At 38.3% G+C, this 144,179-nt stretch overlaps 1 protein-coding gene and 1 long non-coding RNA gene across 3 annotated transcripts; one reads left to right on the top strand and one right to left on the bottom strand.

Annotated features, from left to right (window-relative positions):
• Positions 1 to 43,367: 43,367 nt before the first annotated feature.
• Positions 43,368 to 140,150, top strand: INSC (INSC spindle orientation adaptor protein). Of its 2 annotated transcripts, XM_031505068.2 has the most exons (13): positions 43,368 to 43,411; positions 52,348 to 52,441; positions 81,780 to 82,125; positions 82,630 to 82,682; positions 84,282 to 84,405; positions 86,823 to 86,936; positions 92,154 to 92,279; positions 120,087 to 120,258; positions 122,492 to 122,670; positions 136,195 to 136,261; positions 137,772 to 137,927; positions 138,562 to 138,638; positions 139,979 to 140,150. In XM_031505068.2, the coding sequence occupies exons 2-13, from the start codon at positions 52,389 to 52,391 to the stop codon at positions 140,105 to 140,107; spliced, it is 1,596 nt and encodes a 531-aa protein (XP_031360928.2). In that variant the 5' UTR covers positions 43,368 to 43,411; positions 52,348 to 52,388; the 3' UTR covers positions 140,108 to 140,150. The 2 variants fall into 2 exon arrangements, with proteins under 2 accessions (XP_031360928.2, XP_077639903.1); XM_077783777.1 differs by lacking the exon at positions 43,368 to 43,411 and having other exon boundaries at positions 52,267 to 52,441.
• On the bottom strand, positions 123,796 to 126,602 carry LOC144246495 (uncharacterized). The gene is made up of 2 exons (XR_013340193.1): positions 124,865 to 126,602; positions 123,796 to 124,764 (listed from the first exon to the last, which is right to left on the bottom strand). It is a non-coding gene; the product is annotated as an uncharacterized LOC144246495 (long non-coding RNA).
• Positions 140,151 to 144,179: the final 4,029 nt, after the last annotated feature.

Here is a 144,179-nt window from a genome sequence, read left to right as displayed (position 1 = left end):
TTTAATCTGAGTGCAAATGAAGTTTTGGGAGAGTACTTTGCAAGCAAAGGCAAAACCAGAAGAAATTTTTGAGAAAGAAAGGGTGGTGATATGCTCCTAGAGCTCCTAGAGCTGACTCAGTTTTTGTTTCATTCACCAGGACATTTCTGCCCACACTGATTGAGCATCATTTTGAAATAACCCAAGTGGACTTCCACTGTGGCAATTTTTTTTTCTCCTTCTGTTAGTGAAATTTAATTCATCTTCCTGAAAGCTTCCATTATCTGCAGTGTGAGAAGGGAGCAGAGCTAATGTTATTGCTTCTGACACTGAACACTGCCAAAAGCAACTTATATCAGGCAGTAGTAAATTTTGGTATTGGTTATCTAATCCAGCATTGTCATGTCTAATTAGCAGATTGAACATCTCGAAGAGGTGAAGAGTTTAAAACCCACTGGAGAGTTCAGATGTGCGTTTTTCTAGACTGAACTGTCTCAGAACAGGTGAATACTTGTTAGAGATAAACTGGGTGCTTCAAGCCTGGCTTCACCCAGGTTGAGCACTGACAGCTTGGCTCCAAACTGGTCACAATCACTGCCTCTGTCAGTCAGCTGAAGGCTGCCCTGGCAGCTTAAAGGGCTCTGCATGATACACACCTTTTCTGTCTCTTTACTATTCTCCACTTTGGATGTGCCTCATGCCTTCTGAAATTCTTTTCTGTAATTACACCTCTTTTTTTTTTTTTTTTTTTTTTCCCACAGAAAGGAAATAATTCCCATTTCCAAATTACACCTAACATTGTCACACTTTCTCTGTGAACTTTCCAGTCTCGGTGAGATTTCTGATTCAATGGAGTAATCAGAATCGTTGCAACATTTATCTTTTCTTTCTATTCTTGGCTTCACCACAGCTCTTATTTTCACCAATTACTCTTTTGGCTGGGGCTGAGCTGTGATCCCAGCTAAATGATTAGTGTCACCTCCACGAGAGCAAAGAATTGCCTTGCAGTCTGAATGTGGAGCTCGAGGACTTGAAGCACTGAACAATTTGTGTGATTACCTCCCCAGGACACAGAAGGGGCACAGGATAGCCAGGTTTGCAGCCACTAGCTCCTCTCCTCCCCCAGCAGTGTGACCCAGCCTCTGGGTGTGATGGAGAGTGCCTCTCCTCCTCCTCCTCCTTCTCCTCTGCCAGGGCTGATGGAGAGAGCAGGCTCTTGGCAGGACCTCTGGAGGCATGGAAAAAGGAGCTCATGCTGGAGCAGGTCTGTTGGCAGAGGTGTGACCCTGTAAGGGACTGTGCTGGAGCAGCCTGTTCCCAAAGGACTGCACACTCTGGAATGGGATCAGTGCTGGAGCAGTTAATGAGGTGCAGTATGGGAAAGACTCACACTGGAAAAGTTGGTGGAGGACTTTCTCTTGCTCCTCTCTGGAGCAGAGGAGGAGTTTGAGGAGTCCTCCCCAGGTGGAGAAAGGAGCTGCAGATGCAGCCTGTGATGAAATGAGCACAGCTCTCATTCCACATCTCCCTGCACTGTTGGGAGCAGTGACAAGGTAGAGAAATTAGCAGTAAAGTTACACCTGGGAAAAAGAGATGTAGGGAGAGGTGTTTGTAAGACTTGGTTTTACTCATTATCATTTAACTCTGATGTGGTTGTAATAAATTAAACTGATTTCCACAAGTTTAGTCTGCTTTGCCCATGACAGTGAGTACTGAGTGACCTCTCCCTGTTCTTATCTTGTCCCATGAACCTTTAATTATATTTTCCCTCTCATGTCCAGGTGAGGATGGAGAGTGGTGGAGTGAATTTTGTGGGTACCTGGAGTCTAGCCAGGATCAACCCACCACACAAAAGGAGCATAATCATGTGGCTATTTGGAACCTTTATAGTTTTTTGTAGCTTTGAAAACACTTTGAATGTCCAAATATATTGTGTCAGACACATTAATTTGCATATTATTCTGCTGACATGCTCAAAGGATGTTACAGGTTTTCACTGTCTTTTGTTGTGGAATGAATCAGTTATTCTAGTTAGCATATGTTCCTAAAATAGTTGAATAAATAGTTCATAATTCCATTTTTAGCTCATGGAATGGCCATGATTTTATAGGGAACCATGATTTTATATGGAACCATATCAAAGTTGTTATTTGTAGTGGGTAGGAATGGCCTGTTACTGAGAATGAATTCCAGGAAAGTGCATCAGGGGAAGGATGACAATCCTTGTAGTTCAGTGAATTCCACGTGGACAGGAAATTTTTATTTGTGGAACAGTCTTAGTAGCTCAGGGGAACATTTTAGCATATCAATCCTGCTAGGCTGGAGAAGACAATGTTGCCAGGGTCATTCTTGAGTGTGTACATTTTCCAAGGAAGGTTTCACTCTTAGTTAATGCAGTCCTTCTTTATCATTCTGTAGTTAAAGATACAATCTAAGAGTTAAATTAGTTATGAAAATTAATATTGATTGTTGTTCGTAATGCAATAGAAGCAGAGAATTACATAGAAAAAGGAAATGGTTCTGACATTCAAATACTGGAAATACAGAGTTTAAATGAAAACTGCCATAGTTTTTGTTTAAAAGGCTTATAGATAGGCAGATGTGAAACATTTGAAGCACTTTATGTATATTGAAAGCGAAGTCAAAGGTTTTTTTCATAAACTTTCTGCTTTGGCTATCTCTAGTTTAAGCTTAGTCTTGGTAAGGTTGCACACTTCAGTGCACAAAAGGTTTGTTTGCATTATGTGAATGCCCTTTGCTGCTTTTTCATGGCTTAGGTTCTCAGAAGAAACAAAATGTCCTTATTGTACCTTTTCCTAATAGGCAGTGGCAAAGCACTGGGTTTGTAACTGTGTGTTTTAAAACCACACACATTTAGTATTTAACTTAATGAAGTGTCTTTGTGACTGAAGGTTTTGATAGGATTTGTGTCCCTGTTCTGTTATTCCGGTGACTTTCTCCTAAACAAAAGTTTCACTGCTTATTTATTATTGCTTGTTAGATTTGCAGAAGCTGCACTTCATAGGATGCCACTGGTGCCACTGCAGTGATGTGGCAGGTAGGATTGGAGGTCAAGCCTCTACTCTTACAAAGACCTGTAATCTGACAGGTAAAGAACCTCTCTTAGTTCAGATGCTCTTGATGATATATCAACATAAAATTAGCTTGGGTTGTCTCTCACAGCCAGCCAGCTTTAAGCTGATCATGCTCCATCAGCCTCCTAAATTCCAAGAAAACTGCTTTCTCCATCAGGTTGTTGTGGGTTCTCTAGCTATGGACACATTATCTTTTATGGCCATTCCCCTCCCCAACCAGATGTTGCTCTCATATCAGAAGTTCAACCTGAAACCTGCTGGGTGTCACAAAGTACAGCCTTCAGCCTGCCACTTGTGCATCAGGTGCTTTTTGCTGTATACAATATAATGGCCCGATTTAGTATCCCTTATGCCTCACAAGTCACTTTTTTCTCAACCGTGCTATTTCCAATTTGGTTGGCATTTTTCTGGTGAACTGAATCTGGTGAGTCTCAAGCTGCACCAAGGGAAATACAGGTTGGATATTAGGAAAAAGTTTTTTACAGAAAGAGTGATAAAGTTCTGGAGTGGTCTGCCCTGGGAAGTGGTGGAGTCACCATCCCTGGATGTGTTTAAAAAAAGACTGGATGTGGCACTTGGTGCCATGGTTCAGTTGAGGTGTGAGGGCATGGGTTGGACTCGATGATCTTTAAGGTCTTTTCCAACCCAGTGATTCTGCGAGTTCTGTGAATTCTGTGAATCTCCTCTACAGCTCTCACAGAGGACTCTAAATTGATATTAATATAATGTGTACCTATGAAACCTATTTATATCACCACAAAAGTATGGAGTGTCTGTAAGGTAAACAAAAATCTAGCCTAATATTTCCATGTCTTCATTTCAGTCCCAGGATTAAAGTTATATGTGGGAGGAAGAGAGGGAAAGGTGTCACTTTCTGTTTTAGCAAGTGTTTAGTGACTGCATAGAAATGAAAACTCCATAAAGCTGCTCAAGTTAAGGGAATGATTGGTAAATACATCTTCTAGAAGCTAGAGGGCACAGGAGCCACAGAAAGCTTCTGGTATAACTCAGTTACCAGGAGGTATGAGTGAGCCAGAGTAACCTTTGCTTCTTTTCACATAAAATGGCACTTGCTACTCAAGTTCAAACAGATTTTTTTTCTCTTTCTGAAGAGAAGTGACTGAAAATCAGAATTCTCTTTCCGGATTTTTATCAGTTTTGCTGATGGTCTAAAAGAAAATAGATCATTCATATTGCTATTGATATAAATGAAGTTGCCAATATATGCTTCCCATTTTTAATCCAGATTAGTTCAGTAATAATAAAATTTTCTGCAGGAGCTCGTGTCGTTAACCATTTATAGAGAACTACTGAAAACTGTTTTAACAGAAAAGGTCAAAGGTAAGATCCTGGGCACAGAAGTGTTGCTGTCAAGCCTAATAACCACAGAATTCAGATTTTCATTTGTCTAGCTGGTCTGGTGGAAGTATTTGAGAACTTTTCCTCACCCTTACAGAGTATTTCTGTGATAGTCCTGGTGTATATCATGTTACAAGCCATGTGTCCTGCCAGTGTAATACCTGTGTGAGGAAGACATTGGGAAACTTTTTGGTACAGAGCAATCATTATTTTGTTTACATTTTGAAATAAAGTTCACAGACCTTACACTAAGTGTGTAAGTAGAGCAGAATATCCTGACCTGCTCTTTGGAAGACCTCCCCAAATTCCAGCATATTTTGTTTTCAGTTCCAAGTAACCCAGTGAGAGAAGAGTACTTTGCCAGTCTGTAAAGGATACAAGATGTATGTATGGATTAATTTATGCTGAGTTTCTCAGGCCAATTGGTTTCTCTCTCAAGCAGATAATCAGAGGTACTATGAGTTTGTAGGAGTCCTACATCACAGAAAGTACCTCCTCCAGCCTTTGGGAATTTTACATTTTCCACAGGCTTTATGCCTAAAGTCAGGTGTGTGCTGAACCACAGGATGGTATTCTAGTAAACAAAACAGCACTGGTGGAGTAATGAAACTCTGCTGAATTATTCATTGGGTCCTGAATGATGCAGAGAGAGTTTTCATAGTGAACAGCCCTGAAGATGAGAGCAGTGCCAGGCACAGCCCTGTGTCTGTGCTGTGCACCTGGCCTGTTTTCTCAGGTAAACATCTGCAAAAATTCATGTTTTTCCATAAAAGGACTGGAAAAATGTTTGGTAGCTGTCAACCAAACTCATCTTGAGATTTATGATATATCTTGGAATAGTCAATCTAATTCCAAAAAACCCCACTTATGGACATAACATTGAAAGCAGGTTCAAGCACTTTGCTACAGAGCAATGAACTTGTACACATTTTTAAGGGAAGCCCATCTTCAAAGAGAAGCCTCATCCCAAAGTAGGTATCTCGAGGTACATTACTCACACTGCTGTCATGGTTTAAGAATGACCAGGGATGTGTTAATGTGAGTAGGAAATTTAAAGGAGGGTGTCCAGCATGGGCAGAGAAGCTGGAGTGCAGAAAATTATGATGGTGAGGCCAATTGTGTCTATAAGACTGAACTGGTCTTTCCAATAAAAAATATCTGGAGGTTTAGTTTTGGATGGTGCTGAGAGGGAGTGTCTGCTGAAGCCTGCCAATAGTGATGGTGAGTGAAGCAGTGTTTCACTCACAGCTCTGGAGGAAAGATTACATTGGGGGTGGGGGAAGGAAAAAAAACCCTCTGTAGAATGAATTTAGAATCCAAACCTTTCCAGAAACAAATTAGTTTTCCAAAACCCCACTGTAAACTTTGGTGGAAGCAATAAAATGTGCAGCATTAGGTCATGTTATTCTGGTTGCTGGTGTCCACTCGTGGCAGAGAAGCACTGGCAAGGAGAATCATGCTGTCACTTCAGATTTGTGCTGGGCTCAAACAGGGTAGTGATGACAGGTGCTAAGAGAAACTCCAAAAGCAAAACAGTGGGTAATACCACAGGGTTTGAGAAACACGAGTTATAAAATTCTGTACTGTCTGCTCAGTGAGACCCTGAAAAAAAAAAAAAGGAAAAAAAAAAAAGAGTATGAACATATAAGCAGGGCAGCATTTTGGACTGGGCAATAATGATCCGAGGAAAAGCTGGTGCACTCAAGCTTTCCCTAAGTGACTTTGCATGTAATATAATGTATTTTTAACATTATATTAATATAAAATCCTTGTGTATAGTAATACACAGAATAATTTAACTCAGTTGTGTCCCCTTTTGTATGTCTGGCTTGCTTCTGATGGTGGTTACTATTAAGAGCTTTCATACTAGTTGAAATTTATCAAGAACAAGATGCAGAGTTTGCTTCATCATCAAGTAACATAGAATAATTTCTTTTTTTAATGTGTAATGTTTTAAAAAATATAATTTTCAGTTTTTTACAACATTTTTCTTCATTAAAGATGAAGTACAGTTTATTAGGATGTCTTGTAATCTTGGAGTAAAATGTAGCAAATTAATCTGATTCATTATTGTAAGGATCCAAAAAGTTATTTGTTTTGCTACTGGATATTAAAGCAGAGGGATGTTGGAGAATGGGACTCTGCTTAAAGGCTTTTTTTTCCCTGATAGTAATTTGTGGGAGACTGTCCTAACAGTGCAGATTGAAATTTAATACAATATTATCAACTTTGTGCAGTGTAAAGCAATCTTTGCTTTTCCTATAGCAGATGTGCATCCCACCTTTTACAACTCCATTTGATGAGGCTGTGTTGCTAGGCAGAGGCATGGAAAACTTTAGTGTTTTTTCCCTGAAATTGTACATATTTATGTGCTGCCACTGTCAGAGGCTTCCCCATTCCTGCCTGGTGACTGGGGCTGTCTACTGGGTTTGGCACTTTATTCTCTGTGCTTGACTTGTAAGAGATCATAATTTATAGGGAGCAGGGAAAGTAATGGGAAACCATTCACTCTAAAAATTTAAATACTCATGATTTCTCCTGCACAACGGGCTTGCAATTTTTGACTGGATTTTTTTGTGATATCCTTGCCTATAGAGCTGACACAGGATGATGTTCAGTTCCTGCTTCTCTGAACTTTTGACACTCTCTCTGGCTGTTTTCTGTATGTTATTCCCCATCCAGTCCAGATGTTTCTGCACATGAGCCACACAGCCATTCAGCTTGGTTTTTTTTGGAAGGCAAAGCCTTGATTTTGTCCTGTGGTGGAGGACAGCATTAGAATGTGGAGAGTACCCATTTTTTGTGGAAGGACTCTGTTGGCATTCCAGCATGACTGGATGTGGTTACTGCCCAGCTGCTGCTCCAAAGCTGGCTGTGGCAGAAGCTGTGTGATTTCTGTAGTGTTTCTTTGGCCTGTTTTGGGTGCCTGAGACTGTTTGAGCTCGTGGAAATCCCACAGGAATGATCCTTGGGATCACTGGCCCTCTTCTCAGCCTGTGCTCAACTGATGCTGGCTGCAGCCTGCACTCCCAAGGGACCTTGATGTTTTCAGGCCAAATGTGGCTCTTTCCCTCCCTTGAAGCATATGTTGACTTGTAGTATTTCTAAAAAAAGGTTATGTGAAAAAGTGGTTGATCACTCTTCAGGCCAGATTTCTAAACTAGCTCTGCACCAAGCACGTCTCCCTAGGATGACAGAGCCTGGCTGAGCACTGCAGCCAGAAACAAGACAAAATTTTGAGGGCATATTTCTCAGAAAAGCTGACTTTGGGCTATCTTGGCAAGATGCTGATTAAAGTTCTTGTTTTGGGCCACAGTACTTTTATGGGAAAGTGTGTGCAAACCTGGTCTTCCTCACAGAGCTCTTGGCCTAGGTCAGGCTGTCTGGGATAAGAAAAGCTGGGTTTCCTCTGACTTCCCCTATGGCTTGTACAGCACATTTTACATTATTGCATTGCTGGAATAAATCCACGAGGGAGGCAGAAGAGGAGAAAGGAAGTTCATGTCTTCTAGTCAGGAGATTAAGAACAAACTTGAGTGGTGATTGTGTGGGGGTTTTGGTGTGTGCCTTGCTGTAGGCACTGCCCAGTTACTGCTGGGGGCAACACAGAGCAAAGGCTGGGCAGAGACGGTGAGAAAAGTAAAATGAGAAAAGATAAACTTGAAACGGCTGAAATCCAAACCTTAAATTCAAAGAGGGAAGATTACTCTGTTTCTCCCCATTTCAAGTTTTTGGGGGGCCAGTTTTGACTACAAGGTGTGTGGAGGAAGAAATTTACCCTAATCTTAACAACTGGAGATGCTATTTAATCTGCACTGGGTTGTGGTGGTTTACCCTGGCAGGCTGATAAACACCACACAGCCAATCATGCCCCCATCACCAGTGGGATGGGGGAGACAACTGGGAAAAAAAAGAGTGAAATTGGTGGTTTGAGATTAAAAACTAGGAGAGAAATGGAAGGGGAAATAACATCAATAATAATGATGATAAAAGAATTAAAACACACAAAACAAGCGATGCAGGATGCAACCACATCCAGTAGCCAGAAAAATGCAAGGATGTTGGTGGTACCATTAGGAGTTCTAAGGAGCACTGATATCAATGCCAGTGCACACCACAGTTTGAGCACTTACAATGGGAATAATTAATACCAGTTTCCTGAGAAGGTGGTGGAATTTGCCAAGCATCCAAAAAACAACCAGACCATTTTCAGGTCCTGATTATTTCCTGACGAACTGCTTGACCCCAAGGGCCTATAGCAGCCATGACAGTCTGCCTTTGCAAAGCCCCTTAGAATAGATCCATTCAAATGCAGACATAATTACACCTCTCCTCACAATATTATATTTCAAATATCCTCCCAGTAATCAGAATCTCTGCAGTGTGTGAGGAGTGAAGAGCCCCTTTATCCTTACAGCAGAAAGCATATGAACTGTTATGAGCTAAAGAAGGTTAATAATGAGAAAGGCTAATAGAAAAGGCTTTGAGGCATCACCACCATCACAAAAAAGGCATGAGGAAATCTGAGAGCGAGTGACAATGCTGCCCCTTTACCAGCAAATGCCCCGATGGAGTGTGAGTGAGAACAAGAATCCTCTGCCTCCCCCGCAGAAAATCACAGCTACAGAGGAGTTGTTGTATATTTGAGCTTGTTCCCATGGTTTTAATCTTCTAACTTACTCTAATTATTCCTATTCAAGGCTGATTTATGTTTGGCAACTTTATGTTAGGAGGAGTTCCCTTTAACAGAACAACATATGCTTGCAGGCAGGATGGGGGGAATATGATGTGTTCAGATGCAATATGAGGCTGTAATTTGGCCAAGAAAATCTCTCTGACACTGTCTGTGCAGACAGATTTTTCCTTATTTGCAGTAGGTTTTCTGTCTTCCCTTGATGAAGAGCAGCAACATTGCCCTCATAAGGGATTCCTTCCAGTTGTTTCCCAGGGTTTTTAGGTACTCATGCACAGATTTTTTAACAAGTATGTTTTTTTCACATGAGCAGTATGTAACACAACAGCAAATCCATGAGAAGCTTCCACCAGCTGTGCTGTGTTATGCTGCAGCATTCTGCTTTCCAGAATGGAGAACAAGTTTTTGTCAGCTGGCCTCAGTACCCTGACACTGGCATGGTGACTTTGCAGGAGGGAGTGGGACACACCTGGCAGCTGTGTAACAAGGAAAGTTGGAAAATTCCAAGCTGTCATAGGTACTAAGTGTCTACAAGTTGTATCAAAATCAGTTTCCTACTAGGGGAAAATTGAGGAATTAGCTGCTCTTGTTTTTTTCAGGAGCTGCCTGTCATCTGGAAATGAGCTTGAGGAAAGAAGCAGGGGAGCCGTAATGGGTGTAATATGGCACATGGCAAGGAACTGAGAACAGAAAGTTTAATAAACACCATGGAAATCTGTAGGAAAACACTTCTGCGAGTTCTGCTGCCTGTACAGAGATATGGACTTTGCAGTTTCTCCTTGGTGAGAACAGATGTTAGCTGGAGAGGTGACCATTTTTCCAGATTAAAAAGCAAGCTGTAGTAGTGACTTTATCATGGGACAGAAAATGAGACCATGGAGCAAACGAGGGGCTGAGCTAGAAGGGGAGCCTGGAATTATGGCCAACCTCCCCCAAAGGCACTGCTTTGAGCTGCAGAAGGTGACTGCTGTGCCTGCTGTCACCTACACACAAAGATACACCAGCAGCTTGTAAATTCTGTTTAAAATAGAGGAATCAGTGAGCTCTACACTCACGAGCATTACTTCAGAAACTTTATTGAAACAGTCTCCAAAGCCTGTGGGCTGTAACCATAAGCAGTGAACAAAATGTGCTGGTTTGACTGAAAACCTGTAATTTGTTAGATTAGCAGTTTGCAGAGATAGAATTTAGCACTAAGTGAGGGTTGCTAACTTAAAAAAAGGAGAAATAGATATTGATTTGTCTAATTACATGCAGGGTTTATTTAAAGTGGAGATTAGTTCGCTTTAAAGAAAAGAAGTTGTATTGAGTAAATGCACTATGTGCTCAGTGCACTTATTGTTGAAAGCATGGGATTCCCACATGTGGTATTGTTTATTTGGTTTTAAAATGTATAAAAATAAATGAATTTTTGATACCAAATTATCTTATCTTTGAAAAAGTATACATGACCCCAGGTTATGTCTATGTTGCTATCAAAGTAGCATTTGACTTAACGAAGGAGATTTTACATGCCCCATGGTCATTGGTGCTTCTGAGGAGAGTGACAAGGACTTTGATGGTTTCTCTGTGGAAAGTGTGCTGGATCTGCATGACAAACAGAGGGAGATGGAGCCACATCTTTTTGGAAGCCATGCAGGGGTGTTTTCCTTGTGCCACTTGGTCTCCATGAATCCTGGGAAATGAAGTGTGGCAAATGACAGATTCCTGCTGGATTTTTTTCTCTCTATTTTCATTAACCTCTGAATAGATATTATTTTAATTAAAATAATCTTGACAGCACCTATGAAAAAGCTGTGGGGGTTGTAACAGCAATTAGGTGTGTTGTCAAAGATGATAAGCAGCCTGGTATCACAGGAAGGAAATTAACACTCTGACCAATAATGGAACAGTAATCTTAATCCAGTGCTTTTTGCCTCTTAGGAACTCTTCAAAATGGATGGATTTTGGAGACCAGGCAGTTTTAGAACAAGACAGTAAAGCAATCAGTGCCATAAAACATCTCCATTTTAAAAGTCAATGTCATACTGGTGTAATAGTGGCTGATGGCCAGCCAGCAAGAAATGTGATGTTAATTAGACATTAACAGTGCACAGCCTTGATGATTTTCCTATATTTTGGATATCAAAATGATTGGGAATTGTATTCAACATCAGGTGGTAGAGCATAGCAGTGACCTTCATGAATGCCAGGTGTCTGTCTGGGTTCTCCATGGCAGGGAGAAGGGCTGGGAATGCTGGCAGCCTTTCCCCACTGTGAGGAACATAAGGTATGGGAGCCTTCCTTTCTAGGTTGTGTCACCACAAGTCTTTTATTACTTAGGAGCTGCTCTGAGCACATAATTCACAGCTCTTTTGGTAAATTGCAAACTCTCTGAATTATAGTGTTTTGCTCATCTTTAAAGCACCATTCATCCTCTAGGTGACCGGTGTCACACTGGGGCAAGCAGAATTAAAATCAAACCCTCTGTGCTGGCCCAGGCAGGGAGGCACTGTCCTCTGCCCAGGAGGTGCAGCTGGAGCTGCTGTGGGTGCAAAGATTGGATTGCTCTGCCCAGGACAATCACAGGTGGCTGGAAAGAAAGGCTGCCCAGGAAGGAGCAAGCTGTAAAAACAGCCACAGTTTTACTATGTGAGAGGATGGCAGGGGATTTAACTAAAGGTTGGAGTCAGATGGAATCTTGGAAGAAGAGGACTGGGAATAATTCATCTGTAGGTTCCAGAGCAGGCTTGTAGGGCATGGAATGGATGAAGCTGTGCTTATTCATAAAGTCTGAGGTAAAAATGAGGCTGAAGAAGGTTTGTGGTTTCCTGGGTACCCCTTTGGCACTTCCTGAGGTAGATGCTTCTCTACATGTCACCAGTGAAAGATTTCCAGGTATCCTGTAGAAATAAATAAATGGAGAAATTAAACTTCTATACCAACAAGAAAAGGGCTGACAAGTTTAATAGAGACAATCCTGCCTTGTCCTTATGCTGTCTTCCCAGATGTAATCCAAGCAGAACTGCTCCTTGGAATTTCGGGCTCATTTTGCCCTTCTTCTGCACCACTGTGCTCCAGCTTGTGCTCTTCTCCTTCACATTTTCTTGTCCCACTCTCAGCAAACACAAGAATTCAAGCATGTCATGCTCCTGGTTACAGAAACCAGCACTGTAATGTGCCTGAAATATTTCAAAGGGAAGCACTTCCTTGTCCTGCTGAAGCTTTAGTAACCCACTGTCATTTCTGGTAATGTGTGGGTAACAATCTACAATGTGCACCCATCCACACAGGGTTTTCTTTAAACTTCCTCTTTCATCCCTAAAACGAAAACAAATCTCTACAGTTAGTGGAAAGCTGCATCTCAGAAGAGCTGTGATTTGAGGAAGAAGATAAGTTGTACAATGGTAAAGAAAGAGCTTATTTCTTGTTTGCTTTGCAGTGTGAGAAGACTGGATCCTGCTACTCCAGAGACTAATTCAAAATGTAGCGTAAGAACATTCCTACCCCAAGGACATTTCCACTCTAAGGGGAACGTAAAAAATCCAAGCAAAAAAGCAACATGTAAGTTAAGAACCAGGGAACAGGATGACAACATATGCTGCTTTTCTTCTCTGTTAAAATGTGTATTGTTTGTTCCTTGCAACCCTCCAGCTTGCAGTTCTCTCATGTCTTCGAGTGCATGTGGATGAAGGCTTTGACCTGAGGGATGATGGCAGCTAGCACCAGCTCACTTCTTGGACTAAATCAGGAGGGAGATTTCTACAGCTTTAGGAGCAGTGTGGAAGGCAGCCCAGCAGCCTGCAGGGGCTGGGGATGCCCTAAGAGTGAGGCTGGGCAGGTCCTAGTGACAGGGACTGAGAGCTGCAAAGAGGAGTAAAAATCAGTGTATAATGGGAAAGGGCAGCCATGGAGCACATCAGGGGAGGATGGATGAGAGCAGAATAGCAACCACTGTGAAAGGCACAATGAAAGCTGGGAGCAGAGGAAGTTGGAGCAGAGAGGAGAAGGCAGCAAGGACAAAAGTTCATCCTCTTCAATGATGACAGAGTTTTGGGGAATTGAACTAAAAGCTTCCCTTCTGAAGGAAGTCAGATCTGAAGAGCTCCACAGATCAGTAATGAAGTACACTGAGTTTCAGAGTCAGCTTCCAGGTTGAACGTACAGAGGAAATGGCCATACTTTCTTACTGATAGTATAGTAGCAAAAATTAAATGCAATAGAAGCCAAACATAATTTCCAAAGTATTTTCCTACTTCACAAAGCCAGAAGTTTAGGAGGTTTATTTTGTGAGACAGCAACAGGCAACATATTAAGTACTTCTAAGGAAACACCTGTGTTGTGTAAAACCAGTAACATACCAGACCTAACATGGGTGGTAAACCAAACTTTTAGTGCTCTGCATATTACCATCAGATTTTTTTAAAAAAATTATTTAATTAAAAAATATCAGCATACATTTGTTGAAACTGTGTTGGTGTCCCACTACTGACAACGATTCTCTTTAAAAAAAAAAGATTTTTACAACTTTCTTCCAGTAAACCACATCTGGATTTTTAACTTCATTGAAAGTTTTTAATGTGTTTTTATATCAGACTGTATAGTAATGGAATTGGTATTTATCTCCAGATTTATCCAGTTCCTCCTTTCTGGACTATCTTTCATTTATCAGGGTCTTTAATTACATTCCTCTACTAGCTGACCACTACAAAAATTGAAATCCTCACCACAAATCTGTAAAAATGTTTCCACTTGCATTGGGAGACAAAAATAGAATAATTCCATGTCTTTTTTGGACGGATGCCTAGCTGAAACTATGCAGGGTTTGACTGACAAGAGGATGTAGTCTTTGCTGAGAGTGCTTTCTTTAAGGTCCTTTTTAGTCTTCAGGAACATTTAAGTAGATGAATGAAGAGAGGATTTATGCTAGTTCCCTTCATTTTTGGTAACTCTGCCTGCTTTTTTGTAACTTTTGTCTCCTGCAACAAAATCTTTTCAGCTCTTCGGGCTTGCTGAATATATAATCACAAGCTGGTAAGTAGTAACTTCAGAGAGTTTTGGGTTGAAATGGCACTCTATTCTTTTGTGTACAGCTGTGGTAGAGAAATAAAACCCCTTTGTGCAGATAAGGAAAAAGCAGAATTATTGAAATGCTCAGTGTTTGCCAGGGTTATAACTGTAAAGTGTAGTCTTTCAGTGGTGAATAAATACAGTTAACACATAGCTCAGCCTGGGAATGCAGTGGAGAGACTTTACATGAGTAAGTTGGGAATTATTTTGCATCTGAGTGAGCTCTCCTCACTGTGCTGCACTTCACGTTATCCGTTTCCTGGGGAATGTGGATGGAAGCTTACAAAGCACAGCAGGTAATTGGCTGCTTCAGTAGGAAAAGCAGAAAAAGGATATTTGTTGGTATATACAGAAAGAAAATGAGGACAAATGGTAGTGGTGTTGGGTGATAGTATCTGCCCATAATCTTCTGAGGTGTCTGTGAGATTAAATCCATACAGGCACTTTGTAAGGGCAGTGAGTGTGTTAAATGTGAAGTTTAAACAGTTGAGCAACTTTTTCTATCAGTGCATTTTGGACTGGAACTTTCATAGACTTTGAAAGTAAGAAAGGAAGTGAATGTGTGTATGATAACACAGCTTTTTTGAATTCTTTCTGTTGTTCAGGGCTTGTGTTTCTGAATCTCAGCATTCCTTTTTATTTTGCTACTTAATTTTGAACCATACCTTCATTTTATGTGAAGGGTCTTATCTGATGCCTGTGGAAAGTGAACATAGCTCAGCCTTTTGGGAACTTTTTTCTGTATTTCTAAACGTGGCATGGTTTAGAAACGCTGAGGCAAATATTTCCTCTTGGAAAGGGAAAGCTATTACTGGGTTAGGTGCTTTTTCTCAGTTGCACATGTGGCAGTTTCTACAGACAGATTGAAAAAAGCCTGTAATGGTATATCTATGGTTTTTGTTTACAGTGGTCTATGTCCAGGTAGTGAAAAGACAGATGTAGGTAGCCAGGTTTCTCCTGAAGCAGGGAAATTTTCATGGAAACCTTTTTGTTCCTTGCTTTTTCTCTCCTTCCTCTCTTTAAATGCAGCAGCCTTAAAGTCAAGGCTGATAGATACTAGAACAACATCAATTCTAATTTAATTTTCATAATATTGTGTAAAAGCCCCCAACCTACCTGGGGTTTGATATTCCAGAAACCTATGCCTATGGGTAAATAGGAATGATGGATCTCACTGGAGCTGATTGACACAAGAATATATTTACTTCAAAAATGTTTGGAGTTTTATGCTGCAGGATTCCAGTTCTTGGACAGTTGGATTTTAATTTTTTTCCTGAAAATCACACCAAGAACAATATACATTGTGCTGGATGTTGAAATTGTGCTGCATGTGTAGAAAGTGACAAAAATGAAATATTTTATGGGTTTGGTAGGTCGACATGGCTGTATATAGGGAGAATACTTGGAAGACTGAAAAATAGATTATGCATTTTTAGCATTTTACTATCTGTAACAAACAAGGGTTTGTTTACTTCCCTTTGGTAAAGAGGAAATCCATGTGTCTCTTTGCTTCTTTTATACACCCTTGTACTCTTTGAGGTGGCATTAAATTTTCATCTGTGTCATATGAGGTAAAATGTGTATTAAAGCATTAAGGAAAATGGGGTTAAGACCTGCACTGTCTAATAAAAGAAATTAGTATTTTTTGGCAGTCATCCTTTGGCCTGTGTGATTTTTTTCCAAAGGGCGCTGACATTTCTCCTGACTTCTTTAGGATTGCCATTCTGTGCATGGACATGTTTTTCACCCATTGACCTTTTTTATTTATTTTCTTGAATGCCAAATATTTAATGTGTCATTTCTGGCAGAAAGCTCTGGTGATCAAAGAGGAAACAAAAAGGGCTTGAAGCAGGTTGCTGGAAAGGCACACATGGGATGGCACAGCCATGGAAAGCTCTTTATTTTCCTGCAGGAGTTGAGTACCAGGCCTCATACCAAATTAATGAACACAGGAGGAAGCACATATTTTCCTGGGCCTGGAAAGCAAATGTGGTCACAGAGTGCAAGGTTTCCTAGCAGGATAATCAGCTAGAGTGGCATGAGCGACCACCTGCCAAACTTCTTTTGCCTCCTGTGTACCTGGCCCAATTAACTCCATTCTTCATTCTTCAGTCATCTCCCCAGGTAGCTACCTGCCAGAGCTCACCCTAGGTCAGGGCTGGCTCCGTGTGGTGGAAAAGTCTCTCCTCCAACCCGAGCTTCCAAAGAAAGACTCAGTATTCTTCTGTTGTCCGGTCTCAGGGTAGTTTATTGCAAGTTATTTAAAAGATTCTCTTCTTGAGCTGCTGTGGTTTGCTCAGCAGCTCAGGCAGAGGCACACACACACCCTGACATCCTCTCTGACTCCTGACTGCTTCTCTCCCCAGCCCAGGGCTGCTGCTGTCTTTTATATGGTACATTACGTGTTAAATTTAAATGTTCATAGTTTTTCCCCAATGCCTGTTACCTATATTAAATTATGCCTTTCTACTCTAAACCAATCTGAGTGCCAACATCATCAAGAACATGGAGGTAAGGAAGAAGAGAGGAAGGACAGGGCAGGCCCAGATCCCTCCATCTTAAAACTTCTGACCCCCATGTACAAGACCTAAAATCCTCCTGTACAGCCCTCAAAAATTCTTCCCTTTACTTTGTGACTACTTCTACTCTAATATCTAAACTTTTGTGACTTCTTGTTCTTCCTGCAAGTTTGGTAAATCATTCCATGGTTCAAATCCAAAATCACAGCTGTTTCCAGCTGCCTGTCAAGGTCTCAAATGCTTCTGACCTGGGTCCAGAACATCCAAAAATGTCTGAGGGACATTTTGAGTTCCGACAGCTACCTGTTCTTAATGGGCCATAAAATGCATGGCACCAATCCATATGGAAATGTTTTTGGGTGTAGGGGCTGTCTTAGCCCTTTGTAGGGGTCTCTGAGAGTGTCAGAGGCAGAAGTGCTGTCCAAAAAGAAATCCAGAGGATACCTGTGCCCTCTTCCTGGTTACTGGAAAAGTCTCTTTGGGTAATGTAAGTCATGAGATGAAGGCTGGATTCGTCTGGGAGAACTGCACAGAGCACCCAGTGGAGAAACTTCAGCTAAGCACAAAGAGAAGGACTTCAGGACACCATTGTTCTTATCTCTTAAACAAGATTTCTTCTTTGCTTCTGCCTGCCTGCCTCCCTCCCTAGTGGGGATTAACCATAACTTTTCTAATTGGGCTTGTAAGTGGATTGTGTCCAGTTACAAGTCCAGCAGCTCAGCTCCTTCCCTGTGCTTTCTGGACTACAACCCTCCATCTGCAGAGGTCCACGGGGTGGGAGGTGGCAGGGGGAAGATGGTCTGGTGAAAAGTATTCATTCCACAGACTTCAGATTCCAAAGAAAAAGCCCTAGGAAGGCCTGAACTTCTGCAGGTGAAGGGAAAACACCTGGTGCTGGGATCCCAGGAGAAGACAAATCCACAGCTTTTGGGTAGGCTCATGCTTGAAAACATTTTAACAGGCTTGTGATCTTTAAAAGAGATTAGAGCTAGCTATTGGTTCATTTGTACCTTCAATGTTCTTTGAGTGTGTGCTCTATATTATCTGAATATATACATATATAGTATGCAAGTGGTATTTCATAGAAATTTTTTAGAGCTGAGGAATGTATTTGATTATCTATAACTATTCCTTGGGGTCTTCCACGGAGATGTGCTCAATCTCAGGGTATTATCCAGAGCCTCAGAATTGAAACTATCGATTGAAACTGGAGTAGATCACTGGGACTCTGCAAAAATTTAGAGCTTGAGCCAAACTTCTCAGATCCTGCCTTCCTTTGCATATTTCTGAGTATCCTTGAAATCCAGTTGCTCTCATGGGGTCTGAGAACTGGAAAGATGGATTTCTCACTCATATTTTTCTGGGAAAGTTGAGACATATTGGGATAACACACCTGCTCTGTGCCACTCTAAGTCATCTAGGAAATTCAGAACATTTTGTGAATTTAAACCTGGCCAGCTCTCCTGTCATACAGGAAAAACCTATAGAATCAAATTTACATCTCAAACATGCTTATTTTCGCACCTTCATCCTCAGTTGGCTCAAGGGACAAAAATCTTGTTTGGGTGGTCCTGAGATTTGTCACATGGTGCTACACATGAAAATTTCTGATATCAGAATTCTAACTTATCAAAATTGCGATAATTCTGAGTTACTGAGAATTTTTCTTTTTTTCAGATGTAAGGGAGACCTGGCACCTAGCTACTTCTAGAGAAATGATGTTGTTTTGATACCCTCACATCCCCAGACTCTCCACCCTGGCAGAGTCCCAGTGTAGTCAGTAGAGCCACATTAATTTGTCTCTGGCCAGGAAAAGCCCTCATAATTTTTAGTAAGTCATATCCACATGAAATAATAAAAAAAATCTGTGAACTTGTGAACTCTTCATACAAGAATACCTGGAGAGGGATGAGATTAAAACCAGAGGGGCTGGTACCTAAAAGATTAAGTTAGTGACCTCTCCATGCAACCCCAAACTCACTGATTGTTAGGGAAACCCAGAATGGTGGTGGGTTACTGAGAGCTCTGATGCTTTTTGCATTCTTGGTTAGGAAAGAGTTAAAACCAGTTCTGGAAGTGAGTTGAAATATTCAGAGTAAGAGTTTTCCAGAGGAGGCTATGCTGACTGAGGGAGGACTTTGCACTTTCTGCTGTTCTCCTGCTCCCTTAAATTGTGCAAGGTGGAACAAACCCACTGGCTGTGGGGGCTCCCAAGGAATGGCTCTCAACAAAGTAATTTGGTATTCGCCTCGTCCAAGCATTCTCAAAAAAGGTCAAGCCTGGCTTTGAGCTGGAGCATAGTCCCAGGTGGCTGAGAGCTGTCCTGCAGTGCCCATGCCAGGCTGCCAGGCTGTCCAGGTCAGCTCCCTGGGGAACAGCACCCACATGCTGTGTGTGACTGAGTGTGCTAGCCGGGACACAGATATGCTCCCCTACTCAGCACAGAGAAAATCTTTCATTGAAATGTTTCAGTGAAACATTTCTTTTTTTATTATTTATTTATTTTCATGTTTGCTCTGCTTTAACTTCAGCAGAGCAAACATGAAAAGAAATAAAAATCCATGGGGGCAGCACGAGCTCTGTCTCCCATTAGGGTTTTGCACACAAGAAGACAGTGCAGCTTGTCTGAGGCAGGAATTCTGCCTCTGGCCAAGGTTTAAACCCCATTTCTTTCCATAGCTATGCACCAGCTACACCCTCTCTCACCAGCTCTGTGTCTCCTCTTGTGGGGGTGAAATCCTTCTCCAGGTTTTGCTGTGGGGCAGCAGCCAAGGTCCTGGGGCTGCAGGGAGGTAATTTCCAGGGCTAGAACTCATGCAGCTCTGCGGCCAGCTGTTTGTGCCTGCAGAGGAGTTAAAACTCAGGCAGTGTGGCTGTGTCGTCTTATTCACTCTAAAATATGTCATCCCACGTTAATGATCCTTTTCACATATGTCAGAAGTGATGATTAGTAAATGAGGGTATTTCAGGTGCTGCCTTTGGTGCTGTGTCAGTCAGATGGTGACAGGGTGCAAGCTGTGCTCACTGAGCCCTTACTGCAGGTGGAGACTGCACTGGGGTCCTGACTGCAGCACACTGAGCTGGTGACAAGACATCAAAACTTACATCCAAAAAGTGTCTTGGAAGCATTTCTCAAGAACAAAACCTATTGCAAGTGGTGTGTTTCCAGCCAGCGAGGGCTGCTTTAGTAATAGTTTTTCTGTTAGCTAATTTCTGTCCTCAGGAAGAAGTAGCTTCCTTCCTCTCTCCATTTAATTCCTTTGCTGTGTTGACCTTCACCTGTGTGACTCGCTCCCTGAAATCCTCTTGGGAGGATCAGTGTCAGTTCTAATAAGCCAGCTGTCACTTTACACCAAACAGAAAGTAAATGTTCCATTTGTGAAATGGTCCAGGAGAGCCCAGAGGCTTTTTCTACCACCCTCAGTTTTTTTTTTTCCCTAGGAGAAAGTGTTTTACTTTGACGTGACTGAAAGTGCATAAAGCGGATTTGAAGCTGCAGATTTAAGTGTCTTGAGTGAAGACTGCCATGTAAGGCTTTTCTTTATTTATCAGCTGTGCTGAAATGTGATCAGAGTTACAGCGCAGGGTCCGGGCACAAGGAGTTTTCTTGTGTTTCCAGCCAGAGGATAAGGGATACGCCGTGCAAGGAACACACTGGGATTTTCTTTGCTTTAGAAAGCTGCACAGGAAGACACAGAAAAAGTAAAATTGTTACACTGAGCTCTTGGCTGCCGATGCAGGGTGCAACACTTCTTCTTGTTGGGAATTTTGCCATTGACTTGATTGGGAGCAGGACAGCTTTTCTCTGTCACAGCTGTTTATTTATTGCTCCACCTCTACTGCTTTTTGGGGCTGACGAGCACAACCTGTGCCCCTCCAGCAGCTTGCACAGGTGATTGTATTTACACCACTAAGCATAGAAAGTATCTGAGAGTGGCAGTGAAGAGGAGTGCTGCATTTCTGTGCCTTTCCCATGGTAAGCTGGTGGCTGAATTCAGCAGCTCGTGGAGCACAGGTTTAAATGGTGTTGGACAGATGTGAAATCAGTGCATGTCACTGACTGACCACCGCTGGAGAGCACCTGGAGACAGGAAAAGAAAGTGGCAGCTCCGGCGTGCGAGGGGAAGGCCATGGTTTTGTTCTGTGCACCTGGAGGTTGTGTAAGTATGGCTGCTGCTGGGGATTTGACTCTGTGGCGGGGATTTTGCAGCTGAGAAGAGGGCTGAGTGTGCAGTCACATGAAGATGGTGAAATGCTACTCCCATGGCTCTGCAGCCAGGCTCTGTGGAGCCAGTCCCTCCTCTTAGGAGCGGTGAGGCCGCTCAGCCATGCTCCTTGGGGCAGCTCAGAGCTCAGTATTGTCTGGAGGTACCTTCACAGCATTGCAGCAATATCCCACAGGCTCACCCTCCCTGTGGGCAACCTCCCAGGGGCTCTTCAGACTTCTGTCCCTGCTGTTCCTTTGCCAGCAAAGGCTAAGGGACAGCAAGCTGCTCAGTGCACGTTACAGGAGGCTGCCCAAGCTTTACCCTGGAGATGATCCTTTCTCCTTCCAGGCTGCAGCAGTGGGGAGGGCAGCTTGCATCTTGCTCCTCTGGGTATTTGATTTGTCCTTGCCTCATGATCTGCATAGGCTGGAGGCTTAGGGCCAAAATCTTTGTTCATTTGCACACTAATTTACTCTAAGTGTTTGCAGTAACTGAAATAGATATCTGATTTCAGGATATTTAAATCTAGTTAAGTATGCAGTGTACCATCCCTCAGCCTGAGTGAGCTTTGAAACTGTGTATGTATGACAAATATACACCTGGCTTCTCTGTGTCTTCCCAGGTGTGGGGAAAGGCTTTAGAAAGTTCAAGTCTAGAACCCCATACTCGACCCTGGGCTCTGCATTAAGCAAACAGCAAAGAGAGGGTTCTGGCTTTGTTTGCTCAGATTTTGTGTTGGATTTTTTTATTGGATGAGTTCCTAAGGCTATGACTTACAGAGAGTGGTGAATCTCATATTTATTAGCAGTTCATTTGTTTTTTATTTTTTTGTCCCCTTTGGTCTACTTCAAACAACTACAAAAGACCTAATCTTTAGTTCTCCCCCCCTCTCCCCAGAACTTCTGGCCATAGCAATACTACACCTTGAACAAAGTAGCCAGCAGCCATTAAGCTACTCAGCTTTAAATAATTGACTTTCTCAACAGCAGCTGAAGTTTGTGGCCTGTCAAGTGAATGGAACTGGAGCCACAGAATCATTGTCAGTTCAAGTCATTGCCTGGGGGGGAAGGGGTGCTGGGTAATGAGCCAAAAATGTCTATATGTACTAAAAAATAAGATAGCTTCATTTTCAAGAGATCTAGGATTGAATTTATTTTAAATGAAAGTGTGTATATAAGTGTATGAATGTACAAACTTATATATAGAACAAACAACATAGGATTGTGAAATTGTGGAAATAGGATTGTGAAATTGACTGAAAAATATGTAAGCAACAGATATATTTCAGCATGTGCTACTTGTAAACCTAGGAAAACAAAATAGATTCTTTTATGGTTAGATCTCATCATGTAAGAGAAGTCAAGTAATTCCTAGACTTGGTGTAGTTCCTTGCTGTTATAGTTGAAAAATAGGCAATTCACAATTCTAAGCATAGTTTAGACCTTTTATCTTTGATAAAACTTGGATGTAGGAACAGTTGCTAATTAGGAAGGTGAAATGTTTACTTGTGTAGCTGCAGGGTTCTGAAGACAGTTAATTCAGTATGCACCGAGAGTGCTGAAACTGGGCCACTGAACACTTGTTGATGTTTAATCAAATTGTGATTTATGGACTGAGACTTCATTCTGAACTTTATATTACTTAGAGCCTGTCTAAGTGACAGTTTCTTCCCTAGAACAAGAAGCCCATTTTGATGGTGATATGGCACATTTTTCATACAGTGAGCCTATCTATTGCAGAACTGTCCCCTATCCCAGATGTATGGATTTTACTATTTGGAGTCTGTATACATAATTAATAAAAATATAGGTGATTTTCTCAGCAAGAAATGTGATCTAGATGTGGGTTTAAGGCTGTATAATCTTGGATGTTATAAAAACACCTTAGAGAAGCAGATTTAAAACATCAGCATCCTCAAATTGTCTCATTTAAAACATTCTCCTTGTTTTTGGCTGGAGCACCACCTTTCTCCTATCATTTGCATTAGCCTTTCTACAAACCAGTTGTGAGAAAGCTTTCCTGGCCAGGAAAACTCTTTTTCTCCATTCCATATGTTAAGGATTAACTAGTTTAGTAACATTAGGACTGTATTTCCCTTTCCTAACTGTATTCCTCAAAAAAATGGTGTAGGTAGGAATCCATAGCAATCACTGAATGTGATGGTCCTGAGTGCCCTGCTGCAGAGGCACCACGTGTGCAAAGGAGTCAAGCTCTTGGGAAATGAGTTACCAGAAGAAAAGAAAAAAAACCAAACAAACAAACAAACAAGCCTCAACTGGCTGGACAGTCAAAACTGGGTGATTTGATGTGGAAATCTAAATCACTGCTTTTTTAATCTAGTGTCATTTTGAAATTAGTAATGTGTTTGAAGCTGGGATAAATTTTAAATATACTGCCTGGTAAAGTGTTCTATAAGTTTGCATTGCTATTTTTTCCCTCTACAAATGGAGAGGCAATTAACTGCCTGTGAAATGCAGGATTTGAAGAGAAAATTGTGATTATGTACTATATTTGCAAGCTGCAACTGAACTTGAAATGAATGAATCTTACCACAGCTAGGCATGAATATTTGCATTGATTCCCACTTAACAGTTGGTTTTCTGTGCTTTTGAGGGTGGGGTGATTTGTTAATTAATTATTTTTTCTCTGCTCAATTAGAAATAGGTGTCCATATTAGCTGGGTTTATTTTTAGGGGGGAATGGAGTTATGAAAAAAGTAGCTTGGCTCATATTTACCATGTGAGTAGAAAATGTGTTCCCAAGTGTGTGTTATGATTAATACAACCAGCACCTGTGAGAACCTGTTTTGGTCAAACAGCAGATGCTGTAAATTCCAAATAATTTGGAGCTATTATTCTTCCTCTGAGTGTATAAATCAGTCCCATCCACCCCTTCCTTCTTTTAAGCTCCTCAGGTCTGCTTTCTTTTTCTGTCTCTGAAATTATCCCCAAGCCCTCTCTCTGTGTGTTGATCCAAAAAAGAGTACAACTTCTCAGTGAGGGCTTTGGAACAGCAGAGCTTCTCTCCTGTTGGATCTGTTAATCTCCAGCCAAAGGTGTGGTTTGTACAATTATTTTCATGGTGGCCCACGGGACCCAACATGTGTTGCTGAAAGAGGCCTGGGTACTGCTCACAGGTCCAACATGATGCAACAGGAAATTGTAGTGCTGGTAAGTGTCTGGATGGTTTGAAGGGTGGCAATGTGACAAAAATAGAGTCATTGTCTTGGTCTGAGTGTCATGGAGAGGGTTTTGTGCAGCTGGGAAAGCAGAGAGAGGAAATGTTGTAAATTACCAGGACTACTATCAAGTCCTTTGCTCACCTGTTAGTGTTGCTAATAAAGGATAAAAGTGGCAAAAGAGTTTGGTCACGGTAATGAATGTGCCACTGCTGCATTTTTTTTTTAAACAAAAATTCAGCAAATACAAAAAATAGGGAGGTGTATCTCTTTCAGTTGGATAATTTGTAGTTCTAATGCTTCTGGATCCTTCATCATGGTGATGAATAGAAGTCAAACCACTACCTTAATTTTAATGCTGGTTTGAGCATGGTAATTATCAAGGTGAGGTTCGATGAAGATAGAAATGCTCTGTTTGCAGCACAGGTCCTTGTCCAAACTAAAAATCAAAGGTGGGAGGCTGCTCTCTGGGTGCTAAGGATTGTGTTCTATTACTGTACTAATAGATGAGAGAGGAATTTGATTTCTTTATGAAGTAGCTTCATTCAGTTTTCTATAGGGAGCTATGTGAGGACAAAAAATAAAAAAGCAAAAGCCTTGTTCTAGAGGTGAAAGGAACAGCAGGACTTCAGAATCCTATCAATTGCTTTCTGAAAATGATCCTTCTCATAAATTGAGGAAGGTGAGCACTATTCTTGCGAGTTCATAACTTGCTTTTCAATTATAACTTCTGGTGAGAATGCAGGTGCCCACTGTGCAGTGCTCATGAGCAGAGCCAGAGCTCATGGACTATTGCTCTGTTCTATAACCCACTAAAACCCCACAAGCACAGGAGAATGACCTGGTGATCAAGTAATTTTATTATTTTTACATTATCTGTGATCCAGATAATGTCATTGGTCTCAAGAATATTCTTTCCTTTGTCATGGTTCCTTGGTGGCTTCCATGGATAAAAGTACCATCTAAATGAGGTGTGCATCTTTCTAGAGTGAGGTTATTTCACCAGCACCTGGTGGCAGATTTGGAGTTATTTCTGTGCAGAAGCTGGCAATCATGCCTCAAGGACAGACAGAAGAATAGTTTGAGATTTAATCAGGTTCCCTATGCCTTGAGTTTCTCTCAATGGTTTCTGCCTTTATGTTCCTAATCGGCGGCTCTTACACTTAATAGCTTGAGATAATTTTGGTTTTTCTCTTGAAACTTGCATTTTTTGGACCCAGATAGGAAGTCTCATTATATGTTTCCATTTTCAGTAGAATTTTACCTGTCATTCTCAAAATCTGAGCACAAGAAACTACATCACAAAATAATAGTTAATAAAACTTATTATAAACCAAACAAAAACTTTGTATAATATTGTGAATCTCTGTACCATTTTGTCAAAGGCAGACTGCAGTTTAATGGGCTTTCAAAATAGAAAAATTAAATTAATCAGATATATTTATATGGAAAACAAGTGAGACACTTCTTATCACATGAATAAATAGTTCCTTTAGAAAATTGTTCTGCACCATTATGGCTTCAAGTATCATTTATGTAGCCTACTAATGAGAGGCCTCTGTAGCAGCTAACACACCAGGTATGGAAAGGACTCAAAATTCCTAATTCCTTTCAAAAGTGAATACAGTGTGTCAGAAAGGAAAGGAGAAGGGGAAAAGAGTAAGGAGCTAGAACTCTTTATTAGTAATAACAGTGAACTAGCCTGGGGAGAAAAGTTCCTATGAAAGGATAATACATAAAGAGTTTTTCACACTGCCTCAAGTTTTTTTTTTTTTTAGTTTTTTTTTTTTTAATTAAAAATAAGTTCAAGATTTATAAAGATTTTTTTCAATTTAAAATACTTTTTTTTTCTTCTTACTTCTCACAGCCTAGGTGCCTCAAAAATAAATTGAAGGAATGGGCACAGGGGTAATTGGTTTGAAGAAAAGGAGATGGAGAGGCAAAAATTAAATAATATTGCTAAAGAGGGGGCTGCTTAAAGGAGACAACTGGCCCATCACAGTGTTGTAAAAGTATAATTTGAGTCTTCAGCCTATACTACCTCAAGTGCTTTATTAGTTGTTGCATATGCTAAATAGAAGTAAATATAACTCTATAATATAGATATATAATAAATATAAGTAAATATAACTCTAGATTTTGGAGAATAATGAAGTGAACTTTATGTGCCAAATCAATACATTCATTACTTGTTAGGGATTTGATTCCATAACCAAAGTGCCCATGGGTGGAGATGAGATCATATCTGAAATACCAGACAAACTCTGTCATGGCTCCAGGTCTCTGCAAAGCAATGCCTGACTCTGCAGTGCCTGCCTCCCTTTGACCTGCCTGATGGCTGGTATTTTTGAAAAGAATATTTCAAGTTTGTGGATGTTCCTTTTTTTATTTTGTCTCCTTCCCAGAAAGCCCAAAGGCCCCAGGCTGGGGTCTTCATGGAGAGGAGACCTGTAGTTTGGCTGTCTCAACCTCTGATTTGCTGAGATGCTTTACAATTTCCAGTAAAAAACAAAAAAAGTACATTTGTGTCAAAGACTTTTTATTTTGATTGCTGTGGAGTTTAACTGCCTCAAACTGGGGCCAGCCTTTGTTCTGTCTTGCAATTAAGTAACTCTGGCATTTATGATAGCCTGCAATTACTGTCCAAACTATCATTTTTCCATTCCAAAAGTTAGCATTTCTCCATGCTTGCAGCATTATCTCAGCTGCCGCAGTTATGTGCACCCTCAGGAGGAGGAACTGGCTGTGGCACATCACATACTGTGGTGTGGTGAGGGCAGGGAAGGGAATTTTGGGGATTTCTCTGATAAGTGTTCTTGTGGAGCCAGGTTTTCATAAGTGTCTGATGAGAAGGGTTAGCTCACAGCACACACTGTAATGCTTTTTCCTAGGAAGATTTGAGGCTATTGATTCTCAAGTGATTTAAGGATGTATCTAGGAAAAGTAAATACAAGGTAGACTGTAGCAAAAATAAACTGGTGAATACTCAAAGCCTTGTTTAGTCTTAGGCACACTTGAGAACAAGGTCCAGGGCACAAGAAGGACCAAAGAGTGTTTCTAAGTAGATAATGGTCTCAGACATTTAAAAACCAATGTACAAGGAGACCAATTCCTACTGGAACTGCTGAAAGAGCTGTGGCAAACCTGGAAAAACTGTGCTGTGCTTGATTTGTTTGTTCTGATTTCCTCTTTGGCTTCCTGGAACTTTTAGGGTTAAAGCTCAAATATGTGGTCCCCACAAGCAAAGCAAGAATAAATCCCTACCTTGCCTTTTTGTCAGGGGTTTGCTATTTATTTTTCAGGCAATATGCAATCTGCATATGACACAGAGCATGTGGGAAGGCAGGGATTTCATCATTGATCTCAGATGAGCTGGGTTCCTGATGGCTTCAGTGCTCTGGAAGCTGAGGGATATTTGCAGATGGATTTGGATTTATAAGATCTGCTGCAGAAAATAGATGCAATTTTAACAAAACCTTTCACAGGAGGCATATAAAATCTTCTGCCTTTTGCCAATGTATTAGCTAGGGATGTTGAAAAGTTATGTCAATCTCTCCTTAGCCAGGAGCTGTGGGGGAGAATTATGTTACAGCTTTTAAGTATTATTATATTACAGCCTCTCTTCTTGTGCAGTTAATCTGTCAATTTAATTTTTTTAATCAGTAACTTTTTACAAGTATGTAGATTAATTGTTTATTATACAAATGCAGTACGAGATCACTGTAAGTTTATTTTTCTTTAATGTTAACACAGAAGTAAGCGTAACCATGCTGGAATGCTTTGATATTTTGATGTACTAGGATGCCCAAATACCTTTTGCTCTTTCATGACTTTGAGACAGCTGGTAAATGCTTCATTCTGCATAAAGGGCAGAATCAGCTGTGCTTATTGTTGAACAATATAGTGTTGATTTGATGAAGAAGAGATTAAAAAACAGGGAAATACAATCCTAAAGCTTGGCTGACATCATTGTTTGGCAGACTGTTTAATATAGGCAGTCTTGTCTCCTCCTCAAAGTGATTTGGAGTTCAAGACTGTGTTGTGTTCTTGTGTTCAGCCTGCTTGTCCTGCTCTGCTCTCATCTGGTGCAGGGGAGGCTGCAGCCCCTTCCTGCTGCAGCATCACTGCCTAAGGCCTTCTCCCAAAGACCTCACACTAAGTTTTAATGTGGCTTCTGCTGCAATAAATTGCATAAAGAAGCCACCCATACAGAGCTTGTAAAAGCTGACTTTGTGTTTTGTCTCAGTGGTGGTCTGAGTAGTGCTGGTACTCCATGCACCTGTCGGATATTAATAGGAGAAAATCAGGATGCAATTTAAAACTTTTATTTTATATGTTGTCCATTTAAGCATTGCCATAGAAGCTGATGATACTTTGAAAAGAGAGATTTGCTCTGCATTTTAATTTGTGCAATTAATGATATGTTTACATGAGAAGTGGTTAAATGCACAGTGGTTTCTTCACATGTTTAGAAAAATACAGTGGGTGGCCAGTTAGAGAAATTAGTCACAAAATGATGAAAAGTCTAGTAGAAATCTAACCATGAGTGAGAACAGAGCCAGTTCTGTGGATGTGAGCAGCAGAACTTGTGGATGGTCTGGAGCACAAGTCCTGTGAGGAATGGCTGAGGGAGCTGGAGAAGAGGAGCTCAGGGCAGTCCTTTTTTGCTCTGTACAAGCACCTGAGAAGACTTGTGGGGTTGGCCTCTTCCCTCAGGCAAATAATGGCAGGATGGGATGAAATGGCCTCAGGCTGCAGCAGGGGAGGTTCAAGTTGGACATCAGGAGAATTTCTTCACTGAAATGGCTAAACATTTGAAATGGGTGGAGTTGCCATCCCTGGAAGTGTTGAAGAGATGACTGTATGTGGCACTTAGTGCTGTGGTTTAGTTGACAATGTGATGATTGGCCAAGGGTTGGACTTCATGATCTTGGAGGTCCTTTCCAACCTTGATGATTCTATGTCTATGAAATATCTGTCATCCCTTTAATATCTTGAATGGATAAAAGCTCTCTTGGAGTCATCAGAAACGTTTTGTTTTTGCTTGATAAACTTAGCACTGACTGTCTGGTGTGTCAGTTTTACAGTAACCTTGCTTGTCTGAGCAGGCAGTGTGGTGCCAGGGAGGCCAGTAACCTTCAAACTGTTACTAAAACCATCAGTTTTTGCCTTTCTGTACAGTGTGGTTCCATGGAGGCCAGTAACCTTCAATGTGTTACTAAAACAATCAGTTTTCCCCTTTCTGTACAAGTACACATTGTGTGGAGAATGAACAAAGCCCTCCTCTGCCTTTAACTTTCAGTTTACACTGCTAAGAAAGAGGGGGAATTACCTTTAATGAGCCCAATAAGTAGCTATCCCCATTCTCATACCCCTTTAAAACAAAAAGCAGCCAGATGCTGCTCTGATTTTAATGGGTGCAGTCTCTCCTTGGACTGTGAGCACTAATTTTTAGCATTGCCCCCCAGATACTGTGCAAACGGATCAAATCCAGTCCACAAATGCATTAAAATATAAGGAAACAGTAAAACTCTTGATGTTTATGGTTTGTGCAAAATACTCTTCTGAAGTAACAAAAGTGATGCAGAAAGGGTCTTCAGTGAGGTTGTTTGAATGTTGAGCAGTTGGCCAAAGTTCAGTGCAAGTCAACTGTGACAGGGATCCATGACAGTTCAGAATGATCAATACTGGTTCACAAGCTGAAAATACTGGCATAAAACCTGTTGTGTCTCACTGAATGTAGCTGTAACTTATACGTTTCTGCAACAGCACCTTGAAAGTTCAGCCTTTTAAGTGTCACTAGAATTATAGGCAGTAATGTTATTGGCTCAAGGTAGATTTTTTAACACTGCAGTACCAAAGGAATATTCCCTGCCCCAACAAAGCATTGGTGATGAACGAATTGCTTGTGCTGACAAGAAGTGGTTAGGTTCACTTGATAAAGAATTGTTTGCTTTTTATTTTATTTAAAAGGAGGGATAAAATCTTGCATACTACCATATTTTTTGCCCAGTAACCTGGCTTTCAAATCACAGTGTAAGTTTTCCACTTTGACGTTCAAAATACCTGCTTGTGCCAATAATTTCTATGGAGGGGAGCAGAAACTGATTAAATTGCAGATGCTTGTGAGCCACCATGCTCTGTCACCCCCAGAGTGTGCTGACACAGTGTTCATGTCTTTGGACACTGTCTCTTCCCATGGATATGCAGCCCTTGCATCACCTCTCTTTACCAGAACAGGACACTATGTGCACAGATGCTTTAGGATATTGGTTAAGAATGAAAGAAAGTTGCATATAACCAAAAGAAGCCTTTATTTTTCATCCTTGTTCTTGTTTTTTTTTTTTTTTTTGGTTTGTTATGTTGTGGTTTTTTTTCCCTAAGTGATAAGCTAATTTTTATCTGAGCTTGAGTTGGGATTTCATTGTTCCTTGTTCAACTTATTGTTCACAAGATCCTCTCCCCTTGTGCTATTTTTTTCTACATGAATCCATGGGGTTTTTTTGCAAAACCATCCTTTGTCTACATCTACATATTTTTGGTACTGTTTCTTCATTGAGACACACATCTAAAGACCTGGTGGGTGTGCATTTTGTTTCTAATGTGAAATCTGTGAAGGTCTGTACAGCCCATTGCTGTGTCTCTTACTTTGTCATTGGAAACAGATTGCCAGCTACAATCTGTATGTATTTAATTTGTCTAAAAAAGTGTTGGCCAAATTTTCACGTTTTAGAGTTATTCAATTTACCCTAATGGTCTTTAACTGAGAGTTATGTTCACACAGTAGAGGATAAAATAGACTGAAATTTTTTCTCAAAGCTATTAAATTTTTGAACTTGAGGAGTCCCCATCTAGTCCAGAAAATACTGGTTTTTGAGTTTGTCCAGTATCACTATCAAATCTGGCAAGCAAGAGCTAGATTGCTTGAGGTTATTAGAAAATAAAGGAATAGTGCAAAGTGAGGAATGTGATTATTTCTACAAGGCAGAAACTTGCTTTATTTGACAAAGAACATGCTCAAAGCTTAATGAAATGATTTGGCCTTAAGCACACTCTCTGTATCTTCCTGGCTGGATGTGCATTTTGCAGAATCAGGGTGTGAGTGACTCACTGGGCTTCCATTCAGGAACAGAATGGGAATGGTGCTCTAAGCAGGAGCACCACATCTGTCATGGAAAACGTGTCACTTCCAAAAGAACTGCCAGGGGCAACAGCTTCCATGTAGAATTCCAAGTAGGTGGGCTATGCAGCCATTCCCTGTGAGGCATTAAAACAATGTTCTGAATCCAAGCTCTGCATGAGGAGTGTGTTCTACTCAGAGTTGCTGGTACTGGGAGTTTATGTACCAGATTTCTCTTGAATATCTTCAAGAGTTGTGTCAAAGCCTTAGAAGCCATTGGCACTCTAAGCATCTAAATGGTGAGACAAGCCAGAGGTGGCACATACACCAACCATGGGGTGTTTGACAGAGTTGAAGGCAAGTGCCAAAGGACAACACAACTGATTTTAGTGAAGATTCACAAGCAGCTTGTCTGAGAAGTGCTGAGGTTGCTGGCCCTAATGTAGAAAAGCATTTCAGCAGGTGTCAAGTTTCAAACATGTGAGATTTTTCATTTTGTTTCATATGAGCATCCTTAAGTAGTTTGCTGGATTGGGATCCTGGCAGGACTGAAACCTTAAATATCTTTGCCCATTAAGCAGTATAAGTTATAGCAAGAATTTATTTGGATTTGCAGCTTTTCCTTAAATTCTGTAACATACTTATACTGTTTCCCTATTGGTAGTTCCTGCTTATTTAAGAGCTTGAAAGAATTCATTGGATTTATAAAACTTAAGTCTACATTTTATTCCTATTAGGTATGCAATCCCCTTTAAAGAGCTTGAAAAAAAAAATAAAAGGAATCAATCAATAAGCCCCACAAAACTAATACTGATGAAAAATACACCTTTTGTAGAACTTTGAGGCTGTCCATAGAAAAAATTGCAGTCTTGTCAAGCAAACCATCACAGAGGAGTACTTGTTTACTGGCCTGCCAAAAAAAAAAAAAAAAGGAGTGATTTTGAGAGCTGTATTTGCACTTAGTGTGGAGGCAAAGATGAAGCACATTTAGCAACAGCTCAGCTGAGCTCAGCTTATCTGAGCTGTAGAGAACCCACACTTAACAGCAAACCATCATAAATGATGGATTAGTTCCCCTGCAAAATGAGTGCTGTTGAGCTTGATTCTGCTTATGTTTCATGATTGCATTACACACCTTTGTGCCTGTCTGGTGGTGACGCCTTTCTCTTTTGTGGAGTTTCTTCATGCTGTTTTTGTGTGTTATTGAAGAAGGAATTGGGAGACTGGGTGGCAAATAACGAATGCAATGCATTTTTCAAGAGGTGTTGTTTGCCAAAACTAGCTGAATTAAATGACTTTTCAGCACAGAACAGCATATGTTTCTTTTGGCTGGTGAGAAGAGAGCTGAAGCAAGGCTAGGAGAGCTCTCATGATTCAGGCATCAGGACTGTACTTGCCCAGTTTGTGCTACTGTAGCCTGCAGGTTTCCTGTTGTTCTTCTAAAACAAATTTTTGATAATTGATTGAGGGTCTCTTTTGGCTTGAAAGGAGGGAGAATAGAGCAGTCTTTCAGTGCATAAGTGGTGTGTTGCTGCTGTAGGTTGTCTGTCTGCCCAGACAATAAGTCTGCCTGAAGTAGATGGACTTCAGCAATTTCCAGTACTGAAAACTGGGCCAAGCAAGAAATCATAGAGGACGTGATTTCATAAATAATTTTACTTAAGAAAAAAAAAGTCTTTAAGTGCAGATCTTTTGGAAATGAACACCATTACTGCTGTTTCTCCAGCTGGATAGATTTAAACTTGTAATTACAGAAACATACCAAATAAGCTGGCCCCCAAAATATGATACTACTTGCCTCAGTCACAGACCTGACTATTATTTTGAGGTTGCAAAGGTTTTCCAAAGGCATGAATTTGCCCTTTCATTTCTATCCCAAATACTCCATTTTAGTAATGAAATGTGATCTCAGCTTTCCTTCCTTGTTCTGGTGGAAGAAAAAGTAGTTAAGTCTACTTTCAGCATCATGTCAACTGCTGGTCAAGACTTTGCTTTATTATCTGAATCTGTGGTGGTATCTAGATTTGCAGGTAGGCCACTATTCACAGGATCTGTGAAACAGATAGAACCCTGCACCATCTATGTCCTTCCTGGCAAGACTCTTAAAACTAAAACTTTTGCAACTTCATCCATAATGTTTAGGAACAATTTACTGTGGGCTGAGAACAAAAAGAACTTTGATCACAGAAAGTTATTAAAGTTAAATATCACAGAAAAAATTAAAGTTAATATTTCATTAGTAAAAAATATTAATTACTATCAGAATTAAAATAATCTGACTTAAGGAAAACAAAGAACAAATATCCTTATCACTGTGAAATGGCAAATGTGTCTTGGACCAATTCTTTGACCTTAGATCTGCTAGTTTATTTATGTTACTGGAGGGAGGAGCATGGGGAAGATGTTGGAATATCTTGGGCAATATGTATTTAGGTTTTTTAAAAAAAATTTTGTTTGGTTTTTTTGGTTTTGGTTTTTTTTTTTTCTCAGGAAAAGTTTTTGCACACAGTGCAATATGAGTGCAAAGTATCTATGCAGGGCTAAAGCATTTCCTGCTCTGCAGGCCTGCAGCAGGCACAAATGCACTCAATAGTTGTGCAGAGAACTTGAAAAGGTGGTTTGTGGGATAAATATCTGCTTGTTTATTGAGATGGATTAAAAGACAGAAAAGTAAATGTCATGTCTAAGTACTAAGATGTGCTGCTGTGCTGTGTAAAACAAATTGAACTTTACATCTACTTTGCATTAGTGCACTGCCTTCTTTGCTGTTCGCAATTTATAGTTTTGAAAAATACTATCAAGCCCTATTTCTTTAATCACATAATTTACAGGAACAGTTTATGGTTTAAAAGGAAGGGATTTTTTTATAATTCAGCTTTTGGTTCATATAATTGCTTTTAAAATTTCATGCACTTAAATTTGTTTGTTACAGGGTGAAGTGAATGCTCAAATAAAAATCTCAGTCTTTGGAAATGAACATTGCCTTCATTCACAGTGATAAGGATATGTGTTCTTTGTTTTCCTTAAGTCAGATTATTTTAATTCTGATAGTAATTAATATTTTTTACTAATGAAATATCAGTTAAATTTAATTAGACATTTTATGTGATCAAGTTTCTTTTAGTACTCAGCTCATAGTAAATTGTTCCTAAAGGTTATGGATAAAGTTGCAAAAGTTTTATAGGAGCATCTAAATGCTTTTTTGCTTTATGAGATATCTTCAAATAATTTTGATTTTAATATTATCCTTAATATACCTTATTTAATAGTGAAAACAAATGGGGGTTTTATTTATCTTGGTATTGATAAATTCTTAATATTGGTGGAACATAAATTCTATTTTTCTGGGTCATACTTTTAGGTTGGGCTGATCCTACAGAAAAGCAGCTTTTCATTTTCCCCTAGTGGTCCAATTCTGCAAAATAAAACCAGTGTACAAGGGAAAGGAAGTGTAGCCTGAGTACACTGAGTTTTCTGTGTGAGGCAGTAGTACTCAGAGATGCTGCATTTTCCCTGCAGTTTTCTGCCTTCCATATGCTGAATTCTAGTTCATTGCCTACTTCAGGGCAGAGTGCACAAATTTCAGAGAAAGTAGAATAGCTGTAAACTTACATTAAAATAATGGCCATAGCATAGTATTTTTGGATTCCAATTCTCTGTAGCAAGGAGAGTGAGCCATATTTTCAGCTGGTATAACATGGCACTGCTCTATGATTGCTATCTCTTGTTGATATCCATGCTGTCCTCCAGTAAAACAGAAGCTGTTGATTTTCTGTAGGTTTTATATTCATAATGAATCTATATGAATATATATATATATATATGAATATATATATATATATATATATTTCTGGACTTCTCTGGAGTTATATTAAACAGCTCCTGAGACCTGGGAGACTTGAAAACCCTCAGGGAATTGTTGTACCCTGTGTTTGGTTATATTAAAAATACTCTGCATGTAATTGTTTAAATCTAAACATGTACAAATTATGAAATTAAGGACTGCTATAGGGTGACATACTTAATATCATGTGTGGAAATATTGCCTGTTTCTATTTATCTAAGTATTACTATAGCTAGAAAACAATGTCAAGGATTTTGAGAGGAGGAAAGAAGGCTCAAAACAAAACTAAGCAAAGCTTGATGTTATGTGAGCAGAGCTGGGCTGCTCATGTCACTTTTCGTGGTGCTGTTTTCCAGCTGATGTGTGTGCCTGACCCTTAATGTCTGTGATGCAAGTGCAGCACACCTGCCTAAGGTGGAGTGAACTTGTACACTGTATTTTGGTATAATCTCACTTAAATTCAAGTGATTTGTAAATAAGACTTGCAAAGCAGGTCAGTTTGTAGCAGTTTATGCCCCTGTGCTGGACAAAGCTGTGCACAGCTTGGGCCAGCAGGGACTGGCAGTGAGCAGGGACGAGGACAGGAGCTGTGAGCATCAGCATTCCTGCCTGCACCAGCCACAGGAGATGATGCCCAGTGACTCATCCTAGGCCAGATCATTCCTTCCAATCCTTGCTCTTGTGCTTTCTTGGCAGCAGTTTGGCCACGTTATCAGGCCAACTTGGCTGTGCTGTCACTGCTGGTGGGATTGGCCCAAGGAGCTGTGCTCCCACTATGGTCTGCCCCAGGGGAAGGGAGGATCTCTCCCTGAAGAATTTAGGGAAAACTCAGCTGCAACATTGGCTCTCCCTGCCTCCTCCACTTCAGTGTCTTCTAATTTTTGCTACTCCAATTAGCCTATTTTGAGCAACTACTCAGAGTCTGAGCAGAAATTCTGTACGCTCAATATTCAATTTTCAGTACTTCTTGGTATAGTTTTGATGTGTAGCAATTTGACTGGCAATATACTTTGACTGTCTCAGTTCATCTAAAATTTCCTATTTGGCTGTCTGGGGGAATTTTGTAACTACAAAAATATAAATGTTCACTATTTGGTGTAGAAAAGTTATTTTTGAGAATTAAATTTTTAAAAATGTGGATCCAAGCTCACATGGTCCTTGCCTTTTGTCATCTGTGGTTTTTAAAATTTCCTTTTAATAATTTAGCCTTCCTGTGTGATTTCAAGTGCCACACAAATTGTTTTCACTCCCCTTATCTATTGGATGAAGGACTGGCTTGAAGTCTATTTTAACTCGGTGCCTTTCAGGCAGGTGATTTTTAGTGGAAATTAACTGTGGAATGTTTCAGAGGTTCATCACAGGTTAAAAAGAATTAAGTCCAAGCCACTTCCTTTTACACCAGAGGGAATGTCAGCAGATATGTTTAGTCTGAGAGCAGGAGGGTGAACAAGGAAGACATTGTATGAAGAGGTGTAGATTGAGCAGAGGTAGCCACCAGGGACTGGAAGACCTGAGTGTTGCTTATTAAGGTCTAGAACTGTTATTCCTATTACTTGTATAGCATCTGAAAATATTTAAAGGGGAAGGGATTTTCTGCAAATAACAATGGAGAAATCTTTGCCTAGTAAAAATTGGTGTAACTTAGAGCTGCTGAGAATCTTGACTAAAAATTTCTTAATGTGTAGAGCTAGAAATGATGACATAATAATTCCTAAGAGGATGAAGGTAGCTAGCAAAATCAGCAATAAGAATTGATTTGCAGAACACAGGATCTGGAGCCATGAAATGCAGACCTTCCCTAGGAATTCAGGAGTTGTGTGTAGGAGGCCTTTTGAATAATCTGGCCAGCAGTGTTGGCTATAAGGCACCAAATGACTGTGAAATTTATACAGCCTAGTTGTGGTAAGCTGGTCTTTGGACAAAATTCATCACTGCAAGCAGCCAGTCTGGATTCCTTGTTCATAGAAGAGAGTGAACACATGCTAAGAGTAGGAAGGGTTTTATTGTGCCAGCAGCTTTAGAAGAATTGAATAAAATCAGGGAAAAAAAAAAAAAAAGAGTAGCCCATTCAAATGCAGCCTCTGAATAGAGATACTGGCAGCAGTTGTATTTTCTGTGGTGTGTTCCTTGCAGTCCCCCAGCAAACCTTCACTGCCTGGCACAGGCAAGTGCAGCTCCCATTAAGCCTAGCAGGAGCTGTGCTTGCTGAACTTGGCCTTCTGCCTGTAGAAAATTAAATGTGTTGGCAGGCTAGCCAGAGGAAAATGTTCTTTTATTTGGGTTGCTCGGCGCTTGTTCTGAGGCATTCTGGGCTTGCGGAAGAGAGAAAGTCTCCAAAATTAGGGCTAGCCAGGAGGGCTTAGGCAAATTACCTATTCCTCTTTTCCCTCAGATAAATTCTGGGAGGCCTGAGAGTGCCACAAGCATGGTCACTGGCAGGCTCAGCACACATGGTGGCCTGTCCTGCACCTTGGACTTCATGTTCTGGTCTATAATAATGAGAACCACTGGTTCATTTTCTCTTTTATAAGGGAAACGTTTGAAAGGGGACAGCAAAGTCACAACTTTTTTCCTCCAGGTGTCATGGTCAGACAAGTGTGCATACAGTGGGGATTGTAATGTGTATGTACTCACACATCCCCTTCAACTCCTGGAAAAGAACAGATGAATGTGTGAAAAGATTCTCAAATCAAGGACAAGTTCCAAGTTATTGCAGTGCGAGCATTCCCTCTTTTTCTGGGCTCTGTTTTAGCCTCAACTTGTTATTTATTTATATATCCTTCTGAATCTCCCTCTTAATTTGTGAAAGGGGCTGAGCTGTCCTGTCCTGGGATTTCATAAATTAAAAATATCCCACTATCCAAATGTCTTAGGACATTGAGTCCTTGTTTTGGAGAGTGAGGGAGTCACTTAGTAGTATAAATCCCATTACAGATAAATGAGATTCAGGCTTGCTCATGCCTATTCTTTTATTTAAATGGAAATTTGGTCTCCTGCTAGCATATGGTCACTTTGTGTGCCCCTTGAAATTGTGCCTAAAATAAAGCATTCCTTGTTAGATGCTGGTATTCCTTGCATGGTATGATGACTTACTTTTGAAATGGACAGAATTATATTAACTGCAGCTGCAATACTCCAGTCTCTCTTAGAATGTTTACAATAAAAACCTGATGCTGACAAGTATTGTGGAGCGTATTTATTCTCCTGCTGTGGATTAAACAATTGATTCTGGAAGATTAAAATGCCCTACCTGCCTTCTTGCACACTTCTGTTTTGCCATGTCAAACAATATAAAATGAATACCGCACTTCCCTCTATCTAATTGAATAATTTACTGTAAATAGCTGTCATTTACTTTGGAGCAGTAGGGGATCATTAGCCAAATGGATGTGAGTAAGTCATGCCTTTAATGCGTTAGAGGGGCCTGAAATGGAATCATCTAAATGGGACCATCAATACAGCACTGCTGAATTAAGTCAGAGGCACTTAAAGCTTTAAGTCCTCTTTCTTGTAAATTACATGCTCCCTCAGAAGAAAGATAATCATGAACTTGCATAAAATATGGTATCTTTGTTTCAAAGCTTTATTTTTGATGAATAAAATAGTACAATTTAGACTACATGATTGGTAGGTATAACTGTGTTTTGGATTTCCCTCCTTTTAATTACATCCCTTCCTTAATGATGGAAGCCCTCCTGCTCACAAGCAGCTACTTGTGCTGACTAATATTGGCGCTACTCTGTGAATAAGTAAGATGAGCAGGTAATAAAATATATTTTCTTGACTTTTATGGGTATATGACCTGATAATTATTTGCAGAAGCTGGTGTTTTCTGTATGTAATTTTAGAAAGGTCCCAGTCAATCTTAACTCCTATATGTACAGTAAGTTTTTGGCTGCTTTCACCACTGAAATCAGTGGCAAGGCTGTTGGGAACTTTAATGCATTTTTTCCTCTCATTGACTTCTCCTGACCCCATCTAGTTCTTCCATTCAGTTTTCTGTTATCCTGGAAAATGTTGGCCTTCAAAAGTTAAACCAGAAGCCAAACTTTCAAGGGCATCCTAAGAGGAGGATGTAATACAAGTAGCAATTTTCTTGAGGTGTGAAAATTAACTTAAAAATTATTATAAATAATTTTAACTTTGCTTGTTTTTATTATCCATAAGAATTTCCCCTTTGAAGCTGAAGTCTTTTCAATGTCTATGATTCTGTGGCTGTGGGATGCCAGATTCTGGGCCACAGTGACTTTGAGGGAGCAAGTGGCACATGTGCTACAAAAAGAGAATTGCCCATCTCAGTTTTGATTTTGCAGTTTTATTCTTCTAATTTTTTAGGGGCTCTAAGATGTTAAATTTCCTGACTTATTTTTCCATGTTTACTCCCTACTGGATTCCCCGCTTAGTCACCTGCCGTCAGGATTCAACCATTTCACATTTTTACTAGAATCTATTTTTGTGCCTTACGCATTTCATTCTCACATGTGTGAGTCTTCAGTTCCTGAAATTAGATTTGAGCTGATGCTTTAGAATCAAGTTGAGGCTCAAGGGCTGTAAAAAGGCACCTCCAGCCACCACCTTTGCAGGCATTATCTGTCATTGTACTACAGAGTAAAGGGATCTGGAACATTATCACTTCATTATCAGAATATGGAGAGGCTAAATAAGTTTCTGCATAGCTGTGAGAGGACGTTGATGCACCTTGTTGTGTAAAGCAGGATGATTTCTGTATTTTCATTCCCTGGATGTAACCACTGCCCTAGGTTTCCTGTAACTGATTTCTTTTTCCACCCCATCTTACTGAAATGCTTTCTTTTAAAAGGTAAATTCATCTTGTGCTTTGAAACTTTTCAGAATTTGCTTATGAACTGCTTTCCCTTTTATTGGATGAGTCATGAGTCGAAAGCTCTGTCCTGTAGTCCTACCGTGAGTAATGCCTAACATTTTCTTGGGTTCTCTTTCAGAAGACTATTAAATTAAAAGAAGAATCTGTTTTTTGATATCTTAATGGACAATTAGGTGGCTGGGTCTCAGAACTGATTTACATTTACCACTGCAGTAATTTAAATTTTTTTCCTACAGTTTAAGGATGTCACTTTTTTTCCCTGCATGTCCATGTTGCTGGTCACAGCATTCTATCTTTAAATAAATAAAGATATTTCAAGTTTTGGGTGTGCTGTGCAAATGCTGGTTGTGCTTTTGGGGGCAGTTTTCTAACTGAGGTCTGTACTGACAGAAGCTAGGAAAGGTGGGCCATGCACATGAGCTGCAAATTGCCTACATGACATTCAAGTTGTGGTAATGAGTACAGATGATATGTGGCTTCAGGATCCTGTTCTTTCACCTGGGCACTGACTGAGAGAGGTCATGGGCTATTTCCCTGAAACCCCTGCTCTGTGTCTTGTCCAGATAATGTGAATCTAAAGAAAAACCTCTGTGTGCATCCTCTCCTGCTATTGGGGCAGACTGTGCCTGACTGCTGAGATGGCAGGTCCTTCCTGTGGGATGCCCAGGCACTGGCACATCAGTGGATGGGCATTTGTAATATTTAGAAAGATATTTCATATGCCTGGCTCTCAGCTATTTACTGGTATAATGCAAGTGTAATTGGCACAGGCAGTACCTTGGATCCAGCTGGTGTTCAAGCTGAATTGTTGATAGCATCTCTAAACTTAGGCACACTGAAAATGATGAAAGCCACAGTTGCAGGTGGAATGTACCCTCTGTCACCCTGAGGGGTTAGGAAGGCATCTGTTTTCTTGCTGAGGCCAATTTATTGCCTTAGGTTGCACCAGAAGTATTGGAGGTGATGGGTATTTGAAGACTGGCAGAGTTTTCTGAGGCTGATAATGGAAAATGGAGACCAAGGAAACTCTTGATCATGGAACTATCTCTAGAAAAGTGCTGACATTTTAATGAGTGAAATAGCGAAATCTGGAGGGATTTTGAGTTCTCTTAGCTACTCTTGCAAATGGGAGATGGGCTGATCTACTGCCCACGTATCACAGGTAACAACAGAAAGGAACCGGTCAGAAGGCTGAAATTTTCAGGGCAGTAGATCAACAGTGTGGCTTCTAACTTTTGGTGCATTTGCAGCTGAAACAGTCAATGCCAAATTTCTGGAAATGGAAGTTCATGGAGAAGTTTAACACTTCTTTGTTCTTACCAGTCTCACGTGTCTGGAGGGTTAATAGTGCAGAGACCTGCATTGGAAATGAGTGAACAGACTGCTTTTCAAATGTGAGTTTAATGTACCTTTATTTGACTTGCAGGGAAACAAAGTTCTGTGGCATAGTCATAAATAACTGCAAAGCTCAAGCTAATATTGTGGATAATAATATTAGCACTTTAAGTTACTGTTATTTTTTCTGTGGGGAGGAAAAATAAAGTTTGGAATCTGAGCACTCCTAAACCTCATGATTACGAATTCATTGAATTTGGCTGCTAATAGCAAAATTGGCTCTAGGACTTTTCCTTCCAGCTAATTCTGGTATGTGTCTCTACTTGTGCCATCACAAACTGTTACAACCTCATGATAATAATTGGAAATATTTATCAAAACACTAGGCCTGATCTGCAAGGAGATTTGTACAGTTTAAAAAAGAATTTTTCTTTTCTTTCAATATCCATTTTTAGAAAATCATCAGAACAAACAATGCAGCCATACTGGAACAGACTGTATAGCAATTTGTTGTGTACTCAGAACTTGTGTGCCAGATTCTTGCGTAATGGGTTACTGAACATCAGCTGATCTGAAGTTGTTGGACTTTGGTAATTTGCTGCCTATCTGGGAGTTACCAGTGCAAAAGAAGATACAGAGTTGTATACCTGCCAAATTTGGGGGTTTAGTAATTAAAAGTACTGTGAAATATAGTCACTTTTTAATTGAAACTGCACAGTCCCTGCTGAATTACAATATTTTCAGGTGTGGCATGGTTGTTCACACACTCGTCAAAATCCAAACTTCACTTCCTCATGAGCAGTACTCCTCTCCTTATATCTCTTCTTATTATTTTGCCTGTGATCTCTTCCTTGGCTTTTCCATACTAAAGCTCCAGCCTGTGAACTGAGAAGGGAGGAAAGATTAAAAGAACAGAACCAGCAACAATGTCAACAAAAAACCTCCAACAAACCCAGACTCAAAGAGCTCCAAAGAAAACTGTCCTGTGCAAGGCCAAAAGCTGGACTTGCTGATCCTGATGGTCCCTTCCAGCTCATCATAGCCTGTGGTTCTATGAACCTCATTACAGTCTGCAGCATCCTCATGAGGGCAAGAGGAGGGACAGGCACTGATCTCCCTGGTGACCTCTAACAGGACCTGAGGGAATGGCCTGAAGTAGTCAGGGGAGGTTCAGGATCCATATCAGGGAAAGGTTTTTCACCAGAGGGCACTGGAGCAGCTCCCCAGGGAAGTGCTTGCAGAATCAAGGCTGCCAGAGTTCATGAAAAATTTGGACAATGCTCTTGGCATATGACGTGAATCTTGGGGATTGTCTGGTGGAAGGCCTAAATTTGGACTTTGATAATCCTTGGCATCCCTTCCAATCCAGGATATCCTGTGAGTCTTACAAAAACTGCCATTCCATCAGACAACACCACCTGAGCTTTTTTTTGCTTGGCCTTGTGGAGCTCTGCAGCCAGAGGCTCAGGGGAGCTTGGGGCACACAGGCTGAGTGCAGCTCCCTGACTTGAAGCAGGATTTGTATTTTCTGCTCCCACACCCAACTTAACCTCTGGTGCAAAAGCAATGTGAGCAGGCTGGGAAGGCCCCCTGAGCCTTTGGGTTTGCTTGGAGTTTCTGAATGTGCTCTGCTCATGTTACACCCACCCCAAAACAGCGGATATGGGAATAATCCCACAGAGCAGTTTTGCCTCTAGCCCTGCTGAGGATTCCCTCTCTTTGATATTGTTACAACTTTTTGGCTCCTCCACTTTTTTTTTTTTTTTTTTTTTTTTTTTGCAAAGGGCAGAGGAAGAAGAAAATATCTGGTGATTGGATCCTCTCTGGCAGTGGTTCAAAATTATAAATGAAGTATTTTCTCCTTACAAACAGAAAAGGCTCGTTGCTGCTTTATGACTTGTTCTTTGTGTAGAATTATAATGACTAGGTAGCATGGTTTGCTGACAGGCTGTCTGGAAGTGCTAATTGGAGTTAATTAGGCAAAAAAAAGCAAGAAATAGAAACTATGCTCAAATTTTGCTGTAGGCTCTGTGTTCTTGTTTTTTAGTGCATAGGTAATTTCACAACATACTTTGACTTTTGTTCAGCTTTCAGGAAGTTTGTCCACTGGATTTGCTCTATCTAGAAAAGGCAGACTTGAAAGCAGAACTTGCAATGAGCATGAAGAGAGCTGGGATCCTTGAAAATAGGTAGCTCAACTACATGTGTATTTAATTTTCTTTGGTCTGTTAGTTCATCCTGTGTGCTTGTTTCCCAACTGGATCTCCTGCTCTTGCATTCTGTTGTTACCTTATAGGCAGGCAATAACTTTGATCTCTCTCAGCTACTTTCCTTTTAACTTTTCTGTAGTTCTGATGTCCTTGTTTTTCTTTTCCTCAGTATGTTGTAAAAAGGTGAAAAAATTATGCTGAAGTTGATTGAAAGAAGCAGGAAGTTTATTAGTAATTCAAATAGAGAAGTGATTTGAAGACTATAGATAACACAGTCACAGAAGGCCAAGAACAGCTAATTTTTAGATAAATGTGTGTTTATCTGCCCTGGTCTAAAGCTGGTCTGAAGTTTTTCAGAGTTATGACCAAAAAAGAGTAATTTGATATTAACTCTGTAAAATGATAAACTTAACCAGCACTGGCAAATATTGTGAAAATATGACCACTGTTTACCCTGCAATGCTTTGTGATGCTAGCCCAATACAGCCTTGGCTAGTGTGGGCTACGACCTGAATTAATAATATTGCTTTGCTCCTCTCTGTTAAAATGTCAGATTTGTTTTTCTTTTTGAGGAACATCAATGTAAATAAAGATGTCTTTTAGGCTTCCTGTCTGACTAACAGAAATGGCTATTAAGATGAAATCCTTTCATTACAGGTAATGGTTTGTACACAGAGATGTGCAAATATTGTCTTGTTTCCTTGCAGCGAGTTATTTGTGTAGGTCTCTGTTCTTTTCCCTTTGAAGTGATTAAATACAGTGTTATCTTCTCTATGTACTTTTTTACAGTATTAAACTCTGAAATATTTTGTTTCAATTTTTACTTGCATTATATTTAACTTTGGGTTAGTCAATTATTTTTTATTTTATGCCTCAATAGGGGAAGGACTTTTTAAAATTTCTTTTCATGTTAAGATCCTTTTGGAATTTTTGCATGTTTGTAGGGGCATAATGACTCTTAGTTCCAATTTCAGTACACTTGGGAGAGTCATGTTATCTAATAACAGAAAACTGATATTCTATAGGCAGTTCCTCTGGGCAGCACAGTCTAGACCTCTACGTTTGTACACTCTAAGGTGCAAAAATCTTCTATTTTCCCTTAAGCCCTGCACAGTGGCTGGTTGAAAGAACAGCCTTTTTATTTCTGATCTCTCTACATGGAGACCAGATGAAATCCTGGCTGTGGTGTCAGGGTAAATGAGATCATAGCAGGGCAATTTCCCTTGAGGTCATTTATTGTCAGCACAAACCTCTGACCTCTAATACCAGCCCAGGAAGGATACCTGCTGGAGTGAATCCAGAGGAGGACCAAAAGACTTTTACAGGAATGGAACACCTCTCCTGTCAGGAGGCTGAAAAATTGGAATTTTTCAGCCTGGAGGAGAGAAGGCTCTGGGGAGAACTTGGAGCAGCCTTCCAATACTGGAAGGGAGCCTAAAAGAGCTGGAGGGGGACTTTCTACAAAGGCACATAGTACTAGGATGAGGGCTTTAAACTGAGGACAAGTTTTAGATTAAATATTGGGATAAAATTCTTTACTGTGAGGGCGGTAAGGCACCAGGAGATGTTGCCCAGAGTTGTGGATTGCTCATCCCTGGAAGTGTTCAAGGCCAGGCTGGATGGGGCTCTGAGCAGCCTGGTCTACTGGACCCCCCAGAATTACATGGTAGCAGCTGGCATTAATGCTGCCCTGAGGACCAGTAAATGTTTTTATATGTTATTTATTCTGCACCACATGAAAGGTAAAATATAGCTCTGGAGTGCCCCAACTTTGACACTTCTTACTTATTTGGCTCCTGAACTTTAAAATTAAATTATTTTCCAGTGAAACTCCTCTAAAATGCTAATTGCTAGAAATATGACCACTAATCAGTTTGTTTCCATAATACTGCCAGCTATAGAAATTGGTGTGCCCCTTGCATAAGGTGAGATTTTAGAGATTTTGATAAGATTTAAAAAACCCAAAAGATGCCATGTGGCTGTTCCAGTGGCCTGTTGCCTAAAATAATTTTGGTGGGGTGTGGGTGAAAATTCATCAAATCTGTTATGCCCTTCTTTAGCTCCTTATTTTAAATATTTTCATAATGTAATCAATGATGATGGAAGCTCCACTTTTCTTGATATTTTGTATTTTAATGGGAAAATTTGTTAAAGATGCATTGTAAGAAAACTCATGTCTTGGCAAGAGGACTTACTGTGCTATGTGTGATGATTGATCTCCTCTCTTTTTAATCTTGGAGAAAGCTGAATTACCTGGATAAATATGTTCTACTTAGTGTGTTTCATATGCTCCACTATCTAAAAGAAATGGAAGGAGCAGTCCCATACATCTTGCTTTCAAAGCAGGATTTTGCCTTGTGGAGATCATAAACATCTTTTTTTTTTTTTTTTTTTTTTAATGTTCAAGGAGATTAAAAAAACCCCCCAAAACCAGGAAGTGAATTAAGGAATTCCTCTGTATGTGGAGAAATGGTACTGACTTCAGATTTGTTTTTTTCTTCCACCCTCAAGGGTCTACACAATAATATTCCTTGTCTGTAGTTTTCAGGATGGCCTATTTGACTGAGGTAGATCTTTATTTGTTTCTCCCTCTCCACTGCCCTGGATATTTCCAAGGTATAGATGTGCAAAACAAGACTAAAATATTCAGAAATATTCAGAAGAAAAAAATAGCACAAACTTGAGCTTACACGAATAACTACATCAGATATATGTGTATATATACACACACATGCCAAACCTCCATATGTATTATAATTTATACTTCAAAAATATTTAATGTAATAGAAAATTATAAATGAACATATAATACATATTTTTACAGTTATGAATATAGAAGTGAAATATTAAGAAAATATTTAAATAAACATATGATAATAAATATGTATATATATTTTTATATGTGTTGGACAGGTTGGATGAGGTTGTGGACAACCTGATCTAGTGGAAGGTAACCCTACAGAAACCTGGAGAGGGGTTGGAACTAGGTGATATTTCAGGTACCTTCCAGAACAAACTCTTTTATGATCTATTAGAAGGAATATTTTAGAATACAGAAAGCAGAGAGAAAAAGAGGGGAAAAAATATGCCATAAGAATAAAACCCCTCTGTGACTGAAAATTAATGTATGCTTCAGATTGTTCTTGAAGTGTAAGGCATAAACTATTCAGCAGAGCTTCCTCTCTGATTATTGGTTCTGCAAGAGCCACTGCCATGAATGAATGCCATAGGTAGTGCCTTTTCCCACCACTCCCTCCTAGTTTTAATTTTGCATTCTAGGAGTGTGGTTCATAGGTCTGTGTATATGATCCCATGCTAGTGCAACCCATTTTAATGCACCACTTGAAGGGCTCTTCATTATTTTTGCTCCTGGTTTTATGGTTTCTTAGATTTGTGACACCCAGCTTAATTTTGAGTTGGCTCTTACAATTGTAATTAATTCTTGCCTATGTAAGTTTCATAATGCAGAATGATACAGGATCTTGAGTCCTTAAATGGTTAGTGTGGAAAAACTTCTGATGGGCTGGATGTGTTGCTGAAGGACAGAATGTATGTATTTACTTTCTGACCCCTCATATAAATGCTGTCAGAATTTTGCTCTTAATTTGATTTGTGGCATTCCATTAACAGTTATTCTGTGTATAGAAGAATAATAACTAATGATTCCCAGACTCCCAGAATTGTAAAATAAGGGCAAGCACTGTTTGGCAGAGAAGAGATTGTACTTTAGTACAGACAGGAACCGTTCATATTAATCAAGGGATATCTGGTCTGAAATGACTTTTAGCTAATAACTTCTTTTTCTCAGGTTAACCATATTGCTCATAGGTAACATGCTCTTTTAATTCAGGTGATTATTAATGGTCAGAGGCTAGATGTGTGGATTTCTGTCTCTTTCAGAAAAAGAGAAATTATGCTCTTGATTGACCTTATTTTAAGATATTTTTAGTGTTGAAATTATGATGTTAGGGGTTAGAAAGGGCATGGTGGAAGTTCACAGATTTGCCCTTTTATTTGAGCATTTGCAAGGGTGAACATGTGTGACATGAATGAGCTCAAAAATGTGAATTTAATTGTCTGAAGTTTCAGAGCTTAATTATAAAGGACATCATTTTGTGATAGAGAACTTTAGGGTCATCTGTAGTAGAAGAAAATGAATAAGACTGAATTCACCTGGAAAACATGCTGTTACCTTGAAACTTTTGGATAGTGGATGCTGTTCCTAAAAGAATCCTTATACTAAAACCCTCCTAATATCTAGTTAAATATAAGGTAACATATTGAATGATGGAGAAGAAATTTAAACTGTGAGATTCTACAAGTTGCAATTTGCTTTCCTAGCAGAAATAACACGTTTTGCATGGTGCTAAAAAGCACTGTGGCTCTGTAGAAGCTGCTCTCCATTGCTAAACAGGCAGGAGCAACAGGAGGCTCCCAGCATGGAGTTCTTGAAAGGCAGGAGGGGTTTGTCCTGGAGCAGTGGGATAACAGCTTCCAGCTGCACCACTCTGCTAAGGAGATGCTCCATAGGTTTCCCCTGTGCTGCCAAGCCTGGTCTGAGTTGGGATGAGACTTCTCCTCCTCTATTTTACAGGTGGGCTGTTTGACAGGTTTTTGAGATGTTTTTAGTTCTCTGTCAGTTGCTGGCAGTGCCTGGTGCCTGTCTGTGAGCAAGATCCCTCTTCCTGCTTATGTGGTTTTGGGGATTTTGGCCATTAAAGTCATGCCCTTTGCTGGCACTTTGCTGATTTCTGAGAGCAACGCTTTCGAGTTTTTTCAGGTGTGATGCTTTATTCTCTCCTGAACTGTTCTCTGAAAAAAGCTTTTGGCTGATTGTATTGGATGGGATTGAAATGTAGTTTGTGCTGTGCTTATCTACATATATTCCTTGAGGAAATAACATCTCAAAACCTAATTCAGTGTTGAAATCACAAAGAATAAAATGCAGGACACCAGAGCCTGCTGCCTTGAATATATGTAATTCCACATGTATGTGCTGCTACCTACCAGAGGAGTCAAATTGTAAGTCAGCATTTACATTGTGATACAAGGCTGTGTGCAGATGTAAAGCCCTGTATAAAATGTTAAATAAAAGGCTTCATAATAGTCCAGGAATACAACTTTATCATTTCAGTGTGTCACTAAGGCTTCTACCAAAATGACCAATATTGCAAACTACAAGCAGTGGGTTTTTTGGCTTATTTTGATTTTTTTTTTTTTTTTTTTTTTTTTTTTTTTTTTTTTTTTTTTTTTGTACAAATTTACCTGGACAGCAACTCCAATGAGCTGTGGGCCTAATCATTGGTCATGGAAAGAAATATTTTCAGTGGAAAAAGAAAATTAGCCTCTCCTACAGAAGGCTACTGATGTTATCTATTATTTTATATATATACTTAACAGAAGTGAGTGCATGTGTAATATCTCCACAGTCAGCTGGAGCAGAGGACTTTGCTTTTAGGAGCACTGGCTAGAGCTGATTGTGCTGTGGACTTGAATAAAAAGCAGAATCAACCAAAGAGAAGGACTCATCAGCTCTCTCTAGCCTTTGCTAGGAAGTACATTTGTCTTGGTCTTACCTGGAAAGGAGAATGAGAGCACTGGAAACTGAGCAGTGTCTGCCATGGAGCTCTAATTGCCAGCAGGTGGAGGAGGCACTCCAAGCAGCACCAGAAGCCATTTCACAAATCACTGGTGTTCCAACCTCTGTTGTGGTCCTGGGGGTACAGTGGATCCTCTAGCAAAGTGCCAGGGGAGAGGATTTCCTCATCTTGCCGACATTAATTTGGGATTAAAGATCTGAGCTAATATCTAATCATAGTCTTGAGCCAGACAGTTTGGTTAAGATATTCTTGTGGCATTTTGTTATTGTTCCTGGAGCATAAGCAACCTCTAAGTAGGAGTTGATAATGTTTTTAAAGGCTCTCAGACATAATATAAAAGTGTGCTTTGTGGGAAGACAGCATATAAAAACTTGTATTTTTGTCAGGTTTCTAATTTATGGGGAACAAGGATATGCAATAATCTAATTTATGTCTGTGTACATTATGTCACTGATTGCAAGAATTGGCATACAAGCAGGTGCTTTGATTTGTATGTGCAGAAATTGGTAGTAGGCTGAGCTAATGGTGAAGTAGATGTAGCTTGCCAGAGGAAGCTGAAGCTTTAGATTTGATTTAGTGTTGGTAACATGAGAAGGCAAATCCATGTCTAACGCTGAGCAGAAAGATATGTTTAGTGTCCATGAAATCTGTAATTCCACAGGCTAAAATATTGGGGTTTTTTTTTATCCTTTAAATGACAAGATTTAGGGGGGGAAATTAATTTTGGAGATTAAGGTTTTATGTGGATGTGTTCAGCTTTAAGGATATCTCCTCTAAATGAAGACGGTGATTATTGCGATATTTGGCTGTTTCCAGTAAATGTGATTGTACAATAGTCTGTATCTTGTAATCTTAAATATCTTTCAAAAAGATAAAATATTCTACTAGTGGAAATGAAGATAGCTCATTTATTCAATTTGCTAGTGAAATCTGTATATCATGCACTAAATGCTTTAAAATCCCCCTCCTCCTGCCCCTCAAAATAAGTTCATTTTTCAAATCTTAGAGTGTCACAGGAGAATACATACTAATATTTTCATACTTGGGTGTGTGAACCTCCAGTCAAAACCTATGAAATATCTGTAATCTTTTTAAACCAGAGATTTCAGTATCAATTAAACTATTTTTAATGTGGTTTTGTTGGTGTTGGTTTTGGCTTTTTTAAAATAGATTCTTCTCTTCTATTTCAGTCTTACATCATGCATCTAAAGAAGGATTAAATAATAAATAATTATTTAATTATTAAATTAAATAATTTATTTATTTAATAAATTAAATTAAAATAAATTAATTTTAAATTAATTAAATTAATATTAAATTAAATTAAGTTTGTTATTTCCAGGAAAACCTAGGAACACAGAAACACAGGATGACACTATCACCAGAGCAATCTGCTGCTAACAGTGGACAGACAGAGCATGTGAACCCATTATGTTGGTTATAATACTTTTATGTGCTCAGGACGTGTTTGGGAGTTCTTGGGGAAAAAACAAGGACATGCATTAGTAATGAGATCAGTTTGCTAGGAAAGGGAGTGAGGACCACTCTGTGGCAATTAAGAGCAATTTGGGGTGGCAAAGATCTTGAATGCTGGCTGACTCAGCTCCCACAGTGCAGCCAATAACCAAATAGCAGAATTTCACAAGCAGCTACATCAAAAACACTCTGCTTCAGCTGGTGACACAAACAACAGTAATTTCCTGTGTAAAGTATTTCCTCTAGTAGTGAGATTCATTGATTCCAGTTTTTTTTTTTTTTTTCACATCTAAGAAAGCGTAATTTTCCCACTGTTCCTGTCTCCTTGCCCAAATGAATCCATTTTCCCCTTCTTCTTCCTGAGTCATGGATAAATCTTCCTTCAAACATTTTGCCTTAGTTTTCTTCTAGCCATGTGTGTGAGTGAAAATGATTTCACCTTTTTTGGTAGAATAAATCCTCTATGATTTTTGTTGTGGATATGCTTTGACCTATAGTAGGTAGTGCTCTAATGTAAGAGAGGCTAATTAAAGGAAGAGGGAAAGGAGCAGAACTCTTCCTTTTGTGAAAATGAGGAGTCCTTCCTCTCCTTTCTTGCTTTTTTTTTTTTTTTTTTTTTTTTTTTTTTTACTAGTGCAATAAAACTTGGCTCCATTTCTTGGTCAGTAGGTATAAAAGGAAATCATGGAGGAGAAAAATGTGTGCAGCCTTGTACGGCAACAGCATTTAAAATGTACTAAAAAATGAAATTGTCTCACATGGGAGGGCCAAATACTTCAGTAACTTAGGACCTTTCTGTAAATGTAGTACTTAACAATCCTGAAATCATGTTGCAGAATAACTAGGGCTGGAAGGGGCCTCACTTGGAATCTTTCTCACAATGACATGAGGAATTACTATAATACTCATTAGATTTTCTCTAGCATTCAAGTTAATATAAAATAAATGAGGCTAAATAGTACCTCAATACTAACTCAGAAATGCTCAACCCAGATGGCTCTGACTGTGCAGTAGTGCAGGATCTTCAGAAATATGCAAACCCTACTTTGTTTTTGCTGTGAAATGTACTTAATGGCCTTGGTTAACTGCTGGAGTGGTGGAAAAGGAGACTTTTTGTCACAATCTGTGGTATTGATGATTCCGAGATTGTAGAAAGCCTCTGTCTTTTTGCCCCGCTGCCAAAGAAGAAATCATAATTTGTCTGTGCTGTTTTCAAGGTTGTTTATTCTGTTTATCTCTAACATGTTCTGCTGCCCTGCCCAGCTCTGTCCTGCAGGGCAGCGTGTGGGGCTCTGCCCTCAGTGGGATGTTACAAACATTAAATACCAGAAACTCCCTGTGCTGGATTTACAATAATGTGCCAATATCTGTAATCTACATTGAACAGTGTGTCCCCAGCCTAAACCAACAGAAAAATGCCAACACCACAGTGAAACATGGAGGGCATGAAGAAGGAGAAAAAGGACAAGATACACCCAATTTCCTCCATCTTGTCCCCTTTGGACCCCTTATCTAGAATCCTAAAATTTTACTTTTGCACCTGTGCCACACTTTATTATTACTTATATCAAACACTCAGAGCTTGTAATTCATCCTGTAAGATTGAAAACTGTTTTCCATGGCCAGAGATCACAGACAGTGTCTCTGGGGGCTCTGTACAGGGGGGTTCCTGACCCCCTGCCAGGGTCCCAGGGCAGCCAGAGGGAAGCCCTGGATTCTGACAACTTTTTATTTGTTTTAATGAGCTCTCTCCACAGAAGAGCAGGAAAAGGCCATGCCAGCCTGGGCTGAAGATGCCTGAGTTATCATAGGTTTACTAAATGACTGTTTTCTTTCTAGATTCCAGCCTATGGAGAAGTGCACATAAGAACAGGATAAATATGGCTTTTAAGGGCGAGGACCACTTAGATTCCCTTTCCTTACCAGTTCAGCGGTAAGTGGTACACTCTATCATCCAGATTTGAGTGATTAAATGGTTCTGAGGCAGCAGCTACACTTTCCTCTGAGGCTCTGAAGATACTTAAAGGCTCATTTTTAAACCCAGTAGTATTCCTATGGAATTTGTAGAATGAATGTGGAAATTTGAGATATATTTCTTAAGGCATTTGGAAATTTGTATACCTGGAGTGTGGTAAATCATGGCAGTGTTTCTGCAGCCATCATTTTAAATGGATAACCATGTTTGCAGTAGACTGTGCTTACTGGACTGCTTCTTAGTCATGATGGAAATGGCTGGAACCCTCTGCACTCTGTGAAGACTGCTGAAAGCTATAAATGAGAATTTGTTTAGCATGGTTGACTTTGTTTTATATTTTGACAAAGAGCTGCACTCAGTGGGGCAATTCTCTATAGAGAAATTGAAAAATAAATAAATAAGTACTCTCCCTCACCCACAATAAAATAAAAAGCTGCTATTTTTTTTTTGTTTCTTTTCATTTTGAGAAATAATCTTTTTTTTTTTTTCCTACTACAGATTAGGTTTATTTCAGATAAAGTCCCTGTAAGAAACAGGCAGACTGAAGTTGTCAGTGGTAAGAAAGGTGAAGGATCAGATAATGTTGGAACTGAAAATAAGAAAAGGTGTCTTTATGCTAAGAATTCAGCAGTAAGAACACAGAATGGACTAGATAAAGTTCAGAAACTGTACAAAATGCTCCTTTTGATTGTTAAAAAAAAACCCCAACATAATAGCTTTCCCAAAGAAATGGAATTTTTATGAGATTAAGTAATTTCTCTGGGTTAGAGAAATGAGTGATATGGCTCCTATAGGACATTTAAAAGGATGAAGTGAATTTTCAAAATAACAAGATTCAAATATTCTTAATTTGTTATTGTTCCTGTATCCAAAGATAGGATTTATGTTTGTCTGAGTATTCCAGTTCATGTTCCCTCTCTTTGTGAGAGGGGCTTGAATTAACTTGAGGTCATGTGAACAGGGGAAAAGTATCTTAAATCCAGCTGAGGTAAATCCTGTGTAGGACCACAACCATGCCTTGCTTCATGTTGAGGTCATAATCTTTCATGAGTAAAAGCAGGCAGGTCCCTCAGCAAGAATATCAGTCTCCATAGGAAAAGTGTACCATAAATATGCAAAGAGATTCCAAGTGTTTCCACAGTGATCACTGGAGTCAGCAGTTATTTTGGCTGTATAAGGAATTTAAAACTGGGGCCTTAAATCAAGTCTCAGTTCTTCATGAATTGTTGTTTACACACTTTCCTTAGATTTTATGGGAAATCACAACTTATGCTGGAGTCCCTGGAGTACTGAGTCACGGTGTTAATGGTTTTCTAACACACTGTCAGGGCTTCTGTCTCTAATTGATATTTAGACTGCTATGGATACAGTATTTCAAGCTATGCAGTATCCTGAGGAAAAACAAATTATTGTTACAGAAACTTTTTTTTTCTATTTCAATGAGTTAGGAACTTAAGTGATGATTTTGTCTCTTAGGAGAGAAAACAATTGGAACTAGATCACTTTTATAATTTGCTTACTCTCTAAAAGCTGTGTTCCCATGTAAAGCACCTTACAGGACCATAAAAATTACCTGTTTTCATCAATGAGGGCCAGTTCACTATAGCATGGGAGGCGTGTGTGTTTCTTAGAGATGCACATAAACCCATTCTGAAATAGTGTAGCTTTAGGAAAATGTCAGTACCCTTTCCTTATCGTTACAAGATGTAAGATATTCTTCTCTTTATAATAGATGATGGGCTTTAACATTGGCTTTTCCATCTAGAATAAAACCTACCTTTCACTTATGCCCCTGCCCTTCGTCCTGTGTAATGAATGTTCATTGGCCTGCTTGTTTTCTGTGAGTTAAAATTGCAGTTTACACAGGCTTTTTCATTGTAGACATGGGTTTTTTTATACTTACCATATTGCATGGTAAACTAAACATAAGACGGTGCTGAATCAGGAGTCGTTCAACTAAAAAGAGAACACCAAAAGTGAAATAAGATGTTTTGGCTTCTGGGATTATGTGTTCAGTTCAGGGCTGCAACTGGAATAATACAGTACAATTCAAATTTTTTTAAAAAGAATAAATTATCATCTTTTATCAAAATTAGGTTAAAAAAATCCAACCACAATTGTCATCACCAGTTTTCCTTCTTCCTCATAAAAACCTTCCAACCCCAAAATATCAACCAAATAAAACCAGAATAAAATTAACAAAACAAACTCAAGAAAAACCTAATCCTGAATATGAGTCAGATGCATGCACCAGCAGCTTATAAAGCCAGCTGTATCTTGGGCTACATCAAAAGAAGCAGCATAGGGCTTTGAGCAGCCTGGTCTGGTAGAAGATGACCCTGCCCATGGCAGGTGGGATGGAACCAGATCATCTTTCAAGACCCTTCCAACCCAAACCATTCTGTGATTCCATTATTTGATTAAAATAGCTTGCTGGTTTTCAGGTAGCAATCTAAAGCTATTTCCAGAACTCCAGGAGCATCCATGAAGGGCTGGGCACAATGTTGTTTTTTTTTTTTTCCACAACACTGTTCAGTACATTGCTGTGTGCCCAGTAGGGATAGAAGTACTACTTGAAATGATGCAGAAACCTTTATGGAAATCGAAGGAAAAAATAATTGTCTATGTTTGGTATTAATTGGCATTTAGATAATATTTGTTGAAAGATGCGACTTGAAACAGAAGCAAGAAAAATTCATGATTTTATACTGCAGGAACTGCATTGATTCTTGTTTCTATGCCTAATCAAGATGACAAATTTGGAGAACTTTATGGAACATATGGACATATGAAATGAAAAACAGTTAGGTCTATAGTCCCAGAAGAGAATATTGTTTAAAAAAAAAAAAAAGGGAAAAAAAAAGACCCCTTAATAAAGTAAGAGGATTTCTGTCTTATCAGGAGCTGAATAATTTCAGGGATCATTCACATCACATTTTGTTTCTATTTTGAGTTCACATAGATATTTTGAGGGTTAAGGCATGTGCAGAACCCTTCATTATATTTAATATTGTGTTCTTATGGGGCTGTTAGGAAAAAATGGATCCATCTATTGGTCTCTCTCTGCTGAGTGTCTAAAATGTCTCAGTACTCAATATATGATGCAGCGCTCTGAATCAAAGGCAGTGACATTTGGTTATCCTATCATAGAAAGTGAATTCTGACTAAAATGGCATCTGTATTTTTTCCTTGATCTTGCCAATGATGTCATGCCCCTTGTATTCTGAGGTGATTGGAATCTGCAGGTTTTGATGCCATTGTTTTCCTGGCCCCGAATTCTGAGCAGTGAGTTGTTTGGTTGCATGGAAGCTCATTGAAATGTTTGCTGTTTCATTATCTTCCTATTTTCTTAGATATGAATCCCCAAGTGAAGGATTTCTAGGGATGTGAATTCCATGAATAAACACAAACAAAGGTTGTTCTCTTTTTTCTCCTGGTCTATTTTTATTTTAAACCACCTCAGTTCTTCTTAACTTTCTATTTCCAATCAGTGTGGCTTCTGTAGTTTGTAGCTACATCTCTGAGTGCTTGTTCTCACAAGATTTCTCTCATTTTTTTTTAATAACATTTCTTTTAGTCTTCAGTTATAAGACTGTGGTCCAGATATAATTAATAATGAAATTGTGTTTAAATAAAAGTACTTTAGATACTTTGTCTGATCAGGGACATCTTCTGTGAGTGCTGAATTCCTTCTGTTTCAATTTCCTACAGTGTTTGCTGCTGATAACGAAGGGTTTGTTCTGTATTTCTGGCTTTTTCCACCTGTGTCTGCAAACTGAACTTCCTGTCTAACAAGAACTCCATGAAAAGCAGAAAACAACATTGTATTTCTGGGTTTTGTATTGTACAAGATACTTGCTGTGCATAGGTCTTGCCCTTTTAATTAGAATCCTACATTTCTTATGATCAGTTTTATTTGGATTCCGTCAAGAACTTAATTGTTGTGGCTCCTTGAAAGTTGTCAGATAAAGACTGGAAGAAACTCTAGAAAGAGAAAAAAGCAAGTTATTTGTAATATAGGAGCTAGAGCAGAAAATTTTCAGAGTTCCAAGTTCAGTGTTCTTACTTGGCTCTATGAATTGTTGCTTTGAGTTTTTAAAAACCATTTGAGAATTGAACGCTTGCTGGGGAATTGAAAATGTGTTTTGAAAAACTTCCTTTTGCAACAGGCTGTAGGAACAGATTATGGTAGGAGGAGGAAGGGTGCTTTGCTGATAATGCAATAAAATTACCTTCTAGTGACAAGAAATAAAATCAATTATTGCATAGCTCAAGGCACTAATGATAGCTCATGTAATGACCTTGTATTCCTTTCCTTTCACTCAGTTTACCCCACCAGAATTCAGCAAATAATTTTATAGCTTCAGAAATGGAGTTCATCTTACTATGAAGCATTTTTTTACTTTAGTGATTTATATTGTACCTGTAACCAAACCAAAAGCTGAGTTGTTTGCATGGAGTTTTGATGATGGTTGTAAAACAGATTTGTGAATCTGTATGGTTCTTCTGGGAAGGATTTTCAGACATGCTAGCTGACTAAGTCCAAAGGGTGATGTTAGTAAAGCAGCAACTATTGATTTGCCATCATTTGGAGGCATTCATGAGGAATATGAACTCAACAGATTTTTTTTTTTTCCTTTGAATTCATGGGTAAAATATTTCTTTTCCTCTATTCAGGATGTTAAAGTGTAGGTCAGCAGTTTAGCTAGCAAGCAGAAAAAATAATTGCATTTCACTTGTACTTTGGGCATTTTTGGTGTCTGTAAGTCTGCCAGAATTCCAGATATTTCCTAACCTTTTCCTTCCGATAGTTTTATCATTAAATCTTTATATTTAGTTATATAATATTCTGTAGAAATATGTTATACTACTTCCCAGAGCTATGCTGTAAAATACTGCATGTTGAACTGTAGAAGTCACAAGAGAATTTTAGCTTTTAACCTGAGAGAGATTTGAGTTTGTCCACTATAATAATTGTCATGTTACGGTGATTTTAAAATGTGAACAAATTGATGAATTTAAACAATCTGTCTGACCGGCCTCAGTAGACCTTTCCTTCATTAACTTGGTATTTCATATTTGTGGATTGCTGCAAGTTGGAAAATACTTTTAAAAGATCAAGGACCATCATTCATCCTTAAAGATAATTAAGAATTTATTCCAAATCCCTTGTAAGGGTCAGTAACGTTTCATAGCATGTGGCACATGAGGACTGTATAGAGCTCAAGGCAGTACTGGTGTAGCTATATTATGGAAGAAATTTTGCCTATTATTTTGAGAATGCATACTTTTGAAATGTGGGATTTTATTGAGGACCCTCTTCTCTTTTTGTATCTTGGAGTTGCTGTCTTGGAGTTGCTGTCTGCACAGTGAATATCTTGTGTTTGGGCTTTGGTGTTCTTTTCAGAAATTAATTTCAATGAACCTATAAATTAATGTCTTTGAAATCACAGTGACAGGGCTGTGCCAGAGTGTTAGGTTACCTTATTTGCCTGACATGGATGACAGGTTCTGACTGCATCTTCACAAGCGTTGCATGAAGTTTTTATTGTGGCACCAAGGTAGTAATCCTGTCAACTTTATATTCTCTATCTTGTTCTTCTATGGTTTATGGCTTTGACTCCATGGTTTCTGTTTCTCTGCTTTCACTGATGTTAGTGAAACAAAAAAATTTCAAACAATTCAGATGTTTGTGGTCTTTGTTTACATGAATTCAAATCTTTATCACAGTTATTTTTCTGTAGCACATTTCAGAGCAGATGCTGAGCAGGTTAAACCTCTGCCAGCACTCCTGTTGGAGTTCTCTGTTTTCAGAAGACAGACTTGCTGGTTATTTCTGTGTTAAATTAAAGACTTTACCTTGAGCATGGGAGCCTTTTCTCTGGTTTGTTAATCTAACAATGAGAATGATGCATTGACACAAACACCCTGATTTCCTTTAGTCTACCAAATATTTTTATTGCAATTTGAAACTTTTTTGCTTTATGAAGGTAGAGGGATTCTTAGAAGTTTAGGATATTTTAAATGTGCTATTAGAATCTCATGGAATTTTAAAACTTGTAAAGTCATTTTATTCTTACTGTCATGTTAGTACTTTTACTCAGAATTTTATTTTTCCATTTTCTATTATGATAATGGTTTATATTTTATATTTCACTTAGCATTAACAGTATTCATTTTTAGGGCACAGATGTGTCCTATAAATTCTCTTTCTCAAAAAAAAAAAAAAAAAGGCAAAGAGAAAAAAAGTGTTGGGGGGACAAAAGTCAAAACCTGAATATGTTTAATTTTGGGGCAATATTAAGTGAAGGTCTTGCTTATTTACCATGCATCATTTGAAAAAAAAAAAAAAAAACAAACTAAAATCCTATTATAACCCTGTCTTTTGGTTGAGTTGCTATGCAGTCATGTTATGCTTTTACATCATAATATTTCAGCCATGGGTAGCTTCTAGAAACCACAGTGTTGACTTCTGCATTGTCTTTGTGAGCTTCCTGGTGTTAAATAATGCTGAACACCAAGTGTGCACTTTCTGAACCCACTGTATTTGCTGTGGAGGAGGGACATGCAAAAGGAACCTCTCCCATCAAAAAAAACCTATATCAAGTTACCATGGTGGTCTGATCCTGTCCTGCTCTGATAATTTGGTTATGCAGGGAAGAATTTGCAAGTAAGAGTCTTCAGGATTGCAAGGTTAAGTAGTATTATCTGTAAACACTGCATTTTACAAGAAAAACACAGAACCTGCAGTGTCTAATCTTTGACTCCTTTACTTTCCAAGTCTTTGTGAACTTTGCAAATTATAGTAAAGACTGTCTTTGCTTTTCCTTTTATTATATTAAATTATTACTTGTTTTACTGAGGCACTTTGACTTTCTGTGTAGCTATATATATATGTCAGGTAATCCGAATTTAGTATTCTTGCTGGCATAATATTGGAAAAAATTGTATAGTTTTTTTTTGGAAGGGAAGAATATGGGACACCACCTGTGAAGTAAAAGAGAAATTTGTTAATGCCAAGGGAGTAAAAAAGTGCAAATTATTATCATAATAGGTAGATTATGCTGAAATCAAATGGCATGCCATGGAACCAAAAGTTCCATTATTTTCTCTCCTTTTAGCAGGTAGGCTATATTGCTGTTATTTTCATATTTGTAATGTAGCTGAAATTATCCTAGTTAGCCCTGGAAAGAGCTCAAGGATGAAATCCTGTATTTTTGCTTAGTATATCCAATATATCTTTCCTGTACAACATTCTGGCTGCTTTGAAGCATTCTAGGGACCTTCCCCTTTACTGTGCTAAGACAGGGGAACAAACCAAGTCGTCCTCCTTAACAGAAATACAACTCTTCATGAAACTTGAAAACAACAAGCAGACTAATGAAGAGATCCTCAAACTCAAGGATTCAGGTCCACTGAATTAGTTCTTGACTTATTCTGAGAAAATATGGTGTTCTGTGTGTGTTCAAAAGGGCAGTATGGTTTATTGAAACTGATTTAGCACTAGATATCATGCCCCCTGAGTCTCTCCTGGCTGTAATGCTGATTAATCTTCTTGCCTCAGGAAAACCACTTTACCTTCCCTTGTCTTTGTGTTCCAGCTCAACTGGAAACACCAAGGAAGTCCTTACTAGCCTGTCTCCATGTATTTCTATTTCAGTGGTTCTTACACAGCACTATAAGTTCATGTGCCTTGTTATGCCTGCTGTGGGTGCAGCATCCTCCTGAAATGTAGCAAGTGGGGATGTTGAATATTACCTAGAAACTGCTTCCAGTAAATGTAAAGAATATGTTTCTCTTCACAAAACCCAGCTTGTTCCTTCCATATGTTACATTTTGTCATCATTTTCACAGTGGTGAGCTCATTAAACTCTCTTTACAACCATGGCCATAACAGAGACTGATGAATAAGTACCTATACCTTGATATTTCTGTGGTATTTTTCCACAATTAATTTTTAAAAAATTGATTCCTTCATTAAAGATATTTCAATAATTTAACTATGACTTGTCTTTTCAGTTGTTTAAGACAAATACTAGTACCATATGGTGTTAAATACAGTGTTTTTCTCTTCAGTTCATGTTTCCTGGGAATTTCTTCCTTATTTAATTGCCTGGTCTCTCTTAATCTGGTTTACTGTTGCCTGAGGGTGGTTGGGAGGATCTTGTAATCAGTTGTTCAGTAGCCTGTAGTGAGCAAATTTAAAAAAGCTATAAGGACAATGCCTCAACTTTGTAAATATTTTTCTTTGTTATTTGCCCTTTTTGACAAATAATATAATGATCTTAAAAATGTGCTGGTTGGTGTGACCCCATTTCTGGTCTCATTAAATTGGCTCGTGTCTGTTAGTGGTTGGGTTTATGAGCTCATATTAACCCTGAGGGATTTGGAGTGCAAACAGGAGTTTAATATTGAGCTGAAGTGTGACTGTTAACAATTCCAGTTGTTTTGTTTTGCTTCTCACAGTATTTCAGAGAACATGGTAAAATGAGAAAATATATACGCACATAAACATATATATTGTTTTATTTAGGGCAATACACATGAAGGACTATATGTCATATTTTACTTGTTTCTCAAGAAACAACTTTTAATTATCCTGCACATGTAAACTACGCTTCAGGTATTTGAATTTTGCATTTTGCTAATTGTTGATACTTTATAGTTAAATTTGGTCCAGGGCTATTGTGGAAACATAGAAAACATCTACATCAAGAATATAAAATTCTCTTCAATAAAAGTTATGGAAATATTTTTACAATATCTTAAATGTCAGCAGCACTGATATCAGGATAAAGATGAAACGAGCAAACCAGGGGAAGAAAGCTGAGAAAATTATCAAAGGAAAGAAGGAAGAATTAGGCAATGGTACCCAAGTAATTGAAGCTGTACAATGGATGGCACAATAAGTGAAAGGAAACTTTTGCGAAGTGCTTTAGAGTGAAAAACATCTTGTTCAGTATCAGCTGTGCACAAATCAGCATTTTGATGTGTTATGTGTTACACAACTTAACTCTGGGATAACTGTGGCAGTGGGAAGGGATGATATCAAAGGGCAGGCAAATACTCTAATTGCAAAGCAGTGAAATCCACTAATGATGTGTATTTGGGTTGTTAACCTTGCCTGCCAGGATCTCAGAGTGAGGGAGCCTTTGTTTGTTTGCAGGCTGACTTGAATTCTGAGCCAGAGATTCTTATGCTTTGTGCCATTGATGCACAATGCCATTTTTTACTTTGTTTTTGATTGGTTTTAAGTTTAAATTCCAAGTTTCAAAATGAATTCACTGTAGTATTTAAAGTTAATATTTCAAGCATAAAATCTGCTATGCTGGCCTGTCTTTGAGGCTTAAAGGAAGTGGCCTTCTGAATATTGCAAGTGTCCAGCATGCAGCAGTGAAGAGTCCTTTATTCACAGGTGTTTGAGTTGGTTTCTCCATCTTGAGACTATCACTGAGGTCCTTAGGCTCCCAGATTTCAAGTAACAATCCTTTACAGCTACTTTTGTCTAACATATTTTTATAGTCCAGTGCACCCAGCAGGAAGCCAGGAGAGAGAATTATGGAAGAGCCATATATCTGCATAACTTTCTTTTTATGTTGTTTTGACAGAAACTTCTCAGTAGTGGTTCAGACACAAAGCTAATTTCTTCCATCTCATTTAGAAGCAAACAAACTTTTCTCAAGCCTGTCTTCCTGTGGCACAGTCCCCATGTGGAGGCGTGAGGGCTGTGTTTGTCATGAGAGTGGATCAGGAAGCCATCAGATGGGAACACTCCTGGCTTAGTCTAACCTCCTATTGCTCTTGGCTAAAGTGTCAGGAGCAACATGGAAAGCAATCAGCTGCTACTGCCAGGGGAAAAGAAGATATTTTGTCCTGCTCCAAAGGGCTGGAATTGTACTCAACATCCTCTGTTTAACTGCTGGATGAGAGGTTGATCTCAGTAACTTTGAAAATGTATTTTTTTTCCTTGGTAAAATGTGCAAACAGTCCAACTGACTGAACTGCTGCACAGCTGCCCTGCTGTGAAAGAGGAGGTATTTTAAGGTACATATTGGTCCCAGCATTGTTCTACTGCAGTTCTGGTTGCTGCAAAGTCAAGATGCTCAGTAAATCCTTTAAATTGAAGATGTTTTGCTACTTAAGCTTGATATCAATTTTAATACCTCCACAGATTCCACAACAGTCTTGATGAATTTTCCAGGATCTAAAAAGTGATACTGCTCTTTGCTCACCAATTAAATTTCACTGTGTGTACGAGTTTGTGGAAGAAACAGAAAAGGTTTTTAGGCAGTTCTGATATTCTTTCAATTAAAATTTAGGTCAGCACTTGTCTATCCTTTTAAAATTGACACAGAATAGGGATATATATGACATACATTTAATATACTAGCTATAGTGCAAAAGAACAGAAAATTTGATTGCAGCTTACTCTTTTAGCAAACCTGTGTAGTTTTGTGTTTCCAGAAAGAAGCCTAAAACTACATTCAGAAGAAGTAAAATTGACTCCATAAATTTAATAAACTTATGGCCTTTCTCTGTGTTCTGCTTGTCTTTTGTAGGTAGTTGTCCAATGATCCATCCTCTTTGAGGAGTAGAACTTATTTTTTACATATAACTTTATTTCTCTTCCCCAGTGTGTCTTGTGAAACGTTTTAGCATTATTCCTCTTTCCACTTTGTATACACCAGGCTTTTGACAATGACACTTGAGATTAGATTTTCTTAGAATTGCTTACAAAGACAGGTTGCAAAGAAAACCAAAGATATGGTGGGGGAGGGGTTGTGCCCCTGTTGGAATCATAGAATGGCTTCAATTGGAAGGGACTTTAAAGATGATCTAGTTCCAATCCCCTGAACAGGGACAGGTTCCTCTAGGCCAGGTTGCTCAAAGCTCCATCTGGCCTGGTTTTGAACATTTGCAGGGATGGGGCATCCAGAGCTGCTTTGGGCAACTTGTGCCAGTGTCTCACCACCCTCACAGTAAAGAATTGTTTTTCCTCATATCTAATCTAAAACTCTCTTTGAGTTTGAAGCCATTCCCCTTAACCTGTCATGCTCCTGTAAATAACTTCTCTCCATCTTTCTTGTTAGTTCCCTTTATGTATTGGAAGTCCACAATTAGGTCACACAGCTTTGAGTGTTGTATCTCTTTTTCCCCCCCTCTCTTCAGCATTTCATTTGGATCTTCCTCAATGTGTGTTTGTACTTGGATCTACGCTCATGTTGTAAAGTGATGCTTACTTGGAGGCCCTGTATGAAGGCCAGGCAAAGCCACCTTTTGCACTTTTCATACGCCTCTGCTTGTTTCATACTCTGAAGAAATGCCTTTGGCGCAAATTTGATCACCTCAGCATTAAATGAATCAGGAAAGAGGAAATGGATACGCTGGAATATGCATAATATTTCACAAATGTGATACAGGAACTGTACCTGCTTCCTGCAGGTATATTAACCTTAGTTTTATTTGAACCCATAAAGACCCTCCAATCATTCTTACCCCCAGAGTAAAACAGTGCTACTTCTCAATTTAGGTCCTTAAGTAATCTATAACTAGAAGTGAGTTTAGTTTTATATGTCAAAGAGCATCAGTGGTGAAAGGAGCCCATTAACAGCTCTGTGTACATCCCTGCAGCTCATTAGGACAGAATTTTCTACTTCAATCAGATAAATGTGGTACAGATGAGCTTATTTACTATTTTGTATAAGAGAAGATATGTTAGGATTTCAGGCATTCTTTTATGTCAGAAATAGTAAGACTTGCTGCTAATAGGCAGCAAAATGCTGCTGATATTTGCCTTAGCACTATTCTCAAAGCTTTTTTCTCTGGTTGTTTGGAAGCTGAAAGCTCAGAATACTGTCACCGTTAGGCACCTGTGCAAGGGCTGAGTGGTTCACTGACCCACCTGCAAAACAGTTATGAAAGGATATCCTGACAATGGTAGAGTGACACAGAGATGATTCAGCATGACCCAGAGCATTCCTTTGGGAAACTCTTCTTCAGTTTTCAGGAAATACAGAGTTACAAAGCTGAATGAGTTTTGTATGCCTGTGCAAGGAGATTATATCTCAATTAAGTCTGCAAATTAAGTGAAAAGAAAATAAGGTTTCTAGGATTGGTTATCAAGGTATTGTGTTTGTTTTTCCCAAAGCTGAAGCTGCAGAACAAGTTAAATGGACTTCTGAGTACAGCTGGCTGAGAAATTACTCTTCTGTTCAAGTAGTTATGATTGTAAATGTATTTGTTTTAACTCTGCATAAAGATGTTTCTTACTTGTTCCACTAAGTAATTTGAAACCAGCAGAGGAAGATCTTCTACTGAAAGCTTCTATCTGTAAGAATATCCCTCAAAGTGGGGACTTGAGCCGAAGTTCATTATAAATGCCCTAATATTTTCCTGGGTAAATATGTATATGTGTATTGATAGGCAAATTGTTCCAGCTAAATTTATTGCATGAGACAAATGTTGGGACAAAAAAGATCTAGCAAATGAAATAGGAAGTTAATTTATGTTAAAAACACAACTTAATTATCTGAATGAGGAGATACATGGTCAGGTATTAACCCACAGGTATACCTGTATGCATATATGTGCTCCCTAAATCTGGTCTGCAAATTAAATCTGATACATAAAAAACATATCTGATTAAAAAAAAAAAGTGAGAGGTGTGGAGAATGGGATAGAGAAAGACAGAAGCAATAAAATTGCTCAGAAAACAGCCAGCCACTTATAGATCTGACATATTAAACAGCATTTTGGTATGTCATTTGCAGTCTCATGCATCTGGTAGTTAGTTTTTTCTGTGAAGTATCATGGTATTTGATTTCAGCTATGTATATATGGATACAAATAACATAATGGCTTCATTTGCATGTGCCCTGTCATGGTTTCACTCCTATCACCAGCTATCATTCCAGGCAACTGTGAAGTACAGGAAAATTTAATTACAGTAAGTTCATGCTTGGTGCAAAATCCAACCATATATTTAACAGATCAAGGGTGCTGTGATACCGAGGTGATATTTCATCAGTAGAGAAAGAGGATAGTCTCATCTCTCTCCAGTCTTATGGAACTAATGACACTTTAATCCATATTGCTCTTCAAAACCTCACTATGAGACTTTGACCTGAATAGTGCAGACTGGAATATCTCAAGCCCTCAAAACTTCCAAGTTCAGGTCAGATGTCAGTGGTGTAAAAAAAGGTGAGAAGGGAAAAAAACATAAGCACAAAACTTTGGTTGTCAGTACACATCTGACAAAACACAGGCAAAAGATGTTTAATGATGTTTTTACTGATCCAGCTGAAGTAAGTTTGCTGCATGTAGCATTGATTACCCTCCACCCCTGCATCCTACACAGATAATTCAATGTGACTTTAAAGTGTGAAATTGTGGTGAACTGCTTTTGTTTTGCTCATGCTTTCTTTATAGTTCTTAGTGGTTTTTTTTTTTGTTTGTTTTTTTTTGATCAGCCTTAAATAATTTCATTAGTATTTCTTTTCTGCTCTCCACTGAAAATGGGTGGTCTTTGCCTTCAGTACACAGAGAGGCAGGAAATCACATCCAGAGTCTTGTCTGCTTTGAGGAACAGAGGTACCTATCAGTATCAGTGCCTTTTGAAGTGTGTCTATTCAAAATATAAATTTATGCATTATATTGAAGAGGAATGATGAATCTTTCCCCAGGTAGGAATTGCATGATTGGATCTTGTCTTCTGAATTCAGAAGGAAGGTTCATCTCCTTTTCTTTTAGTTGGATAATGTCCAGTCTAAGAATGAATTTAGTGAAATAAAATTTTAGGGAGAGGGATAGTAAAGAAAACCACATTTCCCTCCAAGTTAGAGATGGCCCAAAATACACAGTGTTAAGCCTGTTAGATGTTTTAAGTTTAGTATTTGGGTTTCAGGACATTTTTAAAGTCCTTCCAGAAACAGGTGAATCAGGTGAAAAGTGGATTAAATTGCACATATTTTTGCTTCCAATCAGTGGGCCAAGTTAGTGCTGAGATTGCTGCCTGAATTTTTTTAGTGGCAGGTATAGAAAAGTACATCTTGCTTGAGAATTAAAGCTTGAAAAGCTGTTGAGCAGGTGCTTTGAAAATTTTATGAAGTGATGAAAAGCGCTTAATAAAACTAAATTGATTTATCCTCTCACTCTGGATAACAGTAGAACATAGAAATGTCATAGAAAAGTGGATCTACTTTGCTTCTCTATACAGTGAAGTCAGTTATCTTATTTGATGTTTACATGATGGCAGCATAAGAGGATTTTTAATCAGACAAACACAAAACTTTTTTCTTTCCCATGAAGATCTTGCTCTCAAAATACAGGCTACAAAAGGGAAACTAAAAGAGAATATTTGGTGAATAAGTAACTTTGAGTGTTTTTCACACATGTATTTTTCATATGTGAGGAAATTCTGCTATCTCACAGTAATTTGTATGAAATAAATTCCTTTAGCTAAAGCTGAGGACAATAACAGACTTAATATGATGCAATATTTCCTTGCTTCCATTTCTGATATATTTGAAAATCTGATTTGCTTGATGTGCTGTGGGGTGCCATAAGGGACTATAAAAGGACAAAAACCTAGTTCCACTCATCCTTTTATTGTAAAAGACTGTACTGCCATAAAACATCCATTTATTCATATTTGGTGCCAGAGGCCAATTCATTGAACCTAGGATGTATTATTGCAAAACGATGGTGTTCACTACACTTCTATGCTCTGTTAGCTGTCTTCCAGGTTCTTTGATGGCCACTAAGCATTTCTGATTGCTAAATAAATAATTAAGGAGGGATAATTGGCTTATTTTTGTGCAATGATACCAGAATGATGTGCACTTTTTTTTTTTTTTTTGAAAACATCATTGTTCTGTTTTTAATGCACTCCAGAATGTGGAGCCTGCATGCCCTTATGAATCATGGATAGCTCATTTGTGCCAGAGACACTGACAGCGATCCAAACCCTGCTCTTGCTAAATGAAGAGGGATAAATAGATATTCTGTTTTATTCTACTCATTAAGAAGGGGGAAAAAAGAAGGAATCCTTATTCTGTCTTTTCTTTTTGTCATCATTTGTAATATTCTCTGTGTCTGTGTAAAAGCCACTCGGTTCTACCCTCCGGGGTTTGTAATTCTTTTCACTTGCTCCCTTGTGAAGCTGGAGATTGACACCTGGGCAATGTCAGCCAGATTTGCTCCCTCCCTTGCTCCTCTTTTACACCTGATATTACAAGTTGCTGTGAACAGCAGTGAGGTGAAAAGTCCTCACTAATGAATTAATTCCCAGGAAGGAGCAATCTGTGGGATTCCTAACCCACTTATCTTTACTTTTGCCAGGAAACCAGGCTGTGTTTGTTTCTTCACCTCACTCAGTCTTGTGAAGGACCCTCCTGAACTCTTGTCTATTTCAGGTCTTGGAATCCAATTGCTTTGGATTTTAGATTTTAATGAGAGTATTCTAGTTCAGGCATTCTTCACACTTCAGCTGTTGTCCATCATTCAAAAGCAATTCTACAGTAGTAAAAATAACCATTTATTTCCTTTTTGCTTTTCCTATTTGGCCCTCAGAACTCTTCTTAGGATTGCTTGAAAAAATTTTAGTTTTTTGCCTTTCTCCACTATTGTGTTACAGTAGCATCTGGAAGTTCCTATCAAGATGAGAACATTGTGTGCAATGCTCAGTGCAAAACCAAGGAAGTGTCACTTAAGCTAAGCATAAAAGAGAATTTAGCAGGAGAGAATGATGGCAGGAGGAAGTAAAACTACTCAGGATATTAGTTAGAAAGCAAAGAGTGGAGCTCAGCTTTTGAAATTTCTTCTTGAATATATCTGCTAGATTGGTCTTTTGCTCTGAGTAATATTATTGTTGCTGGAAAGCCACATAAATTTTAAAATATTCAGCAAATAAAAGTCTGGTTGTGCACAGCCACTCATCAATTCTGTATAGATAGGTAGGGCAAAAAGAGAAAAATATTGCATTGCTCTCTTTCATATGAAATTAAGCACAAAGCTTGCAACCCTTAACAAGTGTTACTCAGAACACATTGTGAGATGGGCATATTATGTTACTGAACCTGTGTGGTCAGTCCAGACCCATGGAAAAAAGGGATTTGCCTGGGTGCCTCTGTCTGTTGGGTGGTGATTCTTGCACCATTCTGGCCACCTTTGTACAATGATGGTATTTTTTCTGGAAAAATGAGTTCTGTGAAGAGCATTGCTTATGGAATGGAAAGAAATCAAAGTTGGAAATAATCCTATTAAATATCTTTTGTTTGAACAGATGTAGAATCTATACCTTCCCTGGCAGTGTTTCCTTACATCCTACAGTGCACCCTCCAAACCCTGGAAGTTCAAAGCAATTCACTATGCATTCAAATGTCCATTAATGCATTCAAGGAGTGTAATCCATTCCTAACTGCGAAGGGAAAAATCTATTGATACCAGTGGAGAAAGTATTTCCTACAATTCCTTCTTAAAATTATATTGTTTTGAGATTTAATCTTCATGTTAGGAATGGTTTGTCATCACTGTTTAAGTCATCAGCTTTAAACATATGTAAGCTTTTTTATTATTTACTCTTATCTTTCTTGCCAGCATTGGATGCCAGTAGAAGACCATTCTAAACAAACTACTCTACATTATTGCTGGAGGAAACAGTGCTAAACTGATTTTTCCCTGCTTTCCAGTCAAAATATCTATAGCCTCTTTCTGAACCATCTTCCTCTAAGTTCCCATCCATTTAGCATAGTAAAGTTGTGTTGCACATCCATAATATTGTTTTGTAAACATGGTCTCTATTTCTATGGTGTTTGGTTTGGCCTGTAATAGCTATGCACAATGCAAGGAAAATGCCAGTCAAAAGATGAAAAGAAGTTGTTTGATTGCAAGCAAACAATTGATAAGTTTATTCCTTTGCTTTAATCTGTTTTATTTCATTGACTGAACTCTAGGATTTATAACAATTGATACAAAAAAGAGGAAACTTAGCATATTAAAGCACAAAGTTTTTGTTAGTGAACCAAAGTAATTTCAAAGGAATGGAACAAGTCTCCTTGTAACTAAACAAAGATTTGCTAGAGTTCTGTCCATGTGGATGTGAATTTCCCTAGTTAGAGTGTTGTCAGGGAAGGCCACTCCTTTCCGTGCTTTCACCAGGAATACTGTGTCAGGTCAGTGTCTTCTTCTCCGCTGCGCTGACAAGTGACCTCTTGCAAATACTATCCCCAGAGCTTCGACAGCCAAGGAAAGGACTTTGCATATGCACTGTTGGATCAGTCTCTTCAGAACCAATGCAGGTTTTGTCACAGCCTCCTGCCTGGCTTCCAGGTTTGCAATTTCCTTCTTCAAGCTTGAGTATAGCAGCCGAACGCTCGCCTCCTGCTCCTTCAGCTTCTGAAGGATTTCTTCCCTTCTTTCCTTCTCACAAACAATTCCCTTCACTTCAGAGTAGAAGAGCAGCTGGTTGATGTCGACAGCTGCCATCAGCAAGAGGAGCACCCAGAAGATTGCCATGGCAGATCCTTGGAAGAGAAAGAAAGGTGAAATAACTGAAGATTCAGGTTCTTAAGAAGGAAAATAAGTTTCATGCTGGAATGAAAGCTTTCACGTCCTTTCTAGCCCTGAAAAAAAGCTGCAGGCCACAGGAGCCCCTCAGTGCGCGCCTGCTGCCACAAGTTCCAAACTCAGCTGCCCAAAGAGACGAGGGGGAAGGTGAGGAAGGTGTGACAAAGGGAGGCAAAACAGAAATGGCCACATTTGAAGAGAGAAATCCAGAATGTTAGATGAAAGGAAACAAAGTCCCCCAGGCAGGAGGGGGCGAGGAGAGGCCTAGCAAGCTGGTGCAGGTGATGAGGGAGACATTCCCCACTGCTCTGCCAGGGGGACTCAGGACAGGCTGGATGCAGCGGGACCCTCTGCTGGGAGCCAAGGAACGGTGAAGCACTGTGGAGCAGCTGCTGCTGCAGAACTCGCGCACTGTCACTTGTTCACGTGAATTTTACATCTCAAAAGAGAGAGTTTGCCAGGCTCTCCCTCTGTTGCTGGAGGCCTGGAGGTGTTGGTGAGACCTTGACTGACATGAGGGGCTGGCAGGAGGTCACTTACCAGCAGGTGCCTCTGAGCAGTGGGTGCAGCTCTGCTGCAGCACCTCCCTCCAACACCAACCTTCTCTTGTTGCCTTGGAGACACGCCTGGAGCCGTTGGGTTCCAGGGCTGTGGAATCCTAGAGTTGCCCAGTCCTGAAATCCCAGGGAACCACAGATTCTGGCACTGATGTTTTTAACTTTGAGATGATGCTAAGCCATCAGGTTCCAGACAGCATTCTTCATTAATTTCGTTTTCAGTCAATTGCTTATGTCTTCTCAATTCCAATGTGTGGGATTGTGTTGTTCTTAAAATTCTTTACCCTTGATTCTTTCCCTTGGGGAATTTACTATAAGCATTGTGAAAAGAATCATGAGTGCCACACACTCAAGACTTATCCAAAGTCCACTGAAGACAGAGGAGGAATTTAATTTCAGTTTTAAGGAGTATTGCAAATACATTTCTTCATTTTAATTTGAGGGTTCACATTTACAGTTTATGTTACAATTCTCAGGTATTCATGATTATCACCCAGAAGCTGATGCCATATTACATTTCAGCTGTTCCACAGAAATACACTTTACAGAAAGGTGGCTCAGAATTCCCATTTTCAGTTGAAAAATACTGGACTATCTTGTGAAAAAAAAAAATTACTTTGAATGTTTTATGATAAAGCACAATGCCATCATGAGCAAAGCATGATGGAAAAAGTGATAGTATAGCCTGTTATGAGAGGTGGCTTGAAATAGAAATACAGTGTGAGTTTGGCTTTTCCTGTTGGTTGTAATTATTGAACATGCTTTGTTTGCATTTAAACCTTCAGTTTGCCTGGCTTTCTTAAGTTCAACACCTGCCCAAAGGAAAATGAAAGCATCCAGGAACACTAAACACCTAGTTTTAGCTCTGCAATATGAATGGAAAGAGAAGGACATGGATCTGAGATAAAAGCAAAACACAGTATACAAGAGGCAGGAAAATGACTCTATTTAGGCTGCTGAACTTACTAAAAATAATTTTGTAGTGACTCCAAGAGTGAAATAGCAACATAAAATGTTTGTGTCTAAGAAGTGAGAATAAGATTGAATTGGAATTGTAAAGGGAGACCTTCTAGTAAGGAGTAGTTAAAAGTTTGGAATAAAACAGGAAATAAGATGCCAATACATGAACCTGCCAAAGGTGCATAATAATGAATAATCTATCATTCTCTAGGGCAAACAAAATTACTTTATCCTCTGCCCTCTGAACAACAGAAGTTCAGTGATTCTATACAGGGTATTTACTATTAAAGACATAAAACTAATGATTAGACAAAGACTACTTTTGAAATTAGACAATTAGAAGTGAACTTTAAGTACTGAAGAAAAGGAGGGAGTAATTGAAATCTCAGTGTTATGCATTTGGGAGTTGGGGATGAGAATGTCTACAAGAATCTGTAGTTTATTCTATGGAAAAAAAAAAAATAGGAGGAGGACCTATGTATGTTGATTGATTGAGATGACTGTGACTGCATTTGCCAGTAAGATGTGATGATGAAAGCAGGAAGCTCAGTCCTAGGCTGTATGAAATGAGATTTTGAGATTTCTGGTGGAAATAATGTTGTACTAATATCACTTAAAATTGCTAGACTTTTGTAAAATTGGTTAGACTTTGTTTTCTATCAAGCATGATATCAAGTCTTTCAGTAAAAAATTAATTTTACAGGAACTACAAATCTATTCAAAGAAGGGGTCTGGAAAAAGCATAGTTTCATAAAAGGAATCTGAAGAATTTTGCTTGTCAGGTCTTGCAAATTAGAAGCTGGGAACATGTGTTTGCTTTCTAGAAATGCATTCAAAGATAAAATCTTTTTTAAAAGGAAAGATGAAACCAAATGGGAATGAACTGGCTTTAAAAAAACTCAGATTAAAAATAAGAAACTTTCAAGCAAACTTCCACTGTAATTCTAGAATAGTCATTTAATAGAAGATATCTGAGCCCTCTAAATTATTTTTAGAGGGATTTTTAAGCCATTTATGAGCAAGTTATCTGATCTAGTTCTTCTAGTATCAGATGTGTAGGTTTGATGGTATAGATTTCCTTTTCCATCTTCTGACTTCTACAGAAATATATAAGCCTGTGCACAAATATTGAATTTGTTTGATTTTCAACTGCTTTCTTATTTGAATGAGACCACCTAAAGTATTTTTTGCCATCTCATTCCAGTATTTGTGGCACTATGTCACAAATTTAGTCTTTTAAATTTGTCTGTTGAAGGGTTAATATTCTGATGGGAATCTTAGAAAAGCTAACATCCTTTTCTCACCTTTTTTTTTTTTTTTTTTGACAGTTTTAGCTTGAGCTGCTGTGTAATAGATGTGAACAGGGGTCTCCAAATTTCTCTAGTCTCCTGAGTGATACTGATCTCATAGCTCCCTGTAAAATGCTTGTTGCTCCCTTCATTAAGTAATCCAGGCTTTACTTAATCAGTAGGGTTAGGACCTTAAATGAGTAAATAGTAGAAGGTGAAAGGCTAATGCTACTGCTCATAATGCATGTCATAACTCCTTTGAATAAGGCACAGAGAGCTGTAGTGTTTGTTATTAAACTACAAATTAAGGCAGATTTGGAGGAAGAAAAAAACAATGTTCAATGAGGCACTAGTGCTATTTTCATGGACTCTCTTGTTAGTCTCCAAATTAGTCATTGCTTGTGATTGTGTCTGAGCACTTTCATTGCCTGTGGCCCCAAATTATGCCCAGAGATGTTTTTCTCCTTTTCACTTTCATTTATAGTTCTCCCTCCCTGCCAGGTGTCTCTCTCTTGCAGCATATTCTTATAAGGACATGAGGAATATTGTCCCCTTTAATTACAAATATCGCCTGAGCATTGGGAAGCAGTGAACCAGGGTGAGCTCTCTTGAGCACATTTTCTCCTCTTGCTGGCCTTGTTCACTTTTCTCCTCCACAATGCAGGAAACATGCCCTGTCAATTATGGGAGTGAGAACTGTGTGTGTACTTGGGAACCTGCAATTTAAACGTGTCCTGATGGCAATATCCCTTTCAATATTAACAACATGCTTCAGTCACTGTGTCAGATTTTAAACTCCTGGAAGAATCTGCAAGGAAGTTCTGAGTACGTTTGTCATGCAATATTCCATGAGGCATATTTCTCTTTGGGCTAAATGAAGTCAAAAGTCAAGGATTCTGCCGCTGTGCACAAAGCTAAGCTCACTCACCTCTGCTGTCTCATCTCTCAGGAGAACTATAATTGTTGCACTTTTTTGCAAGACCCAGGCTGTCATTTGCAAAGAGATTGAGTTATGGAATCCTTCCTCTTCAGCACTGCTTTAGTCTGGACACTGGAGAACAGTTTGTTACAAATCATCAGGTAGCATGCTGAACAAAAGAACTAATCTCCTTCACAAAGCTGGGTCAGCAGATTATTTTTTTGACCCATCTCTTATCCAAATTTTCTAGTGGCTAAAATTGCCTCTTTCTAAGTCTGGTGGATTTCTTAAATTGGATCAAAGCTCATTAAGTCTGATTTGAGTCCATAACAGTTTGTTAAATCTAAATATGCCAGTATCACAGGGTTCAACAAACACAGTGGTTTTGAAAGCTTTCCTTGGTTTGCTATCTTATAACAACACTGCAAATGCAATAATATTCATTGTTAGTGAGAATTAATGATAGTATACAAAAACAAATTCAACAGACATTTTGGTTGGTAAGCATTGTGACAATAACGTTCAGCTTTGCCCGAAAAGAGGCCAATTAACAGCCTTATAATGTTGTTAATTAGCTGATTGTGAGGCTTTTTTGCATTTTCCTACTCTCAGGAAATTACATTCTTTTACTGTGGTCTTTAACTTCTGTGAACTCAGTAGCTTGTATTTTAGCAATTCAATGTGCTGGGCAGGAAGTAAAACTCAAAACCAGCTTGAACAGTGCCTCAGTGTCCCTCAGCTGATGGAGGTTGGGTAGAATGGGACCTACTTAAAGTATTCCCATGTACAGAAAAATTAGTGTATGCAAAGTTTGTCCTAGACTTTACATAAACTAATCAGCAAGCTTAGTTATTCTATGATTTTACAGAGTGACTTCCCTAAGTTCTGCAGTGAGCTAGCAATTCCAGGCTGGTATAATATTTCCAGACATCTTTAGAGGGACAACTCACAGTGAGGATTTCTCAGAAAAATGTAAAGATCTGAGGAGAACACTGGTGCAGCATTTAACACTAAATTATTTATATGGCCTTGTAAAGAGGCCTGATGGAACAACTGTAAGTTCACACATCATACGTTATATATTACAAGTGATTACTGTATAGTACTGTTTTTACTTTCTCTATAGACTTTTCTATAATGATGATATTTGAGTAATTCTGCATTATCCGTTACTGACTTAATTTGGGGAAGTTTTTAGATTTTGGTAACTGTAACAATTGAGTAATCATTGAGGCTAATTAAAAAACCCTTTCAATATAGCCTATTAACTTTTTTAAAACCTAGAAACTAGTCTTTGTCCTTGTGTTCTAAAATTTTAAATAATTAATAGTAAAGTCACCTTTTGTCACAGTGAAACTGGATTGCTAGTGTTCCGTTGGAGAAGTAGGTAAAATTAAGAGGAGAAAAAAAAAAAGAGTACCCTGCAAACTACCAGGCTGTACTTTTATCTTGCTGCATTGAGTACCAAACCTAAATATTTGTAGGATTCTATTACCTTAGGAATGATCTGCACAGTAAATGCACTCACTTAAAAACCAGAAATCTGATTCTTATCTACCTTAAAGCTACTCTGTGGGTTTTAAGTTATCTCTCCAGCTAGCTCTACAAAATTTTGCCCAAATCAGTGCAAATACAATATTGTGTATCTACAGGGCTCTTTTATGTGGTCAATATGATGTAAAGCAATTGAAGAAAAATGAGCCCTGTTTCTATGGCTCTTCACGCTCTCCTTCCACTCCTTCCACAGAGAGTTGAGTTCTGCTGGCCATTGTATTGATGTGGAAATTGGCCCTGGCTATATTGCATACCCATGAATAATTCTGAAAAGATGAATTAGAAAAATATTAGAGATTATTTATGTTCAAAGAGGGGGTGAAATTCATTCAATAAGTTGTTTGTTGCCAATTAATTACCTACCACTAATTAGAATAATAAATTTGCACACAGTTGTAAGATTTGGCATTGACTTTCACCACAGGCTTATCTGGAAGTAGTACTAAATGCTATCATTAGGATTGGTAATAAATCTGTCATATTAGGTGAAAATGGATAAAAAGGCTAAGAAGCCTTGGAAACATAATTTGACTGAATAGAAATCTTTACATTTTATAAATACGTGAATTCACGTGAATTGATCAGCTCCGACTTCAACATAATGTTATAAAACATGAAACTTTTGCACTTAGTGAAACTCAGTGCTAAATTGGAGGTATAACTCTTTCTCATGATAACATTTGCAATTTAAAACAGAAATGTATGTGCTGCCAGTAAAATGGCGTTAGGGAGCTTCAAGATGGAAATTTTAAACAAATGCTCTAGTCATTAACTCCTGACTTTTGTGTTCATGTAACATCAACATGAGAGAGATCAATCATTTTGATATCAATCCACCTTGTCTATCCTAAAAATCTTGATTTGTTAGTTAATGAACTACTTAAGAGATGATAGAATATAGCAAAAAAAAGGAGGAAGGAGGGGGAAGAGAAATACTGGTAAGAGAACTGTGAATATCATATGTCTCTTCTTAGATATTTAAATTAGGAATATTTTTTAATGTCTTTACGCAGGATGAAATTTACCTGCAATGTGTTATGTAGTGCAGAAACATCTATATTAAACAAGGTCCAAACATCTTTTGAAATAACACTTTCAGAGCAATGGGCTGTTGGTCTAAGCTGGCCTCAGCCAGTGACACCAGAGGATTTTTTCCAAATTACACAACTTTTTAAAGACTATGTTTTTTGGAAAGTACACTAGAATTCAGAGTATTAAAAATGCTTCTTAGTCAAGTTCAGTTGAGTGCTCTTGAAAACTGTGTCAAATACTTTACAACCTCAATTAAACCAGAATGACTCTTAAGGAATGTTGGAGACATTGTCTTGAATTTTCTTTTTGCACTGAATTATTTTTATAACTGTTTTTACATTAAATGCTGCTTTTATAATGTAGAGTCTAGATAAATTGCTTTTTTGTCAATATGCCATGGCATACTAAATTCAGTAATTTTAACTAGTGGGTAACTACTATTCATCTGTGTATCTATACATCTCCCTTTCAAGAAGGAAATCCTAAAGGCACAGGAGCAGGCTGTACCCATGTGCTGAACAGAGAGCCTTGTCTGAATTCAGGAAAAAAAAAAGGCAAGTTTATCACCTTTGGAAGAAAGGGAGAGTCACTTGTGTGAGCTATAAGGATGCCATGGGCTAAAGCCCAACCAGAATTAATCTGGTTGCTGCTGTAAAAAACAATATAAAATGTTTCTGTAAATACACTGGCAACAAAAGGGAGGCAAAGGAGGACCTCCCCCTTTGTTGGCTGTGGGGGGAAAGCATGGTGACAGGATGAGAAAAGGTTCAGGGCATCCAATGCCTTCTTGCCTCAGTCTTTCATAGTAAGACCAGCTGTTATGCAGCTTAGGCCCCTGAGATGGAAGATGGGCAGGGAACAGAATGAAGCCCTCATAATCCAAGGGGAAATGACCACAAAAGTCTATGGGATGGATGGGATCTACCAAAGGATACTGAGGGTCCTGGTAGGAGTGCTCACTGGGCCACTTTCCATCATTTACACCCCTCTGTATGGAGAGGTCCCAGGTGGCTGCTTTTTAGCCAGTCCAGAAGAGCCACAAGGTGCATCCAGGGAGCTACGGGCCTGTCAGCCTGACCTCAGAGCCAGGGAAGGTCATGGAGCAGGTCATCCTGGGTGCCATCATGCAGCACATCTGAGTAACCAGGGGATCAGCCAGGGGTTCAGAAAAGGCAGGTTCTGCTTGAAAAACTTGACCTCCTCTGCCAAGGTGACCCACTGATGAGGGATGAGGGAAAGGTTGTAGCTGTTGTCTGTCTGTCTGGAGTGCAGGAAAGACCTTGAAGCTGTTTCCCACAGCATTCTGCTGGAGAAACTGGCTGCTCATGGCTTGGATGAATATTGTGTCCAGCAGGAGCAGGGCAGGGATTGTCCCCTGGGCTGGGCACTGGTGAGGTCACACTGCCAGTGCCGTGTCCAGTTCTGGGCCCCTCAGTTGAGAAGGGACATTGAGGAGCTGGAGCAAGTCCAGAGAAGGGAAATGGGAGCTGGTGGAGGGGCTGGAGCACAAGTCCTGTAAGGACAAGCTGATGGTGTTCAGCCTGGAGAGAAGGAGGCTGAGGAGGAGCAGATCTCTTTTTATTACTGCCTGAAAGAAGGATGGAGCAAGGTGAGGGCTGATCTCCCAAACAACCAGTGATAGGGCAAGAGGAAATGGCCCTAAAGTAACCCAGGGGAGGTTTAGATTGAAAATTAGGGAAAATTTCTTCACTGGAAGTGTTATCAAGCACTGGAATGAACTCCCCATGGATGTGCTTGAGTCACCATCCCTGGAGGTATTTAAAGGCTATGTAGAAATGGCACTTAAAGACAGGATTAAGTGATGGACCTGGCAGTGTTGGGTTAATGGTTGGACCTGATGGTGTTAAAGTCTTTTCCAACCTAAATGATTCTATGATTCTATAAGTATCAGGGTCTGAGACAGTTTACCAGGTACTTTTGCTAAATTAGAGAGATCTGGGGGAAATCACACAAGTAAGGTCTCTTACACTTCAGCAAATCTTTAGTGTATTTAATGACCTGAAAAATAGTTATAAAAGCAGGACAAGACAGGACTGTTAAATGCTAGAAGAAATTGTGTTAATGAACATAAAGCAGTACATGTGAGGAGGTAAAGGGAACTGAAACACAATTTCTTTCTGTATTATCAGTCATGGAAAAAGATTCTGAAATCAAAATAAGTGTATTTTCAGAAAGGTAAAGCTGAAACAGCTCTCTGGAAAAAAACTCTACTAAAAAATATTTTAAGAGCTCTTGGAAAATAGGGACTGTAAAAACAAAAATGTTTCAAATGTATAAATTTACCTGAATTTTTTATATTTTGTCATGTTTTCCCCATGACATTTTGGGACATAGGGAAATTGAAAAATGCTTTTTGAAAAGGTGGGAAGAGTAAGTGAATGATCAGAGGGCTGAAATACTGTCTATAGGGGGACAGACTGGATAAACTGAGTTTCTATATCATGAAAATAAAATAACCTAGAGAAGATAGGGTACAGCAAACAAAATAATGAATTTCATGAAGAGGGTGAACACAGAACCATAATTTCATTTCCACTATCTCTTAGAATATAGCAAGTAAAGTATTTGTGTTCATATCTCCAGGCAGCAAGTTTAAAATAAACAATAAGAAATACTTTTTTCATATTAAAAAAATAAACAATGTGAGACATTGCCACTAGATGTTGCAAAGGCCAAAAGTTTAACTGAGTTCAGAAAGGGATTAATGGCTACTTTTGTTTCATGAATTGTAAAAACATCCTACTCAGACACAACTTCTGGCTGAGGAAGTTCCTAAACCACTAATTGCCAGAAGATGGGAAGGAGGGGTTGCTCAGCTCTTGCCATACTTCTTATAATCTTTCCTTATGCATCTCCTAATGGGCATGTTGGGACCAGGATAATGGGCTAAACAGAGTTTGTTTGGTTTTTTTGCCTGAACCATTATGGTTGTTTTTATTTTGTAGGCGTAGGATATTTTTTTCAGTAATGGGGTGACAAAATGGAAATTTCTAACTTGTTTTTTGAGCTCAGTAAATGCCATCTGGAATATGATTCTTAATAGCTAATTAGGGATGATCACACTTTATTGCTTTCCTCATTTTAATATGTAAAAAAATTAGTCTACAAATTCACCTGCAGAATGCTTAAGAAAGTTTTCTCCACATGCAGTGAGATTTGGATGAAGGTGAATCATTTATGTGTTTCATTTGAGTGATAATGATGTGTCTCTAATTTAAAGGACAATGTGTCAGAAAAGCTAACAGTAAGCAGGGGGAGTTTTCTGTGGTCCTCTAGAAGGAGATGAATGATACCATTTTTTGCTCTTGTCAGTAAAGGAATATTAAGTTTCAGTGAAAAAATATCCTACATTCTACATTGTACTTCTGGCAATTAGTAGGAACAGAAGCAAACAAGGAGAATTTCTTTAACATCTATTTTTTTTTTTCCTTGAGCAATTCCTATTACCTCTTTTTTTCCTCAGAGTGAAGAAGGGCTTTTTGGGACTAAAGAAATATTAATTACTTTTTTTCCTGTTGTTTTTGTTTTGTTTTGTTTTTCTCTCACTAACTTTCTATTCTAGCTTTTTGTCCATGTGAATTTATAATGTAGAAGTTTATTTCTACTTACTATACAGAAATTTAATTAATCATCACAGTGCACTTTGTAAATGAAAGATACATTACTCTGTGTCAAATGAGTTTACCCTCTTCTGCATGCAAACTATGCATATTGTTATAAATCATGGTCTCAAACTTCTAAAGTTGTTGTTTTTGTTTATTAGGAAACCTTGCTTCAGATCCAAAAAGGCAATAAGGAGACTACACATAGCAAGAAGAAAGTGGGCCTCAATCGATCATGAAATGCAATTACACAGTATTCAGAGCTGAGTGAAATAAAGACCTTAAATAGCAGTAGCCTGTAAAGTTCAAAATTAAAAGTAGTTTCATCATATATTGTGAAAAGGGAGATTGGATCAATGAAACTGATCTCTTGTATCTTGTTTGCTGTCAATTTACATGAAACGATACTTGAGGTGAGCCTCCTTTTCCTGTATATGTAAATACATTTTGTTTATTTATGGAATATTACTGGAGTGGTCTGGCAGGAGATATCTTGAGTTCAGCTGGTGCTCACAGTATAAATGGAAGCACAAGATTTGAAAAAGGCTTCCACCTGGTCCTCCTTAGCTTAGCTAATGTGATTGCAGATTTTATTCTAGCAGGAAGGCTTTATATAACAGCAGAGAATGTTACTGCTGAGTTGCAATAAATCAGTATCTAAATTAAAAGAATAGGGACTTTCTTTTTGCCCTTTCTAGTATAGTATTATAAAATCTGCACTTGTATCCAGAAGGTAGACAACAATTTACTATGACTAATCTATCACATTAACTGTAGGATACCAATAGAAGTTTGAAAAATTAGTTAAATCCATTTTCTCTTGCTTTCATTTAATCTAATCTCTTCTTTACCTTTTATTTTCAATTCTTTGGAAAATTTTAGTATGGTTTGGGTGAGGATTAATATATTTTTATTAGGATTTGGGTGCCTTATAAGAAAAAAATGTAGGCATCTTCATCTTGAGACTCTATGAAATTTGTGATCCCTCAAGAAATGAGCTCCGAATCAGTGCAACTTCTGCCTCAGGTACCACATTTTACTGTCTGGAGGGTGCAAAGGCACAAAATGCAGGTTCACTGCCCTTGTGTCAGGGTACACTTGTCAAGGAGTTTTTCAGCCTTGCTGGTTCACATCATGTTTGCTGTCGTGTAAAAAATGCGCTTTGGAAGTCAGTGTGCAAAATGGACAGAGAACAATGAGAAATAAGGGGGAAGGTAAAGGTCTGGTCAGGATGTAGAATCCAGCTCCAGTTTCAGGGATTATGACATAGAACAAATATTGCAGTATTGTTCACTGTCTTGGTTTGGCTGCATAAATTTGGAAGGGCTTTGTAGAGATGCTGCAAGGTAAAATTTTATTTTAAGCACTTGATAGGCCAAGTGTCTAGGAAAATCTGATAGTCCCATAAACAACAAGCAAACACACCTCTAACTTTGCTCCTTCTCCCATATAAAACTCTGAATGTACAAGAAACATTTTCCCCAAAAAACATAACCAAAACCTCTTTTTACTTATCTCTTATACCCACTGATTTTTCAGACATAATTTTATAGTGGGGTATTTGGTACAAAAGTGATTAGAAATCCAGAAGTCGCTTTTGGAATAAAGGAAGCACTTTGTCACTGTGTTACTGCAAGCAAGTTTGTTCAATTACTTGCCTTTGGTCAATCAATTGCAACCTAGTAGTGAGTGGTGTGTGGTTACAGCTGGATACCACTAGCTGTATGGTGCTGCTGGTGGTTATTCTAAGGTTGTTTTGCTTTACCTCATTTTCCCCTCTCTTTCTCTGCCTTTCAGCATGCACCTAATCCAGGTGGACTCTGTTCAGCGATGGATGGAAGACCTGAAGCTGATGACAGACTGCGAATGTATGTGCATTCTCCAGTCCAAGCCCATCAGCATTGAGAAAGATGAACAAAATGAACTCATCCTCTCCTCACAGTACAGCACTTGTGATAACTTGCAGCTCCTGCTAAAGAGGGCTTGGATCATCAGCACCGAGCTGACGAGGATTGCTCAGAAGCTGGAGAAGAACAGGTGGCAGAGGGTCCACAGCATGACAGTGAGAGTCAACTGCCACGTGCATTCCATGATAAATGAGTACAACACCTTCACCAGGAGCTCTTCAGAAGAAATGCACCAGGTGAGAGGATGCCTTCTCTGATGTCACACTTCTCTCTCTGAATTTTTATTTTATTGGGATAATTAAAATTCCTTTAAACAATCTGTAAGAAATGCTTACATACTGATACTGGTCCATTGTTTAAGACTTTCCAATCCCTTTTCAGCAATTGAAATCTTCTTGACTCACTTTGTATTCTATTTTATCATAGGCTATTCTGAATGTTAATAATGTTGACAACTTTTCATGGAAAAAATATTTTGCTTTTGAGGATTACAGAACTAAAGTATTTTGACACCCCATCTGTGAGTTCCTTTGCATTTAAGATGTAGAAAATGCTACTTTTTTTTTTGTAAACCTCAATTTTATCTCTACCAGTTTTATTCAGAAAAGTAGATGAAGGGTGCTCACATGAAATATGTTTTGAGAGAGTTTTCAATTAACAAACAAGGATTGTCTATTTTTGTAAAGCAATTGTGTGTATGGATAGAACTTTAAAACCACTTTCTCTTGCTCTCTCTACAGCTCGAAAAACTCTTAATAGACAAGTGTTCAGAATTTACAACATTCACAGAAAGGTAACTTGAATTTTATAGTTAAAATACTAATTTTGCTGTTTTATTGTGTTATAGACCACCTAATGAGAAGCACAAATCCATAGGCACCCCCTCAATTGTTTGAACTAGGCTTCTGTAACTCTGCAAGGCTTTCTAAATGTTAATCTCTGGTGGACGAAGTGAGTTGCTTTTACCTGAAATACATCCTAATGAAAGATGGGATCTGCTGTTGCACAAAGAGTCTAACACGGATGCAAAGTTACACACAAGTGGATTTTTCAGGACTTTTAGACATCAAAGGAAAAATTCTGGCTGTGACAGATATTGGTGACAAAGTTCCTTTCTAGTTCTGTGGAATCAGGATTTCAGGTGGTGTGAAAACTTGGATTTTGAGACTAAGTGTTCCTGTATGAACATATCCACATATTGTAAATCAAACCGAAGTAAATACACTTTCCTTTAAACTGTGGTTGTAGGTTTACTCATCTCCCTGCACTCTGGAATGCTGAGACTGGAAAATAAAAATCTCTGTAATTCTTCTCATGCTATTTCCGCTTTCTAATATAAGTTACCCATTTCCTCCAGCGCAGTTCAATCACTCTTTTGGTTTACTTTAAACATTGTGCAAGTCATTCTGTTTTGGGGATATCATCAGGGAAAAAAACACCATCTAATTATCAGGAAATAACATTTTTTTTGAGCACTATTGCTTTGTGCCAAACCCACAGAGCTCACATTTGTATTTTATATTTTACTGTAAGACACATGGATTTAATAATGAGCTGCAATCTCAAAGTATCTGGCCTAAATCAGCCCTCTCTCTTCTTGTCTTTTTTGACAAAAAATTGATATAGGTGTCTGACAGGTAAAGCTGAAAAGGTGACCTGTGTGCAGGTAGAGGCTGATCACCCAAACTATATCTTCCATTACAGTGGCCTGCCAGAGTGGAAGATGTTTTGACAATACAAATGAATGTGTTGCTGTGAGGAAGAATTTGTTATTTCATATGAATTGTATAAAGTTTTATATCTTTATCTCTTTTCTTCAATTACAGCCAAACATCACTGGTTACAAGATGATTGTAATAACTTTGTAAAGGTGCTTTATGTATCTTTCTGTAGAGAGGACCAAATTTTACTTTTGATTATGCTGTTTAAGTCATCCGGGCACAAATGTCTTTCTTCATCCTTATCCTGCTATCATTAAACTATGACAAAGAAGGTAAATAAATGAAAATTACTGAAATATTGATTATGAAAGATGGGTGGATATGCACAGCTGCAGTTGAAATGCAGGCACCCAAGAGCAAAACTATCAGCATACAAGGCAAAGAGCAGTGCTGCACTGTATAAACACACAATATCTGCAGCAAAATTTGGCCTGCAGTCGATGAGGTAAATTGTGATCCCAAAATTATTCAGTAGTGTCCATCCTTTCATGGTGTGTTTACTCTGTGTAGACAAAGCTTTGATTGAAGTCTGGAATGATGCTAATGACACAAAGTCCTTGTGAACAGCTGAATTCCAGTTATATCCTGTGGTTAACATGGGGCTCACCTCTGACGATCAGGTCTTTTGAATCTTTTTTTCCTTCATCCTTTTCCCATCTTTGTCTTTTCAGGTGCTTACAGACTGAAGATGAAGAGATACTGAAGTCCATGAAATCTTGTGTTAACGAAACACTCACGACCGTGGCCCAATATTTTGGCCAGTTGTTAGAGCTGGTTTTAACGCAAGAAGCACAGGTTAGTTTGTAGTTAAAAAAGCTCCAAACCAAAAAGGTCCTATCTTGAGGGCAACAAGCCATTAAAGATCCAAGGGTGGGTTGGTTGGGGCTTCTCAAGAACCTGATCTAGTGGAAGGAGTCCCTGCTCATGGCAGGGAGATGGCAACTAAATGATTTTAGAGGCCCCTTCCAACCCAAGCCATTCTATAATTCTGTGATTAAGAGGAGGATTAGCATTACAGCTCTTACTTTTCAACAAATTAATGATCAGTTAACTCAAATATGTTACAAAGATATTTATGTGTTCATATTCTCAAATAACCTCAAATCCCAAATAAAATTATCTTTTGGCTCACCATATTACTTATTTTTCCTGATGTCTCTTTCTTGCAAGGCATCTAAATGATGGCTTCTGATTGTCCCTTCCAGCCTTACCCATTCTGTGATTCTGATTCTGTGACATACACTAAGTAATTATTTTGAGGCTGCAAATGCATGAGTTTTTTCTCATTAGATCACTATTGAAATAATAGCAACTTGCTAGCCAACCTCTTGTCCTTCCTTCCTTCCTTCCTTCCTTCCTTCCTTCCTTCCTCCCTTCCTTCCTCCCTTCCTTCCTCCCTTCCTTCCTCCCTTCCTTCCTCCCTTCCTTCCTCCCTTCCTTCCTCCCTTCCTTCCTCCCTTCCTTCCTCCCTTCCTTCCTCCCTTCCTTCCTCCCTTCCTTCCTCCCTTCCTTCCTCCCTTCCTTCCTCCCTTCCTTCCTCCCTTCCTCCCTTCCTCCCTTCCTTCCTCCCTCCCTCCCTCCCTCCCTCCCTCCCTCCCTCCCTCCCTCCCCTCCCTCATATAAACCTCAAATATGATTCTGCTAAAATAATTTGCCCATGTTTTAGAGGTGATGTTATGCAGAGATTGTGTTGTTGCAGCAGAAAAAGATGAAAGGAGAAGCTTAGTGAACAAAAATAGTTAAAAAGTATTTATTACAGTGACAAAACAAAATTAAAGCATGCTATTGGTTAAACTCTAACATACCCTGATGTATTAAGATAGCAAAAAAAAAAAAAAAAAAAGAAGTGGTGGTTTCAGAAAAATCCCTTCTAGTTTTAAAGTGTTACTACCAGGAGGTGAGACTATCCCAAATATATTTGCAGAATTACAGTCAAACTAACAAGCTACCTTCTTATGCTCTTTGGTTGGGATTTATGAGAGCTCCATGAAATGTATGTGTTGAAGTGTGTAAATAATTTTGCATATTTCAAATTCAGTGAGTAGATTACCATTGTTAAGATTTTTATTCTTTTTTGTATGAAGGGCAGTTCTTCACTGCTGGTATTTCTGCCTTTTGGCACCTACTGATGCCCCTGAAATCTTACTCCCTTTTTCTTTTCAGGGAGTGGAATTATTGATGCCACATCATCTTGCATGTATTTGTGTGACTGAAGGATGTAGAGCTCATTAATAAAAATTATTTTATGAACAATTCTCTGAGCCATTCAGTCAGGCTCTGTGCCCGCTTCTGCCATAAAACCACAATGTCTGGGAATAGTTGCTGCTCTGAAGCAGACTAAGTGTCTGTGTGAGAGATTTCAGCTTAAATTGTGTAAAGAGCCTTTTTTTCTAATCAGTGTATCAGGATTTAATTCAGGATAGGTTCATTTCAAATTGTGAACTCTTAAGGTATGTCTTTTATGGAGCATTTTTCTAATGCATTGTTATGGAGCATTTTTCTAATGCTAAAGGTGGAAGAACCTCTTAAAGGCAAGGTAATTGAATTTTGTATAAATAACAGTGTAAAACATGGGATGCTTCCTTGCATTTCTTTCAAAGTTGGATTAAATACAAAAATGCTTACCTTCCTTCTCCTAGGAAATAGAATTAATTACTCTAGTGATTCTGTGTCTTTTTTCAGAAACATGAAATGAAATAGACCATGTTCTTTTCACAGCTGTGCTTTTCTAAAGCTGCAATGACACAAATGCAAAAGAAAGGCAATTATTTACAAAAATTAAAAAAATATTTAATCTATTTCCTACATTGCAGGAATAAACTATATTTCTTTATAAGAATGTCTATTTGTCAGTGACATTTTGACTGAGTCGTGATGAACCCGGAGCCTTAGAAGGTAGTGTAAGAGAGGCTGTAGCAATATTGCTTATAAATAAGGTGTAAATCTTGTACCCATGTGATTCAGCTTCTACACCAACTAAATTGGTTGCCTTCTGAAAATTCTGGTTCAATCCCAGACAAACACAATAACTAAATATTATTAATATTTACTAAATAGCTAGAGTGTTTCATACCACATGTAATCACGTACCCACTCTCTTACCCTGTTAAAATTTATTTTTAAATCTCCCTGTCCTTGGTTCCATCTACTCAAATGCAATGCTAAATGTGTGTTGTCAGTCTGACTCCCCCACTTTTTGTCCTGTATCCCAGAGCCTGCTGAGGCAGATAGAGCTCTCGGGCAGCCTGTACGTCACGGAGTCGGCCATCAGTGGTTTATTCAGCCTCGCCCAGGAAGGAGCTCACCTCTGCCGCATCATAGCCAAGGTAAGGGATGCATGGAGTGATCCAAAGCACACTAGCAATACAAGAAACTCATGTCACTAAAGAGAAACAAAATTTATTCAGAGAAATGACTTTTTTCTCTTCTTGTGGTGCTTTTGCAAGTTCTCTACAGAGTTTAACATCACAACTATTGGATTCAAGGTTTTTTGTTTTTTTTTCTGAAGAGGATCACATCCCCTGTATTTTTAATTTAATAATGCCCAATACCTGTGTAAGCAGCTTCAGCAGGGTGGTCAGCTCCAACAGGCATTGCTCTCAGCATTACTTCAGTTGCAGTTGTCTTTGTGCCATCTAAGGTATTATCACTCCATAATTTTGGGAACTTTTTTTAATGTCTCTCCTGCCAGTACTTTTTAAATACCAGTCATGTAAATGGAGAGAAACTTTACAATGGACTGTGGCAGACTGTGCAGGGAAACAGCAAGACTGTATGTACAGCTGTATGTACAGGAGGGTTAGAGATATTACTGAAGATGTAAATTTATAAAGTGCATTAATTATTTTCCTTTTACAAAAGACCCATCATTGCATTTACTTCTGTCAGTGTGTGTTCTCATTTACTGAGTAGTTGGTGCTAACTTTTGGTATAAATGAGTCATTCTGTCAAGATCCATGATACTGGAAATCCCTGCAGAGTTTGCACCTTTGAGGACACTTGGATCTTGAAGAAGTGAGAACTGTGGGACATGGTGTCTTGTTGAGGATAGGATAATCACAACCACAGGGCATGCAGAAAGAGGAAAATCTCCCTCCCCCAGCTACTGCTTGTAGAGTGCTGTGCCAGTTCCTGTCCCACTCAGAGGCAGGGTTAGACAGCAGCATTGAATTACTTCTGAAGTGCCTTGAGATGGATATTTACACCATAAAAGGTACTCCTCTATTCTGAAGGTTGAGAACAAGCCAGACTCAGAAACCTGTAGTGGATTCTGTCAACAGCCTGAGAGGTTTAGTTTTTTCTAAATTGGTATTTGAGCTCCACTCAGTGGTACCCAAAAACAATGTTAAAATGCTGAGTATTGAGGTAGCGCAGAATTAACAAAGTACAGAAAATTGGTCTTGGGCTTTTTATAATTTTACAACTTCCATAACAGCTTAACTTAGCAGAAGGGAAGTCTGACTTTTCATAAATCACTTAGTTAATATATTGCTAAAACTTGGGTGTGTCACAGGTTTACAACTGAGGAAATGCATCCCCTTGTGCAAAGAACCCTAAATGGTGTTTGGCTGCCAAATTACAGTGGTGATTGCATCACCTGTCCCGTGCCTCTGCCTGCCCTGTGCACTGGGAAATGCATTTGTCAAGACTGACCATTATCCTTCACCCTCTGCACTGCCTCAGTTACCTGCACCAGTGACCAAGGGGGCAGAGGAACTGTAATAACAGATCAGAATTTCAAATGGGTAAAGAGCTCTGTTCAGACAAAGGAACTTAACAGCACTGAGCTTTGCTTGCTTTGGAGGTTAACTGGCACCTTTCCAAAAGCTCCCAATATGAATAAAATATGCTTTTATTTATTGCTTGCAGACTTTTTGGAGTTTGCAGTTTTTGACCAAATAACACATAAATGTTGCTTGTGCTGTCATTCAAGTTTCATTTGTGTCAGGTTTTACAATCTCTGAAGCAGAAAGGAAGAGGAGGAGCACTGGTTCAAGTTAGCTGTGACGTGAATAACCTACGACAGTAAAATTTCAGGGTAATTTCCAAACAAAAAAAATAAACATCAACAACAAAATCTGAAATTGTTCTCAGTCATTATGAGGGTGAAAAAGGATTGAAGTTATTGAAAGATCTCAAAATCTTTTATAGAATCCATAGTTCCCTCAAGATCTGTCATAGTATCCTTGATAAAATCTAGCCAGAGAGATTGATTATTTGTTTACCATGAAAGCAAAATTCAACAAATTTGTCCATGTAATCTTTGTAATTTGTCTTACTCTCCATGACAAAGTGTGATCTTGTGGAACACTGCTGTTAGGTTTTTTTTCCTGTCCCAAGCTATAGGGTACAACTCTAAAGCACACCAATCTTGTAGGTGCAAAAAAAAAAAAAAAAAAAAACCAAAAAAAAACAAACCCAAAAAACCAAGATAGTGTTGTAAAGCTACAATATTATTGTAGCTGGTCTCTCATTTTACAGTTTGGTAAGAGTTTCAGTCATTTCTCTCTTTCTTCCCCATCCCCTGCCAATATTTTACAGAAATTGAAAAAGGCTACCAAACACTCCCCTCTATGATGAAGCATCACCCATAATTTTATTCCACCTACAGGCATTCTTTGACAGTTTCTTTTTCAGCATGTAGCTTTGCAAGCTGCTGTGAAAAAATCATGTTGCTGACTCACCCTGGGAGCTAGTAGTAGATCTCACTAGCTGTCAGAGACATAAAACCTAAGGTCCCTAACAAAAATGAGTAGTAACATGGACAAGATAAGAAAATTAGCATTACTTGGAGCAAACAAGTTATAAATATATTTAGATTTGTAAAAACCAGGAGACTTGGTGAAAATCTGTTTGCAAGTTACAATAAATAGGTCATAGAATGATAAAGAATATAGAATTAAAAAAAAATCATTTTACTGATGATAGAGTCCAATGCCAACTGTACTGAACAGAGTGCTGTGATAATAGGCTTGTAAAAGAGAAAGGAACAAAAATGAAGATATTCATACCTCATAACAGCCCCCCCTGGAGAATATTTGACTGTTGGAATTCGTTATGGACATACAGCAGACCACTTGCTGTGAGAAGATTCTAATGCATTTTGCCTTACCTTCTTTATATGCCAACTTCTTTTCTAGCAACTATTTATGATGAAGATCTCTTTAGAGATCATCTCTCAAGATAATTGTAAATGTTCTCAAAGCCTTGATGAGTATTTACTGCACTTGTCATTTCAGGCTGGAACCACAAAATATTGTACCTTAGAATTAATTGTCTTTTTGCTTCCCCTCTTTATTCACTCAATCCACATAGTTTTGGTGATTGTATTTCAGGTGATTTCATTACCTAAAACTAGCCCTTCTGAGCAGCATCCCACAAAATTGAATTCCTGTTAATCCAATATAGGAGAGAAGTAGCTCATCAGTAGTAAAGCAAATGTCCCTCTCCTCCTCTGAATGTTTACCCACTTGACCAATTTATCTATGTCCCTGTCAGATGGAGTGGTTTGGCATCATTGCAAAAGATACAGGGGATGAATCTTGAAAAAGGTGAATAAATTCTGACAAAGGCTCTGATCCCAGTGAGGGGACTGGTTTTGACAAGCCATGGAATCAGTCTCAGTATTTTCTACCCATCCAATATTTCACTCACAGATCTCTCAGTTCATTACTCATGGTCAATATTTTACAGCTTAGTAATGGCACATGAGGCACAAAATAAAGAGTACAGATCTCCTCCTGACAAATGCAGTGATAAATCACTTCCTGTCCATCAAAGTAAAAATCAGGGCACCCATTTGGCACAGAAAAGGCTTAAAGCAATATGCTGACATCTCTTCAACATTACTAGATTTGTCCACAAACTGCAGCTTATTATGGCTAAAACAGAGGATCAGATCATCCCTGATTAAATTGAACTGGGGGAAAATTCAAATTGATAATGAAGTTTAAGCAAAAAAACCCAACAAAACTGTTACCTTTGGCTTAGGAATGACATAAATATTTTTCAAATATTTTTCGCTATATTTTTAATAAATAATTTAATTACTGCTTAGATGAAATATCAGTATCCTTTTGTGAAAGGAAAAACATGACTGAAACTTTTCTGTTAGTGTACTGCCTCTTTTTTTAATTTAAAGGCTCAGAAATATCTTTCTGCATTAGGCTATATATGGCAGTACTAGATATAAAATAACAGACACATGAATGCTTCTTACAATTCTAGAAATACATTTTACTCCTAAAAAATTTCAGTGAGCCTATTGTTTACACTGATGCCATAGAAATTCCATATATCTGTGCAAAGATATGATCTAAAACTTCTATCTGAAAAATACATTGAAGAGTTAATTTTATCTAATTCTATATGACTTGGTATAAATTTTTTGCTAAACTGAACAGAGGGCTTTGCTTCCTCTACTATTCTCTACTGTATTCAAGAAAAAACTAGTACAAAAATATAGAATTCTGAAAATGAATAAAGTCTGAATTGTAGCCCAGGGTTTTAAGTCAGTATAACCTGTTGAGCTTTCAAATAATGAGAAGAAAATGGCTGAGAAAAAAATAGATTATTTCTGTGAATCTAAAAATATTTTTAAACAGACTCTAATGAAACAGGCTTTAAAAAAGGCTGTACTTTTCACTTGGTCCCTGATTTCAACTATTTTTAATTTATGCTGTAATCTGAACACTTTAAGCTGAGTACTTTCACTTGTCATCAATAATTTAAATGCTTTCATCTTCATCATATGTCTGATCCTACATCATAAAAGACACATGTAGTCTACCTGATAGCACAAAATTTTGAAATGAAAAATAATTTAAAAAACGTCACGAAATACAATATTGTTGGCATTTATTTATATATTTACGTTTGTTATATGAAATTTGCTGAAACATATATTTACAAGCTGTTTTGAAAATGAATTAAGGATAGCTTCCCCAATATGTACTCAAGTCTTTGCCACTATAGTATTTAAAGAAAAACTTTTAGGAATGAAGATTTTATTTGTCAGAAGATGAAGATTTGGATTGTATATGTTTAGACTTTGACACCTATTTCCACCTGATTTTCAGTACCTCTTCAAACACATGACCTTCCTGTTCATAATTTTAGGATTAATTAAATTCTGTGTGGAGCTCAGAAACGTAGATGAACAGGAAATACATAGTATCAAAAATCTGTTTTATACTAATAATATGACTGAATGGTCAGTTAAATGTCACTCTAATGGCCACCTATTGATGGCTCTTTCTAATTTTTGCAGGAATGTCAGGTTTAATTTAAACAGAGCTTGTAACTGGTAGGAGTCAATCACTAAAGCAAACCTCCTACTGAGGTTGTATTACTTTTTCATCACTTAGTGTACAAGCATTAATCCACTTGAGTTCTCTGTGTGAGCTTAACACCCTCTTTGTTGGTGTTGTTACGATAGCTGTTTTTGGATAAACTACTAAAGGAATCTGCTCTCCATCCCAACCTTGATTAAATACTAGGGAAACCTCTAGTGCTGCTGTCCTGATGGGTGTTTTTCCCTACAGGAAGGAGGTGTTGTTGCTCTCTTTAAGATCTGTCGCCAGGATTGTTTCAGGTGCCTTTATCCCCAGGCCCTGAGAACGCTGGCATCAATTTGCTGCGTAGAGGAAGGGATGCACCAGCTGGAGAAGGTAGGCACTCCTGGCTTCCTTACTGATTGTGTCATAAAATAGAGAAGCTCTGTCTTTAATCTGTTCCAGAAATTGATGATTTGGTGGTGTTTGATACTGTGTTCCATACTATGCTCACCTTTTCTGTGCTGAATGCATCTTCATCTTCAAAAAATTAGTCTCAGCAATAGCATTATCCTATAATCCTTGCACAAATATGCTTTATAAGTGGGAATAATTTTGTAAAACAGGTAAACATCTTAGCAACTACATCAAAAAAGGAGAACAAAAACTAGAGAAATTATGTTTTCTGGAGTTTCTAAGGCATTTAGAAACTCTGCTGTTTCAAATTGTTCTTAACAGACAGAAGGCTTTATACCTCTTTAAATCCTTTCCTGATGGTCTGATAGGGCTCCAGCTTGTGGCAGGAGCTTGTGAGAGTTGTAGTTGCACAGAAAGAAGTGGGGCAGATGTAGTCATTAGTCAATCAAAAAATGTCTACTAATCAGCAGCAGCTTTCATAAAGCCACTTTTAACTGCAATGGCCAACATCAAAACATTATCCAGAGAAAATTATATCAACTTCTTAGGCTCCTTTCCTTTCTGACATTCACTACATACTGCTATGTTTTGGAAAATGAACACTTCTGGTCACTAAATCATGATCTCATCCTTTGTATTTCATAAAAGAGTCATCTTCCTCAGCTGAATAATGGCCTCTTGAAGTTAATGATAAATGATTTCACTGCCTCTTTATACTGACATGTCTTGTAATTTACTTCCCTGAATTCAAGCAAACTGTGACAGAACACCTGCAGCAAAAAGCAAATCTCTGAGTTTACAGTAAATGAAGATGACTTAAATTTTTTTTTTTGACATCATGTTGGTTCAGACTAACACCAGAATCAGTCTGAAAGTATCTTTCATTATGTCCATTATAATGGTGCAGTTAATAGAGTTAGAAATGAAAAAGATTGATTTAAGTCACCAGGTCCAATCCCTGGCAGCATCAACATGTGTTTAATGTGGTCCACGTCACGGCTGAGGGAACAGGAATCCCATAAAAAGTGAACACTCTCCAGCTCATGTTTCTTTGATCTGATTTAATGTTAGCCACAAGTAAAATTGTTCAGGGTAAGCTTGATCACAATCATGACTGGAGAACGGTTTAAAGGATTTTTAACTGAAATCCCCACCTTCAAGGGCTTTCAATTCTTAAATCATTGTATTTAAATATGAATAGGTTTTTTTCTTTCAAAATTTGAAGTACTCTTCTGAAGAACTTAGAAGAGTTAAAAGTATTAGCAATCCTATAACTACAGAAGTTATCATAGGACTTCTTATGTGGCAGAAAGGGTGGCTAATCATTTCCAACAAAGTATCTGGGTGCTGGTGAATAATTTAATTTCTCTAGCATGAATATCATTATGCCACCTAGTGCATTAAAATATCAGTGCAATTTGAACTGGGTTTTTAATGACAGAAACCTCACTTTAAAAAACACAAGCTTGGCTACTGAGCAATTCAAATTAGGCAAATCAAGAAAAAAAACCAAACAAACAAACAAAAAAAACCCCTCTGCAAACCTTCCCCCCTGTATTTTTTAATTAGATTGCACAGCCATTGCAGTGGTTAAAAGACCATCTAAAAGAAAGTAGCAAGTGATATAATTTCTTATGAAAACCTTATCTGAGATGTGAACTAAAAGGGGGTGGTACACTTTCTGCAGTAATTGCAGTGCTTAATTACTAAAGACATTAGCAATATTACTTATTTATCCAATGCTCTTTGATCTTGCTATTTCAGTGCTCATTTCTAAAGATGTAGAAAATTGCCTATTTTAATAAAAAATTATTTAATTTTTTTAAAAACAATTATTGTTCTTCCCAGTGACATGTCTGTAAATATATCACACTGGAAAAAGCCATTGCCACCTTTTTTTATCAGCTTGATAAACAATAATTGCAGCAATAAGATAGTTGTTGCAGTGATTAACTTTTCCTCTTGTAGGTGGATCTAGTTGGGTCTGTGCACAATGATATAAAATCACTTGTTTAAAATGTGGGTTTGGAGCAATTATTTCATTTGCAAGTACTTTGCTGAATTTTGATAATATACTAGTACTCTTACTTTGCTGTACATTGAAGTGCAGAGCTCCAGGAACTCAAGAGTGACAAATTAGGCAATTAAAGTAGAAAAATGGTGAAGAAATAGTCTCAATGTGTGCCTGAGGACTGCATAAATAAATGTTCTCTGTAAGCTGTGCTCAACAAGTGGTAATTTTTGTGCTTCAAGGTACTTCAAGCTACTTGTGGGTGTTTGGTTGTTTGATGCACTTTAATTTTGTAATCCAGTGTGACACCAGCAGAAATTATTATTTGAGATCCTTATTTCTGACCAGACCTACTTTAGAGTGGAGTGGTGAGACCCTGGAAAAGCAACCAGAACATATTATTCCTAATATTCCTATATTCCCATAGGAATATTCCCATAGGAATATTCCCATTCCCATATCTCTTTGTCCCTGTACCCAAGAGAATTTTGTCATCTGTGTCTTGTGGCGCTCAAGCATTTTTAGGGGAAAGCTCACTGCACCAGAAAACTTTTTTTTTCTTGATGTGAGAATCTCAGAGTTTATACAGACACAATAAGTAATACAGGTAGCTGGGAATAGAGAAAATAGATAAAATCCCTAAACCCCAAACTTTAAGGAGTTTGTGAGAGCTGAGCATGACTGCAGCTGAAGAACAATGTTAGTGCTGCACATGCAGACAGACCTGCTGGTGTGCTCTACTCTGAGGTTTAAGACAGAAATGCAGTGATGTAGTGGGAGATTGGTTCTTGAGAATTGTTGAGGGTTCTGGAGAGAAGAATATCTGCACCTTCATGAATGTGTTTTGCAAATTTAATTCACCTCAGTGTAGCAAGGAGGGTTGGAGGCACAGAGTTGGGATAGATTATTGGGTGTATTTAGTGACACTTAAGGTTCAGAAAAAGTAAAAATTGTGATCTTGGTGACCTACATCTTGCAAATTGCCTTAGGAATAACTGTACTGCAAGTAATGCTTTCATTATGAAGACAGACACAAAATCTAACAGATCTGGTTTTAAACATGGAGCACCCTTGCCTGGAAATGGGGTTTGCGTTTAGAAATTTTTTTTGCTAAAGCAATTCTTCAGGCCTTACCCCTCTGAGCATACATTTGATCCTTGTTTTGCAGAGCTGTCTGAACAAAATGCCTCCCACACCTTTGGTGACATGTAGCCTCAGTAAAGTTTAAAAACTGTGGCAATTTCTCTGCTTCAGGGTTTTTTTTTTGTACAAAAGGTGGTGATGGTGCTACTAAAAGGCATGGCTTTCCAATTTTTTCCCTAGTAAAGCTCAGTTGTGAGGTTTTTCACTGAGGCTTCTGTGGCAATAAACTTCCTGTTGCAATAAATAACTGCAGAGCTGGTTCAGAAATAAATAACAAACAGTGCAATGTACTGCATTTTTTTTACTGTGCATGTGAAATGTTATCACATTAAAAAGATGCAGCTTAGGTGTGACCTAGGTCAAGGGTTAACTGCCAGAAAAATAGGATGATTATACAAACAGCTAGCTGCCTAAATTTTAAGTGTGCTGAGTATGGTTGCTTACATTATTTAAATTATTCCAGAAAGCCAGACACCTGGAATTAGCTCATTAAGAGGAGATAATCCAGAGACAACTGTTGACAACAGCTTCTGCTTTCATTAGTAAACCCTTTTTACAAATGACACAGTTTTTATCACTGTGCTTTAACCAAAATTGCCCAGGAATAGATTACAAATTACTTTGAATCCTTCATTTAAAGCACACTAAATCAAATAACCTCTAGAAGAAGAAGGGTAAGGAAATTATGAAGTGTACACTATTTGTGGCTGGGACTACATATGAATTTTACGAAGACTTCTAAAACATGAGTGACCAAAAAAATCTATTAGTCATTTTGAACCCAGTCTGGGCCTTAGAATAACCATATTCTTATACACAGTAATAATTTCTGCATGATGGTAATGCAGTTTATCCACAATATTGCTGAAAAAATCTCAACTTTTCTGGGGAATGAAGTAAAATGTATATTTTACTACAACTACTACAACTTATTCATAGTTTTTGGGTGCGTGTGTTTTGATTACTTAATTCAGCCCTAACCACTTTGCACTTTCAGTTTCAAACATTAACCTCAATTAAAATCATGGAGTAGCTTTGTCTCAGGTGAAGTCTCAGCTCCTAAAGCCACTGAAGCCCATGTGACTGTAGGGTGAGACAGAAATGAGATCTCTGTATTAGGAAGAATTTCCTCACCATGAGAGTGGTAGAGCACCAGAAGAGGTTTCCCAGGGAAGCTGTGGCTGTCCCAATCCTGGAAGTGTTCAAGGCCAGATTAGATGAAGCTTTGAGCAGCCTGGTCTAATGGAAGATGTTCCTGCCTATGGCAGGGGTGTTGGAAATTGATGATCTTTAAGATCCCTTCCAACCCAAACTATTCTATGAATTATGGAGAGGGATTTGATTATGTGAGCTTGTATGGTAAGAAGGTAAAGTCACTAATTCAAAGGCTGAATGTAAAAGTTAGCTATTGGCCCATGGATTTCATTGTCACAGCATGGGAATGCTGCACAGTTGTGAATCTTTTACTTTTCATAGTACTGGTATACAGTGGGAGTAACTTTGTACAATGCAAGAGGTGGAAAATGTTCCCAATTTATTGAATTATATAGCTGCCTTCATAGTTTGTTATTCCAATTGCAGAATGACATGGGACATTTTTAATAATACTCTTCTAGAAAATGTATGTGAGTCTGCCAGTTTAGGTAGGTAACTGCCTTTAAAAGCATGTCTGCAGGTTGTTTGCTTCTTTTAAGTGGAAGTTTTTTGAGAAATAGGGAAATGTTGATTTTTATTGTGGGAAATGGTGGCTTATTTACAGGACTTGCAACAATAAGAACATTTCAGAACATGCATATCTCTGCTTCAGCCTGTTAGCCCTTTTTACTCTTCAGAGAAAAGCTTTGTGTTAGTGTTTCTTTGTTTCTTAGATGAAAAATTCTCATGGCCTATTTAGTTTCAGAACAAGGATTAGATGATCTCAAAGATGATAAAAATTGTATGGTTATTTTATTCTAAAATGAGTTGAGGTCAAGAACTCAAATGATTAAGATTTAAAAAAAAAAAAAAAAGCCAAAACGCCATAGTTTTCAAAGTTTAGTTTTAATATATGGAGAGTCAAATTTCATATTTTTCTGTTTCCTGAGGGAGACAGGATAAAACTGGGTAATAACAACAAAATGTAGGATTCTTAGAAGCCATTGGAAGATGTCAAAATGTCAAGGAGCCCTTCTCTTGTCTCCTTCCCACAAAAACAGGTAACGTGCAGTGTTACAACCCATTCTGAATTTTTCACAGCTCATGTTGGCAAACACATTCTTAATGCTGTTTTATAAAGAGGAATACCTTTCTTTCATGTTTCTTAAAGCAGTGCTTGTTTACAGGAGAAACTTGGGTTGGTTGGGAAGAGCTTGGAAGATTACTTTCTGCATGCTCAAAACCACAGAGCACTGGCTTGTGTGCTGAAAACATGTGAAATGATTTAGGTGGATAGGGTTCAAGTGATGCATTGCTTTTACAGCCCTTTGGCTAGAGAATCAACTCTTCTGGTCTGAATAATTCACGTTTTTTCATCCTGGAACACTCTTTTGGCTCATCTTCCATGGCTGTTTGTAGCCAGGCTTTGAAATCATACTTATGAAGTTACAAACAGTAAGCAGGGATGGATAAAGAGGTTTATGCATTTTGAGAGAGAAGAATAACATTTTAAAGACTAATTTTGGCAACTTTTGACACACAGAGAACAGCACACTGAAAGTTGATGGCATTGATAGCTGGAGCTGGGAATTGTCTCACTGCTCTCAGTGGGTAATTGTGAAAGTCACAATTGTAATTGTGAGAATGAAGAGCAATGAGGAAGAAATAAGAAATAAGTCAAACTCAAGGAATAGCAGGAGGGACAACATAGAAGCTGCTTTTCACATAGATTTTAGATAACCAGGCGTATCTGTTTCAGTAGCTGAGTGTGTGGTACAATTAGATAATGCAAAGTTCTATGCTTGCAGCTCTTTAATTTACTGGACACTTCTTCTGAGTAAGGCTGTTTAATTAATTGGCAGTGAAAAATGTGCAGTGTTTGGCAAATTACATTTCTGTCAAAGCCCCTGCAAGATTCACTAAATCATATCTGAGAGTGCAGGAGCTGCCCTTCCTCAAGTGCTGGCTTTGTGTGCATTAGGTGGTTCAAGTTTTACCTCTGACTACACAGCTGTGTACACTGAATTAGTAAGTGCAGCCTCTTTCAGCACCTTCCCAGGCAAGAACAGCAAGACTTCTTTGGTCACTGCAGAATCTGGCTATCTTAAGTGCAGCAGGCTGCAGTTCTAAGGCAAAATAAGGAAGTCATGGAAGTAATATTTGTGAATAGTGAAAAACAGAGTGAAAAGAGGTTTAAAAATCCCCATCCCTCCCCCCAAAAACCTCACAACAACAACAACATCAAAAGAAAATAACCAAAAACCAACTGGGAGCCAGTCTCTGAAGTAGCATTCAATATGTTGAAAACCTTCTGCCAGTTACACAGCAGATTGAAATTTGTTCACTTTATGGGAGTGCCCATTTCATCATACAAAAAGGAAAGCAAAGAGGGTTTTTTTATGCCTCATTCAAGAGACATAGAATTGAATAAAGACAGAAATCTTGGTGCAAGATTATGGTACATTGCCAGATCTCCATAAGAAAAAAGTATACACAGACTGCTTTGGCTGAGGTCATGGACATTATTTCAATTCTATTAAAATGACTAATGAAATGATGATGGTTGTGTTGTAGTCCTGATGCTCTAAAGAAGTATGTATTTGTTGCTCTGATAAAAGATATTATCTCTCCTTAAAAACCTTGCTTAACTTAAATCATGTTATAGATTTTAAAAGAGGAAGAAAGGAGCCAGCAAGTGTAGCACTAAAGATAAGCATTTTGATAATACTGCTGAAGAAGGACAATGTGAGACTTTACTAATGTGAATACCTGCCTTGGGCTTTGGAGAACACAGATTCTATTATTTGTGAGCAGATATAAAAATCTATCTGTAAATTTTTAATGTTAACAATTTATGAATAGATTTGTATGTCAATTTAAAGTGAGCTATCTTCTAACCCAACAATGAATACTTTAAGTCCTTTCCCTGTAGTGTGAATCTTTCCAGAGATTTAGGCTTTGTGAAGTTTGTCCTGTACTTAAAGTGGTATATTGCTTAAGCATGGATCTGTGACAGTGTGTCCTCATGCAAAAATGTCATAGCAGCCCTGTTATGTTGGGTTTTTTTTCCATGTTTCAGCAAGACATCAGAAGAAGGCATTGCAGTGCCATTCAGGTATTATCACTGATGTGCTGGGAGTAAATCTTGCCACTGCTATACTTTTTTTCCTGGCTCCAGAGCAGTGTTCAGCAAGTGAGAGCTGATAGAATGAGGTGTACTTTGGCATTTGGTTTCCATACAGGATGCAGTTTCTGAAAGGAAAAGCAAGCACTCTTCTAATCTATCCCTCAGCTCTGCCTTTTTATACACCTCGATTTTATTAATTGAGATGCAGCAGAGACTCTACAAATCTCTCTTTTCTTCTTGTTTTAAAAAGATAAATTTCATTGAAATAGATTTTAAAGGCTGAAAAGGAAAGACCCCAGGCTACGCCAGGTTACTGAGGTGTACACTTCAAACAGCAAGACCAACTTGGAGCAGTGCCTGTGTTTAGCCATTCTCTACAACTTCATTCTGAAACTTTGGACTGGTGCCAGGTTGCTGCTCTGCACTTCTTTGGCTCTCATATAATTTACACATGTTTTTTTGCAGTCAGTTCTGTTAGTGTTTTATGCTATCTATTGATTTTATATTTCACTAAATATTTTATTTCAAGCACTCCAAAAAGCTCTAGATTTATGTTTCCAAAGTCAGGATGTTAAGAGAATTTTATAAATGAAAAATAATTTGGAAATCACCAGATGATGATTTTTCTGTAACAATTTAAAGTATTAACTAAAGTGATGACAGTGATCAGGGCAGAGAATTATCCATGAATGATGTCTGAAGGAACAGAAGCCAGCACATCAAATAACAGGTGGGTTTTCCCTACCTAGTAATAATAATAATAATAATCTATTAAGAAAATTTAATTCTAAGATGAAAGAAACAGCTTAGTCAGCTCCCAAACTGAAGGCAGAGATTAATGAGAATCAATTGAAGCATTTAAAAAGAGTGCAAGCAGAGAGCTATTTTAGACCTCAGATATTCCCCCAGATATTCTGACAGAGGCAGAAAACTGGAAAGAGATGGCCTTACAGAAAGACCTGACAGATGAGTAACTTTGATAATCCTTTTCACTTAGCAGGAAACTGTTGCATCTCATATATCATCTACCTCTGTAGCCAGGTGTAAACACACATACTGAGTGTGTTTAGGTTGCACTTTCTAAATAGCTTAACTGTATCTATGATAAAGCAGAGATAGGAGTGAAAATGCTTGTAAAAAGGAGACAAACACAAGTAGATAGTTCCCCTCTATAAAATCTTTTCTAATAATAAGTTGTGCTGATCTAACCAATCCATCCTGCTGCAGATTTTATGACTCAGTATTGTGGATGAATTTTCTGGATCACAGAAAAGTCCAAAGAGTTTACTGCTCAAGCTTCCCTTTCTTGTTTGCCTGATCCTTGAGCTTACCTAAAACCTCACTGGTTGCTGAGACCTCTGCAGGAAGTAGAGCAGGTACCTTCCTGCAGAGATCTGGTAACACATCAGGGATTTAAATGCCTCTGGAGCCTTAGAATTCACTACCAGCATTATTTTTCCTTCTAATTCTTCTCTCATGGTGATTTTCCCACCTTTATTAACTCACTCTGAGAGTTTTCTAGTTCTCTGTATGGTTTCTTTTGTATCTATTCCTGCTTGCATAACATCGATTTTCAAAAATGTTAATACACATTTAATTTTGAAGGACTGAATCCTCAGATGCACATTACCAAAAAGCAAAAAGAGAAAATCCCTTCTTGATTCATCTTACTGCAGCTATGGAATTCCTTACTAATATAAAACTATACTTACAGAGGTACTGAATGAGCAAAACTCTCAAAAATAGGGAAATATTTCTCCTGGTTCTGGGTGATTTAATTTTATTTTCTTTAGGTCATTCCAGTTGGAAACAAATAGCTCTCTATGTTCATAAATGAGCTGATCTCTGCCATACATGAGGGTAACATGATGGAGGCTGTCAGACAAAGTCACTGGCTTACTTGGTCTGGAAATAGATATTGGTCACATATTGGGGTTACAGGATGTGAGAGCACTACAGAAAATTGGTTTTCATCACAAGAGCATCCATATTCTGAATAAGCTTCTCGTCTTGACCACTTCCTTGTACTTGCTTTTTGGTAGTAGCTCAAAGTAGCAAAACACATAAACCTCAGCTTATGTTCAGCTTACAGCTTGGCTCTTTTCCAAAACCACTTTTGCCTCTCTTGTACTCCCACGAGTGCTTCTGCCCTTCCTCCAGCTGCTCGTGGTGCTGACAAGCCCTTGCAGCACAGCACTTCCCAGAGTTCACACATGGGCAGGGAGGCTCTGAGAGTCCTGCTGTGACACGATTCAGTCCAGCTATGAGCTGGGAATCTTTTCTAGGTGCAGATAATAAGGAACCTTTGCAAATCAGGTCCAAGAAGGGATCCCAACATGTGAAAAATTTGGATATTGTTATTGAGATGGAACTCCACAAGTTTGTATTTTGCAAATTTTAATTTTATAGAGTTGCTTGTGGTTTTTGTTTGGTTTCACACAATGCTTGCCAAAATTACAGTCAAAATATTTGGTAAGACCTTCTTTTCTCCTTCCTTGTTTTCAGTTCCTATCACTGCAAGAAAGTCAGAAAACTCTTTAGAAAACAGGGAAAAAATACATACAGGAAACTTTTACAACACCAGTGTTGGCCAGTTCTAGCCCTGGCCACTATTAAACATTCTACCAGTAGTCTTGCTTGGTTTTAATGTGTGCTTAGCAGCTTAACTTTACCCTTCAAACAGTATTATAGAAACAAAAAACACTAATTCAGAGTTCTCCTGGGGCTAATATTCTGCCTCTGCTACATGGGCCAAAAACTAGCCCTTAGTGGAGCTGCCTGTTTCCCAGAGCTAGTTGTAAAAAAGGAACAGAGGAAACCAAACCTAGTGCAATCCAGCTGGCTAATTAGATGAAACCTGGTATCCTTTCCTCTTGATGTACATTTGAAGTTAGGGCTGGCATGACTCAGGTGAAGTGTCTTGTATGTGCTCCTAACAAACCAAAGGAAGTTAATTGTGTGAGATTTTTCTTACTCCAGGTTTGAAATGAGCTCAGAGCTACCATGTGACTTACCTGAAGCTCGCTCATGATATGTAGGAGTCTCCATGTATTTCTTGAAATAAGGGAAGGGTAGACAATAATTAATGGCAGATAATGTAGAGGTGTGTTTGTGTGTCACTGGATTTTTTTTTTTTTGCTTAGGCTCATTTGCAGGAAACCACTTAGGTCTGGCACAGTGCCTGATTTACACGAAAATTTTCATGTTTCACAAAGCATCTTTGAAAACACTTAAAGAGCTCTTGGAAAAAAACAGTCTCTTCTGGTAAAGATAATAATCATGTTAGCTAAACATCTGACAGCATTGCTTGTATATTTACCTGACCTGCACCTTTCTTCTCTTGCTTATCATTAAGTTCCCAGACAGAAGCTCTGTCATGGACTGCTCCTTCCCTTGCAGTACTGTCTGGAGCTTTTCCTTTATGAAGGCTTTCAGTTTTCTCCTTTGCAGTCGCTGGGAATGGATCAGAAAGTTTTGTATGGATCAGAGCATACTCATATGCTTATCTCACTTCAACTGAGATGAAGAAGGAATCTTTATAGGACCAGCAAGTTGAATTAAGAAGACAAAAGCCTTTCCAGTTTTTGTAGGAACTCATCTTTGCCACTTTTTTCTCACAAAGAAGGTGTGGAAAAGTTTTCACAGTGGCTTAAATTAGCCAAGGACCAGTCCTGCCTGACCAACTGAATGACTTCTCTGATGCAGTGACTACACTCATGGACAAGGGGACCTCCACTGACATAATTTATCTGGACTTCTGTAAGGCTTTTGACACTATGTCCTCATACTGAGAATCCTGTCACACTGGACATGTGTGTGCACTTCCTTTATATTTTATATATAACTGACAGATAACCTTATTTTGCTGTCACCACTTTTTATTTCAAACTGCCAGTTTCAAGCTCAAGAAAAGAATATTGAAGGAAGACACCAAACAGTGCTGGTCCAAATATGGGCTTCTGAGAGACCCCACTCAGCACTGCTCTCCATCTGGACACCAAGGAATTGACTGCTACTTTCTGGTTGTGGCAATCCAACCAATGCATCATCCAACAAAGAGTCCATGTCTAATCCCAAGCCAGCTGCTGTAACCAATGTTTGTTTCTAGCTTCTGTTGTCTCCATAATGACATACTTGTGTGTCACTGCCAGAGTCCAAATGTCTTCTTGTCTGTCTTTGTTTCAAAGTGGCCTTAGCTGGGTTGCTAAAAATGGGCATTTCTGGCAGGACCACTTCAGAAAATTGGATCTGGAAGGGAGGCAAAGTTTTCTCTTACATACATCCCATGAAGACTTGTTGACACTCAACAGGGGACCTATAACATCTGTCATTGAAGAAGTTGATTGTTTTTCCTATGCACTGTGCCGTGAAATTCTGTGATGTCATTACTGCAATGGTATCTGACAGTGGAGCAGAAACTATCTAATTAGTTTTACTAGTCCCTACTCTGCTGTTTTTAGTTACAACAGAGAGGTCAATATACCATCTAAAGGTGCTCCCTCTGTTCCTCAGGACTTTATATTCTTTCCTCTCACCTATATGTGCATCCATATTAAGGATGTAATAAGGAAATAACCATCTTCTATGTATATCTTGAATTTTCAAAGAAGCCCCTTCTAAGAAGAGTTTGTGACAGCCTCAGTCTGACTGAAGGCAGTGCAGAGCTGGATGCTCATGAAGCTGAGCCCTGTGCCACTTAAAGATGTACAGGAACAGCCATGAAAGATCTACCATAATTTCCTGGTCACCCTATTGCCTATTAATCCTCAGCTTTACTGACCAGAGGCCCTGATTAACTATGGTTTATAAAATGAGGGAAAGAAACTAAACCTAAAATAATAATAATAAAAAAATCAAACCCTAGAAAAAAATAAATAAAATCAGAAAGCTATGCTGAGGTTAAAGTCTTCTGATGCTCTGACAATTGCCCAGAAGAATTCTGAAGGCAGTACAAGTCCCCTTGTGCTGGTGGCTGTGCACAGGCAGTTTCTCATGCTGTTGGTGAGATAGGAGAGACCATACACACCCCAGATTCTGAAAGTGTCAAATTGCTGAAAGTGGGACTCTGGGCTCTCCTACCCAGAAATTTTTAGTTCAGCTATTAATAGAAAGATTGGGATTTCCCAGGTTTTGATACCACAAATTGGTTTATAAGCCTGAATTTCTTTCCTTCTGTGACTTTTCCTTCACGTCCCCATGGGTATGCCTGATAGACACACATCCATTTAAAGAGCAGGTAAATAGTTCTTTTGTCCTGTTGCTGTTTCTGACATGATTCAGTAAGTAGGCATAGTAGAGCCAACAACATGGGTGATGGTCACTCCTGCAGTTTGGTGTGTCTGATGAACAGCAGCTGGAATGCTGAGAGAGCCCTGGAGCAGAGCTGCTCTAATAGAGTGAAATTCTGCCTCTGTCTCAATCTTCTTTTGCAGATGTTTCTATTTCCTGCCCTGGGTGAATTTCTTGACCTTATTAGTTTACCTTGCCAAATTAATAGCTGTTTTTCCTTAGCTATTTCTGAGTCTCCAGCAATGCAGGAATGTCCAGGCTGCAGGGCACAGGTCTTGCCTACTGCCCCCAGACCTGCTCCCCAGATCCGTTTAGCTGCTGGTGCCAATGATTTAGCTGGCTTTGAACAACTCTGGGTCAAATTGAAATTCAGTCTACTTGCTGTTTGTTTCTGTTGATTTCCCTGCTTTATTGGATAGCCTTGTTCTCTCGCTGCTGTATCTTCTGGCCTTAGAAAAGTCTAGACTGCCAGATTAATGCTTACATGTTCATTTTTTGCCCATCTGTCTTTTAATATAGCCAATATTGGGCAGAGTTTCTCAAGCTTCTGTTTGCAATAAAGCCTGTGTCAAAATATAGCAGATTTTCATGGAAGTATTTTGGATCTCTGCTAGAAAAGGCTGAGATCCTTTCAAAGGCCAGTGACTATAGACATTTCTGTACTTCTCAGTGTCACTGTCTATGAGTATTGAAAGGGGTGAGAGAAAAGAGCAGTTATAAAAGTAGACTTCATAAAAACTGAGACACTGCTTCCCCCATCTTCAGCAACTTGAAACAATTGTGGTTATGTCAGCTCTGCCAAATTAGTAGGATAACAAATCATTCCAGGATGGGAGGCTGGCATGAAAATCTCCTCGTAGCAGTATTTTGCCTGGAAGAATTTTGCATGTATTCTGTAAGCTTTCAAAGTATTCATTAGGTAATATTTATTTATTTATTTAATTGCATAGATTATTTGACTGTATTAATGTAATGTATATATTTAAATATTTGTATTTACTAATATAAAATTAGTTGTTATTACTTAGTTATTTAGTTAATTACTTATTTGAGGCCTGGGAAAAAGAAATAAAGGAAAATACAAGAGGAGGGATAATGTGAAATAGAACAAAGGTGTTTGAATTTTCTGCCCAGGATTTAAAAAAGTGATTAAAAACATTAAATTTCAGTCTCTTTAGATTACAGCTTGAATCCTAAGAATGGTATCTATCAATTTGTGGACAATTGCACCATCAAATGACAATTAAATCCACTCCATAAAACTAATACTTAAGTGCTATTAATTTAAAAGTGTGCTGATAATGTATTTTCGGCATTATTGCCATCCTTGGGATGTGCACACAGTTTAAGAGCACTGAGTGAGTGTTTTTAAGTATCCAGGGTCTGTGGTGACATTTTGCCCTTGTGCTGGTTCAACTGCCATCAAAGCACTTGAGATGGAGACATACAACAATAGAATAATTTGGGCTGGAAGGGTCTTTTAAAGGTCATCTAATCCAGGCCCTCTGCAGTGAGATTAAAAAAAATAGGGTAAAATAGAGGGCTGAGTTGATTATCAGTCAGCATGGAGTACGAGATTCATATATGGGACAGAAAGGCTTATTCCAGCACAAAATCAGGAAAGAATCTGAGCACTTTTGCATTAGAGCTTTTCAGCTGTAGTGATCTAGGAAGAATTAAATCATCCTCATATATCTGTCCTAAAATGATTTTCACGTGGTGTTTTAGGGTCATAAAAAACAAGTGATAATTCTCTACATATGGTCTGAAAACTTCACGACAAGGAAGCACAAGTTAAAAGTCAGTTTTGCCAGGCTGTTGACTCGCTGCAGTAAATGCATATTATGCTATGCAATAGTGGCACCCAGTGGAGACAGGAATTGCAGCAAAGTTTGTGCTGCTCCAGGGTATGATCTGCCCAAAATTATCCTGTGTTTAGGAAGGCAGCAGAGGATTTGGGAACACAGGTTTATGGGGACCAAAGCTCTGCACCACTGAAGCATCCTCTTAAATCAAGGTAAGCCATGTCAAATGGGCTTTTAATCTGAAAAGTTTAGATTCTCTTATCTGTTCACAGCAGCCTGGATGGCCTGTTTTCCTACAGGATAGACCCTCTGCCTTAACTGTATTAATTAAAAAAATATCCTTAAGCAACATCTAATGTAAGAGCATTCTTGGGGGAGTGGGGAAAAATGCCTTCTATTCCCACTGCCCTGAGAGTACTGCCTGGATAGGGACAACATCAGCCTGAAAGGTTTGGGGAGAATGTGAGGAGCAGAATGTGTGCACAGAGGAAAGGGGGATCAGAAGGAAAGCATGGCTCCTTGCTTAGTTTCAGTCTGAAAAGGCTTTAAGGTGCATGAGAGAGGAGCTAAGAATAGGAGGAATTCCAGAAGTATCAGGTAGGGAAAGAATTATCAAGGGAAAAATGTCTCCAAGCTTTAAATTCAGGTAATGCTAACAGCAGCACCACTAAAATAAATGAGCACTAATAATAAACTGTAAGTAGAACAAGCTCAAAGAAATCCTATGCTACAGAAGGAACGGACTATCAGATTTCTGTAAAGAATGTATTGTTTGCTATGGGGTGATCATCATGCTTCTCCATGGGGAATGAGGCTATCTGCACTTCTCATCTTCTGGTTATTGCTTTCTCAGGCATCATGTATTACAAATAGTTCTGATGAGCAGGGATTTGGGAATAACTGACACGTAGGGCTAAAGAGAATGGTGTGAATTAGAAAAATGTTCCTGCACACAAGGTGCTCTTGAGCTCAGATTTCAGTTCCTGTTGTATACAGGCCTTACTCATAAGATCACAAAAATGTGATGAATTAGAATGATGATCTGAGTTCCTAGAAACTGTCCATCCTTAACTACTTTAGCACTCTCTGCCCTCTGCATTTATTTTAGCATTTTGTTATAAGTACCTCAGGCTTTGGCATTTTGTCCATGCTGGAATTATTCCAGATCTGCAAAGAGTGGCTGGATGCAGGAAAACACCTTCCAGGACTTTCTGTTGATCTGGTTATTATTCAGACTGAAAAACATCCAATTTCTGGAGAAATTAAAGTTAATTTGAAGGATAATAAATAGCATTATTGTAATGGTCTATAGCCACATACCATGTGGCTGTAGGTAAGGTTTTATCTTCATTTTTGTAAATCATAGCATAGGGTATGAAAGGAAAATGAAGTTACTTATTTCCATTCCCCAGATGTGTAATGTGAACCTCATGGCTGCTTCAAACATGATGTTTTACTACTGTCTAGGCTGAGGAAGCAATTATAACAAAAGAGAAGACAACAGAACTGTTAGAATAGGTTTGAAATTTATTTTTGAGCAAGATAGAAATTATTTGTTCTGAGAAAAGTAGTTAGAAGGCATAAGTTACTGTTTAGTTATAAAGATTGCTCCTGTCTCATCCTATATCCTGGAAGAAGAACTGAGTTACAAGTCACAGGATCTCACCTAGGAAATATTCATGGATGAAAACACATGACTGACTTCCTGCTCCAGTTATCTAAATTTATTTATGTATTTAAAGGCCATGACAAATTGCTTTTCTCCTCGCTTAGAAAAGGATTTTTGATGATTTTTGCCACAGGGAACTGGTGGTGTTTGAGTTTTCCAGCCCATGGATTCCTGTGTGACTATATAAGATGAGGTTGAGAAACACTCCCTGGACCTTTATTTTACCAGCTTTGCCAGTGTATTTATGATATTGATGTTACTCTGAGTAAAAATTCTGTGTTTACTGCTTTCCTTTGGTTCATCTTCCCTTCAAGATCCTTTAAACATGAAATAACACACTTGCATCTAATTTTTGGTGCATTTCTTTACTAGAAGAATTCATGTCTTGTATTAACCAGTAAAAATGAAGAACTTGACACAAAATGTATGGAGAAGGTAAGGCACTTAGGATCTGAGGTATTGGAGAAGACATTAGGACAGAGAAGTCCAATTAATCAGATCAGGACATACAGCCCAAAAAAAAAAAAAGGGACAGGTAATTGAGACATACTCATGTAATTACAATTGATTTTTCTTACAGAAAAAAAAACTCCAAAAGAAAAAGAATGGCAATTGCTGAAAGTGGTAATGGCAAAGGAAGTGATTTTAAGTCAAGATGACACTGGCTTTTTTTCCTTGTTTTTCTCTCTTGTTTTTTAAAAAAGTTATGAGTACTGATTTCTGATCCTTCTAGTCCTAAAAAGAAAAGTAAGCCTATACCAATAATTAGTATTTTTTAGTTTAAATAAAGAGAAAATAACAGAGAGAGAGGCAAGGATATAACAGTCAAAGACCTTTTCAGTAACATAGATTCTAAGATTTATGATTGAATTAAGAGAGATCAGTTAAAACTCATTAAAAGCTGACTGATTAGACTCCTGGTCTTTGTCTTTTTTTCTTTAAGAAGAATGGTTTGTGGCCAGTTATTTTCAACAAAAACATTTGCACTTTCCTTAAAAATCCTTAAGTTTTTGGAATAGGTATTTCCATTTACTTTGACCATTCATCTTTGTAGTGCCTCCTGTATTTTACTTCTGGTTAATGTTGTTCTTCCCTAAAACAACTAAAGATCTAAACCATAAGTGTCAGTAAGAGGCCAGCCAACATCTCTGCTGCTGCTGGGCAACTTGTCCATGGTGGTTGGCAATGGAGATGGCCAGAGCTATCCTGCAGGTTTTGTGTATTAGGAGAGGGAAGCATCAGCTTTCTGTCATGGCAAGGACCATGGAGAAGGTGGTTTGGATCTGCTTTGCTTTAGAAATGTCTTTGCTTAGTGGTGGGACTAATGAATCTCCAAAGTTTGTAGTGAATCTTTGCTATTGGCAACATGGAAGTTATTTCGAAGGGAAGCAGTATGGAAATGTTATTGGTATTTCAAATGGGTATTAGTAAAAATCATAGTCACAGACAAAGCCTCACCTAGAAGGGTGGCTAAGTTTATCCAACAAATTATCTGGGTGCTGGTGAATCATTTAATTTCTCTAATATTAATATAATTTTGCCACCTAGTGGATTAAAATATCAGTGCAATTTGAACTGGGTTTTTAATGACAGAAACCTCATTTAAAAAACCCCAATTGACTATCAATTAGGCAAATTAAGATTAAAAAAAAAAAGCCCAAAAAACCCTATGCAGGCCCTCCCTCCTGTATTCCCTTGTATGTATCCTAACTGTATTATGTACAGAGTTACTTCAAAAACTGGCAATTTTATAAGTAGTTTGAAAACAAAAGCCCACGTGTTCAGTGCAACAACTGTTATTTAGGTTTTATGCAGAACTTTAGAGCAGATGTTGTGAGCAGCTAAGTGCCTAGGCAGTCTGAGAGTATTCATGCCCAAAAAGTCCTGTTACTTTTGGGACAACATGGGGTGTGGAACAGTTCTTAGCTTAACTAGGTCTAGGTGTAAGGACTTTTATTGATGGCTCCTAATTTCACTGAAGAATGCTAAACCTTCAGTTTGTCATATCATTAATATGCCTCAATTGCAAGGCACTTTTCACACATTTTGGGTGAAATCAAGCCTGTGGCATGCTCTTTATTTGTGGAATGTATGAGAGCCAGCAGTTCTTAGCATACAAGAGACTCAGTTCAAGACAGTTTTGAATGATCTTTACTAGAACATCTCTTCCTCTTATGTAGAGAGGAAAATAAAACATGTAAGAGAGATTGGCCTGAATTTTTTGTTTGGAGGCTACTAATCTAATTATAAGCAACATGGGGGATATTTTTAAAAGTCATTTGCACAGATCATTCTTTTTTTTTTTTCCTCCCGGATCCTTGTTGTCTTTGAATTTGGTATAATTTATGTTGAATCCTGTTTTGTATGGTTTACTTTCCTAATCAGACATCAGTCAAAGTAAATTTAAGAAAAAAAAAAGTTAAATTCATATGCTAAATTCATCTTTGGTAAAAAATAGTGGGAAAGACATAGCACAGACTTTACAGTGTCTTTTCCCTAGCATGTGCTATCATTGCATTCAGTGGCAGTTCAGGCTTGTTACACTTTCCCAAGGGTGAGAAGGATGTGACCAAGACTCTGCCTGCTGCCCAGTGAAGTTGGACATATTTGTAGTCTGAGATGTGATGGTAATATAAATAGAATATCCACAGTTCTTTCTTCCTTTTGTTCTTTGTCAGCTGTGGAGATGAAACATTGGAAACATATTTCTATTTAAATATTTTATTTACAGTCTGAATTATTCTAGATTAGATTGCCTAGCAAATGATATAGATTTTGTTTATTAATGCTTTTGGGAATGGGGAGTGTGCAGAATGCAATTCTCAGGAGAAAATCCAGTAAGCCATAGTTTCATTCTAGGCAAGGTACTGTCCTTCAAAGCAGCATTTTCCTTCTTTTGGATGCCTCAAATTTGAGTTCTTTCTAAAAGTCTGGTGGATTTTGATTTAAAGTTACATTCTTTGGCCTTAAAGTTTCAGTACTTCTGGTTTCAGAATGATGTGTATATACCTCAGAACCCAGCTGTCACCCTTTTCTAGTATCACTTCTAGATGTCTAATTCTGTTATCTTTGATTCCTTGTGAACTAGAACAGATCCTAAACCTGGGAGCTCTCCTGGATCCAGGAGAAACCAAATACCATTCTGTGGAGACCTGCAGTGGCACTTATTCTGTTCTTTACAGACTGGCAGATGGCAGAATGAAGCTTGGTCCTGTGAAATTTCTAGTCCAGACTTGAGCTTTACAGATCTGGGGGATTCAGCTGGTTTGGAGTGTGGAATAAGAGTTGTTACTGCTCATAAGTGGGCCTTTTGTGTTATTAGGGAACACGAATATTTAGTACTTTGGAGTTGTTACCTTCCTTCTGCCATAACATCCCTTGCATTTTGCTAAGAATGAGAAAACTGGTTTATGGATTAGGGACAATCTTAGAAAAACAGGCAGTGACTGGATGACAGAATCAGAACAGTGTTTGGGATTTTCCTAAACAACATATTTGTTTTCCCAGATGTAAAATAAGCAGCTAAAATAAGGCAAATTGGGGTTTTATCTTTGCCATAACATAGCACTTCCACATTTATCTATCCAAAATAGCCTGAGAATATCCTGGGCTATTGAAGCTGGAATCTGCTCACTAGTTAAGTTCAATTTCAGTCAGTTCTGACCTGTTTTTCTGATGTGAGATCAGCTTATGAAAATGAGCTGACTTGGAAGTATGACTTTGAATGCAGATTGTAACTGCCCCTGTATCAAAGTGCTGTATGGTACTTATCCTTGGATTTTCATATATTGAAAAAACAATCTCTACTGCAAGTGTAAGAAAATTTGTGGTTTTCTTCCTCCTAGTTCAAAGACTAGCTCCACTTTAAATATATGTGTTTATAATTCTTCATAAGAGGGATTTTTTATGTTGAAACTTGTTAAGGCAATATTCTTCTTCTCAATAAAGAATATTGAGTAGAAGAAAAATCAAAATTCAGCTTGTAAAAATATTCAATTTTCTCAGTGTCTTAGGATTGTCCTTGTTTCTTCTAATATAGAATCAATGTAGCACCTGTATTTGACCAGAGCAGCACTGAAAGGTGCTAATGGAGAGAAAAACATCTGAGATCAGTTTATCTGATGACTCCTAGGAGAACTTTGACTTCTCATAAAGACTGTATGTGAACAGCTGATCTTAAACTTGAATTTCTTAGGCTTAAAGCAATTCTGAAATTATTTTATTGCCACTGCAGTCATAGACATAAATCAATGTTTGTAGGAGATCCAAGGAGATTTACCTGTCAGGAGAGGAAACTTAGGACCAAATAATGTGGGTCTGCTGCAGCCAATAAAGTTCTATCATTTCTCACCAGATGAAAACTGCCCCTTTTTCACTTTTTGTGATTTTTTTTTTGTTTAAATAAAGGGACTAATTTCCTCTGTTGTTATTACAACACGAATGAACTCTTATTGAGTTGCTCACTAAAAGTTTTATAGCAAAAGTACTGTGAGTGTTTTTATTATAAATGGGTATCATAAAACTCTATAACTTGCTTGTAAAAAGTCTCTGCCAATAAAAATCTGGCACATCGAAGGTTGGTTCTGGAGCTAATTTATTTAAAATAATTTATTAAAATAATTGAACAGCCATTGTGAAGTAATGAATGTAGCAAACAATTCTATTAATGCCTGGTGCCTCATAGCAATGTTCTTAAGAGCAACAGAAATTTTGGGAAGATAACTATGAGTAGAGCACTGAGTCAGTTTTGGTAACTATGTGAATTTAAACATAAAAACATTTTTCTGAGCAAGTCACTGTGTATATTTAATACATTACATTATCCAAATATTCTACTAGTATAGTGCATTTGATTAGTGTACATATGATTGAAATAGTGCAGAACCCTTGCATTTAGAGAGTGGATTTTTTTTTAGGCTAAACTGGCACAATTGAAATAAGAAATGAAGGAAAATTATTTGCAGAAGGATCTTTTTCTTAAAAGAGTTTGCAAAAATCTCATATTTAAAATAAGAGTTAAAAAAAAGCACAACATCCTCTGTATGTCCATTGCTCACTTTCTCTACCTTTCTAATGCAATTCTGCTTTCTACTGTGGTGTTTCCATTGTTGAAATTTGAGAATAGAGGAGGGTTGTATTTATGTGCAAGCCATGGTATAGTGCTATACACCTGGTCAAGAATTCTAATTCAATGAGAGAAATTGTACGTAGAATTACAGTAATAATAACAACAGGGATAATTAAAATTATGAATTAAATCTGCAGCATAATTAAGGTTTCCAATTTTTGATTTGAACAAATCCAGAATTCTAGCAAGATATTACCAGCTAGTTTTCCTGAGAGGAAAGACATTATGAAGAATTATATTAGGTGGTAATGGGTGGCTGTCACCTCCATGCTGCTCTTTTTTGGATAGAGACCCTTTCTCATTATCATAATAAAATGAGGGTTCTCCAAAAATGTAGTGTGCATGAGATTTTTTTTTTTTTTTCTCGTGAAGAGCTACACTAAGAGATACTAGACAATAAAAACCATGGTGTCACACCAAAACCTAAATGATACAGAGTAATCAAGCATGTTGAAAGAATGTTCTTGTTTTTAAATTCCAGGCACCAGGTGTTGGAGAATTTACCCTCACACCATGGAGTGCCTGTGACATTATTTATTTAAAAGTATATGACTGGAGCATATTCTCTTCAGGGAGCACATCTCATTTTCTGGAGTGCCCTGCTACACATAACCCAGAGCCCCTGTTTGCTTATTGGAGTAGTTGCAGTGGGTGTTTTTCCTTTTCTCAGACTGTGACCCCCCAGGGTAAATAAAAATGAGGGCTATGTGAAAATAACTAATATATGGTCTTTCCTTAATTCAGACTTCAGGTCCCAGTATCTTGTTCAGCATTCTTGTACACTGCTTGACAGTTCCTCTCATCTTGTTGACAAGTCCTTTTTTGGGTCTGTGTGGCTTCATTTTAATGGATTTCAGACCCCAAAATATAATGTATAAAGCCTTATCCATTATTTAAAAGAAACAAGCATGTACTTCCTGGAATTTTTAATGCAGATGCAGTTATCAAGAAAACCCTACAAATATGAACAGATTCTTGCAGCTTAAAAACAAACTGGTGTATCCAGCCCACAAAAATGTAGGGCAAAAGAACCTGAGATACATTTGTTGTCATGTGTCATATAACTTCAAGAATTTAATCTTTATCACATGTGAGCATAAATAGTTCTTCCTTATTCTTACAGGGTTCTGATTCTACAGGTAACATAGTCATTATTGGGATTGTTTGACAGACTAGGAGAAAGAAAATGTAACAAATGTTGAGTACAAAGGTAATTGCAAATGTCTTTTTTTTTCTCCTAAGCCACCATGCTCATTTGTGACCAGTGGTTTTCCCTCTGTTTTATCAATGTAGCCCCATTCTGGGAACACCTCCCTGCACTACAGTGACTTCTGCATAACTGCAAGAGAATTCCTTTGCAGTCACTTCTGCCCTTGTAGCCACTCAGGATTTATCCTGTAGAAAAGGAAGCATTGGAGGAGTAGGTCAGGAAAGCTGAGTTTATCCTTGGGTATCTCACTTACATTTGTGGGGGGCAGTTTGAAGCAATGTAATGCTGTGATTTATGGGAGTGGGAATATGTGAATATTGCTAGGCTAATAGCAGTGCAGTGCCTAGTTTCTTTTGTCAACCACAAAAATTCTTTAAAAGACTGTTTTACCCTTCATATCAGTGCTCAATATTGAGGGAGTTCAAAGCCAGCTATTCTTTTATCCTTGAAGCAAAGACAAGAGTAAAATCTTGTTTTGGATATCAACCTTACTGATTTTGTCCATCCTTTCTGTTGAATGACTTATTCTCTATTATCTCCTTGACAACCACTTGTACTTTTTATCTGCAACAGGCTTAGAGCATCTCTGAGTGCTGAGGAACATGAATTTTGAGGTGCAGGGCTGCTTCCTCTTGGTTCCACAGAGAGAAGGGGTTTGCACAGGATTTATCTTTGGGCTCCTAGACAGCCCTGAGTAAGGAACTTCTTGTTTCATCTCACTCTACACTTTGTTTCTGCCTGCAGCATTGATGTAAGGTTGCTACTCAGCCATTGCCACATTTAATGCATCCTTCAAGATGATACAGCCAAATGTCTTTTCTCTTATGCATATAACAATATTCCTAGATCAACTTTATACTTCTCCTTGGTGGATACACATCAGAAAGAGCAAATACCTCTTCATCAGCATGACCACATCTGCAGGAGGGGAGTTTTAAAGGGAGGCTGTAGTCAAAGCTGCTGCAAACCAAAGCACAACTCATTGCCAGTTTAGATACAAAGGTGAAGTTATTGACAGAAGTTTCAAAGCTACTGAGTTGGGAACTGTTCAACCTCTATTCAGCCCCACATCATTCCATGGTGTACACAACAGGGCTTATAAATTAGGTGCCCTGGCCACTTCTGTGCAGTATCAGTTACAAAAATCATTGCAGCTTTGTTAATTGGTCACTGCTGCTACCATGGAATTGTTGCAGTGCTTTGGATTACTTGGGATTATTTTGGGAGAAGTTTTAATGGCATCACTTTCTTACTATATCATCTCATTACTCAGTAACAAGTCATCATAATAACAATACATGGGTTTTGCTGAATATGATACTCCTCCCTTACTTCTTACTGAGTTACCCTCTTCCTCATCCTATAAATTTTGATGTGTTTGGGATTTTATCCACCTTTATATATTTGGTTTGCCCTGCTAATTTTCATGTCTTCACCTACACAGTTAACCTGTCCTGGCTTCAGGTAGGAGGTGTTACACAATGTGGGTGGAAGGAGAGCCACAGCTCTGATATATCAGTTCCTGACTGTTGGGTGCAGCTTCTGCTTTTGAAATTCCCTTCTGGGAAAGTTGAGATTGTTTTAGGGGCAATCTCCTTTGTGATATTGTTTCCACATTTGCTGCCCTATCTCTGGATTTTAACATCTCCATTTTACTCTTTTGTCAAACTGCTTTGAAATCTGCTGGTTGTTCTTACCAGAAGCACTCAGATTTAGGCTGGTAGTGGATTTGACAGTGAAATCAACTGACAGAAGCCTGTAAGACTTTTCAGTCTCACTAAATGACTGGAGATCAATTTAGAGAAGGCAAAAGAATATTTTGACCAAAGTTTTACCAATATGTAGGGATCATCTGAACATTAAGTGAGCAAACAGGAATGGTAGGGAAAGTCATGCTATGAGAGGCCTTCAGCAGCATTTTATACAAATGAACATAGATATTTCTAAAAGGAAGGCAATGGGTCTTGGTTCCCAGAGAGGCATGGAAAAACTGCCTTAAACCCCCTTGTGGAAAGAAGAGAGTTAAGATTGCTGTTGTGTGTAGTATTTCAAATCATGAAATCATTAATGAAATTCATCCCAAATTCTCTACTGGTATCTTTAACAGATGCCTAGTTGCATTTAATACTTTGGGGAGGAAGGACAGGTATACTGAAGAAAGAAGTCTGATGCCCGAGAACTCATTCATTCCTGTTGTAGAAAAAAAGAAATTATTTCCTTTCAGAAGACTTGATCTATGCAGTAACATGGTCACACATTTATTTTGTCACTTGGATTAAGTTTCTACAACAGGGCTATGTTCATAAGGATGTAAGTTCCTGGCAGTTTTCCAGTTATCAATACTAAAATATTAGTGATCAAGCATTTACTGAACGCCATTCCTCAAATGCAGGGGCTTCACAGCATCTTGTTGCATTCATGGAATTCATTTGTTTGCATTATCTGGCTAACTGGTTCTTTTGTATTGCCAAGGTGATGAACAGATTTGACATTTAGCTGATTACTTCACCAAAATTAAACAGAAAACAGGGCAGCCATCCAAAGTTCCTTTCAGTGTGAAACCTAATTATAAAAATGCTTTGAGCAGCAATTTCTTTTTGGATGTTAAAGTGCTTTTATTAGATTGTTCCCCTGTCATTTTAAAATTTATTGCTAGACACTTATAAATGGGGTTGCCTGCTGAAGTAGAATTATTTTATTTTCTATATTTAAGATGGGAGGAAAAAGTGTATGGAGAAAATTTTAGGCTGAATTTGCTAATATTTTACATGTTTCTGAAAAGGAAGAAGAATAACTAATGCTGGCTTTCATAGACTCAAAATATGTAATTTATCTCTGTGTTGAATAAAATTTTATCTATATGCTTTTTTTATTCACAATTCAGCAACTCCCAATTTCCAAAAACTATTACTTAACAAATAATGAAATCAAAGACGTGATTTAAAATTTGAGTACAGCAGTAGAAGCTTGTATCATTAATGTAGATTTACACAATTACTGGTGATAGAAAAGTCTAACCATGTACTTGTACCTGTCTTTCATAAGCCATTACCTGTTCTCAAACAGCATAAAAGCACTCTTAAGTCATTTATCAAGGTCATTGAATATAAGTAGGACAAGTGAATTTTAACCAGTAAATTTAGAGCTGAAGACTGAAGTGGATCTTAGAACTTTCTTGTCAAGTATTTTTGGAATGTCTTGGAATATGTTTAGCTTTTTATACTGCCTGTTGTTATTAACATCCTTTGGACCCCAGATAAGGTGTGATCTGGGGAGATTTCAAGGTGACAAAATAGTGGGGTTTTGCATATGATATTGTCTAGCACACTTTGGGTACTAAATCATCTTGTGAGGGCATAGATTAGTTCTTGACACTGAGATCTATTAATATACCTTGAAGCCTAGTGAATTATGTGACTCTGCTGTTTCAAGCTGTAGAATTCTGCCATAACTAGGAGGAAATATTTTGCTGTAGGTAGATTAATGTTGAAAGCTTGTCAAGAAAAAGTTTAGCATTGTAAATTTATTCTTTCTCTTTTTTGCCAGTGCTAGAGCTTCTACAATAAATACCATTTGTGATGTGGGGGAAAATAGAGATATAATTTCTTTTCTATTTATCTGTGTTATTAGAGTTTCAATGATATAGTCTATTTCCGATTAAAAACTCCATCCCAGTGAATAATCTTACAGAGGGTAATTTTTATTCCTATCTACCAGAGTTTTTCTCATAAAATACAGTAACTGTCAGTGCTTATCAAATAATTTATTTAATGCCCGTTGCAGGATAAGTAAGTAAGATAACAAAACATTCTGCATTAATAAATTAAAAAAGGAGAATAAGAGATTTGGCAAATACCCTTTTTGAAGATAATGGATAGGACTTAACATTTAACATGGATGTTGTGAGGAAGCTTTGAGTTGACAGAGAATGTAGTCTGGGCAACAGAGCTAAGAGTGGGTGTACAACACAAATGTGTGTGGGTTTGTTTTTTGTTTGACTGTTGAAGTATATTTCAGTACTAAGCCTTCTGAACTCCTCCTTGTATCTCCGAAATGTCCAGAGCTGGGGGTGCTTGGCCTGGAGAAAAGGAGGCTCAGGGGAGACCTCATCACTCTCTGCAAGTCAGTGAAAGGAGGGTGGAGCAGGATGGGAGTCAGCCTCTTCTCCCAGGCAGCCAGTGACAGGACAAGAAATGGCCTCAAGCTGCACCAGGGAAGGATCAGGCTGGACATCAGGAAAATTCCTATGTGAAAAGGGTTGTCAAGCTTTGGAATATACTGCCCAAGGGAGGTGGTGCAGCCACCATGACTGAAACAGCACTGAGTGCCATGTCTGCTTGACAAGGTGGTCAGTCGTAGGCTGGACTTGGTGATCTTGGGGGTCTTTTACATCCTAAATAATCCTATGGTCTAACTACTTGCTTGTCAATGTGATAAGTTATTCAGGGCTATGTAAAATGGGGAGAAACACGTTGCTATTAATTTGAAAGTTCACACATTATGCCCCTGTGCACAGAGAACACTCCCTTGCTGTGTTTTGTTGCTAACAATGATCCCAATGGATGTGCCCTGTTGCTGTCTTTTGTTGTGCCAGTGGGTCTCCTATAATATAAATAAATATGTGTGTACACGATCTGTCTGCCTGAACTGTGTAAGAACACTTCAAACACTCTAAAACCATAAACTTAAGTCAGTTCTCATTTTTCTGTTTCCCTCTGAAGTAAGCAAGGGATGTGTGGACCTGGCTTTAATATAAGTACTGTGCAAGCTCATCAGGAGCAGCTTGGCAAGGGTTATCTTAACAGTATTCTTTTTGATCCTGTGCTGGCTTTGTGACAATTTCAGGCAAAAGTGGCAAAAAAAATTTGTCTGTTTAGACCTTAGTGCACATTGAGGTTTGAGTCTTGTCGTAGAGCTCAAATGAGGCATAGTAACAATTAACATTTGCTTATCAGAGCTTATTTTTGGATTTATATTTAACTTTAGATGTCAGTCAGAGAAGACTTCGTTGGGCCAAAATTGATTTCACAGACACGTTAAGGGAGAAGGAACTGCAAGACTTTTGGCAGGACAACAAACTCATATTATGAACTCATTTGTAGTTGCTAAACTGAAATTTCCTGTGACACAAAGGCCACCAAGTTGAAGTTATTTTTGAAAATAAATTGAGTAGTTTAGTCACTGCCAAGAAAAGCCAAATAGAACAGCATCTTTAGTTGCAAAAGTGCTTCCTACAATATTTCTAACTTCTACCTATTGTTTCTCCATAGGTGGATGGGATACTGTGCCTGGCTGACATCCTCACTGATACCAGCCATTCTGAAGCCACTCATGCAGAAGCAGCAGCAGTAATTGCCCAGATCACATCTCCACACCTCACGTTCACTCAGCATCTCAGCAGCTTTCTGGAAAATATGGAAGAAATCGTGACAGCACTTGTCAGTAAGTTTTCTACAGGACTTCTGAGTCCAGTTAAAATAACAGGTTAGGGTATGACTCTTTCATTAGAAATATTCCCTAAATAATATTTACCTTAAATAATAATAATCCTTAAATAATCCTTCCCTTAACAAATAAAATAACACTTTTAAATTCTGAACCAGAGAATTCTGCAATTACATAATATTTTTTACTCCAGGTCCCATGTGAATAGAATTTATTAATATTTGTAAAAATAATGTCTGTGTAAAAGTCTATCTTAAGAGTATCCAGGGAGGACTCAGCAAAGCATCCTCTTGTCTGATTTTTGTCTGTAAAAGAGGAATATTGAGAGCTGCTAACCTTTATGCCTGTTGTATTTTCCAAACGTGCTAGGACTCAAGCTCACCACTACATCTGAATTTGTATGATTATTTAGAGGAAAAGTAGAGTGTCCTGTAATCTATGGGTATTGTAGCAAGAAAATGAAAGATCTGTCTTTCTTGTATAGGCCCGTGATCCGTGGTAAAGTGAGACAAAGGTAACAGCAAGACTTTCCTTAAGCTGGGTCAATGAGGATACTTTAGAAAAACAAGATGACATTTCTCATTTCTTTCTAAAGAGAGGAATATCTTATTTCTGGCAGTGTGCTCCTCCTCTCTCAGATACTAGAAGCTTTCATTCAAGCATTCTCCTCTCTCTAGTCTAGAAATTCAATTTCCCAGAGTTCCAAGTCAGAATGTACTGTTTGGGGTTTCTAGTTTGATTTCTCATGTGTAATTTATCAGTACATTTGGAATTTCTTCTAGTGAACCCAGTGGTTACAGTTAAACTGCAGAACTTCAATTTAAATACAGGGTTTTGTTTTTTGGGTTTTTTTTTTGGTTGGTTGGTTTTTTGTTAGTTTGTTTGCTTGTTTGTTTTTTAAATTAGAAAAAAAGAGCATTATGAGTGCTTTGAGGATTCTGCTGTGTCTGGGAATTATCAGAGATGTATTTAGGCATTCTTCAATAGGTCCAAACAGAACTAGTGATGCAGAAATCAAGGGAATATTTTATTTCTGATGTCCAGCAAGCAACAAATGGAGAAGCTTGTGCCCCAACACTGCCCGGAATCCAGTGGGTAGAATTAGCCTGTGCTGAGCTTGGTTCTGTTGTAGCTTGCAGCATCTGAGCTGATTTGTTTCAGCTGATTTTCTAGGTTATTTTGGTGTACTGCAGTCAAGGGCCAATCTGAAAAGCCTATCCAGAATGTATTAGCTGGTGGATCATTCCTCAGTTGTTGCTCTTTAAGTTCCACAGGCATTTTAGCTGTACATATTCTGCCCAAGAAATGTAAGTGTTAAAAATAAAACATGTATAACTTTGCAAGAGTCGTTTTGGTAATCACACACCACTTTTCTTCTAATATTTATAACTCAGTAATTGAATTACTGTAATATGTTTAATTTTTAAACCATGCAGAAATCCTATTACCAGGTGATTCACATCTTAGTTAAAGTCCCTATGTACAAGGGATTAAAAGGTAGCTGTCTCTTCAGCACTTCTTATTGAAGTTGAAAAATATGCAGGATGGTTTTCAGCTACAGAGAATTAGATTTAGAGACAAGCAACATGTACCTTGTTCTAAAGAAGAGGATGGAATAATTCTCATATGGATCATTTACTTCTAGCTTTCTGCTTCCTGTATTTGATTTTATTTAGTTATATCAAGCTTTATTTTGAACAACGTGCAGTGAATTACTCCCAGTAGACTGCTATACTAGGTAGAGCATATGGTTCATCAGGGATTATAGTGAGGTGTGTGTTGGTCTCTTCCAAGTAACAGGTGATAGAACAAGAGTAAATGGCCTCAAGTTGTGCCAGGGGAATTTTACATTGGATATTAGGAAAAAATTACTTCATGGAAAGGGTTGTTAAGTGCTGGAACACTCTGCCCAGGGAAGTGGTTGAGTCGCCATCCCTGGAGGAATTTAGAAGCTGTGTGGCTGTGGCACTTGGGTACATAGTTTAGTGGTGGACTTGGCAGTGCTGGGTTTGGTTGGACCTGATGATCTTAGGAGTCTTTTCCACCCTAAACCCCTCTATGATGTTACATAACTGACAAAATTAATTTTATATTTTTTGTTTCCTTTTTTTAACTCCACATTTATCGACTTCATACTGGCTAATAAGATCACTGTTGCAAGCTGCAGATGCTTAAATATTTCCTTTAACAGCTGCATTGAAGGAATGACTTTTATTTTCTGCATTCCTAGAACTGTGCCAAGAAGCCTCATCAGGTGAAGTTTTCCTGCTGGCTTCAGCTGCTCTTGCCAATATTACTTTCTTTGATACCATGGCTTGTGAAATATTGCTCCAGTTAAATGCAATGAAGATTCTCCTAGCAGCGTGCTCAGACAAACGCATAGTGGATACTCCGTTCTCCCGGGATCAGGTGAGGAATTTCTCTGCAAGCCAATGTCACATTTGTGATTCCATCACTGTGTCTGTTTTGACATAGCCAATCCTTTCTTGGTTCTTTTCATTATATTGCCTCTTTCTTTATCTGCTTCAGTTCCTTCTTTGGTTTTGGTTGTTTTTTAATTTTATTTTATTATAAAATATGACAGCTTTAACATGATTAAAAAAAAAAAGTTGAAGCTCCATATCTCTAGGATAGTAGCATTTATTGGTTTTTATCATTAATTAGGCCAAATAGTGACTTAGAAATCCAGATAGGTTATGGGATCTCTGTCTTTAGAGGGATTCAAAACTTACTGGACAGGGCTTTGAGCTAAAGATATATATGGAGCCTAAATATACACTTGTCAGTTCAAAGCTGAATTAGCTCCAAAAGCTGAATAAGGACCTGATCCCCAGCCCATTGACGTCGGTGGGCTTTGCACCAAGTCCTGTCTGCCTGGTAGATGGTTTCCAAATTTTTATTGGCAAATACTGCTAATGTACTTTTGCCTTTCCCTTTCCTTCTCTCTAATATTTTAAAATTTGTTTTTGTGACGGGACACAGAATACTAAAGGTCTGTGATAATGCACAGATGAAATCAGGGAGAATTCTTTTGCTCCTCTCAGGCACTCCAATGCAATGGGATGGTGCAGAGGCGCTGCTTATTTGGCATCTCAGTGATTAATTTTGCCTCAGTGCTGATGTGTATGAGGTTTGAGGGTTCAGTAGTGGCTGCTGAGGGATGGAGGCTGGTACTCAGCTCCCTTAACCTACTTCTGTTCATGAGACCTTGTGACTGCAATTAAAAGTCCACCATTCAAACCTCACAACCTTCCCTTTCACAGCTCTGAAGTAGCCAAAAGATGACTTATGGTAAATTTAGGATCTGTACTGCCACAGAAGGCTTTGCTCATCCTTAACCAGCAGCCAGACCTTGGAAATTATGGCACAGTGGACCCTAAAAACTGATTATTGGTGTTCTAGAGGGATTACCAGGGCTGCTTTAGCTTCTGTCATGGTTTGACACTGGCACAATGCCAGTGCCCCTATGAAAATGTGATTTCTACTTTGAATGCTGTGAAGTGGAATCTAGAATAGAGCAAAGCAGGCCTAAGCTTAATAACAGGAAAAAACTTTATTAAACTACTACTACTAAAGAAAAGAGAAAATTAAAGAAGGGGGGAAAAAAACACACAAAGATTAAATGAAAACCTTGCAAAACATTCCTCCCCCCACCACCCAACTCCAACAAACCACAGTGAGACACAATCTGGACTTCAATCAGGTTTTCACTCTCTAAGCAACTGATACTCAGTCTATCGAGGGAACAGAGTCTCTCTTGTGCCACAGACTCCCTAAGAAACACAGTTTTACATCCTGTGTTTCCATGTCACACATGGCACCGCCCGGAGAAAAAAGTTTGCCATGGTGACCTTTCTCTTTTCCATGTACAGTGTTCTCACTACCAATGCATGGATGGTCATTGCCTTTAGGATTTTTCCTTTCAAGGATGCCCTGCCAAGAGGGGAGAAAACAACAGTTCAGTTTTTTATTGTTTGGGACCACAGTCCCCCCCCATTTTCCCCTGGGGCCGAGGGCTTAAGAACAGAGATCTTCTTCTCTTCTCTTCTCTTTTCTTTTTCAGGGCAAGGGGGCGCCACCACAAATCCCCTAACCTTTCCTCTGTTCACTCTACTTTTGTCTTTTTTTCAGCTGAAGCAAGTCTCTTGACTCACCGGCATTCTCCCAAAACACAGTTCCTCTTGAAGGAGAAGATTTGGTTCAGGTTGTGGCTAACATGGAAAAGTTCAGCCAAAAGCCACTCTTTGTCCCCCTCCCATCCAGAATTCCTCCTTCCAACATCCCATCCCAGGGTCCAAGGTGTCCCTCTTCCTCTCTTTTAAACCGAAGAGGGGAAAGGAAAATTCACAAAGCTTTCATTTCTTCAAGAAAGGGTTAAAAGTCCGAACTCTCAGGATGGCTCGATGCCCGGACATCCAGCAACTCCCACACAACTGGGCACTTTACAGCTCCCCCCGCTCTTCTTTCCTTGCGGCTTTCTCTCTCCCTCTCGGGAGAGGAACTCTGGGGGGAAATGGAGATATTTCAGATTTCTTCCACCCTTCCATCTGCAGGGGCCAGCCCGGTTCCAGTCTTTCTACCACTCTTGAGACTTTCGGCCTACCTTTCTCAGGCCATGAGCTTCCCCTCCCCCACCCAGCTCGTGGCTGGGCAGGGGAGGTCTGCACTGCACGCTGCCCGGAACCAAAGAGAGCGAGTTCCTCTGGGAATTTTGCTTTCAACCCCTCTGTGTTCTCAGAGGCGTGTCTACTTTCAATTGGTCAATATCTAAATTGACCCCTTCCTTCCGGAAAAAATTATCTTTCCGTGTCAAACCACGACATTCCACCCTTCGCCTCTGAGAACACAGACTACAAAAAAAAAAATCATTATCAAAATTACATTCAACACATTCTACATAAAACAGCAATTTACACTAAATCTCCACTCCAATTCATCTCAAAACTCAACACATGCTTTGCTCTTATTCCTCCTGATCCCATTTCACAGCATTCACCTTATTACCATCTTATCTTATCTTATCTGATCTTATCTTATCTTTTCCCGGTCAGGGAACCAAATGTCATGGTTTGACACTGGCACAATGCCAGTGCCCCTATGAAAATGTGATCCCTACCTTGAATGCTGTGAAGTGGAATCTAGAATAGAGCAAAGCAGGCCCAAGCTTAATAACAGGAAAAAACTTTATTAAACTACTACTACTAAAGAAAAGAGAAAATTAAAGAAGGGGGGAAAAAAACACACAAAGATTAAATGAAAACCTTGCAAAACATTCCTCCCCCCACCACCCAACTCCAACAAACCACAGTGAGACACAATCTGGACTCCAATCAGGTTTCCACTCTCTAAGCAACTGATACTCAGTCCATCGAGGGAACAGAGTCTCTCCTGTGCCACAGACTCCCTAAGAAACACAGCTCCACATCCTGTGTTTCCATGTCACACATGGCACCGCCCGGAGAAAAAAGTTTGCCATGGTGACCCTTCTCTTTTCCATGCACAGTGCTCTCACCACCAATGCATGGATGGTCACTGCCTTTAGGATTTTTCCTTTCAAGGATGCCCTGCCAAGAGGGGAGAAAACAACAGTTCAGTTTTTCATTGTTTGGGACCACAGTCCCCCCCCATTTTCCCCTGGGGCCGAGGGCTTAAGAACAGAGATCTTCTTCTCTTCTCTTCTCTTTTCTTTTTCAGGGCAAGGGGGCGCCACCACAAATCCCCTAACCTTTCCTCTGTTCACTCCACTTTTGTCTTTTTCTCAGCTGAAGCAAGTCTCTTGACTCACCGGCATCCTCCCAAAACACAGTTCCTCTTGAAGGAGAAGATTTGGTTCAGGTTGTGGCTAACATGGAAAAGTCCAGCCAAAAGCCACTCCTTGTCCCCCTCCCATCCAGAATTCCTCCTTCCAACATCCCATCCCAGGGTCCAAGGTGTCCCTCTTCCTCTCTTTCAAACCGAAGAGGGGAAAGGAAAATTCACAAAGCTTTCATTTCTTCAAGAAAGGGTTAAAAGTCCGAACTCCCAGGATGGCTCGATGCCCGGACATCCAGCAACTCCCACACAACTGGGCACTTTACAGCTCCCCCCGCTCTTCTTTCCTTGCGGCTTTCTCTCTCCCTCTCGGGAGAGGAACTCTGGGGAGGAAATGGAGATATTTCAGATTTCTTCCACCCTTCCATCTGCAGGGGCCAGCCCGGTTCCAGTCTTTCTACCACTCTTGAGACTTTCAGCCTACCTTTCTCAGGCCATGAGCTTCCCCTCCCCCACCCAGCTCGTGGCTGGGCAGGGGAGGTCTGCACTGCACGCTGCCCGGAACCAAAGAGAGCGAGTTCCTCTGAGAATTTTGCTTTCAACCCCTCTGTGTTCTCAGAGGCGTGTCTACTTTCAATTGGTCAATATCTAAATTGACCCCTTCCTTCCGGAAAAAATTATCTTTCCGTGTCAAACCACGACAGCTTCTATTAATAGCGCTTTGTAGTTTTTCAGCTCAGATCTGTGTATAAAAAGATAGAATTGAACTATAATTGCTGTAGTGCTCTTTGGGCAAAGTCAGAGGTATCAGTTGTGGTGTTGTCATGGCTGTGTACTATTACATATGTACAATCCTTCACAGTATTTTTTTTTTTTTTTATATTCCTCCTGTATGCTCTCATAGCAAAATTTTTATTTCTTTATGCCCTCATCTGAATTCTGCTGTCAGCTGTGAGTTTGCTGTTTGCTCTGGGGATAGCACAGCAAGCCTCTTCTTTTTCTGAAGAAGGTAGATCTTGAAAGGAATATGCATGACTTTTTATAAGTGACAGGCTTGTTCCAGGCCTTTTGCAACTTGCAAGCTGCAAGTTCATCTCACTAGATGGATGAGCAGCAAACTGAGTGGCTTCCTTCCAAGAACTGAGGAGATTTCATCCCCCAGAACACCTCACTTTCCTTCTCAGAATGAGAAACTAGAGCAGCAAGGGTGATGTTACCTGTGGTGTGCTGCAGGAGGCTTCTGAGCCGATTCCTTGGCTCCTGCAGCAATGGGAACTATCAAATCCTACCTTGGGTTTTTACTGAGCACTGGATGTCCAGGTGGAATCTGACTGCTGCTCATCTTGTCTTTAAGAGCTACCAGTCAAGCAGTTTTGGTGATGCAAAATCTTTGAGAGAAGTCTTCCTTCAAATTCCTGAACAAGTGTGCGTTTGATTGATTAGCTCCCCTTGTTTCAGTCTTGTATTTGGGGGTGGGGATGGTGTCTGCCTATTGCAGCAGTCTCATGGAATATTTTGCCTTTTAATTTGCTCTGTGCCTATTGGAAAATACACTCAACTGAAAAGAAGAACGGCCCTACAATACTATATTTTATGATGGTATAATAAATTCCAATTTTGGCTTTTGACAAGAAATCCTTTTAGGTAAGTAATGTAGTCAGAATCTTTTCCCAGTATATATAGTATTATGTCCCAGGCAGTAGACATTTGCCTAGGGAGATGTACATTAAAGATGAGTAGGTTTGAAAATTTTTTGATTCAAGGTTTTATTTTGGATTATGGAACCAATGTGAAATATATTTTCATGCACTTATGTACATTCTGAATAATCAAGTCATCCTGGTCAGTAAAAAAGAGGATTTGGAACTGAGTTATGCTAAATGTTGAAATGATTAAACAAAGTAAGAAGTTTCATAGCTGATACAAAATGTGGTCTGAATGTTATAGAGTTGTATAAAAGACCCCTCAAACTTAAATGTTCTGTTTTTCACACAAATATTTAAGTAGCACAACTACTTATAGAAAACTAGCTAATATTTCTGAGTATATTACTACTTTAGCATTAATGCTGATTTAAGAAAATTCTGAAGTGTGCTTTACTGTAAGCCAAAACTGGGAGGAAGACAGCAGAAATGCTGGGAAGGAACACTGGATATTTTCCTTTATGTCATTTTTCTCATCTTAAATTGACACTATGTCCTTCTAGACAGAACATGGAATTATTATTAGTTATCACCCTCTGTGGTGGTACAAATAAAGTCTGCCCAGGCATTGGATATTGGATAGACTGTGTACTGGCTGCAAAAAATATTTTACTGTTCAAACACCTTTAAAATTGTTCTGCCTTTTGATTTCTGGAAAGCTTTTTTGTCCAGATGATAAAAAAATATAAACTAACAAAACCCTTTCCTGTCTTTGCTATCCAAAACCAACCCCCTTCTTTAATTTCCCAGGCAGTGTTAGATTAGGTCAGAAAAGAAATCTAGAACTGAGAGCTGGACTTAGTGATAAACAAGATTATAATTTCCCATTTTACAGAAGCATGTGACTGTTTCTGTAGCCAGCAATGTTATACTGAGATTTCTTAGTTTTGTAACAAAATACATTGTATAAGAACAGTCATAAAGCAATATTTTCCATATTCCTCAGTCCCCAGTTTTGGGTCAAAATGGATATGAACGTCCCATATTTTGTTTCTTTCTGCAGATAGCTGTTTTCTGAAGAGGTCTTTTACTTCAAAAAAGCATCAAAATATCTTTTCAGAAGAGTTTATGCCTAAATTCAGCAGTGTAGTGTATGCAGTCTTAATGGGGTTTAAGATCTGTCAGAAGAGGGGTTTAGCTAAACCCCTTATCATCCAGGGTCTTCTTGACTTTAACCATCATCTTAGACTCTACATAGAAAAATATGAAATATGTATGTTTGGGCACAGTATGTCTATATGTAGTACAATTTTTCTCTCTGCATTCCCACTTGTCTCTTCAGTGTTAGTATTCTCACCTTACCTGTGAAGCCGTGGAGGTATAGCCTAACACCTTCTGATCTTCTCTTATTCAGGCAGACAAAGAATTAATGGGCAGTGAACACATCCATTTTAAAGTGGTTATTCCTAGGTCTAAAATCAGTGAATTATGTTCCACTTTGAGGTGGAGAAAGGCTCTTAAGCTGGAAGGAAAAATTGGAAATGATTGCTGCCTTTTTTTTTTCCTAAAAAAAATCTTTCCTGTTTGCTTGGTATTTGGAAGATGCTGCTGGTTTAGACACTGAGATCTTCTGTTTCATTTGAGATTTTAAGTCCTTAATACCATTCTTCCTCTAGGTTCCACATTCTTTGTTCTGCTTTTCACCTTTTTTTTTCCTTATCAGGAATTTGTGTTTATTTTTACTGTCCTTCCTCACTTTTTTCCCCCCTTAAGTAGTAGTATTCCCCTCCATTGTAGTATCAAAAGGAGATTAGAGACAGATGTTTCTATAGGATAAAGAAATTTTGATTTCTAAATGTTGCTGAACTCCCAATGAAAGACTTTGAGAATAATGTTTTTAATGAGAAGAGTATTAACAGTTATTTTAGATTTCCTTTGAAAATCCCTGTCTGTATGAAAGAAACTTGCAGTACTACTTCTCAATCTGAGTTTCTTGAATGCTGGGGAGTTTATTAACAAAGCTTTTACATGTGGACAAGGTCATAAAAGGGTATTTGCACTGTTTTCTTGCACAGGTCTCTGTTAATATCCAGCTCGGACATTGGTATATCACTAGATATGTGGCTGGAATTCCCTCCCCTCTGAGAGACCTGACTGTGCACTCTGGGTGGTAAACTGTACATTAAAACTTTCCAGTATTGACTAGATCACACTGAGAAAACATGATTTCTACTAATATAGCTAGAAAGAGAACTGATAAATTAAAAAATTAAGTTATTTTCAAAGGCTTAAGAAATCAAGAAAGAAACATGACTGCTCGTAACAGATGCAAAAATGAAAATTAGGCCAAAGTCACCTGACTATCTGAATTTTAACCACACTATTATATTAATGACATTCCATTTAGTTTCCTATGTAAGATTGTAATAATTTTCCTGATGTTTTTTTCTTTTTTGTCTAACTGCTTATCTCTGTCTTTTTGTGCACATGTGACCATCATAAATAAATAACATAAAGAATTAACAGTACGGGCTGGCATTATATGGTCAATGTTATGGATTGTTATATTTCAGGGCTCCAAAACAGACTGTCTATCTGAAACACTAAGATTTTTGAAACAGAATTCCTGCTTATTTACAATTCTGCCTGTCATATTTTAGAATCTGTGTGGGATAAGTCAATGTGCTCCCACTTGCAAAGCAAGGGGTTCAGTTGGAAGAATAAAATCTCAGCTCAGTTGAAAAACTAATTTGTTTTGAAAGGCCAATTTGTGCTCTGCTCTGGGGAGATCAGATCTCAGGTGCCTTTGGCTGCTTGAACCTGTTTGAAAACCACGAGAAGCTTTTCAATACCTTGAAGGAAGTCTGAGAGATGGTTATTATTTCCCCCCATATTTTAACCTGAAAGACAGAAAAATGTGGCCACTAGCTCAATCACTCTGTTAGTTATATGTCCTGGTTTATGGGATGTGTATTTTCACAATGTGACCCATTCAGGGTGCATGTCCCATGTGCTTCTTTAAAACAAATAATCTGAGAACCTGTCTATTCTGCCTATTCCTTATCTACATTAGTCAACAATAGGAAGTAAAGTAAATAAAAATGTAATAAAGACTTCCTTCATTCCAAAATGTAAGTTTCCTACAGCTTTGGTCTCTTTTGCTCTGCCTCAGCATGCCAAAAATACACTCCCCTGGCACAGTCTCAGAATAAACCTAGACTTTGCAAGCAGATTCTGTCTCCAACCTCTGCTATTATTTTTGGGAGATGTTAGCTTCTTCTGCTCATCTAGATGTATTTATTTTCTGTTTTCAGGAAGAAAAGCTAAGTTCCCAATCACAAAAATGGCTATCAGAAGCCATTGGAGTTATTTCCTATTTTCAAGCATTTTAATGTCTCAGAGAGAATGTCCAGAGATTTCTTACTGAAGTTTTTTCTCCTTATAGATAATATCTTGAAAGGCTTTTTCTACCTCAGCTTGCTGAAATGCCTGTTCTTGATGCCTGCTAAATGCACTCTTTTGCTGTCTCCCTGTGGATGGATCTTGAATTGTGATGCTCAGATGATTTTAACTTACATTCAGGAAGAGAGACTCTGTCTTGCTTCTGAGTAGTATTCTGGTGCCACTCTGTTTCTGAAGATGGCTATCTGGAACTTTGCAGACACACAATGATTTATGGTTATCTCATCTATTCGAATGAATTACAAAATGCTCTTATAATATGTACAAAAATTAATATTACTTAGCAATGAATCAGCCTTAAAGGAGTAATTAACTAAGAGAATTAGCAATTCTATATTGATCTAGTTTGCCACTCTATTAGATTACTTAATAATTCTTATTTTGAGCTTGTGTCTTTCTTTTTGTTTTGGGACTGTTAATAAAAGCCTACTGAGCAGTGTGCTTTTATTATCAATAAAGGTATATATTAGCACCACACCTTCCACCTCTGTAGACACTTCCCTCTCCCACAAATGAGGTAAGGGACCCTCAATTGTGGAAAATATTGGCCCTTTAGCAGGCTAAAATGTGCATCTCTGTTCCTTAGTAGTTCATTTCACAACAAAGGGAAAAACTTTCTTAAATCTCCCACTAAGGGAAAGTTTTCAGAGAAGCCTTCTGTTTCTTAAGTGTTCTTTAAGTTTAAATCACTTTGATTACTACAGATTTACATTCAGTGTATCTTATTTTATGGCAAAGCATTTGTATCTAGGTTTTACTTTTGTAACAAGGATTCAGCAACTTTGTACATTGGTTGATGAGCATTAGTCACCATTAATTGTTTAGAAAAGGTTTTTTATCGTATTAGTAATTATGTATTTTAGCAAAAAAATTTCCAAGGTGACTGTTGTTTGAAGAAAGCGATTTTGAAAGTTCTTAATTAACCATGGTTTCTCAAATTTAAATTGTTCTTGACAACTGAAATTCCTACAGTTCAGGGAAAAGCAGACTACAGAACTTAAAAGGAATATTCACCATTGATAAATTCAATATGTGTGAAAATCTGAGGGAGTGAAAGGAAACTATGTGGGAATTGAAACAAATTTAAAATGATGAAATATATATAGAATAACCAAAAAAGATCATCACTGCAAATTTTATAATAATATATTATATTGTCACTAGTATCTGTGTTTAATATCTGTTTACTTATTTTGCTTATAAAAATAGACACTTTTGATTAGATTTCAGGTAAATTTCCATGGTAACTGCAAGACTAAGAAGTTGATGCTGTATTGACATTTGAAAAATATGAAATAACCTTGTTATTTTTAAAGTTTATTTATTAAACAGGGAGATTTTCCATGGGTATTAAATATCCCTGTATACTCAGTTCACCAACAAGCCATTTAAAGATGAACCTTCAAAGTTTATGGATTTTGGGTGTGCTTTTTTAAGTTCTGAAGTTTTAAAGTTCAATTTTCACTTAAAAATTTAAGTCTTTAAATTCAGTTTTAACTGCTTAATCTCTTACTGTTGTGAAAAATCTTACTACTCCCAGTGAAATCTCTGCATGTTGCTGTTTTGCTAAGTTGGTGACCCTTCAAAAGGTGCTAAAACATGAGCTGGCCTTGAGAATTCCTTTGCTGACGTTCTGCCTTGCTGTGTCTCAGTGCCCCGTGGCTCAGGAGTGCAGAGCACAGGGAGGCAGGCAGGTGTTGAGCACAGGAAGAGCCCTGGAGGTCTGTTCCTCTGGTTGTTTTTAGCAGTGCTACTCGTGACACTGACCTGGATCATCCATCCAGCTCCCTTCTGATGGCAAACAAATGTCACAGGGCTTCCAGGACCTGAGGGAGCCAACAGGGAAGGGGGAGAAGGACTTTTTACAAAGGTGTGTTGTGACAGGACAAGACAAATGGCTTCAAACTGAACAAGAGTAGGCTTGGATTGGATATTAGGGAGAATTTCTTTCCTGTGAGGGTGGCGAGACACAGGAGCATGTTGCCAAGAAAAGCTGAGGCTGTCCCATCCCTGGAAGTGTCCAATGCCAGGCTGGATGGAGCTCTGAGCAACCTGAGCAAGTGACAAGTGTCTCTACCTATGACAGGGATTGCAATTAGATGATGTCTAAGGTCCCTCCCAACCAAAGCCTTTCTATGATTCTATGCTGATTATTTATTAATCAAGTCTATTTTTCTGTGGTATTCATTACTACAGTGGATTTAGGGTTGCCAGTTCACAAATTTCAGCCATAGGTATTGTAAATGCAGGCAAACTCAATGGGAAGAAATGACAATGTCTGACTCAATTCAGAAGGCTGAATTGTTTCTTTATTATAACTATGCTAAAATACATTAATATGCTATATAAAAGGAGGATTCTAAAACTACATACCTACTTTCTCTGACTCTAACACAACTCGTGACCCTCTCCTGAGAGTCCAGACACAGGTGGATTGGACTGGCCATCAGGCTCAAACAATCCTCACCAGAATCCAATCAAGCAATCACCTCAGGTAAACAATTCTCCAAACACATTCCACATAGGAAAAACAAGGAGCAGAAATAGAAATTGTTTTTACTTTCATTTCTCTCTGTGCACCTCTATGAAAATTTTCTTCATAGCACATCTACAAATCCCACAGATCAATAAGTGGCGTGTGGCTTCAGCACATTCTTTCTCCATGGTAGGAAGGCAGTAGCAGATGACTTGAGCTCAGGTATCCTGTCTTCATGAAGTCTTTTTCTCTTACACTTTGAGTTGACCACAAATTCATTGCATGGCTTAGGAACCCAAAATAATTGCAAGAATCATAAATTGTGTCAGGTGCCAGTGCTTTGTAATCATGGAGTATGCTCTTTCACAGGATCAATTACTTGAGCAATTAATGAAATTGATATTAAAATTGGACAGTAGAGATTTCATGTTAAATATCTTCAAGCCTTTCAATTATTTCAAAGTCAATTCAGTTCTGAAAGAGGTTTTGGTATATATTCTTTTCCAATAATTTTCAACTATGAAATGAAGTAGTCACTTTTATCTGTATCTGTTTGTGTGCTCCATGTCTCACCATAACATCTGAACTGGTTTGCTGATTTAACAGGACTTCATAGTTATTTTTGAGACTGCCTAAGGCTTTATGAAATTTAGAGCAGATAATGGGAAAAGAAGCAGAGATAAAGATTGCAGTGTAACCCTCTATCACTAGACAAAAAAAATCTACAGTGGGAGAGAACCTGTAGAAAACATCTATTTATACTTTTGATCAACTCTAAATACAAAAGAGATGAGAATTCATTTATACCAGTGGTCACAGAAGTGTTACTTTCTGAAACAAATTGAATCTACATTTGTTTGTGTTTTCCTCTAGACTTCATCCTTAATTGGAAATTTCCTTGAAATTTGGTTTTTATTACAGAGGATATTACAGAGGATATTTTCATGTAAGTTGCATGAACTTTAAAATAGGAAAGTGTAGGGGAAATAGAGCATTTAAAGTCAACTCTTTATTCTGCTTGCCTATAAAGTTTTTACATTATCCTGTTTTGTTACATTATTTACCTCACAGGAAAACAAATTTTCTTGGGGAAAGAAAAACCATCCATATGGAGTGAGCTAATCTATGGTTTAGCTACCTTTTGAATCCTATTAAGATTTTAAAAGATAATATAGGTAGAACTTGATTGTCATTGATCATAAGGGTCTTTTTTACACCCCTCTGGAGAATGTTACATATAAACCCTCTAAGCTAGTCCATAAATATTGCAAAATATGGGGGCCATATAATCAACATGAAGGAAGTATAGTTACAACATCGAATAATTTTTTTTGGTGTCAAAGATGCACACAAACTATTTTTATGTATGAAAATACTTATTAGACAAAATAACTTGAAGCAGTGGAATAATTGGCATGTATTCAAATTGTGGTTAATTGAATTCTTCATCTGTGGCTTAGAGAGCCACATGGGGTACAGATTCTGCACAGAGGAAGCAATTTTCATTAACGGGATATAATTTAGAATGAGAAAACATATACACTCTGCCTGCAACACAGTTAATAATTAATATGGAATAAATACATAGACATACACTGAGTTACCATATTTCTACCTGTCACTCTGTAGAGTTTCAGCTACTCATTTGCATGCTAAATAAGTATATTTATTCAGGGAGATGACACTGTAACACTACCTTCAAAAGTGGAAGACCTTTATGTCACAGCATCAGAAATGAGTCATCCTTGTTTTTAAAAAGGCAAAGTGAGATCAGAATGGTGATTTGATCTCATGCCTCCTTACATTTAAGAAGTTTGCTGGTTTCTGAAGTGACACTGTACTGTTAAAAGCTGATAACCAGTTCCAAAACTGACCATTATTTTTGAGGCTGGTCAGTTTTCCTGAATTAGATTAGAGAAAATTTAAAACCTCTTGAGAAATAATATTATTTCTCTTTTGCTTTCTGACAATCTCTGGCATTTATTATTTGGCCTCTCATGTATGTTGTTAATATTAGGATGTGTCTGCATGCAAAAAGCAAACTATTTGAAGGACTGAGAAGAATGTCTTGCAGGATGTGTGAGGATGTGCTATCAATGAAGGGAGTAGCTGACTGAAAGCCAGCAGCAGCACAGGGTTCAGGCTCTGTCAGTGACTTGCTGCATCACTTTAAGTTGAGTTACACCTAATCTCAAAAACAGATAAAGTTAATTGGGGTAAGAAATTCTATAAATCTAGATCTCGGAATGTGCTTGTGCACATATCAATACAGAATGTGTTGGTACAAAGCCTAAACATGGTCTTTACCTCTGGAAAGGTATAAACAGAATTTTAAATCCAGTTACTTTTGAGACAGTGCCTTGACATGCACACAATTCTTGACTTCAACAAAACTGAAAAATATTCCTTAAATATTCCCTTGAATCAAAGCTCAAAACTCCAAATCTCTTGCAAGGATTTCTTAGCATTTCACCTGAACCCATTCAGTGCAATAATAGCACTCCCAAATATTTGCCATATTTATTTTATGAACCACAATAATATTTAATATTACTGAATTGTAGGACTGGACTTCATATTTCCTTCTCTTTTTAACAACAGGTGGTAACAATATTGGCAAACATGTCTGTGTTGGACCAGTGTGCTTCAGAAATCATTCAAGGAAATGGTATGTATTTTAGCTGAATTGTTTTATATTTATTTCTGGAGAGTCTGAGTAGATGAGTAGTACTTTCAAGGTAAAGGAGAAAGGCTTCACTAATAAAGCTTCATTTTGCATCCTGTCTCTGCTGTATATTGCACATTGCTGCAGGGTGCAAAATGAACCCTGGGGATGGTTCCACATAAACGAAATAAAATGCCACTATTTTAGGAAACCTCATTTGTGACCACATTGTTGGTGTTCTGTGTGTGACTTGCTCCTAGATGCAAAGCAAAGTAGTAAAAAGTGTTTCAGCAACCTCTACAGTGGTAATACAAGTAATATTATGATAAGATGTAAATGCCTTATTAATACACCCTAAATGTATGCATTATATATTAATATACATTAAATTACAGTGAGAATTCACATATATTGCTTTGCTAGGCCAAGTAGGCCTAACTCATGCTGGGTGCAGCAGTGGATTGTCAGGGACAATGCCAGCAAGCAAAATTTGTGTATACATCCATCATGGAATATCACAAGAAGCATTTGCCCCCTGGCTTTTGAGAGGGATTGGCACTCATCCTGTGTGTAAAACTTTTTTTGTGTCTTCCTAATATTATAATAAACAGGTGCTAGTCAGAGGCCACATTCTGAGAATGGTCTTTGAATGCTGGAGAATTTAGGTACTTTCTTCTCAACTCTGAATTTTTTGTGTGTTGATTGATTATTATCTAGCTGCATGGTTCTGATGATAATTCTATGAATTATTTATGCAAATGTTCTAACAGTTAAAATCCTCTGATGTTACTTGATGTAATCTGAATGCCTAATAGCATATAGAGTTTAATAGCACATAATTGTCTTTAGACTTAATCTAGAAAAGAGAAATCATCTTCTTTTTTTGTGGTGCTACAAGAAGAATATCAACTCCTACAGGCTACAAGAAGTTAATGAAGCTACTTTGACATTGTCTCTTTTGGAGTGAAGAGTTATACAGTAAAGTTCAAGAAACATATTTTCATCATTTCCTTCATTAAAGGATTCCTCATTCTAAAATACCTTTAAATATTTGAGAAGAAAACTTTTAAAGGCTTGCTTAAAAATATGTAAACAAACAAAAAAATTACTTTAACTGAGAGTGGAACTTCATTTAGAGACCTGATAGATGTGACTACAGGTTTTTCAGTTAGTGATTACCTTCAGGTTAGTTTAGAATTGAAAAAGGAATTACATTTGGTTGACTGAAATAAATTTGTGAAATTTAAAATACCAACTTTTAGAGGAGGAAAGAGTTAATGCATTTTCTAGTTCCAGAGCTTCTGTAGCTTCCTAGTGAAGACAAACATGCATAGATCAGATGTGCCTGGGTGCTGAAGTCAAAAATGCAGGCTTCATTTATATATTCTCCATTCTCCCTTTTTGGGAAGAGGCTGGTCTGTATTAACCCAGCTTTCCTTTACCCCTTTACCTCTTTTGCACTGCTTTTTTTTTTGTTGGAGGGTGGATAACGACGGCTCTTGCATCCTTGTAGGTGTTCAGCTTTTAATGGAGATGCTCTTTGAGAAATGCTCCTCTGGAAATGCAGCAGAAGCTGCAGCTTGCGAGCGAGTCCAGCAGAAGTCCGCGGTTACCCTGGCGCGGCTCAGCCGAGACCCCGAGGTGGCAGATGCAGCTGTGAAACTCAGCTGTAAGGATGTGTCTCCTGCTTCATGGCACTGAAAGAGGGAGGAACTGCCAGTCGTGGAGAAGCTCTTTGCAATTTTTAGCCTCACTTGGTGAACTTTATGAGAGATATTCCCTATAGAGTCTGTCCAGAGGATGACTGAGGAGATGGAGCTAAATGAACCTCTGGCTTGTTTCCCAGAGGAGCCTGAGGTGCAGCATCCACTCAACACGTAGCTGTGCCTTGCTGTGCCAGCTGACACTGCTGCCTCCTCATTCCTTTATGCAGGATCTGTCAGGGCACAGAAAACTGGCACCCCAGCAGTCCAGATGGGATGAATCCAATGGGAGGGAATGTGTTCTTTGGGTAGGAGTTTTTAAGGTGTGTGGGAGGATGAGTAGGGATGGAGGTCACAATTTCCACTCTGAAACTGCAGCAGCAAGTAAACCCAATTTATTTGTTTATGCTTTACGACTATTAATTATGACTGCTGTGAACTGCCTAGCTTCATGAAAAGTCCCTTAAGTATTTGCATATCATCATTTCATTAGAGATCATATCAACTAAAAAAACATAAATATGTTGCATCTAAAAAATATCAAAAATAAGAAGTTATTTTTCTAAATTATTTCTCCTGACACTCTTTTGTTGCTCTCAGGTATTCCTCGCCTGATTAAACTTTGCAGATCACCAACAGAAAGAAATAACAGTGATTCTGTTTTAGTGGCATGTCTGGTATGTACATTTTAGTCTTCCTTTCATGCTTATACTGGAAAATTAAGGAAAAAATATCCCTTTAGATTTAAAAATCCATAAGTATTGCAGAAATGTTTTAAATTCATGTCAGGGTCTCCTGCTTTTCCTCTTAAGCATAATCCTGTACACTCTCAATTATTTATTTTCGGATTGAAGACTTAAGCACATAAAGAAAAATTGCTTCATCTTCACATTATTTGGCATCAAAAAATTTCCTTGGAACACTTTGGAATTTAAGGATTCATTAATTCCTAAATTCTCTTCTGTGATGGTTCTATGTTTGTTGAAAGTAGCCTTGAGTCACGGGGGTAGCAGCCCTTTATCAGCACTCATGCATATATTTGAAAATATTTATATAAAACACCCAAAAAAGGTGAAAAGAAATTTCTTGCTTCCACTCCAATCCAATTTTTTATTCTATTTGTGCCACCAAGACAATACAGTGCCCAGCAAGGAGTGGGCACCAGAAGCTTAAGACTGCTCAGGAGAAAGATTCCATCTGGCTCTGCACTGCCTGGATTGTGAGCCAAATGCCAGAGCTGAATGATTTCACTGATCTTTCTGTGAAAGGGCTATGGGGACATGGGTGATCTAGGGTTGGAGCATAAGCTCTGGTGAATGAAGACTGAAGAATACTCTTTGACAGTGCTTTATGATATTAATGTAATTTTAAATGTAAAAGTAATACTCAGTTATTGCAGCTTGGTTATTTCAGCAGGTCTCATTCAGGATGAAGAAAATATAAATGTGAGCATAGAAAATGCTGTGATTGTTCTTCCTACATGCCAAGAAGACTTGTTAATCTTGTGTGGTTAGAGCAGAGACCACAGAGCGATGGCAGCAAACCAGAGTATGATTTTTGTCTCACTCAAGTTGTTGCTGCACATTCCTTGAATCCATGCCTATTGATTGAGACGTTACCTACCTCCCTGTCTCAGAAATTTGTCTTCTGATACTTTAGTAACTGCCTGAAGATGTTTTCTGATAAAAATGTGTCAAAAATATTGTCCTTGAGACATAAGCTGCTTCAGGCTCTCTTGGGTATTGTCACGGGTGTCTGAGGGTTTGCACTGTATTTAGACCTGCTGTTCAGGTCAAAAAGCAAAGTGTCCCAAAATAATTACCATTGAATAATTTTGCATGAGGGAAGATTAATCTGACAGATGAAGACAGTGAGATTACCCAGGTAGCAGAACCCACAGACCTGCAGTGTTCATTTTTGAGTCCTGGCTGTTACTTAGGTGTGGTTATTATGGATTCCTGAATGAGGACTTTGCCAAACCTGACTGCAGTGCAATGATGCTGTTTTGTTTTTCTAGGCAGCCTTGAGGAGACTGGCAGTCATGAGTCCTGATGGGCTGGAAGATTCAGATTTTCAGCAGCTGGTAAAGCCCAGACTAGTGGATTCTTTTCTGCTGTGCACAAATATGGAAGAGAGCTTTGTATAAATGGGAGCCAAAACCCTTTGAACAATAAGGATGATGATAGGTACACAGTACACTTTTATTTTGGTTTAGTCCTATTGTTATTTATGACTTATTTATTATAAACCCATGAACATGGAATTTGCCAGAACAAAGGGACAGAATTAGAAAACTTGTTACTGTGGTTTGCAAAGGTAATTTTTTTATTTTATTCTCCTGCCAAGACACACAAGACCTTATTATTGCCATCTAAAAACATGTTTTCTTTAATATAGTTAAATTAAGGTACTGAAGCCAAGAATTTGTTGCTCTGATGTTAAATGCTTCTAATAATGTTTTATCACTGATATTTTTCTATAGTTAGGATGTTTTGTAAGTTTTTAAATAAATGTTATAGCCTCATGTGTATTAGGAGAAAATAGTCCTGAAAGCTGCAAGTATCTGCTTTGAAATGAAAGGGATATTAGAGTCCGAGTCCAGTCCTTAACTGTTGCTTTTTAATAGCATTATATAACTGAGAAAAATTTCCAAAAAAAACTTCAAATACTTGCTTCAAATGATGCTAGAATACATTCTTGGGCTGCATAGAGATATGCTAACATCAGAGGATACACACTAACAGAAAGCTCTTTATTTACATTGACTGAAATTTCCTAAAGAAATCCATAGAATTCTAGAAAAATTTTTTTGATGGTGTGTGTGTTTTATCTCATGATGTGAGATTTTCCGCCTATGTTTTAAAATCATTACACAGTGATAATTTTCTCTCCTTTCCAAGCCTTGCAAGAACTGGAACTGCTAATGCCCAGACATGTTTTTAACATTCAAGCTACTGTTTTTGTGAAAAGCTGTTCACACCTATACTAAATAATCTGAAGAGTTTAATTAGTTGGAACTTGAATTTTCATTTTTCTGGCTTGCTAACGAGTTCTGTATTTTTAAAACTTAAATGGGACTGTTAGGAGCCCTGGAAGTTGATAAATGGATGATAACCTAAATAACAGATGTGATTTTGAAATCAACTTTTTTTCATGAGCATTCTTCTTAATTCTTTCCTTTTCCTTTCATTGAAAAACCACATCTAATGAAAATTACTCAACCAGCAATAGCTTGGTAGTGTTTTTTTTCCTTAACTTTTCACAAAGCACTCTGTAGATTATGAAAAAATGTAATTCTTTTCTTCATGGCTTCCAAACATTGCTTTGGATCATCTTATGATCAGCAATTTCAGGTACTAGGATATCTGCCAAAACCCCCCCACATTCCTTCCTTAGTGTACTTTGTAGATATATTTAACAGTTTAATTAATTAAAGTTTTTTAATGTTATGTGGTTTTTAGATGAATTACCAGGTAATTGTGAAGCTGTGATGGTCTTCTACATTTTCTGTATATGAAAAATCTTTCCTGTTTTAAGCAGTGAGACAATGGTGGCTACTTTTTTCTTCCTTGATTGTATGGCTTAAGAAGTCTCTGCCTTAATGTCTTTCTTGTGAGCTCTTCATATAATCAGCTCTATCTTGACTGAATTTTAAAACCTCACAAAACATACAATGACCTCTGTCATGAGCAGCTATTCAAAGGAAAGTGTTGAATCAGATGTTCTAGTAAGCACAGAAGCATAGAGATGAATTCTGGTTTTTTTTTTTTTTTTTTTTTGCTTACTTTGAGACAGCTTCTTAAGTTTCCAAGATTGTTAAAATGTATGGTACTGTAAAGCTTTAAAAATATTGTGTTAGTGATGGACTTTAACAGTTTCCTCACTAAGCAGAAATACATATGTGAGCCATGGATGTCTTGGTATAAACAATTAATTAATAAATTTCATAAAAAAATTAAGCAAAAATAAAATCTTGTTGTTATCATTCTGATAGCCTGGCAAAACCCTGATAAAACACATCAAATTCTGTACTGAATTTCTGTACAGAGCCTCATTCTGTCAGCTTCAGCTAACACCAGAGATATGAGATTGTAGATGGAGTGGGGTTTATCCCATAATAGGTAAATTTAAAGTCTCATTTAAAGAAATTTTCCATACGTGCACAGTGAACTGAAGGAGCTATTAAGAAAATTCCATCATGACTCATAATGTTTTAATGTAATTTCTAACAGATCAATCAAACATTCAGTGAGCAGGTCAGTAACAACTAAGTTGCTCTCAAATACAGGAATGTGAACCCACATTGAATTTACTACAGCTACTCTCAATCTGTTATATGGGTCCATAATTCTAGACCCATATTTTCCATTTAAATGTGTTCATATTACAGACATGGCTGTTTATATTGCAGAAGAGAAGTATTTAGGTGGAAATCATATTTGCAGCAGAAAATATATCTTGAAAGAGCCATTTCAGCAGACCTCTTGTCATCTAAGTGTCCTCCAAACCATCTTAGGTTTTGACTTTTTCACCTAGAGCTGTGCACTTTATTTTTGTATATGCTAAAGTTTATGGGAAAATAAACATACCTCTAACTTCTTGATTCATTTGGAAATAATAAGTCATTAAAAATATTGATTTATTTTTCTCATCACTTCTGAATGAGAATTCTGGATTCTGAATGAATTCTGGATTCTGAATATTTGTTTTGAAAGTGACTCTTCAGCTTTAAAAAAGCCAAACAAAAAAAGAACAGTTTAAGCCAGAATAAACATTTTTGCTTTCAAGTGTAGTATTAAATGCAATATTTAATATCAAGTAATTTTCACTAAAATAAGTATTGTGGTGGCTTAATCCTTGGACTCCCTGTGTCTATACATAGGTAGGAGTGAGAGTGGAGAGTAAGTGAAATACATTCACAAATCAGCTCATTTATGTGGACTCATTGACCTACAGAGCCTGAATGTAGGTTAGGTGTTGGTTTAATCTTCCTGGAAAATGAATGTCAAACTTGTTAGAAATGTTGTTTCACTTAAATTCTTCTGAACATTTTCAGTTTTGTATGAGATTAGAAATGCTTAACAAACACAGTGAGCATTACAAATAATTTGTAATTTTCATTTACATTCCAGCAGCTTTGGACAGTGTCTTAAAATTTCAGCTTTAGTTTCAAAGTGTTACAAATATTCAGGGCCCAGATGTTTCATTCATAGAATAAGGTTTGGTTGTTCTCTGTTTATTGCATACTTGGCACATGAATTACTTATGTAGAATTTTACTTGTCTGACCTTTTCGGTTTAAAATAGTATTTGTATTTACAAAGAATAAAATAATGTCTTTGTAAATTGCATACCTTAACTAATTAATTGGGGTTGTCTGTTAGTATCCAAAAGATTACTTAATTTATAGGGTTTTACCTTTGTTCAAGACTGATTCTGGTCTCTCATATGGCTTGTTCCAAATTTTTGTGTTGGCCATCTCCTTTTAGATAACAGCAATGAACAGTCAAAATAACCTTGGCTTTTGTATTTTGAGGAATCTGCTTTGATCTTCAGTTTAAATTTTTATTAAATTAAATGTATTTAAAGAAGCACTCTAGACACTGTAAATTATTCACCAGTGTTCTCATTTTTAAGGGGAGGGGAGGGAAGATGGCATTAAGCATTGAAAGAAAGGTCCAGAGTGAATTTGTTAATGGGAGTTGGAAGTGCAGAACTGGTGGGAAGGTGGGTGAATGATTTCAGCTCTTGACAAGCTAAAGAATTGGGAACAAGAAAAACACAGGATCATCTATTCTAGATACTTATGTTCTTTGTGGAGACCCTTATCTCTATTTTCTGGCTTGCTCTTGGATCTGAGTTTCTTTTTCCAGCTGTGACAAATGTCTTCCTCTTGGGAGTATATTTGTCTAAGCTAGTTATCTAACAGAAGAGAGTTACATTCCAAGGTCTGGTTCTGCTAATTCCTACATTGATAAGGTTTTTCCTGAGAAACTAAGTAACAAAAATACATTGTTAAATACATGTAATAAGGATCACCTAGAACAGAAAGAAATGTTTATTGTTCTTATGACAAGGGGAAGGTCCAACATATCCTCCAAAAAGCCTGAGAGAAAGCACAGGTATATCAGCTTATACTTTCATGTTTTGGTACTTCTGCAAGCAGGACTGATGACTTACAGTTTATGAATTGATCAGTTGTCAGTCAAATAATCACTG

This window comes from Lonchura striata, chromosome 6 (assembly GCF_046129695.1).
Source record: "Lonchura striata isolate bLonStr1 chromosome 6, bLonStr1.mat, whole genome shotgun sequence".
Classification (NCBI taxonomy): Eukaryota; Metazoa; Chordata; class Aves; order Passeriformes; family Estrildidae; genus Lonchura; species Lonchura striata.
Note: the sequence above shows the minus strand (reverse complement) of the source record. Positions and strands in the feature narration are given on the sequence as shown.

What these genes read in the sequence shown, in the direction of transcription:
- INSC (XM_077783777.1), top strand. Translation starts at nt 52,329, where the DNA reads ATGACTGTTTTCTTTCTAGATTCCAGCCTATGGAGAAGTGCACATAAG. An exon ending in CTTCAGAAGAAATGCACCAG is followed by an intron (nt 82,126 to 82,629) that starts GTGAGAGGATGC and finishes CTCTCTCTACAG; the next exon opens with CTCGAAAAACTCTTAATAGA. An exon ending in TTTACAACATTCACAGAAAG is followed by an intron (nt 82,683 to 84,281) that starts GTAACTTGAATT and finishes TTGTCTTTTCAG; the next exon opens with GTGCTTACAGACTGAAGATG.